The sequence below is a fragment of the Miniopterus natalensis genome, chromosome 1 (assembly GCF_054644295.1).
Source record: "Miniopterus natalensis isolate mMinNat1 chromosome 1, mMinNat1.hap1, whole genome shotgun sequence".
NCBI classification, from domain to species: Eukaryota; Metazoa; Chordata; class Mammalia; order Chiroptera; family Miniopteridae; genus Miniopterus; species Miniopterus natalensis.
In genome coordinates, this window is record NC_142081.1 from 8825548 (window position 1) to 8943850 (window position 118303).

Below are 118303 nucleotides of genomic sequence, written 5' to 3' on the forward strand. Positions count from 1 at the left end.
TTTTATCAGCACAAACCTCCTTTCTCAGTAAGGTCCCCAGGGCTAATTGAGTGACTTTAGGATAAAGAACTCACTGTCCTACGGATTTGGGGAGCTCTAGGGTTCTGAGTAACAAGTACAAGATGATCGCGTATGTTTATCGCTAATGGGCAACCCCAGTGCTGGCTGTGATGTTCGAGGAAATGCAAATGCCGAAAAGTAGACTTTTAATGGGAGTATCTTTAAAGGCCTCCAGATACAGGTGGTAAAAGCTGTTTTTTTTTCTCGAACTGTTAACTACCTTTTCTATCCCGCTTCTCTGTTTGTCCTTCCTGTACGAAAAACTATATTATGTACTTAACCAATATGGAAACCATACTGTTCCTAGCTCTAAAGGGGAAAGCAGCTGTTTCATTTCTCAAATAAATGACGATTTCATGTCACAGTGCCTTGACTTTTTCTCCTCCGTGGTTTGTGGGCTCCCAGGAGAAATGGGCTCCCCATCCCTTGCCTATTAGATTTCTAATAAGGGTGACCTTTCTATGTGCATCACAGCTAGGACCAGCATTTTTTTTCTAATTGTATCTAAAAGGTACAAACACGCTCTCTGGCACATGAGAGATGTAGCACAGAAACACTCAGGCAAAGTGTGGCCATCCCTTGCCTCCCCAGAAACCTCAATACAGCTCGGTGTTCATCATTAGAGTCCCCTTTCTACGTATTTACATACCTATGTACAAATTATACTTTATTTTTTACCTTTTCATTATAAAATATAACATCAAAAGCCCTATAAAACAAGTGTATTGCTTAGTGAATTGTATTGCTTAGTGAATTATAAGGTGAACACCCTTGTAACTGTTGCTCAGGTCAAGAAACAGAGCAAATGGAGCAGAGAGGTTCCACCCTGTTGGTAATCTTCCCCGGGCAGAGGTGGGAGCCCGATTCGGGCCTTAAGGGAATCTCATCACACTTCATTTGCAACAAAATGGGGTCCAAGCAGGGCAGGTGTATATGATGTTTCTCTGTAGAGGTTCTGATGTCAAAGGAAAGGCACAGTGGCCTTGGCTGACATACCTGGCTTGAGAGTGATCTAAAAATGACATGTCTATGCCAGGGTCCTAGGCATCACTGAAGTTTTTTTTGTGTTTTTTTTTTAAACATGTTTTTATTGATTAGAGAGAGAGAGAAACATCAATCAGCTGCCTCCTGCATGCCCCCGACTGGGGATCGATCCTGCAACGCGGGCATGCGCCCTGACTGGGAATTGAACCAGTGACCTCCTGGTGCATGGGGACAATGCTCAGTCAAGAGCCACACTGGCCAGGCTTACGTTTTCTTAAGAGAGCCCCGATGCATTTTTTCCCAGATCAAAGTCAACAGGTTTGCTCGATAAAATGAACATTCTTATGTCCAGATTCCTTCAGCAGATCTCATGACGATGTGGACAGAACAAAAGAGGCAAGGATGTGCGAGGCGTTTTACAGTTTACGGAGATGCGACCACCAGCATCTCACTGTGCTTATTAAGAACAGCACCTTGGAGACCCAGACCTCGAGGGCCTTGGAGAAGCCTGTATCCAAACTTCCCATTCTGAAAAATACACAGGATCGAAAATACCCTGTACGTTAGCTCCCTCTCTGTGTGCAGCATGCCAACCGTCAGAGCATCAAGTGACTCGGGATGCTTTAGAAGCTGCATTTCCCAGTAAAAATCCATTTGGGTTGATGGGAGGCAGGTGTTGCAACTTAAGAGCTGATAGTTTTAAAGAGCTGCCTTCAACGACCCACGCCACATGTCCATGCACTTACTAGATCTAAAGTCTTTCCACAGAAGCACACTTATCATTAATCATAGCGGCCGCATCATGTTCTCACAGCTGCTACTGTGGTTTCGAGCCGCGCTTGCTGTGAGAATCCCGGGAGCACGCAGAGCAGCCGGGTGCCCGGCCGCGCCCAGGAGCCCCCATTCCAGTTCGCTAGGGCGAGGCACTGGCACGAGCTCCCCAGACGGTCCCAGTGGACAGCCGGCACTGAGAGTCCCTGCTCCCACGGCTCCCGGCACGCAGGACAAACCCGAGATCCCTCGCGCGGCCCACAGGCCTTACTGATCAGCCTGGGTCTCCTCTCCCTCTTCCCTGCTCCCACTCCAGACACGGGAGCCTCTGCTATTCTCAAACACACCAACCAAATTCCCGTTCAGGGCGTCTGTCCTTGTCTGGGCCCTTTTCCGGATTGCTCTTCCCGTAGGCATCTGCCTGTCTTGCTCCGTAACTTACTCCATTCAGGTCTCTGCTCAAATGCCACCTCCTCAAAGGAGCCCTCCTTGGCCACCGCGTCTAAAATGCCAGGCTTCGCTCCATTTCCTTACTCGGTTTATTTTTGCTTCATACACTCACCAACACTAGACATTATATATTTTTCAGTTTATCTGGCCCATATCAGTGTCTGGAAAACAGCAGAAGCTTAATAAGGACTTTTGAATGAATAAAGAATGGGTGGGGATAGATGTAAAATAATACAAACTCTCGCATGTAGGAAGTGCTTGATAAATGTGAGTTTCTTTCCCAGCTCACATAAAGCCAGTTGCTTCCCCACGCTGCCTGGGACATACTAAAAAAACAGAGCCCCCTGCTAGAATTTTTATCTGAGCCCCAGAGAGCATAGGCGTCCACTAATTCCAGTCCCAAGAGACTTCTGGATATATAAATACTTAGTATCTACGAGGCCCTCTGATGTGCATTCATGAAAAAGTCCCAATTAGATATTTCTGACATTTACAACAGCCTGTAGGTGGCACCACATTTTCCAAAGCATGCTCTCTGCTATCCTGTGGCCAAGATGGGGGACTTCCAGACAGTATGCTTAGTCAAAAAGAAAGTTCGAGGCAGCTGGGCTCTCCTAGAGCCGTTTGACAAAACAGCTGTGGTCATTTGCTCAGGCCCCGGTGCTACCCACTTCTCGGCTTTCATTTTTTAGAAACACGGAACAACTAAGATGACTGCCTCGTCTGGTGGCTTCTGTGGGGGGACAGCTGAGAGAACTGCCTACGGGCCACCTCTCCAGAGCCCAACCCTGTCTGAACTGTGCCCTCCCATTCTGACAGCCCCTAATATTAACCGGTCACAGCCACACCCTAATGATTTCATCTGAGCACTGAATAAATGCTTGTAAACTCCATGAGGGCAGCACTTGTCTATTTTGTATCCCCATATATTAAACCACATCTAGCACAGAGCAGGTTACTAAATAGTTGTTGAGATAATAATTGCTAGCACTTATAGAGCACTTACTGCACGCATGCCCTGTAGGAAGCCCACACACTTTACGTACATCAGTTCATAAATTTGGGTCACCAATTCATCCTGGTTTGCTCGGGACTGTCCCTGGAGCTCCCTCGGCTCCTGGCAAATGGAAACAGTTGGCGCCTGGATTAGCTCAGGCTGCCATAACAGTATAAATAACACAACAGAAATTAATTTTCTCACAGTCCTGGGGCCTGGAAGTCCAAGGTCAAGACGCCATCAGGATTGGTTTCTGGCGAGGCCTCTCGTCCTGGCTCAGCGGCTGCCTTTTCGCGGCGGCAAGAGGGGGAGGTCTCCTGTCCTTCTTAGAAGGGCACCGTCCTATCCCGAGGGCTCGCTCACTCCCGGGACGCCCGCTGGAGTCCTTAATACGTATGGGACACACGTGGGTTGGAACTTTTAGCGGCTGGGCGGGCATCCCGGCATCCCTCGTTTTATTGCACTTCACAGATGTTGCGGGTTTTATAAATTGTAGGCAAGGCCCTCCGCCAGCAATGAGGTTATGGTTCACTGTATTGCAATACTGGCTTTATTGTGGTGGTCTGGGACCAACCGCAGTTCCTCCGAGGTGTACCTGTATTGAGAATTCTTTCCAGGCTTGTAGACCAAATCAAGGGCCTGATTAAGGCTCATCACTTGCTGCAGCTGAGCCTCACTGAAGGTTGTCTTACCGAAGACCAAAATTTGGGCTGGACAGCAGGGGGCCCCAGAGAATGTCATCTCTGCCTGAAGGTACAGTTTAGGGAAGGGCTCTTGGAAACTTTTGCTGCAAACTGCAAAGCTGGCGAAACCTGTCAAAGTTCTGTGACACATGTACAGAACTTTCCTACAGAGAATGTTTTAGGGGAACCCCCTATGAAATGGAAACTTAAGGGAAACATTTTCTTGACTCAGCACTTAGGACAGGACAGTCCCCAGGCACAAAGGCCCACTGCGGGGACCAACCCTCCGACTCCCACATACGTGGAAAGCTCTTGGGGCCCCACACTGGCCCCCAGAACATTTGGCCTTAAGAAGTGCAAGGCTCTTTGTTCCAGGGTCGCCAGAATAGTGACCTAGCGGATCTGACCCCAGTTCCTTTTGAGTCTTTAAACACATCAGTGGAGTCTACAAGTCCCATTAGAACAAGCCACCTTTTACATCTAATAAAAATCCTGATGGCTCTGAATCGCCAGGGGTTAGCAGGATACGGGGAAGTGAGACTGAAAGCCATCCTGGTGACACTGCAGAGGATGGAGGTAAACTTGGGTCCTTGCTGACACACCCGCTTCCTGAAAGAGTCTCTCTCCTGTTTATTGCCTTTGATCAGGTTGGAGACAGCCCCTGACACACAGGGCTCTTTCTAGAAAGCCTGCAAACCCTCCAACACCACACGATGGAGAAGTGGAAGGAGAAACGCCTTTTGTCTCTCTGGAGGCTCCTGAAGAAGAGGGGCGTGGGGAGTTAGTGTTTCATGAGAATGAAGTTTCAGTTTTGTAAGACGGAAGTTCTGGAGATGGGGGTGGTGACTGTTGCATGGCGATGGAAATGCTCTTAATGCCATTGAACTGTACAATTAAAAGTGGCTCAACGGTCAGTTTTGTTATGTATATTTTGCAATTAAAAATGAAACAATATGGCCTGCCCATCCTCTGCCTACCCATTCGGTGACCTCGCTGCCTCCCTTCCTCTCAGCACTGCCACTGGCCACTCCTCCTCGCATCCACCTCTGCCCCCCAAGCAGCTGCCCCTCCAGGTGACACACTGGCCCCTGTGTCAAGCTTCCCAGATAATCATCATGGCCTTGGAGGGGCCAGCACCGGACTCCCGCGGGCAATGGGGCGGGTGGAACATCACAGGAGGCCCCGGCTCCTTCTAAGGCGGTAAGTGTGTTTAATCTTTTCTGTTCAATCCTTTGAGAGCAGGGCTTACCGGCCTTTCTTCCCTATACACGGCCCCTCTTGCCCACCTAGGCCAGCCCTGGGCAGTCCATCCCGGGTTTCAAGCGCACTGTCGCCTCTCTGAGGCCCTCCAGCATCCACTTGGCCCTTGGTCCCTTTACATTGCTCCCCATCACGTTTTCATTGCACAGCGTGAAAGGAGACAGTATAGCCTGGTGGTTAAGAGACAGGTCTTTCTGCTCAGACATGTATGGGTTCAAATCCTGGCTCAGCCACCTGGTCTTGGGCAAGGTACTTAAGTGGGTCATTTTTCAGTTTTCTTATCTCTAAAACAGGGGTAATAGGCCTTCCTTACTGTTATGACAGGGATGAAATTGAGTTAATCCAGAAGACTTTAGGGATCGTGCAAAGAACACACACACACACACACACACAGAGCTCTGGACTCCTGACCCCTTGCTCGGGGCCACACACACACACACACACAGAGCTCTGGACTCCTGACCCCTTGCTCGGGGCCCACGGAGAAACGAGGCCTGTGCAGTTGCATCTGGGCCCTTGGTCAGCTCAGCCCTGCGAGCTGACCTTTTGAACTTTTGCCTCAGGAAAGTTCACCCAGAGCTGGGCCCCGAGACAGCTGAGGCTCATCTGACGGGATTTCTACAGACAGGTCACGTGGGATGCGGCATGGGGCAGAAAGAGAAGCCTAGAGTTGGGGGTCAGCCCTGACTTCAAGCCTCACTTTGGCTTCTAACCGGCTACGTGACCTTGGGCTAGTCAGCCACCCCGTTATGAGCTGAACTGTGTCCCTAAGTTCATGTGCTGCGGCCCTAACCACCAGTACCTTAGGATGTGACTGTCTGGAGACAGGGCCTTTAAAGAATTAATTAGGTTAAATGAGGTCATACGGTTGGGCTCCAATCCAATAGGACTGGTGTCCTTATAGGAAGAGAAGACACCAGGGGAAGGGCCATGTGAGGACAGAGAAGGCCGCCGTCCATGAGCTAAGGAGGAACTGACTCTGCCGACGTCTTGATTTCAGACCCCAGCCTCCAGAGCTGTGACTGAATCCGTTTCTGTGGTCGAAGCCCTCCACCTGCGGGTTTGTTACGGCGCCGGAGCAGGCTAACTCCTCCCGCCCCTTTCTTGGCCCTACGTGTCCTCCCCTATAAATACCTCCCTCAAGGGGCTGTTGTGCAGATTAAGTAAAATGATGCAGGATAATTGCTGACTGCGCCAGGCACACCCAGGGCTCAGCACGTGTAAAGGCCCTGTCTCAGGCCTCCACCCCCGAGGCTGTCCTATCACATCTCCCTTGGGGCAGAGGCATCCAGATAACAGGGCTTCCTCCTTTCTGGCCCCTCCTGATGATGGGTGGACCCCAGGACTGGCCTCAGGATGGTGGGCCCGGTGTACACCCTCATATACACATGTACACACACACACTTTTATAATTATTCAAAGTGTGTGTATACATTTTTTTTGGACACTCTATATTTTTAATTAATGCTGAGGACACAGACACGACCGGTCCAAACCTGGTGGAGAAAGCAGAAGTATCAACAGACAACTACACTCTGATGGGATATCTCTTGTGAGAGAGATGAGCCCCGGGGCCTATGGGAGCATGAGTGGGCAAGGTCTACCTGGCTGGTCCAAGAAATCAGAGAAGCCTTCCTGGAGGAGATGGGCTTTGAAGGATGAGTAGGAGTTTGACCAGGCAAAGACTTTAGGGAATGGTATTTCTGGGATAGGTAGCAGAAACAGGAAGGTGAGAGACTGGAAAACAATCCAGAGGTGGGAACGGTGGGAACCAAGGATAGTAAGGAGGCAGGTGACCAGGCTGAGGGGCACACAGAAGCCAGGGCCCTGGAGGCTGAGGGTACACTGCAAATTCTCAAAGGACAGGGCCTCAGTGGAAAGGAGGGGGTGTCCTGAACCCCACCTGGGAAGGGCGTTAGGCTGTTAATGAGCTGCCTGGCTGGCTGAGCAGAACTCCAGCCACTCAAGAAAAGGAGATGCCATTTTCAAAAGGGTTTTTATTAAACTCTCCCCACATGGTGCCTCCTGCCACAATTGCCACAGCCCTGGTGTCCACCAGGGGAAGGGCCCTGTCAGTGTTCCCGTGTGGCAGAGGCTGGGCTCGTCCATGGAGCCGTGGAGCTGGCCTCATGGTGTCACGGAGCATGTCTGGCTGCTTCTGGAGGCGCTCAAAAGCTGCGGCAGAGACTGGGGGTGCTGGTAGCTGAGGGCAGGCTCTGGTCCAGGGATCGGGGCCTCTCTCTTCAACACACGCCCTGAGATATACTCCTGAGATCCTGGGTGGCCAACACATCCCAGCGCCACCCTGGGGTGCAGGGGAGATACTCCAGATTGGGTGGACTGCGGTGGAAGGCAGAGGCTGTGTGTGAACAGGGACCAGTCTTGAGTTCTTGCTGCAGCTGGCTGGAGAGTCCCTTCCCTCTCTGAACCTCAGTTTCTCTTTCTGTCTTATAAGCAAACTGGCCTCTCAGTGCTATGCCTCTTCTCCAGGAAGCACTGTGGCCACTGCTTCTTGTCATTTTCACAACTGTCTTGCCACACTGGCCTTGGCCTGCTTAGTGGGTTGCAAGCATGTATGACATATGGGCATCCATGTTGGGTGTGTGTGTGGTCAGATGTGGGGCTCCTGCATGTAGGAGGGGGTGCAGCTGAGTGTGAGCGTGGGGGTGAGCAAGTGTGACCCCAGCCCACCCGCTTCTCCGCCCAGCCTGTCCTGGTAAACACTGCCATCGAGGGGGCTGCAGTGGCCCTGGCCTCACAGGAAGTTGGGCTCCCGCACCACGAGGCAGGGCGGGTCCCCACTGCCCCCGCCGTCCAGGGGCCGGTACACGAAGTGGAAGTCGCGCTTGGGCTCGCACCGCAGCAGGTAGCCCTTGATGTGGTGCGGGAGCGCCTCGTCCGCTAGCTGGAAGCAGCGCCCGTCGACCAGCACGAAGAGCCGGTGGTCCTGGGGCTGCTCCACCTCGAACTTCTCTGCACACTGTGCGCACAGCGCCGTGGCCAGCGTGTCCGCCCGCGACGCCAGTGTCCGTGACTGCTGCTCGGGCTCTAGGTATGACACGCAGATGAAGTCCTGCAGATTGAGACGGAGAGGGCTTGCATCACCAAGGGGCCAAGGGGGTGTCCTGTCTCAACAACACCCTAAGGCCGGGAGCTTGGACAGGGGTGAGCAGCTGAGTGGCCTTGGTCAAGACCTTTTCCCTCTCTGGGCCCCAGGCTCCTCTCTGTGGAGAGGAGGGATTGTAGGAGCAGTCGTGAGGCTGAAGTCAGGGTATCTGTGGCTGACCCTGCTGTGTGACCTAAGGCAAGGCCCTTCCCTCTCTGAGCCTCAGCTTTCTGACCTCACTGATGGTGAGTCAGTGGCTGTGAGCCTGCCCCCTGGTGGCCAATGCATGGGCTCACCATTATGTATTCATCAGGCACTTCCTCACCATATCTGAGGTCCTCCTGCACCAATGCGGGGGGGGGGGGGGGGGGGGGGGGCGCAGCATAAATAACACTGGAGGCAGATCGCAGCTTCTGAATCTCATGGTTCAGCTGGGACTACTAAGGCAGGCAGAACATTTCATCCCTTAGGGCTGGAAGAGCCTGGAGGTCGGGACAAGCTGGAGGGGGGAGGCTTGGGGTTGGAGGAAGAACTGGAGGGAAGGAAGAGGTTCGGTGGAAGGGGGATCCCCGGGGAGCTGGGCCTGAAAGGTGGAGGGTCTGGGTCAGGTGGAGAGGGGCGGGCTGGGTGAGGCGATGCCTCTGGGGCTGGGGTGGGAGCACTTGTGTGCACACACATGCCGAAGGCACTTATATGTTCCTCTTCCTGCCTGAGAGGGAGGACCAGATGGTGGAAGGAAGGGCCCTCCAGTCCCTGACGGGCTTTGAATCTGTTCCCACTCATTGTGTGACCCTGACCTCTCTGAGCCTCCATTTCCCCAACTGAAACCGGGATAACACCAGCCCTTTACACCAGGGCTGTGAGGCCTTTACATCAAATGAGCTCTGAGCCCGGAAGAGTCCTCTCCCCAAGCACCCTGAGGGGGCCGGTGGGAAGGGGTATGTGCAGGCTGCCCCTCGTGGAAGGACGGTCACAGCACAGCCTTCTCAGGAGGCAGGTGACGATGACAATTACGGCTACAGAGTGGCAAGTGCATACAAGGTGCCAGGCTCCCTGTGTCAGCTTCCCTGGGGTCACCCCTTTCTTCCAGGAGGGGAAGCCCAGCTCACTCCCTTGGGTTTTAGTGGCAGTCAGTGCTCTTCTCGTCCCCCATTAGGCCTCCAAAGGGCTCTTTATACCTACTGATGACTGTCAGGCTCTGGGCTTTCCCTCCCAGGGAAGGAAGGGATTTAGGGTGTGGGGTGCAGAGGAGGCAATAGGAGGGGGTAGAGGGCGATGCCCTCCCTAGACCCCAGAAACAGTGCTGAGGGGCTCCCTGTCCCTGACCCCAGGCCTCTCTCTGTCTGGCTTAGCACTGGGAACCCACAGGGTGGGAGCAAGGAGTAAGGAATGCATGGGTCAGGCCTGAACCAAGAGTGCCCATATCCAAGAGTTGGTGGAGGGACAAGTGTCTGGGAGGGGGTGGGGAGCAGCTCTTGCCAACTCACGCTGGCTCCTACCAGCTTGAGAAAGCCAACTGTGCACATCTCTTCCTAATTCCAAGTTCAGTGCTGTCAAGTTAATAGCTGGAAATCAGTCATGATGGGAGTATTTACACCATGGAAGTCAACAGAAGCTAAAATCAGAGCTTTTTTTTCAACCCAGAGAGCCAGTTACTAAACATTATCAAGACACCATTGATTAGAGGAAGGGGGTTATCAGCTTGATAGCATAGACCATATACTGGCAGAGTTCACAGTCCACCTATGCTGATAGGGAAACTGAGTCTCAGAGAGGAGCAGGGACTACTCAGGGTCACACAGCAAGCTAGCACACAGCTGAGTCCAGACCTCAAAACTTTTGCCTCCTAGGCCGTGGCTCTTTTTATTACAGATGGGCCATCTTGAAAGGCCATCTCCATGGGGTTCAGGTCCAGTGTGCTCTGGGTGCCAGGGAGGTGAGTCTGCAGAGCTATCTCTGGATTGCTGCTTAGTTCACTGTCCTAACTCCCTCCATTCTGCACACACCCCAGTCCCACGCTGTCCCAGACTCTGGACATGGGGCCCCTGAGATGTGTGAGCCACGGTCCCTCCCTCCTAGGACAGCTTCTTCATATATAGATGGTTACAATATGGGGAGAGTAGCAGCAGGAAGCACAGAGGAGGGCAGGCTGTAGGGAATGGGGGACAGGTGGGGGGTCATGGAAGAAACTGAAGGTGGGCAGGTGGCATCCAGTGAAGGAGAGGTGGGCTAGCACAGGCAGAGACTGAACGGGAGGGAGCTGAGCTCAGCATGATCTGATGCAGCCTGGGGGTGTGGGGGTAATGGGAGGGCAGGAGGAATCAGGAGTCTGGCCCCCAATGGCTTAAATACTGAGTTTGAGTGGAGAGAGGTGGGAGGGATGGGGAATGGACTGGAGGGGGCAGGCTAGGGGCAGGGGGACCTTCGAGGCTGCTGCATTTGCCCAAGGACCTAGGGGCAAGGCTGTGGATCAGCTCGTGGGCTCCCAAAAGTGGGAGCGGCACGACTCACGTCCACATCTCCAGCCCTAGCAGGTACTAGGACATAGCAGGTGCTAAGGAATGTTGGGTGAAAGTCTCATTCCTTCTTTCCAGGCCTTGTGCGCCCAATGCGATCACCGCTGCCCGGGGATACTGTCCTAGGCCCCCCTCCTCTGGGAGCCAGCACAGGGCCCGGCAGGCCACCCAGGCAGGCGGCGTCAGGCTCCCGAGCCCGCAGGCAGGGGGGGGCTGTCTGGGGCGGGGTGTGCCCCGTTCTCTGTCCCAGGGTCACCTGCACGGAGGAGCGCGAGGCCCGGGCCTTGTTGAGCGTGCGCCGGCGCTCCCAGCGGTGGATGGAGTCCTGCACCTCCACGCTCAGCTGCCGCGTCACCGTGATCTTGTCGTAGTTCTTGATGTGCTCCAGGGCCCCGTAGGTGGTGGTCAGATAGTAGGAACCTGCGGGGACAAGAGTGCAGGCTGACTGGGCGGCCAGGGCGCACCCACAAAGGGAAGGAGCGGGGAGGGGGCGTGGCCCGCGAGGCCCCGCCCGCCGCTCCAAGCTCCACCCACCGCGGCGGCAGTGGACGCACGTGCAGGATCCGCACCCGGAGCTCCAGCCCCCTGCCCGCCCCACAACCACCCCACAGCCTCGCGGGCCTCCTGGGGTCCAGCCCGAGCTGTCAGGCCCGGCTCATTGGCTCGCCTTGGAGATAAAACTCTTGCTAATTTCTGAAACGGTGTTTTACATTTTAAAGGATACGGGAGAAACTGATCATCACGGATGTCTTTAGGGTGGGAAAGGGATGGCTGGGAGACATGGGGGGGCAGGAGACTTCTCACTGTATACATATATATATAAGTATGTATAACAATACAGATCTTATTCTGAAAAATAAGTTTAAAAGGTGGAGAGAAAATTTTAATTATGGTTATAAGATTTTAAAGATTTAAAGTAAAAACTTGGAACCACTCATTTAGCCATTTCTTTTTACCTCCTTAAATTAATTCACATGTATTCATAATACATAATGTTTCCTAAAGTAGTTTAAGCTTTGACATACTTCAGACTGCAAAATTTAAGATAAAAGACATGAAGTTTAAAAGACAGTGGTTTGCACAGATGCTTACACGTTCGCTCTCCTTAGTTTGTTAGGGGCTTTGGTTGAAATATTTCAGAGGCACTAGCCTTGTTGTGCCCCTCACTTTAGAGAGGAGGGTGATTTTCGTGGGTTGCCTCCCACTCACCAGACCTCTCCCCTAGCCCTTTAGGTGCCAGGGTAATGATTTTTGACATGAGGCTGATTCTCCTACGGATCCACCAAATCCCATCATCTCTTTCTTCTTAACTAACTGAATTATACTTTTTGGGGCGGGATGAGTAACAATCAATTGAAAATGCTTACTGCCCATACTTCCTTGCAACTCTTGGTAGTGGGCAGGAGACCCAATTCTGGCTATTTAGATATAAGTGGAAGTCCTTGGATGGAGCTTCCAGGAAAACCTTTGAAAGGAGCAGACTCCGGTGGTAAACACACAATAAAATATACAAATGATGTGTTACAGAATCATACACCTGAAACCTATATAATTTTATTAACCAATGACACCTCAATAAACTCAATTAAAATAAATAACTAGTGGCTTCTATTCATTTATTAAAAAATGAAAGAAAGAAAAGGGGCAGGCTCAGTTGATATGTCCCTTTGGGTTTTGCCCATTCCCCCTCTCCTGCCTGGAACACAGAAGTAAGCCCCGAGGCACGGCAGCTGTTTTGTGACCAGAGGGGTCAGGCACAAAGAGAAAGGTTCCCATCCTAAAGAACTCGGGAAAGAGCTGGGTCCATGCTTTCTTGATGGCAGGGCCAAAAACGGCCATCACTGTCAGTCTTGTGCCCCATCACTTCCTGGCGCAAGAGACAAGCAGCCCTTCACTCAGATTTAAACCGTTGTTAGCTGCACCGGGAGGTGTTTGCAGCTTACAGTGTTCCTAACTTACATTGGATGAAGCTGCCTACATATACCTACAAATTCTACAACCAGCATGGGAAAAGGCCACACCCTGGCTGGGGTTGGTGGGGGTTATGATAAAGGGGTTTATGGCCACAGGATCACTCACCCTTTCATAGCAGTGTAGAAAAAACTTAAAAAAAAAAAAATAAGTGTGTCAAGGCCAGCATAGAACTTGGCCTGGTGTCCCTTATCAGAGAAGGGCCAGTGAACCACTCATGTGTCTCCTTTCTCAGTGAAGCGCAAAGCCTGCGTGTGCCGGGATGCCTTTCCCGGTGCCTCCAGCCCTTGCTGCCTGAGGGTCCCTGTCCTCTGGTTGCCAGGTCTCAATGGTCCTGTTTCCCACCCGTGATCATGTCTCCCTGGCTGGGATCTGAGTGCAGTGGGCTGATGGACAACACGCAGTTTGGGAGTCAGAGCAGGATCTGGGTTGGTGTCCTCTCTACGCCTGTTTCCTCACCTGCAAATCCCATATTATCGATATGAAAAGTAACCGAGGTGAATACACCTGAAAGCAGGGCTTAGTAATGAGTCACGCAGGGCGGTTAGGTGACCTGGGGGAGGTGCTCTGGAGGTTCTCACTCTCAGAAGCGGGAGGAGCCCCAAGGCCCACAGCCCACTCCTTTTGCTCATGTCCTGATTTTCCAAGGGGCCCTCCCAGCCACTTCCCTTTGACTGGAGGCCATGCAGTGCCACCGACGACCACTAGGGGGCAGGCGACTCCTCCCACAGTGAGGTTTGGAGCCAGCGGTTCTCTTGGGGACAGTGTGCTGCCCATTGATGGGAAAAACTCAATGCCCCTCAAGATATTAGCCCAGCCCGGCTGGGCGTGGCCAGTGGTTGAGCATCGACCTAGGATCCAGGAGATCGCGGTTCGATTCCCAGTCAGGGCACATGCCCAGGCTGTGGGCTCGATCCCCAGTCGGGGCCGTGCAGGAGGCAGCCGGTCAGTGACGACTCTCCCATCACTGATGTTTCAACGCTCTCTCTCCCCCTTCCTTCCTCTCTCTGAAATCAATAAAGATATGTGTTATATATATATATCTATATGCCCAGCATGGCCAGCTGTCAGCCAGCACGCAGAGTGGATGTGGGTGAATGAGTCCGTGCGGGTGCTTCTGGGAGAGGCTGGATTTTGAGCTGGCTCCAGCCAGGTGCCCCACAGCTTCCTGTCCCATAGTTGCGAAGAGTGGCGGGAGCTGTAGGGAGGGGCTAGAAGGGGGCTGGGGTCCCATCATGCTAACGCTTAGGCCCTCTCCCCACCCTGATCTCCCCTGATCTCTAGCCCCTGATAGGTAACGCTTGCTGCAAAGAAAGTGGGGCCCCGTCACTTGTCCTTCGCCAAACTACAGCACATGGAACCAGCTAGACCATGAAAGTCCCACAATGCATGGACTTTTTTGTCGAACACAGAACTGTGTTATATGAACTGTGAAACAGGAGAAGGCAGAGCCCAGCTCTACCGCTCTTGCCCCCAGCTGCCTCTGCAGAACACGAGAGTGCGCAGACAGTTTGAAAACCCCAAATCCAGCCCAATACCTGCGCTTTCCTGAGGCAGAGAGGTTAAGCGACTTGCCCAAGGTCTCCAGCCAATCAGAGGCAGAACCAGGACCGAAATCCAGCCTCCACGCCACTCTTTTTACTACATCATGTGTTACTTCTCCTCTTTGGTTTGAGCAACTGAAGTTCTCAAGTCTGGGGCTCCCCTTGGGCCCACCTGTGTCCCAAGCATCTCTGAGCTCCGCAGAGGACAGAGGGCAGGGACTGGCCAGCAGGGGCTCTGCCTCCCCCCAGTCAGGACCCCCTTTACCTGCACTCAGGGGCATTGGCGATGGAGCACCCTGTGTGCCACCACCCAGTGAGGACATGAGGGTGAAGCCACAAAAATACTGTATCTGTCCCTTTGTCCTTGGGCCCAGGTGCTTCCAGATGGAGGTCTGACAGCTCGAAGACCTGAAGGGCGGGAGCCCTGCCCAAGCTGGAGACCCACTAGTCATCTCATACCAGGGGAACAACAGCTGTGAGGCCAGGCCTGTCCTGGGTGCTGTGACCTCCCTCCCTGGCTATCAGACTAGGAACAGAGATGAAGGGAGGCACCCATGCCAACCCTCCACCTCCTGCTGTGTGCAGTATGGTGTGAAGTTTGTCCCCTGGCCCCCATTGGCGGGGCCTGATGCTGCTGTGTGTGTGGGGGGGGGGGGCAGCGCCGCTGGGGGGGCGATGTGTGGCAGCCTGGTGAGGCTCTGCCCGCCCAAATCTTTACTTCCAGCAAACAGCCCAAGGCTTCCTTCGAAATATCACAGGGCCAGAGGTGGGGCGGGGGTCTCTGGCTACTTAAATCTGAAAAAAAAAAGGTAGGCTGCAGGGTATTGAGGCAGCTTTGGGTCAGAAACTGTGAACTGTTTAAGACCTTTACGTATTTATTTGTATTTTCATTTATCTCAAAAACACTGTTGCCCCAAACAGAGCAGTGCTCCTGCCTGCAGGACCTCACCTTTCCCACTGGAACCCACAGGCTTCAGGAACAGGATGAAGGACCCCAGGAGGCCATGGCAGGATTGGGGTGGGGGTGCAGGTCCACAGGAGAAAGTCGCTGGGCCAAAGATGTCCCCATCCTGTCCCTGCTCAGCCCCTGTGCCTGGTTTGGAGCCCCATTTAGGAGTCCTAGTGGCCAGGGCATGGCTGACCACTGCGGAGAGTGAGCCAGACCTTAGACCATCTGCAAAGCCTCCTGGTCTCACTCTGTCCTTTGTCTTTAAGGCTCTATAACAGCCCTGTGGGGTTGGGGCCAATCCTTAACAGGATTTGTAAATGATTGCTTCCCGGGAACATAAGCAACGCATGCCCACTGTGGAAAATTGGGAAAACAGAAAACAACGAGAAGAGTCTCTGTGCTCAGTGACTCCCTTGGTCATCTGAGCCCTGTCCTGCCCCATCACTCTATCCTACCAGCCTACTTCCTGTCTTCTCAACATCCACTAGATGTGACCACATGTGAAATTATCTTGTTTGCTTATCTACTTAATCTGTTTAAGGTCTGACACCCCCCCACTCCCCACCCCCACTTTCCCACTGGAATGAGACTTCATGAGAAAAGGGACCAGCTATACCTGCCACAGAGGAGCTCAGTGAATATCTGTTGAAAGATTTAGTACATGGCCTTTGCCGAGGTACCTATTAAGTCTTAGTACTTTTCTTGTTGATTTATAAGAACCTTTACATATTAAGGCTCTTAATGCTGATTTGTGGGAACACTTTTCCCTGGTATCTTATTCTATTTATGGTAATTTTTGATATGTAAAAGTTTTTATCTTTAGAGGTTACATGTGTGACAGCCACCAGACCACAGCTAATATTCCTGTTGAGAGTGTTGGGTGAGCTGCTGCACTTTTCAGGGGCTAGTCCTAGGAAATGGGGTGCTCAGTGTTTGAGACAAGAAGCCTATTCTGCTTACAGTTCCCTAAAGAGAGCCTCCTTGCCTTGAACTCCATTCTATTTTCCCCCGACAGGCTGGTGGAGCCTGTAGGAGACAGGTCAATGTTGTTGGAGGCCTCTTTGCAACTCCTCAGCCTTGTGGTGCTTCTGTATGCAAGTTCAAGGCTGAGGAGGCCAAGGAGGAAAGCCCATGAAGGCCTGAGGTGGAGGCCCCAGAGCATGGGGTACAGGACAAGGCATTCATTCATTTTCATGAGACTATCAGCCTCACCTGTCTTGCCTTGCATCGCAACCCAAGTGCCTGGAATGGAGCCTAGCACAGAGTAGGGGCTCACTAAGCTTCTAGATGAATAGATGAATGGGTAAGTGGATGGGTGGTTGGGTGGGTAGGTATCTGGGTAGACAGATGGGTGAATAGATGGATGGATGGGTGGGTGGGTGGATGGATGGGTGGGTGGATGGGTGAGTGGGTGGACAGATGGGTGGATGGATGGATGGCTACTGGGTAGACAATAATCACTGCTAAATAAAGTCTGGCTTCTACTGAATTCCTACACCCTCTGGAAGACAGGTTGTTCTAACTGCAGGGAAATTTTAACTACAGAGGAGAAAAAAATAGATCTAGAGGTCCCAGGGCACAAGCTAAAGTTGTATGTGACAGTAAACTTCATGGCTTTACACGCTCTTCTGACCTTCCAGGAAATCACAGAACTGTCGCCCAGAGACTGATATATGCTAAAAATGCAAACAGATGCAAAGAGGGATGGTTTATTGTAAAACCACAAAGCCCAAAGGGGCCACTTGGAGCCTGAGAGTCTTGTCTCACCCTTAGAGGCTGTTGTCTTAGAGGACAATTCGGGGGACCCTCAATGCTGATACTAGGGCTGGCCACACCTCTGGGATTCTTGGTTGAGGGGTGGCTGAGCTAAGTGGGTGGGAGGAAGTGGTGGGAAGGAAGAAAGGGGAAGGAAAACTGAGGGTGGGTGGAGTTGGCCACACCCCTGCCATTTACTCATAGTCCCAACCTCTCCGCCCATGGACAGAGGACCTGACTCAGGGCTGGATGAACAGGGAGCTGAGAGTCCACAGGGCCTCCCCGGCCTGAGAACTGACCATCTTTCCCTGCTTAGACTCCCCGTGGACACTGCCCTCCGCTTCAGCTTTATCTTTTATGCTACTAGCAACTGTTGTTCCTTCTGTGAAGAATGCCCTTTCCCCTTCTCTATCTGCCTGGTTCCTATTCAATCTTCCATGCTTGGCTCAGGTGTCACCTCCTCCAGGAAGTCTTCCCTGACTGCACAGCCTGGGTAACATGCTCCCATACCCTCCGGGCTTCCCACCATTTCAGCATATGACAGGCAGCAGGGACATGGTCTCTTTATTGGCCCAGGTCCACCAGGACAGTGTCTGCGTCCAGCCCTGTGTTGTACCCCCAAAGCTCCGTGGAGTCTGGCATCCAGGAGGTGTTTATTGGGCCGCCCAGTACACCCCTGGAATGGCTGGGTTGGGGGTGTGCAGTGGGCCCCGGGGGCCCAGAGATGGGCCTGGGGCAATGACTCACCCTCCCCCAGCTGCAGGGCGGGGTCCATGAGCTCCATCATGTACTCCACGTTGAGGAGCATCTCCGTGAGGTTGCTGCGGGCCAGCACATACATGAGCACGGGCAGGAAGTCATCCGCTCCGTAGGGCTTCCCTGGAAGGAGGAAGGAGGCAGAGGTGGTGAGTGCGAGGCTCTCCTTGTGAGCAGTTCCCTGCCCAGGGGAAGGGGACCGTGGTTTTCTGTGTAGGGGGTGGTCACCCCTGGAAGAGGAACCTTCCTGCTTTTTTATGACTCTCAGGACAGGGGTGACCCTGGAATCAGACTTCTTGGGGTGGCTTGTGACACAGTCCAGGTTTAGGAAGAGGGAACTGAGAAAGGTGCCCTCTGCCCGGGTGGGCAAGACCCTTCCTCTTTCCCAGCTCTTCCCCTGAGTGCCGCTTGCTGCCTGCTTGACTCAAGTTTGTGTCACACTTATTCACAGACCCACCCAGAAGCAACTGACTGTCTAACGCTGATGTCTTCTGGGAAGGCACCGTGTCCCTTTTAACCACACATCTCCCTCTCCACATGCAAAACAGAAAGCCCTCCCTTAATTAAAGCTATCAGGTCAGAAAGTCCACCATTCGACCTTCATTCCTTTGGCTGAAGAGGTGCCCTTTCCTGAAGGTTTCTTTTGAAATGCACATGCCTCGGAAAGAAAGAACTCATCCCTGCTGCTTTCATGGGAGATGTTCACAGGGCTCGGCGCCTCTTGACAGGAATAGATACCTAGGGAAGGTGGGCCTTCCCAGTTTGGCTCTGAAGACTGACCACACGGCAACGCAAAATCAAAGGTTGGACGTGCAGGGCAGGGATTCCTGCGGGGACAGAACCCTCCCGGAGCTCCTCGCTGGTCTCTTAGCAAGCCAACAAGGTGCACTGAGGACTGAGAGTGCCTGGCTGAGCAGCTCTGCCACGAGGAGTGGCCACTGGGGTCGCCCTTCTCACCTCCTCCTACCAAAGGGAGGCCAGGGCTCAGACAAAGGTCTCTGGACTCAGCTGGAGTTGCCAGGCCGGGGCATGGCCCTAGAAGGATCACCCAGGGTTGCTGCCCTTTGTATCTTGGGTAAGATTAACACCGACATCTGTATTTTGTTTTCTCAGGTGGCCTCAGCTTTTCTGCCTGTAAATGGATAGGCTGAAGGGGTTGGTAACCCACAGCACGGGAAAGCAGAGTCAGACAGACCCGCACTACGGGTCCCAGCACGCTGCTTGCTAGCTGTGTGGCCTGGGGCTAATTGCTTTACCTCTCTTAGCCTGCGTCACGTGTGAACCGACACACATAACATGCGATTCTCTGGGGTTTGGGTGAGGATCCTCTGGGGTGCTTTACAGGCGGTGCTCCCACGATGCTCCCACGGAGACACCCACTAAGGAGCCTGCTCTTACCGCGGCTCAGCACTGTGAGGCTCGCGGAGGACCTGCTCCCAGGTTCCCGGCCTCGCCCTGCACAGAAGCAGTCCGCGTGGGAGGGAGCCTTCCCATAAGCCTTTGTGAGCCTGGGACATGACTACACAGTTCCCAGGGAGAGATTATTTTGTGCCTGAAGTGGCTTTTCATGGTGAGAATTGAATTCCTAGAACCCCAGCACCCAGGAGATTCTTTCCGTGTTTGATTTCTGAGTTAGGGAACGCAGGCAGCCAGGCGGCGGGAACGTGAACCGAAGCCCGTCTGCGCCTTCTGGGATTCACTCCTGCTCACGCGTGGGTTTGGGGCTGATTGAATTTTCACTCTGCCTCCGAGAACATCATCTTTTGGGCGTGTTCGATGAATAACTCACCAAGGAATACAATCAGGCAAGTTAATTTGCTTTCGAGCAGTGGTTCTCAACCAGGGTGACTTTGCCCTTGAGGGGCCACCTGACAATGTCTGGAGTCCCTTTTTGGTTGTCACAGCTACGGTGGTAGTGCTACTGGCGTCGAGGCCAGGGATGCTGCTACACACCCTACAGTGCACAGGACAGCCCCCGTAATACAGAATTATTCAGCCCTAACTGCCTGTGGTACCAAGGTGAGAAACCCCGCTTGAAGGACAGTGACTTTCAGCCGAAAGGATGGTCCCGCTCGGGCCCCAGGATTGAGGACTTAGAGATGGGGGGACAGAAGCCACAGACTGTAGCTCTGTGCGGATGGAAAGTCCTTCACCCTTTTCAGTTTCTTCTCGAGAACATCGGCTGACCCTCAGGATGGGCTTTGGCGCATCTCCTTGGTTCCCACTATGTTGTGTTCAGCTACCCCACTGCAGGGGACTCCTGTGCCTGTCCCTCCACCTGCCCATGGGCACCTCTTCTCTGTCCCTCCAGTATACAGAGCATGGCACAGTGGTGGGTGAATGAACAAATGAATGATGAATGAATGAATGAATGAATGGTGGATGGACGATTACTGAGCTCCCAGCAGGCCTCAGAGTCAGTGCCTTGGCACCAGCTCAGATGAACCTCTATAGAGACTCCAGGAGTCCTTCCCATCGGCGGCCAAGACAAAGTGTGCATCATCTTTCCCTGGAAACCAGCCCTTGCTGGGACCTCCCCGTTTCCATCAAGGACCCCACTTTCCCGCCAAGTCCTGAGATGCAAGGCCTGGGTGTCCTCATTTCCCTCTGGGCTCTTTGTCCCCTGTGGCCAGTCAGACCAGAGCCCAAGTGCATCTTCCTTGTGAATGCTTCCTGCACTCACCCTTTGCTTTCCTCAGCGCGCTCTCTGTCCTGTGACCTACTCTGTCTACTAACTCATCTCTTGAGAATACAGCTCTGATCATGCTACGTCTTTTCTCAAGAACCTTCAATGGCTCCCCCACTGCCTGGGGAATTAGGTCCAGATCTCTCTTACCCTGATGTTCAAGGCCTTCCACAATTGGGCCCGCAGACAACTGTCCAACATGACTGGTCCTCCTCTCCTCCAGCCCCACTATCTAGTCACCCGCACTCTGCCCCTTGGTTTTTGCCACACTCACCTACCTGGCAAGCCCTCCCCTTTCCTTCCAAAGGCCTGTGCCTTCCACCTCTCACAAGCACCAACATTTGTGTGACTCTTTAAAGACGCAACGCATATTTTATAAACATTACCGCCAGTGAATTCCTAAAACAACTCTGAGCTGAGTTAGATGCATTATGCCTACTTTACAGATGAGGAAAGTGAGTCTCAGAGAAGTTAAGCTTCTTGCCTAAGGTCGCACGGCTAGGGTGTGGTGAATTAAGACTTGTGTCTAGTTTTTTTTATAGTCACAATCCCATGTTCCTGCTACTTCAACACGCTTCCTTCAAGTTCCACCTCCTCCATGAAGCTCTCCTGGATTACCCCAGCTACTGTGCTGACTCTATACTCTACTCTGCAACTTCCAACCCAGAACAACATCCTGCCTCCATCGCCCCCCACATAACATTCCGCTGTGCTGAACTGTGGCCATTCTCCGAACTCCACCGGCACTTTCACTCCTCTATGCCTTCGCATGCACCGTTCCCTCTGCCTGGGGCACCCTTCCTGCCTTTCCTTTACTAACTTCTCATTCTCTCCCACATCCTCAAGCAGCTGGATGGTTCCTGCCCCAACTCCCATATGCTTTGCTATTTCAGAGCCTGCCCTTTACCTAAGACTGTGTGCTCCTAAGAGAAAGTAGAGAAGCTGTGTGAGCTTGGGCAAGTCGCTTAACCACTCTGGGCCTCCGCCCCATCCCCAGTCCCTTTCCAGTCCCTACCACAGCGCTTGGGACATAGGACACAGACAGTGGACCAAATTGAGGCTCGTGTGTTCCCACTGGATGCTACTCTGTCCTGCCTGGGGCTGGGGCCATGGTCAAGGATACTAGTATCTGCTGTGGGCCTTAGACCATGATATGTTGGGAAATGCTTAACAACTGCTTCTCTGGAGAAAAAAATTGTTTTGATTTATAGTTTGCCAATTTCCATGGAATAAATATTTCCACAATGGTCCATTTCAGCTTCTACCAACATAAACAGGGAATGGGGGAGAGACATTATACATTTAGCTTTCATGAGCTGGTACAAGCTGACTTAAGACATCAGTGGCCTCAGGTCCATCAAATCCAGCTTCACTGTGAGGAAATTGAGGCTCAGAAATGGGAGAAATATGCTCCAAGCCCCACAGCTGCTTGGTGGTAGAGCTGGGACTAGAATTTGGGCCTCTCTGCCCCATGTGGGTAAGAGACGCCCACACAGGCTCCCAAACCTGATAGCTGCTCGCAGACACAAGCTTCAAGCAACACTTACATGCACCAGCTCCCCGCTGATATCCCAGGGTTAGTCAGGGCTTCATTCCCTTCCCGGGAGGCCAGGAGCGGGGCCCTGCTCAGCCCCGTGCACAGCTTCAAAAAAATTCTCCTGTGATTGGAATATCTGTCTTTTATGAGTCAGAGGACACGTCCATCTAGCTCTGCCTCTGAAGGCTCCACTGGGCTGCAGCCTGCATTTCTGAGTGATTTTGGCTTCCCATCTGTAGGTGGGGGGAGCCGATCACAGTTTAAAGAGCTGCTTTGGGGCGTTATGGTGTTTCACTGGCTGCGAGTTTAGGAGGAGGAGAATCTGATGAAAATGAGCTGACGCATAGTCACCTGGGTCACCCAGGCTGAGGGACACTGGGTTAAAAGGCCCCCAACTCTGTCACCTAACTAGCTGAGCGATCTGGGGCCACTCACGCTGAGCCTCCGTTTTCTCATCTGAAAACTGGGGGTAATAATAAAACTCTCTGGGTCTATTATTTAGGGCCATTGTGAGCATCAAATGACTAGCTGGACTTTAAATAAGGTTTTCTCTTCTCAGAAGCATAATCTAAAAGAAGAGTTGGCAATTTTTTTCCTGTAAAGGGCCAGATTAGTAAATATTTTTAGTTCCAGAGACCACATGTTTTTATCCTAACTGTTCAACCCAGCCGTTGTAACAAAAGCAGCCCCAGACATTGTGGAACTGAGTGGCTGTGGCCATTGCAGGTGGGGGGCCAGAGCAGGCCTGTGGGCCTCTGATCGAGAGGAAGGGTCGGTTGTCTTAGACTGTCTCTCTCGATTTGTTGACTGGGCTCTTACTGATGCAACCATCCTGGGGCAGCACAAGGCTCACAGCTGTGATCTGCTCTTGCCCTGACTTTCCCCACGATTCCCACTTAAAGCCACCTCCTTTCTCCAGAAAGTCGTACCAGAGACCCCCTCCCCACCAACTAGGTTCAGTGCCTATAATGGGCTTCCCTGGCCTATCACTGCAGAGTGAAAAAACATACATTCATATTTGCATTAATGAGTAAGTGAGGCCCTTACCCCCCAACCCAAGTGGCAAACTCCACGCTCACTGGACCTCTACCTGTCTGTTTGCCCTGGTAGCATGTTTCAGCGTCCAATGAAATACTCTGTGTTTGTTTTCCTGTTTATTACCCGTCTCCCCAGGAGAATGGGAGCTTTGTGAGTGCAGGGACTTTCTGGTGCTTACTGTTTATATCCAGAGCCTCAACAGGGCCTGGCCTGTGGTAGGTGTTGAATAAACATATTTGCTAAGTGAATGAATAGCGTTTATCTCACTGCACAGTTGTCGCTTCTTTGATGCTGTTTTTCTGCTTGAATTGTGACCATCCTAAAAGCAGGGACTGGGTTTTTCTGTCAATATCCATATTGTCAATAAATGTTTGTTAAACTGTCGGACAACTGAATCTGTTTCAGAAAAACATAGGATGGCAGGAAGCAGAGAGCACCCAGAACAGGAGTGCTCTGAATTTACTTTGGTGGCGGAAGCCTTCTGTTAAGGGGCATTTTAATACAGAGGTTGGCTTCTCTGGTTGATTCACTGAGAGGGGACGCTACCCCTCTTTTCCACTGAGCCCCCAAAGCTGCCCTCTCTGGCTATTTGCATTTTGTGCAGTTGTGGCTTCGGTCTCAGTTCTGCTTTGAGCGACGCCACATCCCCGAGGAAATCAGTCCAGCTCCCTGGGTTCCTCTTTGGAGAACTCAGCCCACAAGCCAGCCATGCAGGCCGCGGGCTCAGGCCTGAAACCAAAAGTCCCAGTCAGGTGTGACCCTGAGCATGCTGCTTAAGCTCGCTGAGCCTCTGTTTCCTCAGTTATAAAATGGGGATGACAAGAGTGCCCACACTTTGTGGGTGGTTGTGAGGGTTCAACAGGGCAGATGGAAAGTGATTAGCATGGTGCCTGCTGGGTTATTGGCATGTGAGAAATGTCAGACACGGTTATCATGCAAGACAGGAAGGTAAAGTGTCTTTTAACCCTCTAAGACATGACATCTTAGAGGGCCTGAACCCCATTTCTGTTGGTGGGATGTAAAAGCAAGCCTGCGCTTCACTACCAGGCTTGGCTCACATGTGTGACCCCACCCCCGGATGTCAATGTCCAGGGGCACTTAGAAAGTCTCTCTCAGCCTGGATCCCTGAATGACTCTATGGAGCAGAGCCTACTTCCCTTCCCCCAATTCTCCTCCATTAGACTGAACTTAATGACTGGGAAACAAAATTCTATCAAGTTAGAGATTTCCAGGTTTAGCTGTTACAACTGCAAGTGTTTCTTTAACCATTTATCAATCTAGCTACCTGTCTATGTCCCTTCTCAAAAACACCAGAAAGAAATCCATCAAAATATTAATCATTCCACCCCCAATAAACATCAGTGACTTTTATCAGCAGAAATAAGTTTAGATTTTTTTAACACAGATTTTAAAAAACCAACAGCCTGACCTCCCTCTGTCCTTTCCATCCCCAGTCAATGTCACGGGCCTGTCGTTTCATGCTCTTGAGGTCTCAGTCGAGTTTCCTTCTCCCACCCAACCCCCAGCCTCTGCCCCACCCTGAGCAGCTGCAGACCCCGAGCTCCCTGCGGGGTCTCTGCCAAGGAGGTGGACGGCAATGGGCCTGAGGGACTTTGGGCCTCCAAGACCACCCCTTTGACCCCACATTCGACCTCCTGGCTGTTGGGTGCCTGACCCCCAGGGTCAGAAGCCAGGCTCTGTTTCCTGAAGTCTAGGGAGCTGAGACAGACTGCTGAGGGAACAGAAAAGGCAGCCTGTCAGCTTTTGCTGCCCTCTGGGAGGTTGCCTGCCCTTTATCTACATTAGAAGAAGGTTCTTTACAGTCTTTTGAAAGAATCCCACGTTTGCAAACACTGCATCCCTCCCACCTTCCTCTCCCTCCCCATCTTAGGGTGGAGATCTTGGGCTTGAATCTATTTCTCCCCAATAGCAGGCCAGCTACCCGGTCTTCGACATTGAAGAGGCGGGAATAACTTGTTTGTCGAAGTAACGAGAGACACAATTCTAGAAGCCCTAACTGGTCTCACTGAGCCTCGTGACTTCCACGAAAAACCTGGGCTGCTCCTGGTTGCAGGACGGAGGGTCGAGTTATCCAAAGCCGCTATGCCCGTGAGCCCCCCGCTCTGCCTGACTCGGCCCCAACACTTGCTGCTGCAGTGGAGGAAGCCCTTGATCAGGAACCAGGAGCCCTGGGATCTGTTCCTAGGCTGGCTGCTAGGTTCAGTGATAAGAGCACACGAGTTTCAGAGTGAGAAGATTCTAGGTTTGAGTCCTGGCCCGTCTGTATCATGGGCATAAATAGTAATGATGTTTCTGGAAAGATGGTCTGGCCAGTTACCCCAGTCCTTGTGTCTAAGTTTAGCCCTTTGCCCACTGTTCCAGCAGGTCTCCCCAGCAGCCAGGCCCTAGATTTGTCTTTGTCTGGGCTGGACCACTGGTTACTGCTGCCCGCATGGTGCTATGGGAGAGCCTCCTCCCTGGAGGTGAAGGGGCCTGGGCAGGGTAGGGGGGTGGGAGGGAGGGGCTGACTCCTGCTTAGTGGGTCAGTGGCAGGACCCAAGCTGGTTTCTGCCCTCCACGGGGTGGCCGACGTCCCCCAGGGCTCCTTTGCAGGGCTGCGGGTGTGCGGACCACTTTGAGCATTCAGCCACTGGCAGCGTCTGGTGGGAGGGAGGTGTGGATTGAATGTTTGGGGTAACGGGCCTAGTCCTAAGGTGGCTGAATGTCAGCCGGGATCTGGCTGAAAAAACATAGCCTCTATCTGTCACGAGGAACTGTCTGACAAACACAAAATGAGGAACTTTCATTAGAAAGAAAAAGTGGGTCTTTCTCTTCCCGAAAGCGGCCAGAGGTGACCTCTGAAAATGGTTTGCTGTTCACTTGACCCAGAAGGCCCTACAAAATCATGCAAATCACGAGGTTCCAATCTCCTGTTCACTTTAAGAACACCTGAGAGACTGCCCAGGCCACCAAGGGTATGTATATTCAAAAGGCCACCAAGTATCTGAGGATGCCACTTTCCAGAGCGACGTGTGCCATTCTGTCATTACAATGGTGGGGTTGGTAGGTGTGCCCAGGCCAAAGAGTGGGGCTGGACATGGGGTCGGTGGCTCCAAAAGAGTGCTGAATTTTTGCTGCATGTGCTTAAAAATGCAGCGAGCAATGCTGAACTTCAGGGTGTAGATGCAGATTCCCTGGTCATTGGGCACATGCAGGTGAGCGAAGCTCCCGCGATGGGGCACAGAACTTACAGAGCCCATGGGCGGGTGACCCCACACACGAGCTCTCCCTGCCCCACTGATAACCCGACTGAAAAAGAGCAGCTTGTTCCTAAACCAGGAGACAAGGCTGCACAGAAGAAAAAGATGTCCCAGAAGAAACTGAAGAAACAAAAACTCATGGCTGGGAGTAAATTCAGCATCAAATAAATATAAAAAGAAGTAAAAATAAATAAAATAAAAATGGTGGGGGATGGGGAGGGAAATCTGTATTCTTTAAAAATACCAATGTCATAAAAGACGAAGAAAGGCTCTGGAAATGTCCCAAAGGAAAGGAGGTAAAGGGCCCACAACACTAAATGTAATACATGACCCTGGATGCTGAGCTGGAGGAAGAAATGCTAACGATGACCTTGTCAGATCAAGCGACAACCTGGAATACAGATGGTGGCTTAGATAAAAATATTGTATCACTGCAAATTTGCAAAGCAGACTTTACTGTGGTTCTGTAGGAGAATTTCCCTATTCTTAGAAAAGTACTGCTTGCTGCACAGGGTGCCCTGCTGGAGGGGTGGCTGGGGCACAAAGTCCGGCCAGCGCTCTGCTGACGGGTGTGCGCCCTGGTGTCGCGGTGCCCACTCTTGTCTCTTGCAGGACAGCGGTGATAAGCTGACTATATAAGGTCTCAGTGAGTCCCCTCCCTGCATCTGCACCCTTTGAGACTCTTGGCTCTTCCCATCAAGAAGGGGAGTCTAGTTCCTCACCCCTTGATGCTGGTCTGGTCTTGTGAGTAAACACGTCGATGAACTGCTTCAGAGTGGCACCGTGCCAGGTCAAGCCCAGGCCCCGAGAGGCCTCACGGGCTTTGCTTGTTCTCTTGGACCACCAACCACTGCCATGGGCACAAGCCTGGGCTAACCCGCTGGTGCATGAGAAACGTGTGGCCCGGTGTCTGCCACTCCAGACCAGTCAAGAGCCAATCAACCACCCAACATCTGGGCAATGCCATCCTAGACCAGCCAGCCTCTGACCACAGACCCTCAAGCCAGCCCAGCCAGCTCGGGCCACCTGACCTGATCAGCATAACTGCCCAACTGACCTGTGAGCAAGAGCACATGCTGGCTGGCTTAGGGGGCTGTGATGGGGTGAACGGTGTCCCTCCAAAGTTCATATGTTGAGGTCTTAACCCTCAGTACCTTGGAAGGTGACCTTATTTGAAAACAGAGTTGTTGCAGACGTAATCAGTTAAGATGAGGTTGTACTGCAGTAGGTTGGGCCCCTAATCCAATCCGATGCCCTTATAAAAAGAGGACATTTGAACACAGACACGCACACATGGGAAACGCCATGTGAAGACGGGAATGATGCTGCCACAAGCCAAGAACTACCAGAGGCTGGGAGCGAGGCCTGGAACCCATCCCTCCCTAGAGCCTTCACGGGGAGCATGGCCCTGCTCACACCTTGACCTCGAACGTCCTACCTCCAGTGGGAGAAAACACTTCTGTTGTTGAAGTCATCCAATTTGTGGTACCTGGTTACAGCAGCCCTAGGAAGCTAATACAGCGCCTTTTCGAAATTCACACAAAGGCACAGTATGGGCTGGTTTCCCTGCCTGCCTCCAGCTGACCATGGCCCTCCTCCTGGTACCCAGGTGACTCTGTAAGGTGCTCAGGAACTGTGTCCCCACCATGCTCAGTTCTGCCCAGCAGGCCTCTGAATCTGTAAAGGCTTCTCTAGTGCCCTCCAAAGGCTCTGGAGGCCTTGGCAGGGGAAGAGACACGGACCCACACAATATCGCAGCTTGGAGGGTGCCCCCAGCCCAGGCCCCTCTGCCTGCCCGCCTACCTGGGTTGCCGAGGGCCATAGAGTCGTAGATGAGCTTGCAGGTCTTGAGCAGGATGGCTATCTTCTTCTCGGGCGAGTAGGCCTTGTGCATGCTGGTGAACTTCTGCAGGATCTTCTCCATGACGGGCACCTCGGGCACGCTGGTGGTCACCCCCAGGTCGGTGGTGGTGGTGGCCAGGATCACCAGCTGGTTCTCCTTGAGCTGCTGCAGTGAGCCGTCCTTGCTGTGGATCTCACGCAGGCACGAGTCGATGGCTTCTTTCAGGGGCTTCAGGACACACTTGTACAAGGCGGACTCCACTATCGCTTCTATAGGGCGGTGAGAGTAGTAGGGTGAGGACACTAGGGACAGGGATCCTGCCACCAGGCCTTGTTGCCCAACAGTGTGGCTATCCCTGTCTTCTGATCCTGGAAAAACATACTTACCGCCCCAGCAGTCACAACCTGTGGTTCTGACACATGAGACAGTACAGTACATTCCACAGAAAGCCACACAGGGAGCCCTTGGGCTGATACATTTTATCCTAATGCTTTTCACAGGGCCTGGCACAGATTAAACGCTCACAGGGAACCCTCTGGTACACAGCTTTGGAGGGCACTGTTCACATGGGAGTTGCGTGGTGTACAATGTGTGTAGTTGTACATGGAGGTCCTGGGTACCCAGTAAATGTTTGGTGGAATTACTCTTGATGTCTCTCTTAATCCCCAAATCTGCTTGACTCCAGTCTCAAGAATACAGTATATCTAGAACCTGACTTCTTACCATTTCCAAGGCTTGACCTTGACTTGAGCTACCATCATCTCTTGCCTGAGTTATGTTAGTAGCCTCTTGCTCTGGCCCCTTACAGTGTCAACACAGAAGCCAGTATAATCCTGTTACGGCATGTTTGACCGTGACATTACTGTGCCAAGAACCCTCCAATGGCTCCCATCTCATGGACAACAGAAACCGAAGTCTTCCCTGTGCCCTTCAAGACGCCTCGGTGATCTGTCCCTGTGACCTCTCTCACTCAGCACCTTGCTCACTCCCCTATGCTCATGCTGCACCAGCCACACTGGTCTGCTTGCTGCTCCACCACCTGCCACACCTGCTCCTGCCTCAGGGCCTTTGCACCTGCTATTCTTTTGCCTGGAGAAGTCACTTCACAGCTACCCACATGGCTTATTCCTTCACTGTCCTAATGTCATCTTCTCCAAGAGGTACCCTGATCATCTGGTAGAATGGGAGTCAACTGGGTTTGATCTCACAGCAGCTCTGCAACATACAAGCCATGATCTGCAGACGGACCAGCTCAGGCTCTGACGGCGTGGGTCACACAGCTAGCTGGGGGCTGAACAAAAATCTGGACCCGTATCTACTTGACACCAGGGCGATATTTTACTGCATTGAGTGACAGCAGAGAAGTATTCTTGGGAAGTCTTTTTGGCTCTACCCTGTCCCCAGGGGAAGGGCCTCAGCTATTGTTTCCTCATCTGTAAAATGAGAGGGCTTCAGCACAGCCCTCCAGGGTTCCTTCATCCTTGAGAACTGCCACGTCTCCTGCAGAGACCGACTCTGGCCCTCTGGGGCCACAAGTTAGTACTCCGTTTGCATCTAATTGCTCTTGTGACTTGTCTCCCTAATAAAACCGGGAGCATCCTGAGGGTGGGGTCCTGCCCAGCCCCTTATGTGGGCTGAGGTTCTCCCACCGTCTCCCTGGGCACATGAGCTGAGCTTGGAAGCACGAGGCAGACAGCAGACAGGTTAGTTCAGTTAGTCTGAGGGGTGGGAGGGTGGATTATCTGGGGTGATCCCTCCCTCCCTGACACCCACTCCCAGCCCCAGCCCCAGACTGACCCAGCTCCTCCTCGGAATGCAGGGTGGGGTCCACCAGCGCCTTGAGCTCGGTGCTCTGCAGCAGGTAGCTCTTGAGTTGGGTCATCATGGTGCGGATCTCCTGCAGCATCTCGGTGCTGGAGGCCTGGCGGGCCATCATCTCCAGGCTGTACACCTTGTAGTCCTGCACCAGGTTGCCGAAATATGAGGACTTGTCCTGGGCCAGCTCCACCACCTTCTTGTACAGCTTGCGGTCGTTGGAGAGGAAGGCCTGGAAGACGCTGGTGAAGCTCACGAGGCTCAGGCGGTGCCGTGCCTTGCCCAGGATCATGGAGGGCTTCTTCTTCACGCTGGGGCTGCTGAACTGCTCCAGCTCCTCCTCCGTGCTGCTGGTCGAGTAGGAGTCCTGGTCTGTGGCCGAGGTGGGCACTCCCACACTGTCCGAGAGGGAGGCCAGGGAGCCTTTGAACTCCGTAGTGCTCTGGGGCTGGGCGCCGGCCTGGGCCTGTGGGCTCTGCGTCTCGGCGTGGCAGGCAGGGCTCTGGCCTTCCCTGGGTGGGCCGGGGCTGGGTTTCTCATGGGCCACGGTCTCCGCAGAGAGCTCGGCGCTCTCCAAGGGGCTTGGGAGGGCCGAGGCCAGTTGCCGGGAGATCCGTTTCTTCCTAGGAGGCGGGACTGGGGGTTGCCGCATCTTCCTTGGCAACTCTGGCAGACTGCCTGGATCTCTGGCTTTGGCCACTACTTCCTGTCCTTGCTCTGCGGTCCTCTGAGGACTGTCCCCAGGACTGTCTGAGGTCCCCTGGGGAGGCAGGCTGAGTGGCGGTGGCCTGGAAAGAGCTGGCTGGTCCCACTGCGCCGATGTGCCCCTGTCTGCCTTCTCAGGACTCTGGTCCTCCAGGGAGAGTTTTTCGGAGACTCGGCGTCTGGGAGGAGCAGCAGGGACAGCCTTCTTCACAGGCCCTGGAGGGGCGGGGGCCTGCTGCAAGGGGCTAGGGGCTGCCCCTGGCTTCATCTCTTCCTCCCTGAGGGGACCCAGGCCTGCAGGGGTGCATGGGAGCCTCTCACAGGCTGTCATGGGTAGCTGGCTTGGATGGTCTGGGGGGTCTAGGGTATGGGGTGCCAGGTGGGGGTCAGATGCTGGGGATGCAGGAGGAAGGGCATCTGGAGGTGGGGGAGAAGCCACTGGGGGAGAACTGGGCAAAGGACGGACCAGAGCTGGAGCAGGGAGTGGAGGAGGCCGGGTGGGACTGAGGGGATGGAGAGGGGATCCTGGGGGAGGGGGTGCTGGGCGGCGAGGAGCCCACCTGGAGGTGGGTGAGGTAGAGTCAGAGGTGGGAGGCAATGGGCCAGAGGGGTAGCTTCTAAGGGATGGCAGGTTGGCAGGCAGGGCCCTGCCACAGTCCTCGATGAAGATGGGATTCACAAACCACAAGCGGTCATTTCCTGCGGAGAGTTCAATTTCACAGGAGCAGTTTTTGGAATGGGACGCAGACCTGAGGCTGGAGGCTGGGGGTGCCCCTGAGGCTGGGCCTCTTGGGGGTTCTGCTGGGCTGCCACCGGCTCGCCGGGGGTTCAGAGAGGATTCCCAGAAACCTGTGGAAACAAGAGAAGAGGCGGCGGTCAGTCCTGGAGCTGGGCGCCCCGCTTAGCCAGGGGTGGCGTTGTCAGCGGGATGGGGACAGGACCACAGGAGGGCTGGGTGGACCATCACAGCATTCACTTCACTGCTCCCTGGGTTGTTTTCCCCTCTTTGACTGTTTTAACCTCTCCTACCACTTCCTGCCTAGAGAGGGGAAGCCCCGCGGGGCCCTTCCCTGTACAAGTGCTGGGGTGGGGCCAAGCTGAGGTGGAGACAGGCTCAGCTTCAGTGCTGTCCCTTGGTGTGTGAGGGCCCACCCTGGAGGGCACCAATGACACAGGGCGCAGGCAGTGTAGGGATGGAGGGGACAGAAAGCCCAGAGTTCCTGCAGCTGGCCAGCTGGGGGCTCTGAGGCAGGTTACTTGATCTTTCTAGGCCCCTGTGTAGTCGTCTCTAGAATGGGGGTCGCAGCAGGGAAGATGCTTTGGCCACCACAGTCGTTCTATGTAGGAAGAACACACCTATGGATTGTGGCCAGTGAGCTTGGACCTGACCGTTTAAGTGGAGAACACTGGCCACTGCGGAACGACAGGCTCTGGTCAATCTTAATGTTAATGGAGGAAGCTGCCCGCTGCCCGCAGTGGCTCCTGCACTGCTGAGCCAGTTCCAGCACGTGCCTTTCTCCTGATCTAGCCCTCAGGCTCAGCCCGTGGCTACGGCCACCAAAGCACATCTGTCCCTATCTGGTTAGTGCCAGGTGTGTCCTGAGGGAGGGCCATGGAACGCCCAAGCCACAAGGGCACTGGGGTCAACTAGCTCAGGAGTTCTTGACTTCTGGGTACGAAGCCCTATGGGGAATCTGACGGAAGCTCAGGACCCTCCAAAAAGGGCACAGGGCACAATGTTTGAGGACAATTTCAGTTGGCCTACAGCTACTCTGAGCTCACGCAGGCAGCTCCTCCAGGAACAGGGGACCCAGGTCTTGCCCATTGTGTTAATTTGAGAGATTCACAGTGCAGACACCCTTGTTAGTGATGGGGCCAGGCCTCTAGACTCTCACCAGGAGCCCTTTACTTCTGGGAGTGATTCATCAGGAAGAAAACTACAAAAAATAAGGTCCAGGACAGTAACAGGAGCAAACCCGCACCAAGTTCTGGTCATGCGGGCTACTGGCTTTACCTGGACCATCTCGCTGACCCCTGACCCCAGGTCTTCGGTGTAAGTCCTGATATCAGCTCATATTACACATGGAGAGGAGACCCAGGGAATGTAAGGAACTGGTCCACGGTCACAGGTCACCGGGCTGGTGAGCGAAGGAGGTGGGATGTGCAGGTCAGACTAGTTCTAAGGTCTAGACCTGTCACTGCGGTACCCGCCTTCCTTCAAGGGAACTTGCGACACTTCCCATCTCACTTGTTTGGCCAGCGTGAGAGAGTGAGGGGTGGTGTGCGCCCCAGAACTGGGGGTGTGGTAAGAGCACAACAGGCTCTTGGCACTGAAAGCGGACATCATGAGATGGTTGAGGGCAGTGTGAGTGTGCCTGCCTAAGAGATGGGCACTCTCAGGGGTGCCGGCGTTTGCCCCCTTGCTCGCCAGGGCACTGCAAACCCAATCAAGGTGAGCAGGACAAGAGGACCAGAGGCTGCTGAGAACCTGACATGTGAGCCTGCACATCTCTGAGGCGTGGCAGTTATGGGGGGACCACGGGGCTCATGGTTCAGCTCTGTCCTGGCAGAGCCTCTGTGTCTGGCAGCCCAAGTGTGCGGCCAGCTGTCTCCACAGCAACAAGGGTGATAAACTTTCACATGACTGTGAGATTTGCAAAACTCTGTGCACATCGGAGCCACTATCTGAGGACAGAGTGCCGGGAGGGAGGGGGAGTCTCTGGGCTTTCCCACGACCCAGGCTGCCTGGGCCTTGCACTCAACTTTCGTGGGCAGCTACTAACCCCTCCATGACTTGCCCTCTCTCCCGGGTGCTTTGAACCGAGCACACAGCTCTTCTGGCCTCGGGGAGTGAGCAATGGAAGTCCTGCCTACACAGCCCCACAGGTGAACGGAGGCCCCGATGCTCCGAGTTCCCATAAGCCATTCCTTTGGGTAAAGGTGGACATCATGGGGTAGATGATAAACAGAGCTGCCTGCCCATGCCTGGGCACCCCCATTATTGCTCACCTAGATCATGGCATAGCCTGTCTTGCCCCCCCATCCATTCCCCTCCTTGTGGCACCATGTCAGGCATACGGTAGGCCCTTGGTTGCTGTTTGTTCAGAATCACTGCCAGCCCCCTCGCCGGGCACTCAAGGCCCGTGGGATCTGAATCTGTACCTTTTCTAGCGTCACCTGCTGAGTCTTCATTCTCTGCTCACTCCTTCCTGGCCACAGCCTGGGCTGCCACCTTGTCTTGGCTGATGGGTTCACTCGGCTGGGAAAGCTTTTCCCATGCTCTCCACCGCGAGCTCTTACAAATCCTTCAAGATGCCAGTCAGACGTTCCCCGTTTGGTGGAAGCTTCCTGACACACCCAGGCCTCCCCTGCGGTCCCTGTGCTCCGGGCTCTGGCACACCCTCTCGCGGAAGTGGCCCTCACGGACTGGAATTCTCTGGTTTTGTCTGACTCCCGCCTTCCCCTCCCAGGCTCTGAGCTTCCAGAAGGCAGACGTTAGGCTTCATCCTAGCACTTCCAGCACCGAAGACAGTGCTTGGCACTGAGCAGGGGCTCAGCCCTTAAGCTCGCACAGCGGATTAGCTTAGCCAGAGGGGAGAGGCGGGGTTCTGAGGATGGGACACAGGCACAGCTAGTTTTGATGGCGAGGTGGGGATGACCTGAACCATGGAAGGATGTCTCAGGTGAGAGAGTGAGATGAGCAAATGAGAGGAGGGAGGCACAAAGGAGGGCCAAGGAGCTCCCTAAGTGGGCAGACCCCCAGCCAGACAGCCTATCTCAGGATAGCCAGGTGGGTTCATCATGCACAGATTAAAAAACAAAACAACGCACATTTCCTACAGCTCAGGTTTGGGTTCTGGCAGGAGTGAAAAGACGCTGGGGTTCAGGGAAATGGGCCTAGGGCCTGGCTGACAAGGAAATGTTCCCTGCCCCTAAGACAGGCCTGGTGGCTGCACCCTGGCAGGGCAGAGGCCTCAAACCAATGCCACTCTGGGGGAAGCTGAGACCTGAGGGGCTACACTTTAGGATCTGGGGGACTGTTAGGGAATCACAGTGGCAGTGCAGGGTTTTATGCTAAAAAAAAAAAAAAAAAAAAGGAAGTAGGTCACCTTCTCTGCAGCCTGCAGAACATCAAGGCCAGAGGAAAAGCGGAACACTGTCTTGCAACCCTAGTGGTTGGTAAATCTGTGGGCATCTGTGTTTAACGGCACCACGCCAGGCCTTGGCTCAGCTGCCAGTGCTCCTCTCAGGGCCCCTGCGCGGCCCTCGGACTGAGGGACATTTTGCTGGCCCTTGGCCTCCCGTGCCTTATATGGAGATACCTCTTGCCAGGTGCCCACTCCTACAATCCGCAGGGGGCTGGGGCCAGGCCAGGTGCTGGGTTGTAGGCCCCGGGGGCAAAGGTGACAAAGGTTTCAGTGCTGGGGAACCTGGGCTAGCGGCAGGACAGAAAGGGTATGAGTAAATGCAACGACGCGTATTCCAGATACCATGAAATGGCTCATAAGTTCAATGAGTTCAGCGAATAAATATTTTTGTGGCATCCCAAAGATGGGCTGTTGGACAGCCCATTGAAAACTTGAGTTTTCAATGAATCTTTAATAACTACGAAAATTCTCACTATATAACATAAAAGAAAAAGCAAATTACATGCTAACTTGGAAGAGCTAGAGAACATATGCCTTTTCTAAACATATTTTAAACCTGTTAAACATCCTGCAGACAAGTCAGAGAGCGTCGGCAAACCTAACCCGTAGTTACCTCTGCTTTCTCTAGATTCCTTTGCGTTTAGGATCAACCGCATATAGTTTAGTGCTGAATTGCTCCCTACGTTACTTTTGTAGCCCCAAGATTACTCCTATATAGCCCGCCCTTTCAAATGTTGCCGTTTCCAAGGCCAAACTCAGGGTTTCTCATGTCAGCTCACGAGTGCGTGTTCTGGGCTGTCACATGGTGCTGAGCCTGCAAATCAATAGCTCCCTTTCAGCAACAGCATCCCTGTCTGAACAGCAAGCTTGTGCAACTGTTTGGACATTTATTACATTCTGCTCACTTGGTAAAAAGTGAGTAGAAGGCCAGGAAAAGAATACTGCTAACACCAGTGATAGGAAACACACATGCCTCAGAAACTTATTCCATGCAGATTGGTGTGGCCACTGTGGAAAACAGTACGGAGGGTCCTCACAAAATTAAAAGCGTAACTGCCTTATGACCCAGAGGGTCCACTTGTGAAAATATATCCGGAGAAACCCAAGACACTAATTCAGAAGAATATCTGCACCCGTGTTCACTGCTGCACTATTTACAATAGCCAAGATCTGGAAGCGATCCAAGTGCCCATCAATAGGCGAGTGGATCAAAAAGTTGTGGTACATATGTACAATGGAATATTACTCAGCCATGAAAAAGAATGAAATCTTACCATTTGTGACAGCATGGGTGAACCTAGAGGGTATTATGCTAAGTGAAATAAGACAGTCATGGGAAGACAAATATTACATGATTTCACTTATATGTGGAATCTAAAGAGCAAAACAAACAAATAAACAAAGTAGAAATAGACTCATAGATACCGAGAACAGGCTGATGGTTTGCCAGAGGGGAGGGGGTTGGAGGACTGGGTGAAAAAGGTGAAGGCATTAAAAAGTACAAATTGGTAGTCCCAAAATAGTCATAGGGATGTAAAGTACAGCATAGGGAATATAGTCAATAATATTATAATAACTGTGTGTGGTGCCAGGTGGGTACCGGAAATATTGGGGGGAATATGTTGTAAAGTATATGATTGTCTAATCACGATTCTGTACATCTGAAACTAATACAAAATAACACTGAACGTAAACTGTAATTGAAAAAATAAAAACAACTTATTCCAATTGCAAGTGAGGCGGGGCTGGATCAGAGCCTCGCAGTAGAGGGGTAGGGGAAGCAGGAACTGGGAGCTGAAGGGACGGAACGCTGGGTGCGGCTGCCCAGCCAGCCTGTGTGTGTGGGGAGCAACTGTGCTCGCAAAGCCCACTGACCTTCTGCTCTGTTGCTGGGAGGTTCCCCAGTCCTTTCACTAAGTCCTCTTGTATCTATGCGAGTTTGGCTGGGTTTCAGTTCTCCGCCCCAAAATGCCTTACCTAGAACAACGCCTGACACTGGGCGCAGTACCTGTGAATCCTAGTTCTTGGCAAATGCTGCTCTTTGCATATTTATCATCACAGGGGAAGGAGTGTGAGGCTCAGGCCTGAACATCTCAGAGCCGAGGCCTGGCCTCAGCTGGATGCACCCTCTCAGCTCCAGTCTCCATCCATGCAGGGGATGGATGGAACCAGGGAAAAACTATTCTGATGAGCCTTGCTTTGCATCCTTCAGCCCTTGGGGACACCGGGTCTGATCAGAACCCTCTGGTTCCTAAGCTGTGAGTCCCTAAGGGGTTCGTGTAAATCTCCTTCTCAAGGAAGTAAGCGCTGACAGCCGGGTCTGAACTGCCACCAGCTTCCCAGATGGCAACCTCCCTCTTCCATTTCGTCGCACCTGAGGTCAAGCTCTCCACCATAGAAGGGCTTGTCTATTCCAGAAAGGAATGTCCCCGGGGTGCCTGCCTGAACCCCATAGTGTGGCCAAACTGACCCTCCTCTCCGCGGTCATCCTCCCCAGGCCAAGCCCATCCATCTCACTTGCCTACCAACCTGGCCTCAAGTTGAACACTGACAGCTCATTGCAAAGTCACCGAGAAGTCACCAGGGGCAGCTGAGGGGCAGCGGAGAGGCTGTGCTGGGAGTCAGAAAGCCCTGGGCGCTCATCCCAATTTGCTCATTTCCTACCCGGGCACCCTGACATGTTCCTGAGCTGTGCTAACACTTGATTTTCTATCTTTAAAATGGGGACACCAGGATTACACAAGACAGTGCTAAGTGTGTTGCAAGGAGTGTCATTCATGCCACTTTAGACCTCAGGGGGGGATATCATTTGTACTGTGTGAATTACAAAATCGTTACCTCTTCCACATTCAAACTTCTAGGAGGGTAAGAGCTTTACAACTAAAATACCTGGGGGTGAAATTCAGTGTTTATTCCCCAAGTCAACTGGAAACTGGTCCTAAAGTTTATGAAGTGGGTAAATCAGACCTAGGAGAGCCCAGGTAAAGAGTTAAGAGGCAGCATGGCGGAGGGGAGGGTGCTGCAGCTAAACTGCCTGGCTCAGGTCTCAGCTCTGCCACCGACTGTGTGATGCTGGACAGGTTACTCAAGCTCCCGTGCCTCAGTTTCCTCTGCCATAAAGGGGGGCTACAATAATAGAACCTACTTTCTAGGGTTGTTTGAAGATTTGAGGAGTAGATGCAAGTGAAGAGGTTATAAACCCAGTCAGTGCTCGCTAGATGTTGACACCCCAGGGCCTGGAGGACTCCTCCTTCCTCATTTTGACCATGAACTTCTTTGTGGCTGCCCAGAGAACCTCTGCTGCCCAGAGGCCACTCTGGGTGGTGGACGGCACCTGGCCTGGGAAACAGCGAGCGTCTTCTCTGACCTCGGGTGCACCCCTAACTTCTTCTATGACCTGGCCTTGGCCTCTGGGTCATTGCTGCCTCCATTGGACCAGCACTGGTGACCAGGGCGCTACTCTGCTCCAGGCATTGTGCTCAGCTGTGTGCAGTGCCGGGTCCCCTGCGTGGTTTAGTCTTGATAAAGACCTAGTGAGTAACTGCTTTGTTCATAAACTTGACCAGGCCTCTGCCCAGCATATGGAGCCTGCAGAGCAGGCTGGCCCGGCTTCCCAAGGGCCAGCATGGTGAGGTGCTAGCTAGTCAGAGCACTCAGCAAAGTCTGACACATGGAAAGGGCCCAGGAGACGTGCGATCTCACTACCATGTGGAAGGGCTAAGATCAGGAACGCTCTTGTCTTTCCTCCTTTCTTTTCCTCTCCCTCATCAGAAGGGTAAGGAGCAGAGTAGGGTGTGCACCATTGAGAAGGCCCTTGGAGGTTGGTTCAGCCTCTCTCAGAGCCAAGCCCTGACAACAGGTGACCCTGACCAGCCCCAGCTCCCTCAGAGCTCCTGGGCGACTGTTAAAAGGCCCCATTTTGAAGGCTGGGAGAACCTCCCTGCTACAGGGGCATAGCAGCCTGGGGCAGGGGGGTGGGTGGTCCCATGGGAGCTGGGACTGAGGATCCAGCTTGGTCTCAGCCTGAGGGGCCACCCCTCTGCGCGGTGGTCAGCAGGGGCAGTCCTAGGGCCCTGTTTCCTCAAGCCCCACCACTTCCCCTGCCCCTGCCCCTCAGGGCGGACTTACCCAGGCCCAGGTTGGAGATGGTCTTGAGGTCTGTGAAGCTGCTGGCCTCGAGGATGGCCTGCGGCAGCCTCAGCGTGAAGGGCAGTAAATCTCTGTGGAGACACGAGGTGTTGGAGGTCATGTCGGGGGAGGGATCTGTGTGTCCATTTCCCAGCCCCCGCAGCCCATAAAGGAAGAATAGCTGCAACCCTGCTGGCTGCTGAGGTCTCGGTGCAGACTGGAGGCTGCCTTGGGGTAGAGGGGCATAGCCCGAGGCTGAGGCAGCATCCGGTCAGATCCAGGTCCCAGGCCAGCTCTATGGCCCAGAGACGTGGGAGACGCTCCACGGGAGTGGGGCGGGGCCACAGCGCTCCCCTGGAAGCCCAGGAAGCTTCCAATAAAGGCCCCATTCCGGGTAAAGCTCGTGACCCGCCCCTTCCTGCCCTCTGACCCTGGCAGCTCCACACTGAGATGTGCAGCAAGCACACAATCAGACATTTCCTAGTGAGTGCAGTCAGAGTCCCCGATGAGCGCACAGTCAGACATCCCTGACAATGCACAGTCAGACAGCTCAATCTGCTGCCTTTGGTCTGAATGGAGAAGTAAGCGTTCAGGGATCTCTCCAGAGATCTCCCAGCAGGGACTCAGATACCCTTCCCCTTTATTGTGCAGGTAGGGAAACTGAGGCCCAGAGAGGGAAAGGAATATGTCCAGACCACACGACAGGTTGATGGCAGAGTGTGCTGAGTCCCAGGCCTCCTCACTTCCAGCCCAGGGCTGTTTCAAGGGGCCAGGAAGGGGAGAGTGGCACTGAAGGAGCCCGAAGACGGACAGTCCCAATTCTATGCCTCGTCCTAGCATTCGAGGCCCATCACAGTCTGACCCTGACTTCCTGTTTCCAGTCATATCCACCGCTCTGTCTTCTCCCCAAACCTCAATTCCAACCCCACGGGCAGGCATTAATACCCTTGCATTAATTACTTAATTTGGGATCAGAATCCCGTAGGGGAGCTGCTAAAAATGCACATTCCAGATCCACGTGCAAGGGTGCCCAGTGTCAGGTCTGGGGGTGGGCCAGGAATCCACATTTTTTAATAGCTCTCAAGGGGATCCTGACGGACACAGCCTTGGGTGGGAATCACAGCCCCCAAAGCAAGGGCGATCAATAAAAATAAAAATTAAGTAGCTGTCCAGATATATATGTATGCATATATTCCCTTATAAAGTATTAAGCCCATTAAAAAGCATTCACAAAAAGAAAATTCCAAAATGAGATTTTTAGAACAAGTGTTCTAACATTCCCACACACACACTGGTGGGTCAGCTTGCACACCTCCCAGGATACAAATGCCCCTCCCTGGAAGCCTTTGTTCTAGGTGGTGCTTTTCAAACTTTTTGGATCATGACTGTTGGTAAGAAAGACATCTAGCATCACGATGCAGTGCACACACACACACACACACACACACACACACACACACACACACACCCCTAAAACAAGTTTAGCATGAATCTTAGTCCAGCTACATGAGACACATGCTGGTATTTTCTAGTCTAGTTGAATTTTTCATTAAAAAAGCCAGTCATGATCCACACAATTGATTTGATGACCCCCTCTGAGTGTCTTCTGCCATCACCAACCAATCCACTGGAAACCAACGGGGTGTTCCCCAAGGTCACTCACTACCTGCACCTGGAGATAGTACAGACCCCACAGGTTAAGGACTCTGTTCCACCACATTGCCCCCACCTTGGGTACCCATTGCAAATCCCAGGCCACCTGTACTTCTGACTGGCTATAGACCCTGTCCTCAGGTTGGACAATTTTCTACAACAGCTCTCAGAACTTGGGGAAACACTTGACTTACATTTATTGGTTTATTATAAAGGCCCAATGGAAGAGGTGCACAGGCAAGGTATGGGGATAGGGGCAGGGAGCGTCCATGCCTGTGCAGATGAGACACCCTCCCAGCACGTGGGTGCTCATCTGGGAGGCTGGTGGGCGGGTCTGAAAGTTCCAGCCCTCTAGTCACCTGGTGATCAGTGCCATCTTGAGGTTATCTAGGGCCCACCTGTGTCACCTCTTAGAATAAACTCAGGTGTGATTGAAAGGGGCTCATCATGAATAATGAAAGACACCCCATTACTCAAGGCTTTAGAGGCTCTGTGTCAGGAACCCGGACAAATACCACATATTTTTGTTATATACCACACTCCTAATGGGTTGTAACCCGTAGACTGAAAAACACCACAGACCATGGATATTACCTCATTAAGTCTTTGGCACGGGATACCTTTCTCCTCTCACTGAGGGGCTAGGCACCTCCCTAGGTTCTGGGAAATTTGGGGGTGGTTTGGGGACTACTTCTAAGATGTGAGACAGGGCCCAGGAGAACAATATCTGAACCCCCTCAATGCGCATGGCACCCTAGGCTCCATCTCCTCACAGATCCTGGTGACTTTTGTGGTTTTGAACGTCAATCACTGTAGATGAAAGAGCATAAATTTTTTTGTTTGTTTTGTGTGTTTTGTTTTTTGTTGTTTTTTTTAAGTGAGAAAGAGGGGGAAAGACAGAAAAAACCAGTCTTGAACTTCAGAATCCATAGACCCAGCTAAAACCCTAGCTCTGCATTCCTGGCATGGTGTCATGTCCATGTCCTGGCAGGACAGTGGGGACACAGTGCCCTCTTATGGGTTGTTTTGGGAAGTAAATGAGCTGGGGTGTAGGAACCACGCAGCACCGACCTGTACCTAGAGGCAGCGTGCCAAGGGTACCTCTCAGGGCCTCTGAGCAGTGGGTGAGGCTCCTTCCCTCTGCCCTGCTCGCCAGGACCATCCGAGGGCAAGACGGAGGTTCCTGGCTGAGGTGGCAGGGGAGGCAGCTCCAGGCGGTGATAACAGCTCTTTCTTCCAAGGCAAAGAGGCCCAGCCCGCCACCCCCTCCTGCCAGGAGGAAGGTGGCAGCTTAGTCACAACACTTGGTGCCTGGACACCTCCTAGAGAGGGCAGGCCCACGGGGCCCCTTCCTTCCTACCTCATTTCGGTTCACTGCACCCCCTTCACGAGGCTACCGACTCCTGACCCCAGCATGAGCTGAGGACCAGACCTCATGGACCCTGTAAGGGGCTCAGCAGAGACCTGCAGTGTAGCAGGTGCTCCAGACACGATCACATGTGTTCACCCTCCTGTTGCCCAGGATGGAGCCCCAGCATCTCCCTCCCAGGCAGCTCCTGCTTCCCCCCCTCCTCCAGTGCCTGCCCCACTGCTCTGGTTCCCTATTCTCTGCCTGGGGCAGAGGCCTTCCTCCACACGGCTGGTCCCCACCCTCCCCTTGCCTCAGCCCCACCCCCCGCAGCCCTGTCACTCTGCCGTCTGTGAGCAGCAGGTGGCTCAGGGCACCCACGGAAGGAAGTGCCTATAGCTCTGCGCAGGGCGTTCAAGGCCCTCCAAGCATGTTATCTCCCACCCTAAGTGTCCGGTTCTCCCCGTGAAACCCTCCCTGAGCTGCCCATAGCTTTCCCACTGCCAGCCGCTGCCCACGCCATTTCGTCTGCCTGGAATTCTCCTCCCGTCCTCCTTTGCCTGACCTCCAGTGTCACCTCTCCCACCAAGAGGGCCTGGGCTCCCCCGTATTTGGGAGGGCAAGCTTCAAGGGAGCAGCTCACACGTCATTCTCTGGCCTCGGGCCTGTGCCTGCGCTGGGCAGAAGCAGCGGCTTCAGGAGTAGACAGGCTCTAGTTCAGATCGGGCTCCACCTTGGGCCGTGTGGCCCGAGGCAGGTCACACCTCAGTTTTCTCATCCGCAGCAGCACCAGGAAGGCGCCTGGTTGTGTCTGCAGCACTCGCTTCGTGCCAGGGGCTCTCCTAGGCCCTTTACAAGGGTCCTTGTGTCCGATGCTGCGCACTCCGGGGGAGGGGTCACCCTCCCATAAGTGGCTCTGTGATGAGCGTAGCTCCTGGCAGGACAGCTGCAGGGTTAGAAGGACTAGCTCTTCGAAGGAGGGAGAAGTGGGCCTGGAGTCCAGGACCCCGAGACATCCTGTCCAGCTTCTAGCCAGTTTTTGTCAGGACACTGTAGCTTAAGCCATCAGCTTCTGACACCAACATGTATTTTTAAATTCCTGTTGACCTGCAACCAGCTCTGAATAAATAGAGCAGCTCTGAGGGTGGTTAGCAGACACCCACTCCACCCAACAGCTGCTCCGCAATCAAAGGCTCTCTCCCGTGGAGGGCACCAGCCCTTCCTGCTGCCCCGACAGGAAGTTCTTCCTATAACCCCCAACGGGGTGCGCCAGGCCCCCACAGGACTCCAAGCTGGCCTGGAGGCCAGGCCCGGCAAGCGAAGGTGATGGGCAGGTGAGGTGAGGAAGGGGTCCTTACTGGCAGGTCCAAGAAAGCAGCGGAACCATCGCCACCTCCCCGGTTACCAGGGCAAAGCCAGGGACTGTCCCCTCTCTGCATCCTGTGGGCTGCACCCTTCTCTCTGGGGGCTTCCCTGGGACTCCCCACCCCCACCAACGTTGTGTGGACATCTGTTGCAACCAGACGCCCTCCCGTGGGGCCAGGTCTACTCACCTACTGACACAGTAGAATGCGATCAGTCTGAAGATGTCCTCAAACACAAGAACCGAGCCTTCCAGGTACAATACTGAGGAGAGAGGACAAAGGCCTGGATGAGTGTCCCTGTCAGAGGGAAGGAGGGTCCCCAAGGGCAGGGCCGTGTCTGCTGAGTTCACTGCCACAGTGTCTGGCCTACTGCAGCCACATACACATCAGCTGCCAACTGGGCCACAGGGAAGTGAGAAGTGAACGTCTATGGCAGAGATTTTCAATCTTTTTAATCTCAGGGCACACACAAACTAATTATGAAAATCCTGTGGCACACCAAAAAAAAAAAAAAAAAGTTTATTTTTTTGTCAATCTGACAAATAAAAGGTATAATATTGATTCATTCACACTGGATGGCTATTGTTGTGTTTTTATCTGACAATCTAGGGGAAAAGAGGTCAGTGCCCAACTAAACAGTCAGGTAATCGCATGTTTTAAAGATTCTTGCAGCTCACTGGTTGAAAATCACTGTTCTAGGGTGTGAATCCACTGACATTTGGGGTGGTGATTTATAGCAGCTGCTGTTATCTTAACTAATATGCGTCATCCTGGGCAAAATAACACAGAATCCTCTGGAGTGTAAAAGCAGAATGAAACATTTAATTGACCAGGGTCATCTCAACTTGACAATTCTGAACACCGAGGGGACAGCAGGAAGGAAGTTGCCCTGTTCTGTCTTGGTCTCCGGGGGGTTCATCAGCTCAGGCTGCTGAACCGGGGCCACTGGCCTTCCACCCAAGGGGGCCTACTAGGACCTCACTTGATTTGTCTGTGTGGTAACCCAAGGGTGAGGTTGACCCTGGTGTTTTCCAGCTCTGACAGGAAGAGGGGTAAAGCATCTGCTCAAGATCCCTTCCCGGGTGAGCATGGCTCTTTGGAGGGGCAGGGTGCCAGGATGTGGCATCAGTGCCCGAAGCTGGGGGTGCAGTGACCAGGACACAATACCATGCCCTGCGTTGCACCCTCAGGGCAAGGGGCCCAGGGAACCTGAGCGAGTTGCTGACCAGTGGTCTCAGCACCATCCATCCCCCTGACTTCTGACTCTCACCTCAGGATTTCATTTGTCCAGCAGGGATGCTCCCTGTACTGGGACCCCCCCCCCCCCACAGTGCACTTTTTCAGGCATCAGAAGAGCTGAGAAACTTGGGCATCACACTTCAGTTCCTACCTCCCGAGGGTCTCCTAGCACCCCAAGACCCGGCCCCAGGGCTGGTTCTCACTCTGGGATCAACGATGTGACTCTGGGTCACATCAAAGGGAAGGAGCCCTTCCAACCCTGAACTCTCGTGCGTCCAGGCGACATCAGCCAGCCGGCCTGTTTTCAAAGCCTAGGACAGCATGCCACTGTATGGGTGGTCTGAGACGGGTGTAGGGGACACATGAATCAACAGGCATTGGTCTAATAGCTTTTGTAAAATATTCGTCTACCTTCCATAGACTAGACACTGTTCTAAACAGTTAACATGATTTTTTTTAAAAAGTTGACATTAATCACCTATTTATGGCAAAGAGATCATGGTTTCCCATTAGGAGAGATATAAAAAATGTAAAAGGGAGTTTAAAGAAAAATATTACGTCGATCATAGTATGGGAGGCACTCTAACCGAAGTCTCAGAAAACAGCCCGTGGAATCAGCACCCTCCGTGAATTAATAGTGGTGGGGGGCCCAGAGCGCCACCTAGTGCTGACATTTGGCACATCACCAACTGTCCCCTCAGCACTGGCCAAGGGAGCCTGGTGCCAAAAGACCTGCAGTTGCAAGAGGTAGAGACGATTCCACCTGTAACCTGGGAACATGAAGCCCTCCCGCAGGAGTCCCTCAGGGGGTTAGTGGTGACGCCCGCAGAAAGTCAGCTCCTATACAGGACGCGACCAACAGCTGGCAGCCTTCCTTTCCACCGAGACGCGGTCTGACCCTTGCACAACACAGACCAGACCTTTCAGATGAAGTGAGTCACTCCCTCCCCTGTGCCCTCCGGCACTTTAGATAAAGCCCATACTTCTTTCAGACTTAGTTTACCCGACGTCTGTGTGCTGGTCGGGTCCTCGAGCGCAGGGACAGGGCTCATTCATTTTTGTAAAGGAGGGCGGACAGGCAGCCTGTTCTAGACGTAGTGGCCAGTCACCTTTCTACTGTTAAAACTGTAGAATTTTAAAATCACAAGCAAGGGTGAAGGCTCCTGTTTCTTTCTTTAGACCTCTTCTGCCCCAGCCCCAGCCAGCTGCCCACATCTGCCCCGTGCCAGGGGCGGGAACCGCTTCCCTTCAAGCCAAGGCCATGGGGAGCTCCTGCGCCAGGGCTGGGCCCCAATGGGAGTCTCCCTCAGCAGCCAGCAGAGCCACTGACTGCATCGTACACTTTAAATGGATGAATTTATAATGTAGGATGCATGATATGAACACGTCTCAATAAAGCCATTATTTAAAAAAGTGCCCGCAGAGTGGACAGTTTCACTGCCTGCATTAAGTTTTCCTGGGATTTTTATAATAAGCACCTGTGAGTTCTGTAAGCAGAGAAACTGTAAAGATTCTCTACACTTTTCTCTAATTTTCTAAGGTTCTCTGTAAACGTTTCTCTAAACTGGTTTCCAGGGCCCTCTCAGCTCACAGCCCTGCAGGGCACAGCTGACAAGTCCCCACGCCACCCACCCATGTCGCCCCTTAACACTCCCCACCTCCAAGCCAGCTTCAGAGTGAGCCTTGGGAATGTCCAGCGCCCACTCTGCCCTTGGCAGCAGTTCTCGGCAGGGACCTGGCCAGCTGGCTCCTCCCAATAAAGATGCCAGTGCTGGGGGGTCACCTTTGACAAACACTAACAGTGACCCCTCCACTGTGTAGTCTCCAGGGTCCCTCAGCAGAAACCTTGGTGGGAACACACCAGCCCCTCTCTAACCATTTCTCTTTCAAAGGGTGAGGCGAGAGAACGGGTGCCAGCCAGCAGCATGTGTCACATCCCAAGATGACAATAGGTGACAGCAGAACTCTGCCTCCACATGGAGAAAAGGAAACCTTTCACCTGTGACTCACCCTCAAGGCTGAGTGGGGACAGGGCAGAGATGCCAGGTCCACAGGTGCCGGAATGGTTTCTAGCATTTACAACCCCAATGTCAAAATGCAATATCTGCAAAGAACTGAAAGCTAGCAGATTATTTTAAAAAGGAAATTCCATTTTATCATTCAATAGTCCAAATGAACTGCCAAGGACAGAGGCTGTGTATCTTTTGTTCTTCATGGTTACCCAGCACCAGGCATGGTGCTTAGCGTGTTGCTGGCTCTCAAATGTTTATTTAATTATTTGTTTACAAAACGTTTTATTTGAAAATACTGATAGATTCGCAGGAAGTTGGGGAGATGCACGGGGAGGTCCTGGGCACCCTTCATACAATTTTACATGGGCTCATGTGCATGTGTGTGTTTGTACCATACTAAGAATTGTATCCCATGTGTCGTTGCCTATAATCACCACCACAATCAAGATATCTCACTGTACCATTACCACAGGGCTCTCTGAGCTTCCTTCGTAGCCACAAGCCATCCTTTCCCCTCACCGCTAAGCCCTGGCAACCACTAATCTGTTCTCCATCTCTATGACTATGTTATTTCACAGATGTCTGATAAATGGAATCACACAGCATCTAGCCCTGAGACTGGCTTTTTTCACTCAGCATAATTTCCTCAATGGTCATCCAGGTTGCTGACTGAACTGATCGCCTGTCCCTTTTTAGTGCCGAGTAGTAGTCCATGGTTTGGATGTAGCACAGTTAGCCTGACTATTCACCCACTGAAGGACATCTGGGGAGTTTCCAGCTTAGAGTTATTATGCATAAAGCTACCATAAACATTTGCGTACAAGTTTCTGCATGAAAATATGCTTTCCTTTCTCTGCGACCTATGTCCAGGAATGCTATTTCTGGGTCATATGGTAAGCCCATCAAAGGAACTGCCAGCCTACTTTCCAGAGTGGCCACACCATTCTGCTGTCCCACCAGCAATGTAGGTGGGGGAAAGGATGGCTTGTGGCTACAAAGGAAGCCCAGAGTTTCCCCATGTTTGCCCATTTGATGTCACTGTTTTTTATTGTAGTCATTCCAGCAGATGTAGAGTGACCTCTCATTAAGGTTTTCATTTGCATTTCTCTAATTTGGATTTTGGAAAGATGTTGAACATCTTTTCATGTGGTTATTTGTTATCTGTAAATCTATCCGCTAATTTTCTAATTGGATTTTTTTTATGTTGAGATGTGTTTTTTTTTTAAAAAAAAAATCACTTTATTAAGATATTCACATACCATACAACTATCCAATTTAAAGTACATAACCAATGGTCTTACTATATTAACAGGGTGGGTTGTGCAACCATCACCAAAGTTGATTTAAAAAATTTTCATGCCTGGCCAGGCGTGGCTCAGTGGTTGAGCATCGACTTAGGATCTGGGAGATCGTGGTTCGATTCCCAGTCGGGGCACATGCCTGCATTGTGGGCTCGGTCCCCACTTGGGGGTGTGAAGGAGGCAGCTGATCAATGATTCTCTCTCATCACTGATAGTGCTATCTCCCTCTCTCTTCCTTTCTCTGAAATCAATAAAGATATATTAAAAAAAAAATTATCATCCCAAAAGAAACCCTGGACCCATTAGCAGTCACTTTCCATTCCTCCGTCCTTCTAGCTTATGTCAACCACTAATTTACCTTCTGTTCCTATGTATTTGCCTATTCTGGACACTTCACATAAATGGAATCACAATATGTGGTTCTCTGTGTCTGGCTTCTTTCACTCATAATATTTTCAATGTCTATATTGTAGCATGTCCTTTTGGGTCGTATCCACTTTTTGACTACTACAAGTAATGCTGATGAAATCTGTATACGCATTTTTGTGTGGACATATACTTTCATTTCCTTTGGGTATATGCCTAGAAGTGGAATTGCTGGGTCATCTGGTAACTACGTGTTTAAGAAACTACCAAACTGGAGGACTTCAACAGCATAAAAAAGAACCAGTCAGAAATGAAGGCTACACTAACTGAAATAAAGAATAATTTATAGGGAATCAACAATAGAGTAGGTGAAGCTGAGAATCAAATCAGCAATTTGGAATATAAGGAAGCAAAAAACACCCAACCAGAACAGCAAAACGAATCCAAAAAAAGGAGGATAGTGTAAAGAGCCTCCGGGGCAATTTCAAGTGTACCAACGTTCATATCATAGGGATGCCAGAGGGAGAAAAGAGAGAGCAAGAAATTGAAAACCTATTTGAAAAAATAATGACAGAAAACTCCCTAACTTGGTGAAGGAAACAGACATACAAGTCCAGAAAGCACAGAGCCCTAAACAAGAGGAACCCAAAGAGGCCCACACCAAGACACACCATAATTAAAATGCAAACGGTTAAAGACAAACTGAGAATCTTAAAAGCATCAAGAGAAAAGCAGTTAGTTACCTACAAGAGAGTTCCCATAAGACTGTCAGCTGATTTTTCTAAAGAAACTTTGCAGGCCAGAAGGGAGTGGCAAGAAATATTGAAAGTGATGAAAGGCAAGAACCTACAGCCAAGATTACTTTACCCAGCAAAGCTATGGTTTAGAACAGATGGACATGCAGAGCTTCCCAGACAAGAAGAAGTTAAAGGAGTTCATCACCACCAAACCAGTATTACATGAAATGTTAAAGGGTCTTCTTGAAGAATAAGAATATGAAGAAAAGACAAAATATATGAACAATAAATGGCAATAAATACATATCTATCAAAAATTGAATCCACTAACAAAATGAACAACCAGAACAGAAACAGACTCACAGATAGAGAACTTTTCGTTGGTTGCCAGGTGGGAGGGGGGTTGGGGATGGGCAAAAAAAGGTGAAGGGATTAAGATGGACAAATTGGTTGTTACAGAATAGTCATGGGAATGTAAAGTGCAACGTAGGGAATATAGTCAGTAATATTCTAATAACTAGGTGTGGTGCTGGATGGGTGTGGGATTTATTGGGGTGATCACATATTATGTAAAGTCTGGTCACTGGGTGTACACCTGAAACTAATATAATATGTATGTCAACTGTAATTAAAAATAAAAAATGATTAAAATTGCAAACAAAACAACCCCCAAACTACCAAACTGTTTTTCGAAGTGACTACTACTTCATTTTATGTTCCCCCTAGCAATGTATTGTTGTTCCCATTTCTCTACATTCTTGTCAACACTTGTCTTTTTCATTACAGCCGTCCTGGTGGGTGTGAGGTGATATCTCACTGTGGTTTCGATTTGCATTTACCTAATTATCAGTGATGTTAAATGTCTTTGCATGTGCTAACTGGCCATTTGTGCATGTTCTTTGGAAAGATGTTTATTCAGCTCCTTTCCCATTTTTAACTGGGTTACTTGTTTAACATTGAGTTTTGAGAGTTCTTATCCTAGATACAAGGCCTTTGTCAGTTGTGTGATTTGCAAATATTTTCTCCCAGTCTGTAATGTGTCTTTTCATTCTCTTTGTAAGGTCTTTCGAACATTTGTTTTAAGAATGAAAAACAGGGCCCTGGCCAGGTGGCTCAATTGGTTGGAGCATCACTCCGTACACCAAAAAGTCGCAGGTTCGAATTCCCAGTCAGGGCACATACCTAGGTTGCTGGTTTGATCCTGGTCAGAGCGTGTATGGGAGGCAACTGATGGATGTTTCTCACATTGATGTTTCTCTCTCACTCTCTCTCAAATCAATAAAAACATATCCTCAGGTAAGGATTAAAACAACAACAAGAATGAAAAAAATGAATGCTGTCCAAGTTTGTTTGCAAAATAGTAAGCACTTAACTGCTGTGGTAAAAATGATTCAATAGGATAATCTATGCCCGGTGGGAGATTGGCTCAGCAGTTGAGCATCGATCTAGGATCCAGGAGATTGGGGTTCGATTCCCGGTCAGGGCACATGCCCGGGTTGCGGGCTAGGGAGCTGATCAATGACTCTCTCATTATTGATGTTTCTATCTCTCTCTCTCCCCCTCCTTTCCTCTCTCTGAAATCAATAAAGATATATTAAAAAAAAAAGAGGATAATCTCTAACCTGTTATAATTAACAGTTGACTCTTACTTGTATTTGGCAGTATCTATAGTTATAATTAATGCCTAACGGGCCTTTAACCAGTTAGTACCGTCAGCCAGGCCCAAGTCCCTCTGCAATCTTATTTACACTATTCATTCCCTAACAGACACTTTTTTCATGGATGGTGCAAAGGTAAACTTCAGGCATGCCCAGTTTTAATTACCACAAATTCCCAGTGACTGAGGTGAATGACTGTGACAAATAAAAACCTTTCTACATCATGTTGACTCTGAGCAGAGAATGGCTATTGACACGTGCTGTCACCAGGGTCGGACTTTGCTAAAATGAAGGACAAACATTTGTTCACCTGAGCCTGACCCTCGGCTCCGGTGAGGAACAGGGCAGTGCACGAAAATGTGGACTGAGGCTGCACCTTGCCAAGGGTACCAAGGTTGTAGAGTGAACACTTACAGGAGAAACACAAGCCCAACTGTTCCTGTTAGCAGGTGGCCCTGTTGACCCCAGAGATCGCTGTTCAAACGCATTTTGGTTGACAACAGGAGTTGTTAATAAATTTCCAGTTATGACCCTCCTTTGAAGGGCTGGGTCAGAGTTACTCTTTAGCTAGGACATTTTCATTACGTAATCATTCACTGACAAATATTTATTGTTTTCGTGGTCTGTAGAAATAAAGGGGAAATGGGCATAGGAGTTGAGAGGAAGCCCCGCAGTGTGAAGGGTGACAGGGAACTTGCCAACGGTCTGGTCACAGGATTATCTGGAACTCCTTGAGGGCTAGAGGTTCAAACAACCTGCTCACTCTCTTCTGATGACTGAAAATCTGCTTGGCGGAGCGGGGAGAGGCATGGATGAGAACTGCCCCAGGAGGAGTGTCCCCAGAGGGTCGCTGGCAGGAGAGGCAGTCTCGCACCTCTCAGAGGGCTCACCTTTGGAGAGAAAAGGCCATCACGCCCGGCTGGCGGGCTGGGGGGCGAGGAGGTGGGAGTTTGGTGGGCACTGGAAGTGGTCCTATGCCAAAGCCTGATGTGACTCTGCTGAGCCGACCCTCCCTGAAGCCTAGCACCCAGAAGGGGTGGCAGACCCAGCCTAATAGATTCTGATCCCCCTTCGTAAAAGGAAGCTAGATGACCAAGCTGGGTCGCTGCCAGGGATGCTGGGAGTGCAGACCCTGAGGACGAAAGGCCAGCAGGGCCAGAGGCTAGGGAGCGGGAGGGAGGGACACCTGCAGACACTTTTCCACGTGCCCCTCCCACACCCTAGCTCCTGCCCCACTTGGAAGGTCACAGTTGCCTTTTCCTTGGTAGGACCCACTGCTGACCAGCAGCACCACAGTTTTCATGGGAACCACTGCCTGGACAGTTGGTGGCTGAGATGGAAAAGGGACTGTTTCTACTATCACCAGGCCTATCAAAAGGCCCAACTTTCTATGAAGACTACTTCCCCTGTTCCCAGGAGTAAAAGTGAGGAGAGCAGCAATTTCTATGGAGCCCAGGACCCCATGGTTCCTGGCCCACATTTGGCTCCCACCTGCTTGGCCTCGGGGCTGCAGTGCAGCTCCCTCGCCTCTGGGTGGGAGAATGCACTCTCCCTGCGTAAAGGAAGGGTGCTGCCAGACTCTGGCTTTGGCCATCTCTGGTTCCTGCCCATGGCAGATGCTGCCAGAAGCGAGAAATCCAACTGACTCCAGGCTGGGCAGCAGGTCTCCTGTGTTCTCTGGGCAGACTTGCTGCCCAACCACACAAGGACTGGAGCATGGACCGGGGCAAGCTCTTGTTTCTGCTCTGGGCAAAGCCCAAACCTGGACAGGACCGACCAGGAGCCGGCTGCTGGCTCCACCCACCATATGTCCTGAGATCAAAGGCCTCGACTTTCTGACACTTGCTTCCTGCACTCGCCAGGTGAGGGTGAGAGCAACGAAGGCCATCCCAGGCCCTCTAGCTCCTTGCGCAGAGGCTCTGAGTGGAGAGATAACACAGAGGTCTGGAAGGCCTGTGGGGGTGGGGAGTAAAGGGCAGGGTGCGAGTTAGTTTTCAGGAGCTGGGAGAGAACCCAGATTGGAACATGAGCTGGAACCAGTTCCCTTCCTCTCTCTCTGGACGTTACTGACAGTCCATGGTGGGCGCCTTGGCCTCTGGTTCACTGGCTGGCCCGGAGCCCCTTTGCTGTCTGCTTACCAGCCTGCCTGAGCCTCTTTCTGTAAAGGCCCCTCCAGTCCTGAAGTGCCACCCGCCCCCCACTTCCTGGCTCCTCCACCAACCAAGGGCCCTGGGGGTGGGACGAGCTGCAGGATCTCCTGGCAGAGTAGGGGCACAGCGAGCCTTTGCCCAACACACCTCTGGCTGGAGGCCAATGGGAAAGGAACAGGGGAGGACCTGGTGCCACAGTCCAGGGTCCAAGAAGGTGGTGGCTTCCTAATGCTCCCAGTGCCCTGCTGCAGGGTTTAGCCAAGGAGCAGAGAAGTGCCTCCGCATCTAGGAGGCTACAGCCCTGCACCAAAATGCACAACCTGACAAGTGGGGCACCAGCTGGCTTTCATTCCCACTCAACTCACCTACCGGGCGCTTCTGGGCAGTCCATGGGCTGCACAGTGTCTACAGCAGCCCTGGGTATGAGTCATGGCCATCTTTGCTGGTTGTGGTTGGCATAAGGTGCAATCACCTCTTGATTATATCTTAAAAACTGTAGGATGAAAAAGGCACAGCAACCCCTTTTTACTGAGTTCTATAACACAGCCCAAGTTTGCTCAGACTAGGGACCCCTCCCAGTGGACAGGAAACCACTGAGAGCCAGAACAAAAAGGCCCTTAGAGACAGCTCTGGTTCAGCCTCCCCCACTGCACAGATGAGAAAACTGAGGTCCAGAGAAGGTACATCATGGTGCTGTGAGAGAGGGTTAGCCTGGGTGCTTCCCAGAGTTTGACTCTGGTGCTCTCTGGAATCTAGATTCTGGTTGCTATTGTTCTGCCTGCCTCTCTGAACTTCCTAGCATGGGCTTTGAGCCTCTTGATTAGTGGTGGGTTATTGTTTTCAAGGCTTTAATGACAATATTAATAATAATAATAATATCATCTATTATTACTGATCAAGTGTCTACCGTGTACCACCTTCTGTATTTCGAATCATCAAAAGAAGCCCATTATCCTCATTTGTAGGCAAGGACAGAGAGGCTCAGAGAGGTTCAGTCACTGGCCCTAGGCCCACAGTCACGGCCTGGGAGCACCTTTTGTTCAGGGGAAGGGGTGTGGGATGGAGGAGGGAGTCCCAGGGCCTCCCACTGGGATGCTCTCATTGTGTCCCTGCTTCACTTGTCAGCTAGCAGATACGCCTCCCTATCTCCCCACGCATCTCCCGGTCACTGGGCAGGCCCCATGCTACCCTCGGGGGACCTTCCTGGGCAGAACTCCCAGCCCCTTCTCTGGCCCTGGCACTGGGCTCACCCCACTAGAGATTATGCCCCACCCCGATGTGTCCACAGGCCTGACTCTGGCCCCGAATGAAGCCCCCAGGGAGCAGGGGCCAGGTCTCCCTTCTTCCTACCATCCCAGTGCCAGACCTGCCCTGATCACGCCACACAATGAGTTCGCCGCTGCTGCAAGCACTGCGTCCGAGTCCCGTGCTGGCAGCCACATCTGCGGCAGCTGCCACCACACTGTCCAAGCTGTAATAGAAGATCCTCTCTCTTGGACGGTGCGCTTCCATATTTAGCAATGCGTAGATGAGGGCTGAAGTCTGGGAGAAAGACAGAACTGTCACAATGTAGACGGGACTTTGCCTGGGAACTATTTATAGGTGCAGATGCCAAAACAGAAGGGGAGACATTAGACAGATACGTGAATTGCCAAGTGTCAGGAAAGACTAAATAAAATGAAAGGAGACGCAAGGTGTTGGGGAGAAGACACTGGGGGGGGGGAGGGGGCGATGCCGAGCAGGGGCCCCTCCTCATGGGGGCACTGACTTACCCACAAGGGACAAACTGCTAATCTAGGAGAGCAACTGCCTGCCCTTCCGCTCACACTGCAGGGGGGAGCAGGTGTCTTTGCACCCGTCACAAAGAAAACACTGCTGTCTTGAAGAGCAGAAACAGGAAAGGGAGGAGCCCCGGGCACCACCTGATGGCGAGAAGAGCCCCAAGTGCCACAGGGGGACCCATCAAGATAACCCAGAAAACAACCCACCTTTAATGTCAGGATCTTACAAAGTCTGTCCCAATCTGGGTGGCCTGGGACTGTTCTGGCTGACCATTTGGGAACTTTTATCTGAGTTTGGGAAATTTTATCTGAGGTATAGAAGAAAGTGACCGCCACTTATGAGCTGTGAGACCCAGAGAGGTTAGGTGGCTTACTAAAGGTCACAGAGCTGGAAAGGAACGATGCCAGGATGGAACCCTAAGTGAGCCTGCCTCCGCAGGCTACGCTGGCACCCAGCACACAGGCTGCTGGTTCTCCAGACCCTGCTGTCCGGTGGAAATACGAGAGCTCCACGTGCAATTTTCAATTTTCTCATAGTCACATTAGAAACAGTAAACAGAAATAGGTGAAGTTAATCTTCATAATATATTCTATTTAACCCAATATACACAAAATGTTACCATTTCAACAAATCATGAATATAAAAGATTACTAATGAGACACTTTACGTTCATGTATTTCACACTAATAGCATATCTCAATTCAGACTCACCACATCTCAAGTGTTCAACAGCCACGTGTGGCTTGTGGCTGCCGCATTGGATGTCAGAGCCCTAAGAGGTGTTCTCAACCAGGAGCAAATTTGTCCCCAGGGTATATCTGGCAGTGTGGAGATATTTTAGGTTGTCACATTTGAAGGTGGGGGGGGGCAGAACCAGGGATGCTGTTAAATATTCTACAGGGCACAGGACAGCCTCCACAGCAAAGAATGACCCAGCCCCAACGTCAGGAGTCCCAAGGTTCGGAACCCTGCAGGGCTCAGGTGGGAGATGCTTCTGCTCCTTGTGGCACTGGCTAGGTCACCTAGTGGTATTCTGGTGGGGACTGTTCTGACCCACAGGGTCCAGAAGGCTTCACCCATGCTCGGTTCCTTGGCAGGAACAGTTGGAAGGCTAGACTCAGCCGGGCCCTCTTGCGACTCTCTCCCTCTCCATATAGTTTCCGGGCCTCTCCAGGTGGTCCCTCCATCATCGGACTTCTTACATGTCACTCAGGCCCCCCAGAGTCCAAGTGCAGCTTCCAGTTCCCTTAAAACATACACTCAGACTTGACGTAGGATCATCTTTCCTTATTTTTTCAGCCAAAGCAGTCCCAGGCCACCCAGATTCAAGGGGAGGGGCCGCAGCCTTTAGCACCTGATGGGAGGAGTATCGAAGAAAGTACAGCCATCTTTATTATTATTATTATTAATCCATTTTTTCCATTGCTTCTCAGAGAGTGGAAGGGGGAGAGAGAGAGAGAGAGAAATACCAACGTGAGGGAGACACATCAATTGGTTGCCTCCCACTTGAGCACCAACCTGGGCCAGCGATTGAGCCTGCAACTGAGGTACATGCCCTTGGTGGGAATCGAACCCGGGACCCTTCAGTCCGCAGGCCGACACTCTAACCACTGAGCAAAATCGGCTAGAGCTAAAGCACAGCCATCTTTCATTTGCCACATGTTCGTGTTTATATTCTAGGGCTGACGTGCAGATTAAATGAGTTAACTCTCAAAGCAAACTATGGAAAATGCTTCCCCGCCCCTCTCAGTGAGTGACAGGGCTTTGGTCCTCGGGACCCTGAAGCCAGTAAGAAGGGGCCTCTCAGGCTTCCACTAGGAGGCACCCCGTGATCTCAGATGCCATCCCGTGATTGCTCTGGGAGCCTACGCCACACCTGTCGCACCACTCCCTGATTCCAACTTATTTCCTGTTTCTGCAAAGATACAGTCCCTTTTTTTCCTAAAGATACACCCTTTCATGTAAAAGTTATAACAACAACACATGAATACATATATCACATCTACACACACACAGCATGCTTTAGTTTGCAAAATGCTCACCTACACGTCGCCCCCCGATGGTTCCATAAGGTGGGCATTACCGTCCCTACCTTCCAGGTGAGGAAAGAGCCGTGGGGGCTGGTACATGTTTAACAACTCGCTCTCCGGGGAAAGGAAGCCTCGACTGACAGCGTTTGTCACCTTCCATAATGTAAATACTCCCGCCGACGGGGGGAGAGAGGGGCACAGGGGGCTCCCGTGGGCTGGGACGAGCCGGCTCCGGCATGCCACCAAACAGCTCAGGGGCAAACCCACTTCCAGACGGTCGTTAAGAGAGAACCATGGACAGCCCTGAAGCTCAGGCGACCCCACTGACTCGGGGGACCCCTCCTTGCCACGGCCGTCCCCGTCGAAGCCGTCTAGTCCCTGTGGGCCACCTCCCTGTCCAGCTCTGGTTGTTTGCAGTGATCATCGAGCGCTGCGGTGTAGTCTCGGCTCAGGCCTCTGATTCTGAGGGCGGTTCGATGACCGTCTGCTCGGCCTCCCTCCCTGGTGTCCCCTGCCTCCCCCGACTTGCACAGCCACACGAACGAGGACCACTTGAGACCAACCAAGAAAGCACCTGCCCGGGTGAAGGCGCCTGGAAAGCGGAGTCCACAGCCTGGGTTCAACCCCGGCTCTATCCTTGGGCACAATTTCCTCAGCTGAACATGGGGGGTCCCAGCACCTGTTTCCTAGGGCTGCGGGGAAGGCAAGAGGAACGTATCCTGTGAAAGGCCACCCGTGCCTGGTACACAGGGAGTCCCCAATAGCTGGGGCAAAAGGCTGGATCAGATTTCCTGGGGAAGGCCTCGTTACTGAGGAACTGGGTCTCACCTAGGGGCTACCCAGGGCAGCCTGGGCTGGCCACAGTGACATGAAAGGAACATCCCAGCAGGGGAAGTGTCACTGGGCGAGTTCCCTAAAAGTTTCCACTGTGGAAACCAAGGACAAGACCTCAATGAGCACAACCAAACGTATGTAACAGGATCAGGACTGCTGATAAAAGCAGCACAGACTAACCATTGATTCTCAACAGATAAGGGGAGATGCAGACAAAGAGCTACAGAGACGCCGGTCCATTTCTACAGAACTTTCCAGAAGGTCTCACCTCTGACCGCTTCCTTAAGTAGTTTGGGCGGAAAGGAGAAGTTGATGAAACAGGCACAATAACATGACTTCCCAGGAGGCCAGCGGGGCTCCCTGGGCATCAAGCATCCTGTATTTTCCTTGGCTGTGGCAAGGTTTGTAATCCAGGTGCCTGGGCCAGGCAAATGCAGAATGGCACCTTCTCTCTGTGCGGGCTTTTAGCCTTCCAAGGCATTTAAAAAAAAATTTTATTAGTTTCAGGTACACCCCAGTGATTAGACACTATGTAACCTACTAAGTGATCGTCCTGATAAATCTCGTACCCATCTGACACCACACATAGCTATTAAAATATTATTGACGCCCGGCAGGGCGTGGCTCAGCGGTTGAGCGTCGACCTAGGATCCAGATGATCGGGGTTCGATTCCCAGTCAGGGCACATGCCCGGGTTGCGGGCTCCATCCCCAGTGGGGGGCGTGCAGGAGGCAGCTGATCAATGACTCTCATCATTGATGTTTCTCTCTCTCTCCCTCTCCCTTCCTCTCTCTGAAATCAATAAAGATATATTTAAAAGAAAAAAAATTAAATAAAAAAAATATTATTGACTATGTTCCCTATGCTGTACTTTACATGGCCATGACTATTCTGGAAATACCAATTTGTATTTCTTAATCCCTTCACCTTCTCCGCCCAATCCTCCGATCCCCCTCCCATCTGGCAACCATCAAAATGTTCTCTGTATCTATGAGTCTGTTTCTGTTCTGCTTGTTTATTTTGTTTTTAAGATTCAATTGTTGATAGATATGTATTTATTGCCATTTTATTGTTCATATTTTTTATCTTTTTTCCCCTTCTTCTTAAAGAAGACCCTTTAACATTTCGTGTAATCCTGGATTGGTGGTGATGATCTCCTTTAGCTTTTTCTTATCTGGGAAGCTCTTTCTATGTCCTCTGATTCTACATAGTAGCTTTGCTGGGTAGAGTCATCTTGGTTGTAGATCCTTGCTACTCATCACTTTGAATATTTCTTGCCACTCCCTTCTGGCCTGCAAGGTTTCTGTTGAGAAATCAGCTGACAGTCATATGGGTGCTCCCTTGTAGGTAACTAACTGCTTTTGTCCTGCTGCTTTTAAGATCCTGTTTGTCTTTAACTTTTTTGCATTGCCAAGGCATTTTGTATCCATCTCTTGCCAGGTGAGATCAGGGGTTCATTCTCCCAGGATGCCCAGTGACACTGAGTGACTTGTTTAAAGTCACATAGTAAGTTACCGAGGGAGCCAAATTAGAACCCAATTCATTGGCACTTACCCATGGCTCTGCAAAGCTCACACTGGCCCTAAAGCTGCTCACTCTTCCAAGTGGGGAAGCGGCCTGGAAACTCCCAGAGCAAAATAAATCTTGGAGGTGCTCCAGAGGTGCTCAGAGGTAAAAATCAGCTTCCCCTTTTGGGGAAAAAAACCCAAAGCTGAGTCCCCTAGAAACATCTCCTTACACTTCCTGAATGTGGAGTAATCTTCCCAGAGCAAGCCGAGCCTCCACACAGGGACCCATGAGAGCCATGGAGCACTTGTAAAAGCACTTTGTCTCATTTCTTCCATTCTTGCCCCAATCTACTCAATTGCCCAAGTGAGCCTTTTAAGAGTAGAAGCTGGCAAATTAAAACCACAATGAGGTATCACTTCACACCTGTCAGAATGGCCCCATCAACAAATCAACAAAAGACATGTGCTGGCGAGGGTGTGGAGAAAGGGGAACCCTAGTGCACTGCTGGTGGGAATGCAGACTGGTGTAGCCACTGTGGAAAACAGTATGGAGGTTCCTCAAAAAATGAGAAATGGAGCTGCCTTTGACCCAGTGATTCCACTCCTAGGAATGTATCCTAAGAATCCTGAAACACTAATCAGAAAGAATATATGTACCCCGATGTTCATAGCAGCACAGTTTACAATAGTTAAGATCTAGAAACAGCCCAAGTGCCCATCAGTAGATGAGTGGATAAAAAAGCTGTGGGGCATTCACACCAGGGAATACTACGCAGCTATAAAGAAGAGGAATCTCATACCCTTTGGGACAGTACGGATGGACCTGGAGAAAATTATGCTGAGTGAAATAAGCCAGGCAGAGAAAGACAAACATCACATGGTCTCACTTATATGTGGAACCTAAAGAACTTAATAAACTGATGAACAGAATAGATTCAATGACATAGAAGCATAGATGAGACTGACGAATGTCAGAGGGACAGAGGAGGGCGGGTGGGTGGAGGGGGAGAGAGTAACCAAAGAATTTATATGCATCTATGCACAACCCAAGGACACGGACAATGGTGGGGAGAGGGACTGGGGAGGGGGAAGGGACGGGGTGGAACAGGTCATTGGGGAGAAAAAGGGACATCTGTAATATTTTAAACAAAAAAAATTTTTTAAAAAAAATTGTAGAAGCTGGTCATATCACAACCCAGGGCTCAGTAGAAGCTCTAGCTGCATATACACATGAACGCATGCATGCCACAGAATTCAGCTCACTCTTGCATTTCTGCCAGGTTTTAGACACAGTCACATGTTTTCTTGTCTGTTTCTCATAACAATATCCTCGGAGGCATCATTAACCCATTTATGGTAGATAAGAGTGAGGGCCAGGAGTCAAACAACTTGCTTTAGTTAAACAAAGCTAGTTAAGCAGCAGAACTGAATGCAAACCCAGGTTTTCTAACCCTAGGACCCAGGCCAAGGGGGGCAATCAGGGAAGGGGAGGGGCAATTACCTTTATAGGAGCACCTACTGTGTGTAGTTCCACTATGATTATGAGTCCATTTCACAGCTGAGAAAACCAAGGCTTAGTGAGGTAGAGGACTGAGCAGCATCACCAAGGCCTCACAGCTGATGAATGCAAAGGGGTCAGATTTGGACTGGGACCCGCTGGGTTGTGAAGCCCACCTTCTCCATCCTTCCAGATCAGGCTGTCTCTCTGCTCAAGTGTGAGGTGTTATTAACCAGCTGATCAGTGGCACAGTTCTTGCTGAACAGTTGCTACGTGCCCTGCCCTCTACTAGCCTCTGGGGACCTCAGGTGTTGTATCAGACACACACACTACCCTCAGAAGCTCCCAGACAGCAGGGAACAAAGATGGGAAAATATGAAACGGACAATGAAGGATGAGACCTGGTGGGCCAAGGGGAGCAGGGAGACACCCAAGCACAGGCACAGAGGTGGGAGAAACATGGTAAATGCAAAGGTGGGCGCAAAAAGGGAGCAGGGCAGCTCCAGATGGCACATGGGGGTTACAGCTCTTCCAGGGGGCTCTCCACACTGCGATAACTTGAGGGAAATTGTCCAGAAGAGGCCAGAACAGGCACAGGACCCATCATGAGACTTCACTGTCCACCTAAGTGGCCTGTGGGGAAGTCAGAGGGCCTGGGTGGGTGAGGGGCACAGGGAGGATGAGCCTTAAACAGACCGAGTGTCTCCTCCTCTGCTCTTTCAGGACAGTCAGGACAAACTACATTTCGTAGATGTTGTAACACCAGCACTGTAACTTTCATTCCTATTGAAATCCACACCCTCCTGGCCCGGGGCACTACTTGACTACTTTGTGGTGGTGTTAGTCTTTCACATGTGAGTATAAATCTGTTTACTGGCTAGAGAATTTCCAGAGAGCAGATTTTCACGGAGGGGAGCAGAGGTCGGCAGAAAAAGCTGGAAAGGAGGGTGGGAGTCCCAGATGCAAATGCTGAGCAAAGATAATCCACTCTCAATGCTCTCCTGTGACTGGAAGCCCAGGAGGCACTGAAGCCTGGGCCCTGACCCCTGACACCTCTGTAGTCACCTCCAAAAGAGGGGAGGCTGCGTGAAGCCCCTGGTTCTCTGAAACAGCTGAGTTGGACTTTTCCCCCTTAGGCATATTTTCTGAAGCTGTTTTAAAGCCCCTGAAGGTGACAGTTACTGTAAATACAGGCTGAGGCCACCCACTTGGGCCTAAAGCTGGCATGATGCCCATTTCCCTCATCCTTCCCCTTCTCTTACCTCTGTGGATCTTTCTCCCATCTCGGTCAAAACCTCCTCCTGTGTCCCATTTCCTCGGGTCCAAACAGATTCCTGGCAGCCCCTGTGTTCACGGTTCCCAGACTGGCAATGCTGCGTCTCCGCCTTCTCTCAAGGCCTGACCTCTCAATAGGGTTGCTCCTCCCGTGGGCAAGGACTGCTCCAGGCCCCTCCTTCTTCTTGGCCCTGCCCCTCCGTGGCCCCATTCACTGCCCCGTCCCAGCTTCCCGGCAGCCATCAAGGCTTTACCTTTGGCAGGTCTCTCAAACCCTGCCCTCCTCTCCCTCTGCCCCGTTCCTGGGACTGTCAACTACCCCATGCATCACCCACACAGAGGAGCTCGCATCTAAACCACTGATCTCATCCAGGTATTTCCTCTCAAAAACTTTTCATGCCTTCCCACGACCTACCAACTGGATCCCTAACACCTGGGTGGCTGTCAGGGCCCTTTGCGACCTGGCTGGATCCCACCTCCCCAGCCTCACCTTCAACAATGCTTCCAATCACCTCGCCCCAGGGGCGTCAGCCCACCCTTCGTCACTCTTTCCTGTCTCTGAGCAAGATGCAGGCCGTGGTCTCAGCTGGACATGCCTTGTCACCATTTTCTCTCTCACCATGACTCCCCATCTCCTAAGGCCCAGAGAGGCCTGGGTTGATCTCCCACCGCTGAAAGTAATGAATTTTAATGCTCCAAAGGGCACACTTACATTCTAGTACTTAGGACAAACTGGCTTGCATTTTTGGTTAAGTGTGTGTGTGTCTGTTTCCCCCACCGATCCAATGGCAGGAGCCACGTCTTGCAGGGCCTGTCAGACGTGTGTTCCCTCAGAAGCCACTCAGCACACACCGGCAGAGCCCGGAGATATTGCGGGTTTGGTTCCAGACCACCGCAATAAAGCAAATAATGTGTGATAAAGCGAGTCCCATGAAATTTTTGGTTTCCCAGTACATACAAAAGTTATGTTTACACTATCCTGTAGCTTATTAGGTATGTAATAGGATTATGCCTGAAAAATGTACATAACCTTAATTTAAAAATACCTCACTGATAAAAAATGCTAACCATCACCTGAGCCTGGTGGAAAGACGGCGCCAATAGACTTGCCCAATGCAATGTTGCCACAAACCTTCAATTTGTAAAAAATGCAGCATCTGCAAAGTGCAATAAAGTGAAGCTCAATAAAACGAGGTATGCCTGTATTTAATTGGGTATAAAGACTTAAAAATGTTTAATAACACAGAGAAAGCTCACAATAAAATGTTTAAGTGAACAAAGGAAGGCTAAAAACTATATGGACCACTATGATTCAAAATCTATTAAAAAACAGAAAAATTCATCAAAGTTTTATAGTAATAAATTCTTGGAGTTCAATTATAAATGATGTGTTCCCCCCGCCCCTCAACCCCAAATTTGGAGGCCGAAAAGGGAAGAGCAGAAAACAGAAATAAATAAATTCTGGTAAGTTTTTAGCCCAAGCCTCCACGGGTAATAACCAACATGAGATAAGAAATCAACTTCTTAGAGTTCTCAGGAGCAAGGCGTTGCAGGAAATGATGGTTTTGAGGTGTAAGCTACATGCTACTCAATCCCCAGAGCTAATTATAACTTCTGGTTTAATTGAGCGTTTACAACACGCAGGCACTGTGACAGCTTTTCCCCATAAGTGTCTCCATTTCTTCCAGGAGAAAATGCTATGATGCTAGAGAGTTACTCCAACTCTGACATCAACTCCAATATATCCCCCCCACACACCAAAAGCAATCCTGACACCAGATGGGGGGGCCTACAATTCACCTCAATTCTGGCATTATTTATCAAGAGACTGTGTCAAACCCTGCAGGTGAAGGGCTCAGGCCTGCAAGACTGCCTCCTGCCCCACCCCTTCAGATGCCAACTGCAAGTTCAGGCTGTCAGCTGGGCTTGTAATCAAACAGGTATGGAGTGGATTCGCTTCTGTCGCTTAGGAAATTCCAAGGGTTTGGGGAGTTCTGTGCCAGGAACGGATCAAAAACCAAATAGGTTATTTCTTATCACAAATCACAATATCACGGGTACGATGCTGTTGAGTGCTTCCCACACGCCAGGCAGTACTGTCTTGTGTCCCCACATGTAGTCACTCATTAGTTCTCCAATAGCCGTGTTGCAGACGATGACAGTGAAGCACAGAGAAGTTAATTAAGTAACCTGTCTGATGTCACAAGATAACAGAGACAGAATAAAGACCAGGAACTGTCTGCCTTTCCAAAGCCCATGCTCTCAGAAGGGTGCCAAACTCACCACCAGGCAATACTGCCCCCGATAGAAACAGTAGGAGCCTGCCTTCTCCATTCCAACTCTGACTTTAATAATCATTCCTTGCCTTTTTTTGGACTTAACACACTTTGGTGCAAATACAGGTATAAATATCACTCTAGGATAATGGGTCAGGTGGTGAAAGGATCAAACCCAAGAGCCCCGATGTAATTCTCCCATGTGGACTTTGAAGTCAGTCTGGATGACACTCTGACCGGCCCGTGCACACAGGTCTCTACTTCCAGGAAGACTCAGCTAGAATTCCCTCCCTCCTTGGTTTAAAAGGTGCCCGCAGTCCAGTGGTCAGTGATCCCCATCAGCGCCAATCAGCACAATGTTCACCAAGTGCCCGTGAGGTGGGTTCTGTTCCCAAGTACATCTCTCAGCTTCAACTACCGGGCCTAAATCCACAGGCCAGAGAGGGGGAGATGTGTTCAGGGCAAGAAAAATCCTAACTGATCTGGGCAGGCCAGGCTTCCTGAAGCCAGGGCTCAGTCAGGTAGTAGAACACAGACAAGGGGTGAAGGGGGGCTGCCCGGGAAACTAGGGGAAAGTGGCTCAGCCAAGTGCCAGAAGTCACTTCCCATAGGGGCCAGACCACACCATCTGCCACTATTCCCTGGTTCCTCTTCTAGAGACAGGGGCCGACTGGTTTTCTTTTTTTTTTGGTTAATCCTCACTGAGGATATTTTTTCAATAGATTTTTTTTTTTTTTTTTTTTTTTTTTAGAGAGAGTGGGAGGGAGGGGGAGAGAGAGAGAAACATTGATGTGAGAGAGACACATGGATTGGTTGCCTCCCACATGGGGCTGGGATCAAACCTACAACCCAGGTATGTGCCCTTTACTGGGAATCAAACCTGCGGCCCTTTGGTGTGTGGAGTGACGCTCTAACCACTGAGAATACTGTCCGGGGCTGGTTTTCTTCTTTTTAGCAGCTAGCAGAAAAATGCCATCACATGAACGTGTCACGGTCACCATCTTCAACCATGCAGATTAATGAAAACGTAGCTAGTGTCCCCTGGCCAGGTGGTTAATTGCAGCCATAAAGGGGAAGGGCTGCAGTACAGAAGCTGGTCTAGCCTCCATCCATCCTGTCTCCTGCTCCTTCATCCACTATGTCCCCTGCCCCCAGTTCATGAGTGGACACAAATCATGATTAGAAAAGTTATGTTTCTTCTGCTGGTTCTCTGCCCCCACCCCCCACACCTGCCTCTGAGGGTCCCTGATGAAGTTAAGTGGTGAGTCAGACACCACAAAGCCTTGTGGTCACCTCAGTGCAGCACCGAGGGCTGGGGAGGTAATAGGTGGTAATACTTGTTCAAAAAATCGCAGCCCCTCCCTGCTGGTCACATGCTGGCGTGAGGACAATACTTCCCATCCCACTGGTGTCTGGCCTGGTCGCCTGACCTGTTTTGGCCAATGAGATGTGAGGGGAGATGACACCTGCCGCCTCTGAGTAAACCCTTTGAGAGCCAAAGTGGAATTCTGCCACCTGTCTCGTTCCCCTCCACCCCCAGACGGTGCTGCTGTGTCAGCCCCAATTACAGAATGAAGATGTTTTCACAAAGAGCCTCAGCTGAAGCCCTGGCCGGTGTGGCTCAGCTGGTTGGAGTGTCGTCCCATGCACCGAAAGGTTGCGGGTTCGATTCCTGGTCAGGGCACAAACCTGGGTTGTGCGTTCGATCCCAGGTGGAGGCACATACGGAAGGCGACCAATCTGTGTTCTCTCTCACATCAATGTTTCTCTCTCTCGCTCCCCCTTCCTCTCTCTCTCTCAAATCAATAAGCATGTTCTTGGGTGACGATTTAAAATACATAAATAAAGCGGAATAAAGAGCCTCAGCTGACATGTAACATGAGTGAAAAATACACTCATGCTGCTCTGTGTGCAGTACTTGGTGCGCACGCACACCCTGTGTGCAAGCCACTGCAGTGTAGGATTGTTTGTTACTGTGGCACAACTAGTCCGAGCGGACTGGTTCAGCGTTTTGCCAAGAAACTCTGAACAAGGAACCAGAGGCCAATCCAAGCACACTGACGCACAGCGGCGGTCCAGGGGAGTCTCTCTCCTTCAAAGCCAACAGAGTGGGCCACAGATGAGGCTTACCACCCACTTTTGGGAGATCCCCTTGTCGCCTTCCTTGGCCTCAGCTCTGCATGGGGAACCCCAGCAAAAGGCCCCAGTTCCAGACCCTGGGCCTTTCCCTTGCCTACTTCCTCCTAGGGCCACCCTCGTCTGCAGCCACCGCAGCCACAGGAGGACTCAGGAGGGTGGTGGCTCCCTCCTCCCAAGAGGGGCTACAAGCCAGTCCCCATGTGCTCGGCTGGGATTTAGCCAGAGCCTTGGAACCAAATGTGTAGGCTCATTCCCCTCCTTTTTGCTTAATCCTGCAGGAGGATTAACAACAAAACAAGAGTAACAACCAACACGATTCTAACATTCTCCGGTTCTCCGGGTACTGTGCTAAGCACTTTATTATCTTTTAAAAAGCTCTAATTGGCTTTACTGAGCGATTCATTCTAGCAAGTGGAAAGGTGCTCCCTGTCCTAAGCACTTAACATCAACTCCTTCCAGCACCCTCTGAGGGAGGCACCGTGACCGTCCCCCTGGTAGGGCCCTGGCGCCCCAGGTCACACACACAGGTAGTAAAAGGCAGCGCTGGGTTCCAACACGCGCTGTGCTCCGCCCCGGTGCTAGGGAGGAAAGCACCGAACAGGACGACAGGGAAGAAGCAGGCCCGCGGCCCAACGCGGCACAGGTGCCTGTTCCCTGCTGCCCTCTCGGGATCGTCCGGGGTCGCCCTGGGGGCAGACTCGGGGGTCAGAGGTGTGGGGAGCAGTGAAGTAATTAATATAAAGAGCAAAACTAAACACACACAAACTTATAAAAAACGGCTGTGCGGTTACAGTGAATGGACACGAGCCGTGATTAGAAGAGTTATGTTACATAAAGGATTTTGGGTCTGGGTGTTGATGGTCTTTTCAGCAAAGCTGGGTACTGAAATTTTTAAAAGTTTAAAAATGGATACAGAGATTCTATTACATGGTGCTAGGAGGAAGTCCCAAACCCAGGGAAGTCAGCTGCCTCAATCCCTAAATTCCCAGGTTTGTCTTTTGGCTTCCTAATCAGAAATGAGACATGCCACCGGACACGGCGTCCTGGTTCCATTGGTCGGGCTTTGTCTGCTTTCTGACCAAGTTCCAAGAGGCCGGGGCAGCTCAGGGGTGTAACTGGGTCGGAACGACCGAGAAGTGATTGCCCTGGAGACTGGGGCAGAGAGGTGGAAAACAAGCATAGGGGCAAAGGAGAAAAGCAGACCTTCGAGGCACTCGTAGGTCCAGCTTGATTCCCTCTTCCTCCAAGAAGCCTTCCTGATCAGCCTGACTTTGAACAATGCTCCCCCCCTTGCATATCTAGAGCATGTGCTGATGTGTAACAGGCTCAGCACATCATCGCTCCCCACTTTCAACTACCTTCCTATGTTGAAATTAAAATTTAATGCACATTTGGCTCTTTAGGTTTCTAAAGGATCATAGCGAACTAGTTTCTGGGCAGGCAAGTCCCCAAAGGCCAGTTACTCTCACTAAGAGGTAGGACAACACAAGCCCATAAACAGCTAGGCTGATGTGTGTCCCTCTCCCAGGACCTCAAGAGAGCACCCAGGGTCTTTGCAGCCCCAGAGGCACCTGCTGGGAATGTCTGAGGAAGGGTTCTTGGAGAGCAGCAGGCACCCCAAACAACTTCACCCCTTCTGCAGCCCATAGAGGGTGCTAAATCATTTGATCTGGGGAAACTATAACGCTGTTTCCTTCCTCTTTGAGAGCCCTACACTTTCTTTCCTGCTGGACACTGCAGGACAGGGGACATTAAGGTTTGCTATATAAATTAACAACCCTACGCACTCTACGACCTTAGACTCGTAGCAGTTCACCAAAACCCAGGCCCGCTGCTTCTGCCTGGACACATCACTGAACCACATTTCCCAGTCCCCCTTGCAGTTGGGTGCGGTCACTTGACCAGTTCCAGAGAATGGAATGGAAGCACAGGCGACACGCCCACTTCCAGGACTTGGTAAGATCCGCCCACAAGCCCCCTCTCGGGAAACTGGACGCTGTGTACCTGGGGTGGCTGAGCCCCCACTAGCCAGGGTCCCTGAGCCTTACCCATGGACCAGGACTCTCGCACGAGTGGGAAACCAGCCTCTTCTGTGCTTCAGCCATTATAAGTTTTGTTGTTATCCCTGCAGCCGGCTCACCTTCCCCCTTCTGGGTTCTCGGGAGCCTGACCCTCCTCCCGACCGACAGCCTCCCTGCATTCCTTACTTATTGCCTCCTCTCTCCACCCCAAGGTTAGCTCCGAGAGGCAGCGGCAGGGACTGGGTTTTGTTCCCTGCTGGGTCCCCAGTAGGACAGTGCCTGACAAGAGTAGACACTGAATAACGATCTGTTGAACACGAGTGAGTGAGTTATGTTTTACCCATTTTCGTGAGTCCGGGTCTCCATAGAAAGGACCCCTTCAGGCAAGAGCAGGATCAGCCTCTGCTTCGATTTCTCCTCCAACTCCTGAGCTAGAACATTGGCCTTTACCGAAGGCACTCACCCTTCAGGACCCAGCCTGCGCTCCCCCGTCTGACACCCTCCCGGAATCCTTCCCACCATGGTCTGCAGGAATAGGGTGAAGAAGTAAACGCAGTCCCTGTGGCCAAGCTGCGAAATTCCTAAAATCAAGTAGGCTGGGGCAGGAGGAAAGGATTCTATGCTTGTTCTAACGAGCCTGAGAACTTAAATGTTTTGAAATTTCCAGTCCTGCATCCAAGCCTGGATATGCATCTAGACACATGCCAGACCTCCAGATAACCTTCTGCTTATCTCCCGAAGGACTCATGTATCCAGACCACATGACATCCACCGACAGACATACATTATCCTGACCACTGGACATGACCCGACCTCCAGGCACCCCCATCCTGCAGTTCATCTGACATCTGGTAACGGGCCTGGGGCAATCCTAGGGCTGAGAGTGCAGGACTGGTAATGTTCAAGAATGTGCTTTATACGAAAAGAATTCTTAACTGTTCTTTCTTCTTTGGAACACTGCTGGGATTTTGCCTGGCCTTTTGACTAAATCTCTATCATTTATTTCCAGCCAAAGCCTCCAGACTCTTTGAGTTCATTTGACATCCTCAGCTCTGGGTCCCTTTGCAGCCACACCTGTCACACTGCACAGCAAATGTTGATGCCTTTCCCACGCACCATGTCCCCCACCCTCCAGTTAGGCTGGGAGACCCTTGAGGCCAGGACTCTGTCCTACTCATCTTCAATGTACCCAGTGCCAGGCGTACGTGTCGTTTAAGAAACAAGCATACCAAAATATTTAATAACTATTTTAAAATATTTATGTAATATTTAATTATGTAAACATAAATTATTTAAGTATATAATGTATAACTATATAAATATATTTATATACTTATAATACTTATAATACTTTCTTTGTTATCACTCTGTTGCTAACCAAGAGTAAAAAGCTTCCCACATGCCCTGGATCCACTTATAAGAGGGTCTAAGCCAGTACCTAGAATATTCTTCAGATTCTTCTAACAGGCTTTTCGGCCCTTACCGCGTGGCATGGCCCATGAGAGGAGGGGAAGCCCAAACACTCTCACTGTGTATCAGTACAAACCCACTCTGGAACGGGGGGTCCCAAAACATTTTTCCACTGAGGTGCAAGCCCGCTCCTGGCAGCCCTGTGCACACACAGGGGCTTTGTCTTCTGAAGCATTTGCCCATTTGACCCTCACAAAGGTCCTGTGATACAGGCAGGAGTGACTGCCATGCCCATTTGACAGATGAGAAAACAGAGGCTCAGAGAGGCTAAGTGACTTGTCCGAGATCATGCTCTGAGTGTGTGCTGGGCTGTCACTAGGACCCCAGGGCCCAGACGTTTCCTCTCCATTTCTTCCTTCTCTCCAGCCTGAGCGGACAGGAGGAAACTTCACAGCAGCCACAGGGAAGCCAAGTCAATAAGCAGTGACACGGGCGAGCGGAAACTGACACTGGCCTGGCCCAGTGGCTTCAGTGCACTGAAAGCTCCCCCGCTTCTATCTCTAAACCCCTCTGGCCTGACAGGAGTGTCTGTGGTCAGGGGGTGTAGCATCTGCTGCTGCTGCTGCTGTGTGGTCAGAGGCCAGAACGGAAGGAGGGTACTTACTCGATTTTTCTTCTTTAATGGTGTATTCTAGTACCTCGGACGAGCTCTCATTCAGGGAAGGGAAATGGACGCAGAGCACCAGGTGCTTCAAGCAGCTGTCCCGGCGAACCAGGAACGTCTGCAACAGAAAAAAGGGGGGGGGCTCCATGAATCAAAGATTTGGGTGCAGGTCAGAAAGACAACAGAGAGATGGAAGTCATCTGAAATGTTCCAGAAACAAGGCGGCAGGGTGGACAGTCAAGTATCCCTCAGGAGAATGGGAGACTCTGCCCCAGGAGCCACGTGTCATTTGGCCCATGTCCTCTGGCCCATGTCCCCTGGCTCCTGAGTCTCAATTTCTCATTTGCCCACAGAGGGGGTTCAACTAAATCGATGTTTCCCAAAGAATTCTGTGTTGCAGACAGAGTTAGGCAAGGGGTATTTAAAATGCAAGTTCCCGTGTCCCACCTTGGAGATGCTGGTTCGGTTGGGGGAGGAAGGAGAATCCGGAATCAGCTGATTCTACTAAGGGTGGTGGTCCAGGGTCCACACTAAGAAAAGTTCTAATGTTTGGGAGTCAGGTTGAATTTCAACTCACCCCCACATGCTCACACAGCATGTCCACCCCGGGGAGGCTGCTGGAAATAGTCACAGGTATTAGTCAATTCACACTATTTTCCCCACAGAGATAAAAATAGCTAATAATTAACATAGAGCTTTCTCTGTGACAGGAACTGTTATGAATACCTCTCATATATTCGCTTGCACCTTTCTATCAATAACCCTCTGACGTGAGTTGTGCTGTTATCCCCAATTTACAGATGAAGGAACCAAGGCCCTCTCTGATCCTGAGAGTGCAGCTGGTGTGACGACTGAGTAAATACCCGTCCGGACTTGGCTCACTGGGGGGCACCTGTCCCTCTTCTCCTGGGGGTTCACTCGAGTCCCATAAGACGCCACCTCTCGGCCTGGTGAATGCGTCTCTGCTCTAGTAATCAAGCATCACTCAAGTCTAAACCAGAGTTGGCATGTTTACAGAACCCCCACTTTTCAATGAAGGGGCTGCACTTCCCAAGGCCATCATGGGGATGGAGGGGGTCCCTGCTTCACTCACAAACTCCACCATTTAAAATGTCCTTTTTAGCCTCTGCTGCCCCCACCCAAGCTCAGGCCTCAGACTCCAAGAACACAGATTCCCTTGGGGAGGGGGGACAGGTGTCCCTCAGCCAAGAAAGGGTCATTCCTTGATCACCACGTCCCCCTCCCTTCCCCCCGCACCCCCACCCAGGGGTCTAAGCTTCCCCCACTGAGGTCCCAAGCACAGGGGCTAGAGTTGGGAAGATCAGGAGTCCAGCCAATGGCGCTGAGGGAAGGTTGGGTAGAGCCCACTGGGACGTCTCTGAAGATGTGGCCCCAGACACGAGGGGCTCAGGAGGGCCACTGAGATGGCCCTTCCTCCCTTTCCCCACCGAGGCACACTGTCCTGCCAGCCTCTGGGGATGCTCCAAATTCCCTGCCATTGTTATCGTTACTATTATTATGATTACACATCTTTGTTATTAATACAATGGTATTATAATATTAATGAAACATTATAATTATATCGTTACTGACAGTAACAGCTAACACATATTGCACCCCTAGTCTGCCTCAAGCCCTAACATCAGTTCCTTAGATTCAAGAGCTTATTTAATTCTCTTATCAATGCTATGGTGGTGATGGTGGAGGGGTGCTATTTTTATCCCCATTTTATTTTATTTATTTATTTTTATCTTCAGCTGAGGATATTTTTCCCCCATTGCTTTTCAGAGAGAATGGAAGGAAGAAAGAGAGAAGCGGGGGAGAGAAACATCGATGTGAGAGAGACACATGGATGGGTTGCCTCCCGCATGCACCCGGACTGGGGCCGGGGATCGAGCCTGCAACCGAGGTACATGCCCTTCGCTGGAATGGGACCCAGGACCCTTCAGTCCGTAGGCTGACGCCCTAATCCCTGAGCCAAACCAGCCAGGGGTAGTACCCGCATTTTACAGAGGAGGAAACTGAGAGAGGCACGTAACGCCCAAGACCACAAGGTAAGTAAGTGCCGGCACTGGGATGTGAGCTCAGCCCTTAAACTCTAGACCCCGAGCACCTTCCACCCAGCCCAGAGGGTGGCTTCCTGGGCCTAAGGTTTTGCTTTCCCATGACAATGCATGTCCCCTTGGGAGCAGCGACACAATGAATCCATTAGTCATTGACCGGAGGTTGGAAATGAGTTTACCAGCCCCTCTCCTGGAGCATGGAGAGAGCGTGAGAACTCGGAGCAGACAGAGGACGAGTGGGGGGGGGGGGCAGAAATGCCAGGAGCAAGAGGCAGGCGGCTGCTGCCTGCAAAGGTGCCCTCCCAGGGGCCCGGCAGGAGGATGGCTGGCACCCAGCTGCCTCTGCCCCCTGCTCTGAGACGACGCCTGGGCTCCCAGCACAGCCTGGCCCTGCTTCGAGCTGCGGCATCACTGAGCTGGGACGGTCTCCTGAACCTGAGCTCACCCCAGGAGCACGCTGTCTTTCAAAGAAAAGAGCTCGCTTGGCCTCTTCTTTGGGGGTCCAAAATGCAGGCCGCCCCTGCCCACTAGGCGGGTGGGAGCCAGCAGCGTGCGAGGGGATGTCAGAGAGAGTGTGTGTGTGTGAGAACCAGTGTGTGGGTGATTGAAGAAAATACATCTGGCCTTTGTTCCCCTTTCCTGGCAAAGCTTCAGAAACCCCTGGAATTCCTCGGTGCTAGGAATGTCCTGCTATTCATGAATAGCCCCTTGTGACCATACCTGAGTTTAAGCTGACCGGGCGGCTCCTGGTGGGCCCTTAGTTTCAAAGGGGGTTGGAACTTGCAGCCCCACGGCTGATCTCCCGAGAGGAGAGGAATTACGAGAGAGTTCAAGCAGGCAGGCTATGATTTAATCACTCGGCAATAAAACCTCTGGACCCTGAAGCTCAGTGGAGCCCCTGGTTGGTGACACATTGATGAGCAGAGGGGTGATGTGCCCAGATTTCACCAGGAGAGGGTGTGGGACCTTCCATACCTTTCCCCACCCCCTGACCTCACCCCTACCAATCTCTTTCATTCAGCTGCTCTTGGGTTGTATCTTTTATAGCAAAATGATCATCACATGTATAGTGTTTTCAGGGAGTTCTCTGAGTCATTCCAGTGAGTTATCAAACCTGAAGAGGGGTTATGTTTGCAGCAAGGGAGACAGAAGTGTGGGTAGCCTGGGGACCGGCTGGCATCTGGCACCTGCAGTAAGGACAGTCTGGTTGGGGGGCCTTGTCCTTTACTTGTGGGGTCTGTGCTTACTCTGCGTAGGCAGTGTCAGAACCAAACTGAAGCGTAGGACACCCAGCCGGTGTCAGGGAACTGCTGGCAGAAGCGTGAGAGAGCGCGTGTGTGAACGCGTGTGGGTGAGTGTGGAGCTGTGTGAACTCTGGGCTGCCCCTGGGGCCTCCCTCCTGAAGTTCTGGGGAACAGGGCGTGGCAAGGGAGGCCGAGCCAGAGCCGGTGGTGTCCTGGGAGGGCTGACGGCAAACCTGGACCCTTGACCCTGAGCCAGGGCAGGAGCTGAGGAAGGTGTCCTCCTGAACTGAAACTCCATGGGGGGGTTCTGTCTTTGCAGGGAAAGTGCTCTCTTTATCCCTGTGGTGCACGTGGTAGAGGGTGGGGGACACATGCCCAGGCCACTTGTGCAAAAGCACATGCATGTGGCAGAGCTGCCCCCTCCATCCTTGTCAGGAGAGGCACAGGAAGGAAGGCGGTGTTTTTCAAACTGTGGGTCATGACCCTTTAGTGTAAATGCCACCCATCATTTTTTCCAAGAGTGTAAAATAGAAGTATGTCTACAATAAGGATGCACTTTCTGTGGGGGGGGGGCACCTCCGAGGACCAGGGCCGTGGCACAGCCTGAATTTCTTACTCTACTGACAGTCACCTTCTTCCTTGACTATTTGGACAGTGCATTGATCTCTCCCTAGGGTGACTGCGATGACAAGTCATGGCTCCAGCCTCAACTGGGACCTCCCTCGGTGCTGCCCTGCCTTCTAATTGGCTCTTTCATCCTCTGCACAGAACTTTCTGGATTTCTTACTTTGCTGAGACTTTGACTCTGTTCTCTGCCCTCATGTTCCACAGAGAGAAAGAAAAGAGACAGGAACCCTCGGACAGGAGCTCCCCGCGGGGGTCGGCCACACCTGCACTTCTCCTCGGGCTCCCAAAGGGCCCTGAGCAGCCAGTTATGAGTTCTGTGGCCCTGGGAAATTCCATGGCTTCCCTGAGCCTCAGTGTTCTGGTCTGTAAATGGGAATAGGAACACCTAAGACCACCCAGCAGAAACAAGACATGAAGTCAAGCCCTCGGTGTTAGAAGTAATTGAGATACTCACAGGAACACCCCCGACGGGACAAATGGGTCTCCAGATGCTCACTAAGGATTCGTGCTCCATTTGCCCCCCCCCAGCTGGTTCCTCAGTCTCCCAGTCGCAGGCTCCACCTATAACAGGGGACCTGTCTATCGAACGCACATGTTTATTGCAAAAAGAATGAGAAGGGATTTCCTTGAGAGAGTGGAACAGTCCCTGGTAGGGAGCCACAAGTTAGGAGAGTGGCTCAGGCTGTGCGCCGGCCCAGGCCCCTTACCCGGGCATCACCCAATTCTCGCCACAGCCCTATGAAGTTGGTACTACTACTATTCCCTCTGATGGATGAAGACTTGGGGCACAGAGAGATCAGAGAAACCCAAGGCCATGTGGACAGGAAGCGTAGACACAGGATGCAGACTCACGTGTGACCATGAGCATCTCGCTTATCTCTGGCAACCATCTGTGTTATCTGCTCACTGGGGGTAGGGCGTGGATGGGGGTGGGTGAAGTGGGGGGTGGAAAGCCCCCCCAGGCTGTGTCTGACAAGTCCCCAGTTTGGAACACCAGCCCCCCACCCCTTTCAGCATGGCTACAAGCCTCACATAGCACCTCCTCTGCCATGGCCAAGTCCTGGGGTTCTTATCTGAAGAGCCAAGATAGGCACTGGGGAGAGGGGGGTTGGGGGGTATAAGAGGCTGTGAGTTACTGGGGGCAGCGTGGGGAGGGGGCACTGACAGGTGTCTGCTGTCTGCTTTGCAATCCCCTTTGGGGAGGTTTAGCTGCACAGCTAGTCACAGGGCCCTTCTAGGAAGCATCCACAGGCAGCACGTCAAACACGGCGTCCCCGTGCAGCAAGCTGCAGAAACAGGCAGAGTAGTGACTCCTGCAAAGCATCCTGGCTTATGGCAAGTCTCCTGCGATTAAGCCCAGCAGAGGGCAGCCAAGGTCATTGCCAGGGGGAGACCACCTGTGTGAGCTGTCTGATTGCCCCGGCTTCCACCCTCACCAGGTGTCCACTGGTTATCCTCCAAGGAGATGCTTCCCACACAGGGGGCAAAAGCACTGGGTGGGCCACCCAGAGCTTTCTCCAGCACCCTTGGGGGTTCCACGTGCAAATTCTCTGAGCCCCCCTTGCTTTTTTCCCTACCCCCTGCAGCTAGCTTTTTGGAGACTAGAATCCCAGCTCTGCTACTTACTAGCTGTGGGTCCAAGGGCGAATCACTTTTACTTCTCTGGGCCTGAATTTCCTCATCTGACCGTGAAAGCAATCATATCCATCTTTCAGGGGTGCTGTGAGAATTGATCATGTATGTAAAATGCCTGCCACAGAGTAAGCACTTAATAATAATAATAACATGATTACTAGTATTATTATTCTAGCCTGCTAGCATTTACTGAGCACTAATCCACATGCTAAGATTTTATATGTATTTTATATGCAAAATCTCATCTGATAAATGAATGATAATTATTTATGAGATTACTATTATGATGATAATGATGTATCTTTATCCAAAGAGACAGAAACAGGACTCAAAGGCAATTCACTATGTGGTAGATTAAAAATGGCCACAAATTCTTTGCAGCTCCTCCCGCCCAGAGGTAAAGTCTATTTCCCCACACCTGGGGGGCGCCCTTGAGACTTGCTTTGACCGAAAGACTGCGGCAGAAGCGACGCTGCGGAGCTCTGGCCTAGGCTTTCCGAGGCAGGCCAGTTTCCACGCTCACCCTAAGGTAGCACTCCTGTCCTCAACCAGTCACGGATGGCTCCCCGAGCCAGAAAGGCCACTTGATGGGGCAGCAGGCGCCCTGGATAAGAAAGCATCCTCATTAGCACCTGCAGACTTCAGCCTCACCCCTGAGCAGAGAGACGAGACCAAGGCAAGCAGTGGGGGGACATGAGCTGAGCGGTCCAGGCACCAGGGCCTGCGGGTGAGCAGCCCAGGATGAGCAGCTCCCGTTCACACAGTGGTACCCCCATCCGCCACTGCTCCCGAAAGCCGTCCCGAAGAACCAGGCCACCCACAACCTTGCTGTGCCCCCGTGTCCTCACTCAGCCTGCCTCCTCTAAGGGACGGGCGCCGTCTGGAGCCCTGCTGAGCCGCCATCTGAGTCGGCCACTCCCTGTCCCCTCTTCCCACCTTTGTCAGCTCTCCCCGTCCACGGGGTTAGGGACTCTCAGAAACCAGAAGAATCCTCCTTCCCCGACTGTACAAGCTGACAGGTGGCATGGCCACTCCAAGGGTCCAGTCCCCGCCCCAAAACAATGGGGTAGCGGTCAGAGCACTCATGGTGAGGAGGACATTTGGTGACCCTTCCCTGACCTTGATTTGCTATGTCCTTTGGCAAGTCACTTCTCTTCTCTGAGCTGGCTTTTCCAGTCTAGCGAGGGGGGGGGGGCTGAAGGTCCCAGGACTCCTTCCTACTAGAAGACACTGTCCCAGCATAGTGACCGTGGGTCTTTCCCAGATCCCAAGAGACTTGCTCGAAGGTTAGTTTCAGGGGTAAATTACTGCAATGCCGGAGGCTGGGACAGCCAGTCACCGAAGCCCCTCCCAGTCTACCTTCCGTCAGTGAGGGTTGGAAAGACCAACTGATTTCAGTACCGGCTGGCACAGAAGATGCTCAGGGAGAGAAGCCTGCAGCCACGGCGCGCCCCTCCTCCTCTCCAAACAAACCTATGAAAACCCAACACTAAATACACTGTAAATGGTTTTGTTTTTACTCTCCAATTTTGGCCTGGAGAATCCTGAGCTGTCTGCTTTTCCACTTTCGTTATTTTAGGATTATTTTCCAGTTGCTTGGGAACATTTTCCAATCATGCCTATTAGGGCAGGGACAGGAGTGGCAGGTTCTTCCCAGAGACCGTGAGTGCAGGGGCTGCCATGCCTGTGGTGGTCGGTGGTCCACTGGCTGGAGCCCGCTCTGAATGCACATGGCCCACCTTCCCATGACTTATGCTGAAGTTGTACCGTGGCACACAATGGGTTTCTCAATCCTGGCTGCACAACAGAATCACCTGGGGAGCTTTTAAAGCATGCTGATGCCCGAGCCCTACTCCGAGCCAAAGAAATCAGTGTGTCTGGGGCCGAGGCAGAGACAGGGTGGCTTTTTTTAAAGCTTTTGAAGGCAGGCACTTAGTAGCTGGCTGTATTCCTCAGGGCAGACTCCTTACCATCAGAGTTGAGTTTCCTTAGTTATGAGCTGGAGAGCCTGCCCGTTTTGCAGGGCTGTTGGAAAGATGAGAGATGGAGCTTGGCACAGAGCAGCCCTACAATGACTGCTAACTGTGAGCTCTTTCCTGGCCCCAGCACCCTGAAGGGGCAGGAGACGGGCTTCAGTGATGTTTCCACCAAACTAACATGGAAGGAATTGGTATTCCCTGAACTCACACCTGGGGAAGGTGCCTCGAACCTCCCACACGGCTGGTCCACACCACAGCTCAGGTTCCTGCGACTCTTGAGCTAACACCCCACCACAAAGAGTAATCTTATAAGAAGTCTCTTTCATTAAACACCACCTCTGGGCCTAGAAGCGATGGCACTCCAGGAGCAATGAACACACACAGCGTTGCGATCTCGGTTTCAAATGCTATTCTCCAAAAAAAGGAATGAAGCTTCCTCAGAGAAATGGCTGATTCTGGGACTGAGGCAAGAAAACACAAGATAAGCCTGGAGCATCTTGTAGCATCTTGTAGGAAGTAAGGAAGGGCTCCAAAAAACTAACGAACAAAACCCACACACAATGGGGTCTGTCAAAGGGACACAGGAGTCAACTCAAAGACCTCCAGTGGCCAAAGTTGAAACAATTGGAGCAACAAAATAATTAAAGTAGTATTGGATTATAACCCAAAGCATAAAATAAACATCTGTGAGTCCATATTGCTATGAATAAATAAATAAATGGGGGAGAAGAGGCAAATGTCTTATGCAGGAGAATTCCAAATCATTTACGTAGATGATCGAAGAGGTGGAGCATGGCTTCTTCCTGAGTGTGGCTGTACACGGTGACTTCCTTTTGAAGAGGACAGTAGGGAAGGGTCAGAGAAGTAACTGGACAGCAGAGGAACTGACAAATATGACCTTAGCCAGGTGACCAAGGTCAACATCAACAGTGATGCGTCATGTTGATAGCACGTCCCTTTGATGCGATGTGATGAGAACAGCTCCAGTCTAACCCCTTGACAACTCCCAACTGAGGAACATTCTACATAATTTCTGACTGGTGCTTCTCAAAACTGTCAAGGGCATCAAAAACAAAGCAAGTCTGAGAAGCTGTCATAGCCATGTGACATGGCGACAAGGAAACATGACGAGTAATGTGGTGCCCTGGATAGGATCCTGGTACAGAAAAGGGACATTAGGTAAAAGCTAAGGAAATGTGAACAAACTGTGGGCTTTAGTGGATTCTGATGTATCCGTCTTGGTTCGTTAGTTGTGACAAATGTGCCCTATTAATGTTAGATGTCAACAACAGGGGAGACTGGGTGAGGAATGTATAAGGGAACCCTCTGTACTATCTTCGCAACTTTTCTGTAAATCTATAACTCCTAAAATAAAACAAACACAAATACCATTTGGGTGTAGAATGAATAAAGGTGGCTTTTTGCTCGCCTTGTTTCTGGATACACAAAAAAAATCAAAACTGGGCCAATATGTTCCCACCTTATCAGAGAAGGAGGCTGCCAGGATGGGAGATGGGGAGTGGTGAGGGGGTGGACATGATCAAGGTCACAAAGATATTTGGGACAAAGGGCCTGGATCTCTAGTCTCCTGACCACTGGCCCCAGATTGATGAAGCACCATCTCACACTGGTGCCAGGAGGGGTGGGTCCAGGTGATCTTGGAAGGCCCTGTGAGCTCTCACAGCCTGAGGACCACACACAGTGTCTGTATCTTTCAAAACACTGAAGCCATTGCACTGGTGGGATTTTGGACGGTTCTGAGGGGGTGACATTACGCAGCAAAAGGTCTTCCCTGCATCCCTGAAGATCACACCATGCAGGCTTTGCTCCTACTAGCTGTGTGACCTCGGGGAAGTGAGTTAAATTCTTTGTGCCTTCATTTCCTTATCTGGAAATGGGGACACTAATAACACCTACCAGAGAGAAATCGCTGTGAGGGTTAATAAGATCATGCAAAGAGCAACTTTGGGTAAAAGTTGGCCAATCTTTTAATCAGAGCCCGAGCTTAGGGCTTGGTTTCTGCTTGAAAATATAGTAGCTCATGGGAGAGAGTGGGGTGGAAGGGCAGAGCAAGGAACAGAAGGTGCAATGGCTCTAATTCTGTGGCAAAGGAGGTTGGGACTTTGCTGGAGGCCCCATACGTTGCAGTAATTCCAATTTTCAGGTACAATTGCTGGCTCAATGGATTTTATCTAGTCCAAGGTGATGAGTCCACTGACCAAATCAGCCCCACAAATTCGTGAGCCTGGACTGTTCCCCAGATACAGCGAAGCACTACAGGCAACGCTGAAGGTGAGAACAGCAAAAGTGTCCAATGGCTGAAAGATATGATTCCATCTGCATCAAATAAAACATGTGTGTACGATACAGCACTGGAGCACCCTAATCGCCTGGGTTCAAATTCCAGATTGGGCACTCATTCCCCATGTCACCTGGGGGAGGTCACTCAACTTTGCATTTCAGTTACCTCATCTGTAAAAGGGGCAGAATAGTAATTCCTATCCCAGAGGGCTGCTATGAGGATAAACTGTGCCAATTCGCAGGAAGAACTGAGACGAATGCCTGGAACATAGTAAGTGCTTAGTGAACATGAGCTGTCATGGATGTGGGACTCTCCATGGAAAAGGGCTGCAGGGATACACTCATGCACTTCTAGCAAAAATGACTTCAGGAAGCAAACCGGAGGTTGCCAGGGGCCTGGGAGGGAGGAACTCAGAGCGACTGCTTAAGGGCTAAGGGGTTTTATCTTGGGTCATGCAATATTTTGGAACCAGGTAGAGGTGGTAGCTGCACAATATTGTGAATGTGTGAGATTGTGCACTTTAAAATAGCCAATTTTATGTTAAGTGAATTTCACATTGCTAAAAAAATAAAAATAAAAACAAAACCTTAAAGACTCACCCTGACTGGTTTGGCTCAGTGGTTTCAGCATCGGCCCACAGACCAAAGGGTCTCAGGCTTGATTTCCGGTCAAGGGCAAGAACTTGGTTGCAGGCTTGATCCCTGGCCCCGGTCAGGGTGCACGTGGGAGGCAACCAACCCATATGTCTCTCTCACATCGATGTTTCTCTCTCTCTCTTCCCATCTTCCCTCCCCTCTCTCTAAAAATTGATGGAAAAAAATATCTCTGGGGAGGATTAACCAAAAAAAAAAAGACTTGGGGGAAATGGGTTAGTTGAAAAAAACTGGTGGCAAAGACCTTTATAAGATGCTTCCTTTTACTTTATCAATTCTGTCCAGCTTGATTTTTTTTTTTTTAACAATGAACACACATGTGTATCACTTTTACAATTAAACAAATTAACTGTAAACTTTTTTTAAAAAGGGAAGCAGCATGTAAGAGAAACTGCGTGGGGGTGGGGTGGGGGTGGCATTTGGTGAGTTCTGACTCATCTCTCCTACTCACCAGTCCATCTCCCCGCATAAGGCTCTCATGACTGGGAGGAAAGTGCAATTAATGGCCCCATTTCAAAGTGGGAAAAGTGAGACTCAGAAATTTTAAGCCACGTGCCCAACTCACAGCCTGATTCCAAAGAAATCTTTTGGCCCATCACACAGCCCCTTATTTTCATACGTAAATAAGGGGGTGTAAAGGATTTCTCAGGTCCTCTGGTTCTGACACTGTCTGGTCCCCGGACACCCGGGCGAGTTCTTGAAGTGTCAGTCCTGCCCCGAGCACCCAAATGCCCAGAGGGCCCACACTAGGCACCCCCCCCCCCCAAATCGAGGACACCTGCTCTCCACCAGTGCCCCGCTCCTGATTTCTAGAAAAAACACCCCTTGTTGAAAAGCTACTAAACGTAAGCAAGGAAAGCTAATGGGCAGCTCCTGGTAGCTGAACCTGCCCCACTGGCCACGAGAGGGAGAGGCCCCGACTCACCCCGGCCGCCTCCTGGTGCAGGATCCTGGCCGCCTCCGCCTGGCCCAGGCCCAGCTGCAGCCACACCGGGCACGTCTTGATGAGCTTCTCCAGGACGCTGATGCCCCGGGCAGGAAGGCAGTTCTTCGGGGTGACTGGCAGGCAGGGCCCCATGCCATCTTCCTCCCCCTCTTTCTCTCTTCTGTCAATATCTGGAGTAGGACTGACAGAGAATAAAATGATCAGCCGCTTCTGTAGCCCGCAGACAGGGGTTTAGAACAACGGGGCTCCCTCCCACCCAGATACTTAATCGGCATCCAGGAGGAAAGCGGCCCTCCGGGGGGTTAAACAATGAAACACCTCTAATAAAATTGGGGTAAACATACACAGAAACTACCAACTGTAGCCCAACATTAGAGTAAATATATCAGGAGCACAATGTGACTGAAGCAGCTAATCCCAACCCCGGGCAGGTCCAGGGGCACACGGGGCAGGGGGCTGGGGGTGCATTTGAGCAGAACTCTGAACAGGATTTTTTAAAAAACACCTTTTTAATGAAAATGTAACTTACACACAGTGAAAGGCACAAGTCTCTAGTATGCAGTTCGACATATTCTTACATTGCCTATACCTGTGGACTACCACCCAGATTAAGAGAGAAAACGGCGCTAATACTGTAGCTACAGGTGGGAATTGGGCTCTCAAAAGTGGGTGGTCTGGGGAGGGGGGGCTGGGGACTAGGGGAGAAGGTGAAGGGATTGAGCACAGATTGGTAGTTACAAAATAATCACAGGGACATAAAGTACAGCATCAGGAATATAGTCAATAATATTGCAATAACTACGTATGCTGCCAGGTAGGTACAGGAAATATCAGGGGGATCACTTTGTAAAGTATATGATTGTCTAACCACGATGCTGTACACATGCAACTAATCCGAAATAATATTGAATGTAAACTATAATTTAAAAAATGGAAGTGGATGTTCGGAATTAAGACGTGCACACAGGATTTCGAACACCTGATATAAAAAAAGACTGTAAATAGTTCATGAATAATTGTTTACAATAATTACATTTCGAAATGATAATAGTTTAGATATACTGGGTTAAATAAAACATTATTAAAATTAATTTCACCTATTTCTTTTTACTTTTTTAAAAATATATCTCTATTGATTTCAGAGAGGAAGGGAGAGAAAGAGAGAAACATCAGTGATGACAGAGTCATCACTGATCAGCTGCCTCCTGCACACCCCCAAGTGGGGATCGAGCCCGCAACCGGGGCATGTGCCCTGATCGGGAATCGAACCGTGATCTCCTGGATCCTAGGTTGATGCTCAACTGCTGAGCCACACCTACCAGGCTCTTTTTACTTTTTAAATGTGGCTACTAGAAAATCTAAAACTACATACAGGGCTTGCATTCTATGTCTATCAGATGCGCTGACACAGACATTTCCAGAAGTCTCCCTGTGCCCCTCCCAGTCAACATCCCTGCCCCGCACCAGGAGGATGTGACAGGTCAGAGTCTGGGAAGGAGGAGAGTCACAGGCATAAGAAACGGCAAAACCCAAGCAGAGGTGCAGTTTAAGAGATCTCGGACCCTGCCCAGCACGCTCACTGTGCCCCCCTGCCCCAGACTCCAGAAAAGGAGGGTGACATCTCGGTGCCTCAAATCCTGTGTCAGGTGGGCTGCGTGGTCTGTTTGCATCCTACCCGAGGAAGGGGTGAAACCTTAATCAGACAAAACGGGGTAGTTATGAAACCAGGAAGATGTGGCTCTTTTGCCCTGTGTCCCTGCAATGTTGCCGAATGCCACCAGTGATCAGGGTTGGCATTTGCTGTAGGGAGAGGCCCGGGGGGGACAGATGAGCCAGGCTAGACCCACTTCCTGGGGGGCGAGGGGGTCAGAGGGCAGCAGGACTCGGGAGTCCTGATGAGGGTACAGCCTTTCCTAAAGAGGAGGGTGGGGTCCTGGCGGTGGTTCTGGGGTAGGGTTGCGGGGAGGCTGGGAAGTGCTGGCTTAAACCTGCCCAGCGGAGCTGTGTTAAGCAGGCAGGTTTTGCAGAGACCTGAGCAGGGAGATGTGTAGTGATGTCAAAGTCATTGTGCTAAAATTCCTCTTCTGATGCCCCCACCCCAAATCCTCCGAGAAGCAACCCCCTCTCGTGGGAGCTGTGTTGCACATGGGTATTCATGGATTTCCCTCTGGGTCCACAGAGGACCATGCCAGGTTACCAGGACAACAGGAGCGACCCAGGCAGCTGTGGGCACAGGGGCTGGCGGGGGTCAGCAGGGCAGCCCCAGGAGCGTCCACAGGCTGTGAAGTTGGGGCCCGGAGGGTCTCATTCGGAGCTCAAGGCTGGGGGCGGCCCAGCTGGTGTTGACGTAACCTCTTCGAAAGCCCTACAGTGTGGTTGCAGCATCTCTGGGACAGAAGTTAAAACAGCGGAGGCCACGGTTACCCAGAAAACACGCACTAACCTCCCTTGAAAACCAAAAATATCTTCTGTCACCAAAGTTCTTTATGATCATCCTCAAACCTCCTCGCTTGGCCCAGGGCCTCCCCAGGGGCCAATTAGGACTCTAACAGCGGCTGGAGTGGGAGCTCTGGGCCCCCATTTCCACTCTGCCACAAACCAGGCATAGACCTTGTCAAGGCTGGTCCCTCTTAGGGTCTCAATTTCCTCATCTGCGTAATGGGCAGGGGGTGGCCTGGAAGATTCCTCCATTTGCTGAGTGGCCCTAGGTGGGACACTGGGCTTTTGGGACAAGGGTCCCTGTTTTCTCCTGTAGAACCAAAGCTATGATCAAACAATCAGGCTCTGGGAGAAATGAAGGGGATTGTCTCACATTCATTCATTCTGTGAATATTTTCTGAGGGCCTGCAGGTGCCAGATGTTGTTCTAGGCACTGGGTTAGAGCAGAGAACAAAATGATTTTTGAAAACCCAACCTCATCTAGGGGAGGAGTCAGGCAGTGGACAAGGCAGTGAGTGACCAAGATGATGTTAGATGATGATGATGATGATGATGATGATGGGTGCTAGAGAGGGGAAGAGGTTCCAGACTCAGGGATCAGCACGGGCCTTAAGTTACATGGTCTAGAAAAAACTGCAAGGAAGCCCGGGAGGTGGCAGGACCTGGAAGGGTGACAGGGGGAGGGGGTGAAGTCAGCCTGGGGCAGGGCAGGGATCCTTGTAAGGATTCTGGGAAAGTTGGCTCTAAACTCATGTACATGGACTGGGCACCTTCCCTGGGCTGCCGCCTACCAACTGGCCCACACCAACCCACAGGCTTCTTTGGCAAGAAATGGGCCTATTAAAACCTGGTGGGGACTGGGTGGCTTCTGGGCCCAGAGAGTCTTAAAGGATCCACAGAGATGAACCTGCACCCCCATCCTCAGCTCCCTGGCAGGGGAGGCACACGCTGCTTTCAGGGTGACCAAGGAGAAACTCTGCCCCAGGCTCTAGCATCACTGGGATGGTGCCATCTCTCTCTTATGATCACGTCCTTCCCTGCTCTGAAGCCTTCAGTGGCTCCCACTGCCTAAAGAATCCAGTCCAATCTCCTAACACCGAAGGTATCCTTTTCTGAACACCAGCCCCCTGTAGACTCCCCTGCAAGGGGCTGTACTTCATCACCCCAGGAAAACCTGCACCGTCCACTCCGCCTGTGTGTGGTTCCTTCAGGTTCTCTATCACCCCCTCCCAACACTCTCTCCAATGGGTGAACAAAAGTTTGTTGTATTGGAACCAGAAAGCAAGAACCACACAAGAAAAGATGGGTAGATCAGATGCATCACGATTTAAACGTATGCTCATCAAAACACCTCATTCAGAAAATGACTACTCAAACCACAGGTGGGGAGAAAATATTTGCAAAGCGCACGGCTAACAGAGAACAAGCAAAGTAATTTTTAAAATGGGCAGAAGATTTGAAGATTCCTCAAAGAAGACATACGAACGGCCAAAAAGCAGGTGAAGGTGTGCTCACAGCATTAGTCCTCAGGGAAATGCAAATGAAAACCGCGGTGAGATCCTGAGGCCCAAGCGCCAGCAGGGCTAAAATGACAAAGCCTGCCAGCATCACTCCCTGGAGAACGGGTCATCGGGACGCATGTGCGTTATTGGTGAGAATGTAAACTGGTCCAACCACTTTGGGAAAAGGCAGCATTTTATAGACCTAAACATAACTATCCTATGGCCCAGCCATCCCATGCCTCGGTATACACCCAGGAAAAAATGAAAGTGTGTGTCCACGAAAAGACCTGTCTATGAATGCTCGTAGCATCTTTACGCATAATAGCCCCAACCTGGTCCAGGGTCCATCGATGGGAGAGTGGAAAAACAGACGCACGACAGGATAGAGGGGGAGCAATAAACAGGAACCGTGGGTACACACGCCACACGGACGACCCTCAAAACACGATGTGGAAAGAAGCCAGATGCAAAAAAATATATACGGTATGAATCCATTTATATGATGCTCAAATGGTTCACTTAGTGTGTGTATTTACATTTTATCATATGTCAAAGTTTGGTGTAAACTTTACACCAAAACAATAAAAAGAACCACAGATAAATACTGAACTCTAGTTAACGATACGCATGCTAACATATTCAGGAGGGTACCTGAAACTTTCTTTGAAATGCAAATAATAATAATAATAATAATAATAATAATAATAAGGTGGATTCATGGATGGATAGAGGGAAAGACAGATATGTAATAAAGCAAACAAAAAAAAACATTAAGGGCAAGTGGTGAGTATATGAGTGTTTACTGCAAAATTCTTTCAACTCTTGTGTATGTTTAAAATTTTTATAGTAAACTACTGGGGATAAAGTTCGCCCCATCCTCAAAAGGCCATTCGGAAGAAGCCTCCCTGCTGTTAACAGAAGCCCTAGGTTTGAATCCAGGCTGTGTGACTCTGGCCATTTACTTTACCTCTCTGGGCTTCAGTTTAAGCATTTGTAAAAAAATAATAATATTCCTTACCTAATCGAGTTACTGTGCAGATTCGATGAGATGTGTCTCAAGTATTTAGCACAGCACACACAATCAGTAAATGTCAACTACTGTTTTTCTAGTTCAAATTCTTTTCCTCCTCGCTACAATTCTCCCACTTGGTAGCCTTGATTGTAGGACCTTGCATTTTGACAGTGTCTGAGGCACTCGTCTGTGTGTTGCACCTCAGCTTATACCCAAGATAACATCTGGCCCCAGAGATAACCCACAAGTTTAAGTTCCTGGGAACCAACCACATGGCTTGACACGAAAAAAAATGTCTGTTTGTTTTGGCACAGAAACACACCAGGAGGATCCCTTTGACACCATGTGCCCAGCTCGTGCTGGTGAAAAGACAAATAGGAGCTGGGGTTGTCCCAGAGACCTTGCGATGACAAGTGGCATCAAGGCCACCCTTGGCTGCTCTGACTAAGCCACGAGAGGCCAAAGGCTCTTAAGATATTGCTTTCCAGGAATTGTCCAAGTCTCTCAGTGCTCTCCTCTCCCTGGGCGCTGGTGTGGAAGGAACAAAGGCTTGTGCAGGGCCTCTAAGCGATGACTTGGCAGCGACAAGGACAGGTTGGAGAGGATCTCTCAGCGTGGAAGGCTGCAGCAAGGTCCAGGAGTTGGAGAAGGAGCAGCTGAGGTGGGGCAAGGTTTGGGCCTTGCTTAGGTCACAGGAGCTGTGAAGCCCTGAGGGGACAGAGTGACATGGGCACCTGCTTTGCCCAGGCCAAAGAGGGGTAGCAGCTGCCCTCTAATCCCTGCACCCTGCTGACTTTGGGCGTTGGGTGACTTGTTCTCTGGGTGCTCACCTGTGACTGCAGGTTATACCCACAGCACTAATGGTGGCCACCAGGCTCCAGTGGGGTGGCAAAGCTGGGATACCCAGAGCTGGCAGTGTGCCTGGGTTTGCTTCAGTGCTGTGATGACTGTTCTACAACAGCCTGGCCATGTCAGCTCCAACGGCCGGGGACCATCGCTGAGCCCACACAACTCTGGATGTCATCTGTGGCAGAACCAGTGACCCCAACACCCAGGCCCTCCCTGCTCAGCAGCCACACTCTGCTTAGGGTCCTGCAAAGGCAGCCCCCAGGACCTGGGTGATTAATGGCACTGTTGTTGCAAAATAAGGAGCCTCGGCAACTCCGCTGGAGAGAGAAATCATTCCACGGCTCGTTTTCCTCTGCTCCTGGAAGCACTGAGCTCCCATCGGTAGTCCTGACAGCCTCGGACACAGGCTGCACCGCCCAGCTGCCCGGGGTCAGACGCTCAGGGGACCCCTGGCCCAGGGCTGCAGGGACCAGGCCTGGACTCAGCATCGGTTCACGTGGGAGACTCTTACCAGCTCCCTGAGGAAGGAGTAAGCTGGCCTGGCGTGTCCACGGCTCCCTGGCCTGCGCCCCGGCCTCTGTCCCCCTCACAGGCCTATGCAACGGGGGTGAGAAGGGGAGAGAGCTGCTCCCCCAGTGGAGAGGTGCCCAAGGCGGCTGCTCTAGGTGGAGGCAGAGCCCTGAGTGTGGCAGCCTTGGGGTGGGGCCCGCTGGAGGCGGGGTGTCTGAAAGGAAGGCAGGAAGTTTCCCGGCTCCTGAGGACATGGGCTTTGGGCCACCTCTGTCTGCCCCGGGGAAGCAGCTCAGGAAGTTCCAATGATACCTCACTACGAAGAGAACTGAGGCCCCTTGTGCAGACTTGGCCGGAACTCGGGGGGAGTGTGGGATGGAAGGGGGGGCCAGGAAAGGCCGCTCTGCCCCTCCCACCAGCCTGACCTCAGGCAGGCCGGCCTCCCAGCTGCAACAAGACCGAGGGGGTCTGCGGGATGCAGAGGCCTGGCCCCTTGCTCTCAGGGCTCCTAGGCTAGGAGGGGACAGGGGCGGCTCCAGCGGTCCATGCTAAGGAATCACTCTGTACAAGGTGTGCACCAGATAACGCCCCTTCCTCCAGTTTGAAGTGGCACCTCTTTCTCAAGCTGGGACAGCAGTGTCCCTGAGCCTGACCCTGGAGCCTGAGGCGATGCCATGCCTCGGCACTCCCAGGTGAGGGGGACAGCCACTCACTGCTGCCCCTATACCTCACCCTTTCCCTTCTCCTTCATGCCGATCGCTCCTCAACGATTCTCTCTGCACAGAGAGGAAGGGACCAAGAGACAGGGGCAGGAGGGCGTGCGTGTGGGATGTCACAGGAAGAGGCATTGCTCTCTCAGCGGAGGTCCTCTCACTACAAGCTTACAGTCTGAGACTCGGTGCTTATTTCACACAATCTGTCAGCCCCAAGATAGGGACTAGCTCTCACACAGCCTCGGAACCAACCCCGGCCACATCCCGGCCATTGTGACCGTCAGCAAAGTGTTTAACCTCTCCGGGCCTCAGTTGCTCATCTGTACAACGGGGCTAGTAATGCTGCCGCATGTAATGTGCATCAAGCAGCGTCTGGCACCCGACAGCACCTCAAACAGGTGGTTATTCTAGCTGGGGTAACCATGTATGTGGTCATGCCCTGTTTCTTCCAGGAACACCTGTGGCAATATGAGAACTGGCCTGAGATAGGTAAGAACCCATTAGTCAGCCCCCTAAAAGCCACTGGAGCACCAAGGAGGTAAAGCACTCCCCAAGAATGAAAACAGTTGTACCTACTCTAAAGATGATCTGTCAGAATCTAAGAGATGGGGTGCGAAGGAGCCGTCAGCCAGTTCTACAATGATTTATTTATTTTGAAAAGATCTGAGGCGATATGGCAAAAGATAGGATTTAACAAAGCTGAGTTATGAGTACTCAGGGCATTGTTGTGTTTTTCCCTAGATTTCGCTATGCTAGAACTACTTAATTAAAAAAGCAAAATGAAACACCCACATGCACACGCCTCACCCCCAGGTCCCAGAGCATTTCACAAGCTAAGGGGATTCAGTGTGAGGGTTCTCCAGGCACCCAAGCTTATTAGTTTCTTGGGGAGGATTCCAGCTATTTTTTCTTAGTGTTTTAAAGTCAGTCTGGAGCCTAAGGGCCAGTGTTTGGAAGGTGAGTCCTTCCAAAAAATCAGGCCCCAGGGGACTTTTTGAGAAATCCTCTGATAGCTGCCCAAAGGTATGCAGAACAAAAGCCAGGCAAAGTCACGGGGCCATTGTTCTGCCCTGTGGCAGCCACAGGACTTGGGTGAAGAGTAGCAGCTGATGGCAGAGGGAATGAACCCTAGAACTCCTGCCAGGTGAAGATGCTGGCATGGCGTAGCAGGCATTTGGGGCTAGAGCACTCCTGAGGCCCTGGTGTGATGAACAAAGGCAGCCACTCCATCCCTCTGAGCCTCAGTGTCTGGCTCTCTAACTAGGGAGACGATGCCCCTGCCTCAAAGATTGTGGGAGAATCAAACGGAACAGTGTAAGGAAAGAACCCAACGGCAGCTGACCCTTAACAACGCTAACTACTCGATGAGATGGAGGCTGGAGACAGTTCGTGGAGGAGGCCAAGGCTCTAGGCCCCAGGGAAGGGATTCCAGTTGGTGAGGGCGGAGCATCTGAGAACATTTGGAGGGTGAGCACACCCAAAGGCCAGTTGGAACATTTGGTTTGGATGAGTGGTGAGCTCAGAAAGCACTTGTCTAGGATCCAAAAAAATAAAGTTCTGATGTATAGTGATTGCCAATTTCTATGGTGTCAATGCTTCCAGATTGATGACGTGAAGCTATCAATGGTTTAACAACCAGCGTGTAAATTCCTGAATATATACAATAGGTCTCTGTGAGCCTACCAGCGGCAGCACACCGCTGGGCTTTTAAGGTTGCCCTCTACCTCGAATGTTCCCCTAACTGGAGTCCTTGCTTCCATCCCAACACATGGTTGTTGGATTCAAGGGGATCACATTGTAGAAATGAAGGGAGATAAGAGTTTATGAGATGAGTAGTGACATGGCAAACGATGTATTCACAGAACAGGTGTGACATAAAGCAAATGGCACTAAGCTCGGATTCAGGAGACCTTGGTCTGGTTCTGTAGTGCACTATGTAACCTTGACCAGCTCACTTCCCCTCTCTAGGTTCAGTGGCCTCTTCAGTAAAATGAGAAGGTTGGACAAGATCTGAAGTGGTATGTAGGTTGAATTTCCATGTGAAACCAGTTGATTGGCAGCAGCTGCCTAGATTATGCTGCAGGCTGGTCAGAGAAAGAATGTCAGGATCGACCAGGGATGTCTGCCACTGCTCTGTATTGGAGAGCAGAAACAGCTGGGCTGGGCTTTGACTAAGCGTGGCTCAGATCAAGGACTGAGGTTCCTTCCAGCACAATGAATTCCATGATTCTGACTCAAATGACCCTTGGCTAGATGCCACCTGAAGGCTTCTCTTCTAAGCCAGGCTGGCTCTGGCCCAGCGGATAGCCTGAGAGAAGGCAGGCGGCCAGGCCCGCTCCTCTGTGGCTTCCTCTCTGCCAGATGCTTTTTCCTGGATGTGTGGAAGCTGAGCCACAGATGCTGCTTGCTTCCACCTCTGGCCCAGCCTTTGGTGGACTCAGGACCAAAACCACAGCTCCAGGCTGACCATGCTGTCATGTGGGCTGGAAGAGAAGTAGCCGGGTTCAGAATCTCACACACATATGTGCACAAACACGTGGCAAATGCCTCAGCCCAGTTCCACAGGATTTTCCGAACACTGGCCTTGGAGCCCCAAGCCTCTGTGGGGACCCACCAGGACTCCAAGGCCAGTATTCGGAAAATCTCATTGTGACAAAGTTCCCTGGGTTTCTCCTCACCCAGAAACCAAAAGGCTTTCTATGATAAGGGGGGCACAGAGGCAGCTCAAGGCCTCTGACCCTCAGTGTGTCAGCTTCGGGGAACCTAGGACTCAGCTTGTAGGCCTCTGCCCGCAGCCTCCAGAGGGGAAGTCAGCTTCAGCAGGTCTTCCGGGCCCCGGAAGCGCTGAAAGCAGGCCAGGCTGTCCCTGTCTGCATGTCACAGCCCACATCAAGGGGTCTTGCAGGTCAAAGGCCTTCAAAGTTTCCACACCTGTGCGCGCTGCAGGCTCCGCTGCTTGGCATGTGTCAGCTCCCAGCCTTCCTTCCAGGCGGACTGCTAGATGCACCACTGTCCCCCAGGGGTTCCACCTTCCCAGACTGAGCCCTGCCGGGATGCACCAGCTTCAGTGCTGTGGGCCCTTCTGGGGGCTGCTCCCACTATGCCAGGTCTGCCCTCAGGCCCTATTTTTCAGCCACTCCAATTGCTGCCTCACAGCTTCCCTCTGCCTGGCCTCTGGCCCCGGCTGCTCTGTGCTCTTGAGAGTCCTGGATCCCTTTAGCCTCCTGGTGACCTGGGCTGAGTTCCTCCACCCTCCCTCTGTAACCTCCTGTGGCTCACAGGTCCCAGCCCCTTTCCCTATTCCAGTCAGTGCCTTGAACCCAACCTAACCTGACTCAACCTGCCTGTACTGCTGACCCTCCCGCCCAACATCAGCCTAGGCTGGGTCTCTATCCCCAGTGCTGTGTGCAATCAAGCCTTGAGTGATGGCGGGAGCTGTGTTGACTAGCAGTTTAAGCATGGGCTCGGGAACTGGACAGCTTGGGTTAGAATCCCGGCTTGGTTGCCTTGGCAAGTGACTAAACCTCTCTTTGCCTCAATTTCCTTACATTTAAAATGGGAAATATAAGTATTACTACCTTAGAGGACTGCAGTAAAGTGTTCAGGATAGTGCCTGGCATATAGCAAACATTCAATCATGTTATGATCCATCCATTCATCCAGTAAGTATTTATTGAGCATATACTATGGACCGGATCCTACTCTAGACTTATCATAATGATAATTATAATAATAATTATACACAGTGAAAGAGCAGCTCACATTCCCCACCTCCCCCCAAAAAATCCTTAAAAACTTCACTAAATATGGAGATGGTTACTGAAGACAGGGCTTGGGGACCAGCTTCCTGACTGGGGCTGAAGCCGAAGGCAGTCTGTGAGCCTATAGTCCAATGATCTTAACCACCCTGCCAGATCCCTCCAGGTGCCCGCTTGCGATGTAAGATTAAACATTACGAGGATACAATACGAGAATAAAGAAGTGGAGGGCAGATCCTGTCCAGGGAGTGGAAGACGTAACACTGCTGAGGCACGAACTCTCCGCACACTGATCTCAGGATCCGTGCCGTCCCAGCCTGAACGCACAGGTACTGTGTGAAAAGGCACGTAGGGCGGCAAAGGGCCAAGACGCACGAGGAAGGGTCAGGGTTTGCTCTGCTGGGTATCGAGCCTTATTCTAAAGCTACAGTGACTGAGAAGGCGTGGTATTGGGGCCAGGACAGAGGCGTGGGTCAGAGGACCAGGCTAGTCCAGAAACAGAGCCCCCCCCCCCCCGCCCGGTCACTTGATTTATGTGTGGCCACAGTAGAACACTGAGGAACGGACAGTCTTCGCAACAAAATGTGCTGAGACAATTGGGTATCCACATAGCTGGGGTGGGGGTGGGGGAGAAACTTGACTCCTTTACAGTGTACACAGAAACCAGTTCCAGGAAGGCTCTGTCCTGACCTACATGTGGAAAACAAGACAGAAAATCTTTTGGAAGAAAATAAAGAATATCTTCATAATCTGATGGAAGAGAGTCTTCTTAAACAGCAGGCCTACGTGTGCACACACATACACATATACCTACACATACACATACACACTGTCAAAGAAAACTGATAAATTGGACTGCATTAACATGAAGACTTCCAGCCCGGCCGGGTGTGGCTCAGCGGTTGAGCGCCGACCTAGGATCCAGTTGATCGGGGTTCGATTCCTGGTCAGGGCATAGGCCAGGGTTGCCGGCTAGGCAGCCGATCAATGACTCTCATCATTGATGATTCTCTCTCTCTCTCCCTCTCCTTTCCTCTCTCTGAAATCAATAAAAATATATTAAAAAAAAAAAAGACTTCCTGTTCATTAAGACACCACAAAGGGGGTGGAAGTCCAGCCCTGAGTGGGAGATGGTATCTGTAACACACATACGACCAGCAAAGGAACCAGCTTATACACAGAACATCTACACACCGATAAGGAAAAGAGAAAACAAAAAGAAAGTTGGGCCAGGGGCTTGAACTGGCACTCCATACAGAGGACATCCAAGAGCCAACAAGCATATGCAAAGGTCCTCGAAGGTAGGAGGAGGCAGGGACTCTGGAATGAGAACTACAGGAGCCCAGGAGCAGGGCTACCATGAAGAACAACACCGCTGAGGACTGGGGGGACACTGAGGAGCCAGATGCCCTGCTCTGGCCGTGGAAGCTGTTCATCCTAAGATTAGGTGACACTTCTCTCCTTCGCACTTTTCTGTACATTCCAAATTTTTACACTGCTTGTGTACTATTATGAAAACCAGAAAGCAATGGGAAACAATAAAAATCGAGTCTTCCCAAAGATCAACTTGCTCATCTGGGTCTCTCCCTCACATACAACAACGTGGAAAGTGCTGGAATTTGACAAGATCACGGTAGGCCCCGCCTGGCTGCACCTCAGCCACCCTGGACAAACCAAGGGGACAGACCTCTATTCCTAGGGAACAAACCCATGAACCTTCTCTGAACCTCAGTTTCCTCATCTGGAACAAAAATACCCAGAGGGTCCAGTAGCTGTGCAGATCAGATGACATTGTGTATAAGGACAGGTGGAAACCCAGGCATGTAAATACATATAAAACAAAGCAACCCAGCTGATTCCAAAACTATTTTTCAGCTGGTAGGGTTTCCCAGCTTAAGATCTAGCCATGCTGTCCGAAAGCACTGTGCGCAACGATGGAAATGTGTTACGTCTGCAATCTCCAGTGTGATCACCGTGAGTTGCCTAAGGCCATGGAACACTTGAAATATGGCTAGTGTGACTATGACTTCATTTTAATTAGTTTAATTTATAAAACAGCTGCATACGGCTAGTGGCTCACATAGTGGACAAGCAGGTCCAGACTTTTCTATTGCTTAAATCTCCTCAGTGTGTGAATTCATGTGCTACGTGTGGGATTTGTTCTTAATGAGGAAGAAAGAAAAAGATAAAGGAAACGATATGCACGCTGAGTGTTATCTGCATTAGCCATTCCCCTCTTCAGAAAATTCTCCAGGAAAGGGGACCCTGCTTGGTCATCTGCTCCGGTGCTTAAGGGTCCCTTCTCTCAGGAGCGGCCCCATGCAGCTGGCTGCAGGTCAAGGCCCTTCTCAGGACTGGTTTTGCACACGGATCCCACCCCAACTAACCCAGGCTTGTCCCTTCAGGGCTGCCAGAGTCCCTTCCCACTTTCCTTCCGCTGCCTTCTCCTCCCCAGGGATGGACCAGGCTCAGAAAACAGGAGGCTCAGATGGCTCTGGGGAGGCACGTCCTTAGGCCCTTCCGGCCTCCCTCCCTCCCTCCAGGAGCACCCACTACATGTGGCAGCCCACACGTCCCACTGTGACCCCGGCCTCCAGCCTTGCCTGCTGCTTACTCAGTGGTTCCCCATCATCTGGGGGAAAAGGGAAGGAGATCACAGCTCTCTCCTCCCCACCTGACACTGGGCTGAGACAGGGAGACATGCAGGGGGGCAGCAGCCCCACGGTAGACATGAGTCATCCCACAAGGGGACACAAGGGGCCTCTGTGCCCTCTCTCCATCCCCGCCTGCTAGATCTCTGATCCACCCTTGGTGTCTGGGGGCCTGACTGAATTCCACTCAGATCCTGGCCTTTCAGTGTCTGCAAAATGAGGCCGAGAACAGTCCAGAGCCCAGAGGGTTGCTGTGAGGACCGCATGGACTACAGTATCTGGAGCCAACTACAGCTTGACAAACTGTCGCTGCTGAAGGTATTCATCCTGGACAGCTGAGTGGTGCAGATAATGCTTGGCCCTGGAAACCTGGGCGCCAGGGTCTGTTCTAGCCTCTGCCACAGGCTTGTGTGTCCTTGGGCAAGTCTCCCTCCCTCTCTGAGCCTCAGTTCTGTCAGTAAGGAAATGAGTGAAAGGCTACTCACATCCCACTGCTTCAGAGGCCTGCTAGAAGGGTGATGCATGACCAGTGTGTGGGGGATGTGCTCAGACAAGATGAACCCCTATTTCTAAACTGAGGGGCGGTCTGGCAGAGAGCCAGCCCAGGGCCCAGGGGCCGAATGCAATGATTCCTGACAGCAGTCCTCTCATGGGCGCAGGCTATGGACACTGGGCCCTGCTGGCACCTTGCAGGAAACTACTGCAGCGTCACATTCCTTCCACCCCTGGTGACACTGAGTCACCCTGCAACCCACCTAACAGTTGTGTGACCACACTTCCTCTACGAGGGAGGAGCCGTCATGTGCACACCCAGTCCTGATGCTGCTGAAACAAAATGGGCGCCGGCCGGCCTGCAATCCCACCCTCAGGGCGGCGGCATCCCTGCTAGGTTTTTGTTCCCTGTACCCATGTATGTCCCCTGCTCCTGCCAGGTTTTACAGAGGGAAGCCACTATTGGAACGTTTCCAAGAGCAGGAGGCTAGAGGGAGTGAGGACACTGGCTCGTGAGCTGGGGGAGGTTCTCGGGGGCCCTGGGGTGGGGAGAGGGTAAAGAGCTGTAAGGAGCAGTGCTGAGGCATGACAGGCACAGCCACCCACCCAGTGACTCCAGGGGTGAAAGGTCAGCGCCAGATGCCCCTTTCTGTACCTCTCCCCTCATTCATCTGGTCCATCCGGCAAACTCAGGGAGGGGGCTGGGAGGTCACCCCCTCGGTGGCACTCGGAGGCTGGGGGATATTCCAGCAGCACCCTCCCCCAGGATGCAGGCACACCAGGATATAGGGGAGCAGCAGGGCCCTGCAACCTTGGGGTGCAACACAAGGCAGCATGGAGTTCTAGGGTTCAGGACAGAGGTGCCAGAGGGGCACAAACCTGGATTCAGGTCCTGGCTCTGCCACTGATTACAGGGAGGTTCCATCAAGTCGCTTACTGTGCCTCAGTCTCCTCGCCTGTACATTGGGTCCTGTAACCCCAGCCTCACAGGATGTGACAATTAACAGACAAAGCTCTTAGCAAAGAGGCCTGAAGTAAGCCCTCGAGACGTAAGTGCTGCCGTTATGAGTGTCCAATCTGCGAATGCCAAGAATCCCCACTTTTTGTCTGCCTGCATCGGTCCTACTATTAGACAAAGATTCTTCTGTTAGAATCACAGGATATGAGATATTAACACTGCCCACACTTCTTCCTGGGAACCGTCTCTCCCAAGCCTTGGATTTCACTGGAGGGGAGAGGGGACCAGACCGAGAGGGCAGAGGGACGGTGCATACCCCAAGGACAAGAGCATTTTAGAGAAAGCACACATAAGACGGACACTTCTTAACCGGGAGGAATGAGCCGCTGAGAGTGGACATGCAGCCAGCGCAGGGAGAGATGGGCCACCTACCTACATACACGGTGTAGATGCAGCCACTGTCATTATCGGGGGGAGTTCTGTTCTACAGTCACCGTGGCCGCTGAATTAGCGAATTCCGGAATGTCGTGCCTGCGACCCTTGGGTCACAACATTTTTGTTGTACTGATCAATATATAACCTTGTTTTATGCGTTTCTGTTTAAAGACACCTACTTAACATATATTGTTGATTCATTAATACTGAACTCACACCAACAGCACACGGAGCTCGCGCCTGAAGGCAGCTCATCTCCCGCGTGCTTCCTCCCCGAGGCCCGTCGCGCTTCTTGCACTTCCCAGCACAGGCTGCGCTCCAGCACCAAGCGCGGGGACATTTAAAGAGCGAAACCATCAACGGAAAAGCACAAAAATGTGAAAAACGTCGCACTAGCTAGACCACAACAAGGACACTTGTTTGAAGTATGAGAATTGGGACAAGAAGGCAGAACATGGCCTTACGCGGCCTCAGGCGCAAAGGTGCGGGTCAAAGGTTCAAATTTTTCATCACTCAGCCGTATCTGTACATGATTCCCAGGGCACCACAGTTTCGGGGTAACAAATTTTGGCAAGTAGGCGAATTTACGAATACCGAGTCTGTGTCCATTGAGGATGGACTGTAAATGTCCCTTCATTAGGCTCGCGCCCATCGAGGCCGACGTGGACAGGAACCCTGGTCTCAGAGCGGGCCTCTCCATAGACACGGGGGCTGCTGTGGCACCTGAACTTGGACCCACCACGCTTCTCCCCGTGGTCCAGGCCAGGCACTAGCTCTCCAGTGACTGCTCGCCACCTGCTGAGGCTGCCCGGCTGCCACCTTGGTCACGTCCTGTCAGAGGCAGAAGATGTATTTGGTTGGGAAAACAGAGGACGGTATTTGTGGCAGCTTTGGGGGAGCCTCAGCCAGCCCTGAAACCTGGGGGCATCCCAAGAGCAGCTCACCTGAGATGGTCACACAGTCTTAAGTTTTCATGAAGAGCCTACTATGTGGGGGCTGCTGTGCCACACGCTGCTTCTCACTGAGCCCAGCACACAGTGTGAACAGAGGAAGAAATGATCAGGGCAGGGAGCCAGCTCAAGGTTTCCCAGCAAGTCAGGGAAGGCCAGGGTGGGGTGGGGCACACATGAGGATGCCATCCACAGCCCCATAGTGTGGCTTGTTGCCAAAGGGGTGAGTGGAGTGGACATGAAGGTAGGGAGTGGGGGGCTCTTCAGAAGACCAGGGACCACATTCCTTAAACACCTAGTGTGTGTTAGACTCTGTTCAAGCTCCTTACATGGATTAAGTCATGTAATACATCAATAGCTCTATGACTTAGGAGCTGTTAGCATCCCCGTTTTACAGATGAGGAAACTGAGGCACAGGGTGGAATGTGAACCCTGATAGTTTGATCCAGTGCTCACACCCCTAACCCTTACGCTGCTCTGTCCACCTCTCAGCATCCACATGTCCAGAAAGCGATGCTGCGCCACAGCGGCCACCCTGCCCTGGGAGATGGAGGATGGGTGAGCAGGAGGCAATGCAGGTGGCCTCCTGGGCACCACGGTGCACACTCAAATCAGCACCAGGTTCTGTCCACCCTACCACCTAAATATACCCCCGTGGGCCTGCTTCTCCCACCCTGCTGCCGAGACCCTAGTCCAGGCCACCATCACTGTCGCCCGGACTGCTGCAGGAGCCTCTTTCCGGTGTCCCCATGTGCTCCCTCCACCCTGTGCCCTTCCTCACACAGCAAGCGGAATGCAAGCCAGACCATGTGCTTCCCCACGCAAAACCTGTACCTTCTGTGCAAATGTTCACAGAGGCTTTATTTGTAATTGCCCCAAAACTGGAAACAACCCAGAGGCGCTGCAGCGGCTGAACGGACAAACTGAGGCATCCACACGATGGCATTCTCAGCCACAAAGGAACGCCACGGTGAGACGCGCGACACGAACGGTCCCGTGTGCTCAGCGAAGTGAGAGGAGCCAGGCTCGCAGGCAGCATTCATGTGGCTGTCCCCAAAAGGTAGAGCTTAGGGATGCAGGAGAAATGAGTGACTGCCAGGGTTTGGGGGGCAGCGGGGGTTACTACGAGAGGGCACAGGGGAATTTTGGAGGGGATGGAACTCTTCTCTATTTTGATTGTGGTGGTGGTTACGTGACTGTCTACATTTGCTGAAATGTGCAGAAATGCACACTCAAAAGGGTGAATTTTACTCCATGTAAATTTTAGCTTGTTTACAATTGTATTGTGTCTCCCAAAAAGATATGTTGAAGTCTTAATCCTCAGGACCTCAAGAAGGTGACCTTATTTGGAATGGGGTCACTGCAGATGTAACTGGTTAAGATGAGGTCATGCTGAAGCAGGGTGGGATCTAATCCAACAGGACTGGTGTCCTTAGAAGAAAAAGAGAAACAAAGAGACAGACACAGGGAGAAGCTGGCCACGTGACAATGGAGGCAGAGCCTGGAGTGACAGCTGCCAGGCAAGGGACCCCAAGGACTGCATGGGGCCACCAGAAGCTGGGAGGGGGCAAGGAAAGATTCTACCCCGAATCTCAGAGGGCACATCCCCGCCTAGACATACCCCCTAGATATATCCCCAGGGGTATATCTAGGCGGCCCTGCAGCCGCCTTGACTTGGGACTTCTGGCCTCCAGGGCTGTGAGAATAAATCTCTGTTGTTTAAGCCTCCCAGTTTGTTACTTTGTTACAGCAGCAATTAGGAAACTAATACATAACTCAACTTTTAAAATGGGGGGGAAAACCTGTCTCATCCTTCACAGCCTTCACAGCTCTTAGGGTACAGCCTAAGAGCCTCTGCTGTCTGGTTCCCTCTCCTGCACATCCCACTCTCCATCCACGCACAGTGAGAACGTGGGGCGCACGAGCCTGCAGCATCCCCAGCACGGCCACGCTGGCTCCCCCCCACGCCCCACAGTCACCTGGGAAACTCCCAGACATTGCTCAGCTCGGCTCTCGGCAGACTCTGCCCTCGTCTACGCTAGGCACCCCTCAACTGGGAACCCCAGCACTGGAGGTGATCATCCCAAATCCTGTAGGCACAGCACTGCATGTCACTCCTGTGTCCCCACAAGACTGAGGGTCCTTGGAACAAAGAAGGGTCATTGGGCCATTGCTGGACCAGTGGGGCTCCAGGACACTTTGCTGGGTAGGAGTCTAAAGGCTGGGGAGGGGTGGGTGTGGGGCTCTGGCAACTACCCCACACTGTGCCCAGCTCAGTCTGGCCCTGCAAAGCTGAGGTCAGGGGCTGGGCCCAGTGTGTCTCTGGTTTCTCTGTCTATAGCCTCTGCTCTTAGAGTCTCCCACCCAGAGTTGACCTTGCCAGCTTGCCCAGTCACCCCTCACTCTACTGCTCAGGCTTTCACAGCCCATAGCCCCAGCCACAAGCTACAGTCTTCCCAGTGGGCTTCTTCCCTTCCCCCAGAGGCCCTCTATCCCGGTCAATCCCTCCTCACCTCTCTCCTTGGCATTAACCTGCCATATATTCACTTGACACCTTCCAAGCTCTGTGTTAGACAATCCTCCCCAGCCCTTAAGCTCACGTTCAGCACAACCGTCCTCAGAGTGGATCACTCTGCCCACCACAGTGCTGATCTGGCAAAGGGAGCCCCCTCCCCCTGAAAGAGTCCCTCTCTCTGCCCTCAGGGGCTTACAGCCTAGTGGAGTCACAGAAAGAGAATATGCTGTGACAGGCGTGAGGAGTGAAGCCTTGAGGGTGCTGATGGGTCTTCTGCTGCCTGGGGTCCCCGATAGCCTAGGCACTACCTCTGTGTAAATTAGGAAAAGGTGCTGCTTGCTCCCCGTGGATGCATGTCACATGCCTCCTCCCCACCCCATCCCCCCACCTGACATCACACTTGGCTGGGCAAGAGAGTGACATTTCAGCCCCCACTTGTTTCTCTCTCAGCCAGGTGCCTTCGTGCAGGGAACAACCTGCACAACTGATGCAAAGGCCCTGGAGACTTGACAGTCTGGAAGGCTTCTAGTAGGAGGTGGAAGTGGGACATATGTGCTTAGTCCCCAAGAGAGGAAAGAACTCAGTACTTTCCAGAGGCTGGAGGGAGAAGCGCTCAGTAGAGGCTGATGTGCCTGTCCACCCTACCTCTGGTGCCCCACACAAAGGAGCAGGCCTGGCTGTTTGCACAGAGCCTTGGAAGGGGCCTGGGTCCAGCCTTGAGACTTCGGGGGAACCACTTCCTCTCTCGGAGCCTCAGACACACCTGTGAGCAGAGCCTGGAGTAGGGGGTCTTCAGAACATCACCGAGGTCTGATGCCTGGCAATACCAGAGCCAGGGATGGGGGCTGCTTTGGCTGGTGGAAAGAAGACCCCTGTCTTTTAAACCACTTCAAGGGGCAGCCTCTCAAGACAGGCCACCGTGCTCAATCCCTAGTCACACATGGGGCCTCTTAGACACAGCCCCGAGGGCCTCCCCATGCCCAGAGCCAGTCCTGGGCTATGGGAGGGCAGCTCAGAGCAGGCTCTTACAGGTTCCTAATGAGCCTGTGCTATCCCTGGGAAGGGGAAGTCAAGCTCTGGTCATTTCAGGACAAACCTTTCCCAAGACCGGGTGGAGAGGGGAAGTGATCAGTTAAGACCTCCCAGTGGCTAGTGGTCAGCTCAAATCCAGCCTGGCACCCAGCATGTGCTCGATAAAGAGGCAATGAATGAATGAATGAATGAATGGTGGCAGCTGGCGAGGACAAGGGCACTGTTGAGACTGGGTCCCGGCCTTTCTTGTGCTGGGGTGGTAGGAGACCCAGTCTCAGAAGGAGCACTAACCCAGGGAGAGTTAACCCAGGAGAGTTCTCCATCTAAAGCATAGATGAGGAAACTGAGGCTGAGGGAAGAGACATGGTGGCCATGCTCAGCAACATTTAGCCCTGTCAAAGCACACAGTTTAGGAGTCAGAACTCAAACCAAAGTAACCAGTCTGAAGCTTCCAGTGACATCTAACACTCACAAACACCCAATATGAAAAAATGTTTATAGCCTAGTCCTTGAAATAAGAGCCGTAGTCAATGCGAAATTGCCTCTCTTCTCTCCTCTTCTTCTACCCCCACTAGTAAGCAGACGTGCGGGTAACCCTGAGAAGCAGTGCTAGTATTTCTCGCCTTTAATCTGGTGCTGTGTGACAAGAGATAAAACTTCTTGTGTTACTTAGGACCAAGTTTGTAAGTGACAGAAAATCCAAAATAACAGTGATAAGTAAGATGGGTATGTATTTCTCTCTCATATAAAAGCCTGAATAAGTGGTCCAGGGCTGGGATGATGCTCCAACATGTCTTGAACACTTACTATATTGTTGCTCCACCCTGCATAGCTTCCATTCTCAAGTTCACCTCAGAGTCAAAGGTGGCTGCTTCAACTCCAGCCATCACATCTGCATTCCACCCAACAGGAAAGAGGAAAGAAGAGAAAAGTATGACCCTTCTCTTTGAGGAATCTCCAAGAAAACTTTATTCCCCACTTAAATATCACTGTCCTGAACTTAATCACATGACTACACCTAGCTGCAAGGAAATTGGGAAGTGTTCAGCTAAAACTTAGACCCAACTGAAATTCAGGTCCAATCAATAGGCTCTGCTTCTCCCTTGAACTCAAACACTCTTGGATGGTGATAGATCTCAAGGAAATAGTCCCAAACCCTAGATCCACATAAGTTTTCAGGAGTTTCTTTTAAAACTGAGGGGACTTGGAAAGAAGTTGACATTTATCTATGCCAAGTGCAACCATTAAAATGATCATAATATGATGAGACCACCACAGCACAGCATGTAGAAATATATGTAAGAAACAACACTCAGTTTAAAAAGAGGAACACAAATTCACACACACACACACACAGATAAAAACTGTGTACACGAAGATCGAAATTAAGTAAACATGTGCTTGGACTAGGTGTAGCCTCAAAGAGATTAACGTGTTGGATGCTTTAAATTCCACTGTTTTGTATGTGAACTTTACCAGGCATATATTATTTTTTTGGAAAGTCGGCAACACGCGCACACACAGCCCCCCCAATATACATACATGTAAGAGTTTCCAGCTGGTCTCAGCCCAAATAACTAAGAACATCCTCCATGTAACCATGGCAACAACCCTGTGAGGCAGGGATCATGGCTCCACTTGGCAAAGGAGGAGGCGGGAAGTGTCCTGGCAGGTACAGGTGCAGTGACTTGCCCAAGGGTTGCCAGCTCCAAGTGGGAGAGCAGATCCGTGGTCTTCACCACCATGGGAGAAATCCAAACTCTTCCACCTGCAGCCAAGTGGGCCCCAGTGCCGTTTCTGGACCCATCACACACAGAAGAACCTTCCTCCCTGTCCCCAGAGTGGGCTCTTCAGGGCTCCCCACACAGTACTTGTGCTTCCCCACTTTCCCGCTTTATGCTCTTCTCCTCTCTGGGATGCCTTTCTCTGCATATGCCGATTTCAGCTGTGAAAATCCTACTCATCCTTCAAGGCCCAATCCAGATGTCACCTCTGCCAGGGAGCCTTTCCTGCTTACCACAGCTAAGAGTAATGGAGCCTTAGTACATTTTTAAATAGTGCCTTGTACTTCAATTATGTGCATGTTTCTCTTCTTTTCCCTAGTAAACTGGAAACTCCTACATGTTCAACAAATGTTCGATGGATGGATGGATGGATGGATGGATGGATGGATGGATGGATGGATGGATAGGTGGGTGGGTGAGTGGATGGATGGATAGACAGGAAAAAGGGATGGAGGGAGCGAGAGAGGGAGGGAGGGAGGGAGGGTGTACGGATAGATGGGTGGGTACATGTATGTATAGATGGGTGAGGAGGAATGAGAAAGACATTAGTTTTTGGGAAAAGAATCTCTGGATATATTTTAGATGGATGCTCTGTCAAAACATCAAGAGCAGAAAAAGCAAGCCTGATCAATGTTGCCACGGGTGGCGAGCTCAGTCCCCGCTTTGAATCGCAATACCCCCAGAGGAATTTGCACTCAGTTTCTGACACTGACTGAGATGAAGGAAGCTGGGGACACGGAGGTTGGGGAAAGGGGTCTCCAGCAAATTCCTCCTTGACAGCTTGCTCCCTCCGCCAGAGAAGGTCAGATTGTAAATTTCAGAGGCAGAGTCCTTTATTTCTTTGGTCCCTGGAGGTGGCTGACCCAGGGAAGGATTTAGCCCGAGAAAGCTTGTGCAGGAGAGTGTCTCTGCTACCACCGTGGTCTGCTCTCCTTCTGGGCTCCCCCCCCCCACACACACACCGCACTGGCTCCACCTTTCTGTCTTCAGTAAACAGGCTCTTCCTTCGGCCCTGACACCTCACACTGAATGTTAGTCAAGGAGCCGGGCTGCTGTTCGGCATTTCGAGTCCCATCTCTTACCTAAGGAATAACAAATCCCTGGCTCTGAGAAAGATCCCAGAGTCAGTGATGCAATGAGGCCACCTTCGGGGGCGGGGGAGGGAGTGTCCTGCAGGAAGCCCTGGAGGGCAGCCCCGCACACACCGGCTCCAAGGCGCCCACCCCGGCCTCCCTCTCCGGAGCTCCTGGGTGTGGGTGGAGCAGGTTCTGGGGGCCTCGCGCTGCCAGGCCTGAGGATGGAGAACACAGGGGCCTTGTCCTCAGGCTGGCGCAGTTGCCCCATAGGATGTGGCCTGAGTGTGCCTCTGTCGCTGTGCACACAGCAGTAACAGGCTTGACCACAACCGCCCCCTGGGCTGTTTCTTCTAAAAGGGAACTGACATTTCATAGCGGCTGGTTTGTTGTCCAAACACGTATCGATTGGGGTAGGGGCACCCCCGGGAATTACTGGTGAGATGGGGGTGAGGGGCTCTGTGCCACCCTGGAAGTTCCTGGCCACCTGAGTTGTCTCAACCACTGGGGAGCCTCCGCCAAGTGCCACCCCTGTGGAGAGGAGACGCTGGAGGCTGCACAGGGACCTTAACGGGTAGGCGGGGAGAGCCGGGGGCAGGGGCCATGATGGCAGCTTCCAGATTCTTCTATCAAAGGTCTGAGGCTGATAGCCACACAGGTATGGAGTCAGTACGGTTCTCCTGCTGCCCTGCGGACACTCAGGCGGAGGGAAGGGCTCCTCTGTGCCCACCCACCTTTTCTTCCCCCCTCCAGGCAGGAGGGGAGGGACTGGCTTCGCTGTAGAGTGTGTGTGTGTGTGTGTGTGTGTGTGTGTGTGTATGTTGTAGAGTGTGTGTGTGTGTATGTGTGTGTGTGTGTGTGTGTGTTGTAGAGTGTGTGTGTGTGTGTGTGTGTGTGTGTGTGTGTGTGTGTGTGTGATCGGCTGCCCCCACCTGTCCAGGGATGGGCTGGCTATTTTGGGGGCAGCACCAGGTATGCTGTGGGGAGGCCCCCCCGGGCCTTGCAAGGAGCCCCTTTCTGCAGACTAAGCCTCACTCACAAGCCCGTCCCTCAGGACTTGTCCCCTCAGAGCCCTGACAGGGACAGCCGTCCAGCCTGGACCCCACCACACGAGGCTGCCCGAGACCTCCTCCTCCGAGTCTCCACAGCTCCCACACCCGGGCACACTCTGAGGGCCGCTCCATAACCTTCCTGACTCACCACCCAGTAGGCCACTTCCACCAGGAAGGCAGGGGCCTGTCCTCAAAGTGGGCCCCCCAAACCAATACACTTTTCAAAACTAGGTTTTCAAAAATAAACCCTCAGCAGTGACAAAAACCATTTCCTTTCAGGCACAGGTCAGGGTGATGACCCAGAAGTCTCTTTTCTTTGTCTCTTGTGAAAGTGTACCTGCATGTTCTAGACTGTTCCATGGGCTGAAGCAAGAAGGCTGCCTCTCCGAACGGAGCTTCAGTCCCCTGAACTCCAGTACTGCTCTAGGACACCAGCTTCCACTACCTGTTGGCTGGTAATTTGGGGAATCACTGAATGTCACACCAAACAGGGACCTCAGACATCACTGAGTCCATTTTAACAGGGAAACTGAGGCCCAGAGAGTAAGGGACTTGCTTCCTAGAGTATAATTCCAAATCACCAGAGGGGACCCTACAAATACCCTTCAGTCCCCTTACCCCACATGTCCTGCAGTGTGTGAGTCCCTAAGCATTTTCCAATCAGCACAGAATGATACAATCAGGCCGACTCTAACTGCCAAGCTGGAGACAGGGACAGGGTGGCGCAGGGAAGGGGGCCCAAAATGTATAAATCCCACCAAAGCAACCAAAGCAGTATTTCCCAGACTTTCCTTCAGCAACCTTTTATTTTAAAAACTAACAACCACCATCAACTTACCCAATCATTTCACAAAAGAGGCCAAAAAGACCTAATCTCAGAATAAGAACAGTTCTGCCCAAGAAAAGATAGTTTGGCAACCTTGGCTGATATGCACACCACACATATATACACACACACACCCTACCACCACCACCACCCTCATTTTCCTAAGTTCTCAGTGGATCACAGGCCTGCACTGGGACCTGCTGACCCAGCCAGGGCTCCCCCAGAACCTGTATACCCAGCTAACTCCATTATTTCATCCGAGGTGCAGTATCTGTCCGAGAGTCAGCTTTACCTTCTCCCGGCCTCTCTCCCAGAGGCCCGAGAGCAGCTCAGCGGCGTGAGGGGAGTGCAGGGAACATAGCTGGGAGTGGGGGCTACACAGGGTCTCCACTCAGTTCCCTGGGAGGCCAGTCACCCTCCTTGTCCAGACTGGCGGAGGGGGCCCCTCACCTCCCAATCCTGGGCCCCAACCTCCCGGGCCCCACCCTGAGGTCTTGCTGACTTGCAAACAGTTCCAAGAGTTCAGGTGCTTCGGGACACAAAAGAGAAGGCTAGGAGGTGATTTTAAAAATGCCATTCAGAATATCCTCCTCCTCAAGCATTTACTGAGTGCCAACTGTATACAGGACAGAAAAATATGGAACTAAAAGATCTGATCCCTTTTATTTGGAAGTTTATAATCTAAGTAGGAAGACATGATATTAAAAGGGTTTGGCTTTGCCCGGCCGGCGTGGCTCAGCGGTTGAGCATCAACAAAGGATCCAGGAGATCACAGTGCGGTTCCCAGTCAGGGCACATGCCTGGGTTGCGGGATTGATCCCTGGCAGGGGGCATGCAGGCGGCAGCCAATCAATAACTCTCTCATCATTGGTGTTTCTATCTCTCTCCCTCTCTCCCTCTCTCCCCCCCTTCCTCTCTCTGAAATCAATAAAGATATATTTAAAATAAATAAATAAAAGGGTTTGGCTTCTCTAAAATTGCTAGGCAAATAAGTAGCTCATGTAAAAAGCTTTTTGAGTATTCAAAAGTAGAAATCTCTGTGACTGGTGGACGGAAGGCTTCATGGAGGAGGTGGCAGCATCTCGGGCAAAGGAGGGGAGGCTGTGGGCAGCTCTGCATGTTGGAAGACAGAAAGGTGAAGCTGTGCTTTGGCTTCATATAGGACAAGGAGTCCTCGGGGGTCTTTTTAAAATACAAGATTGTGGCACCTAAGAGTGATTAGGGGACTGTGGGGGACATGCTTCTTTCCGCACCTGGCCTGGAATAGCTGTCATCTATCTCTGTCAGCAAAACCACACCACCAGAAAGGGTCATGGCAGGGGGGAGGGGGGAGAAGGTGGGGAATGGAGGGGAGATCAACCGTATAGAAAAGTCATTAAAATTGTGATTTTCACTGTTAGCTCCAGCATGAGGGGGAAAGCCAGGCAGCCCCTTGTAGACCTCAGGCTCAAGAGCCCAGAGTTCTAGGCTCAGCTCCACCTTGGGCTCCCCAGACCTTGGGTAAGGCACTTCCTCTTTTGGGGTCTCCATTTCCCTGTTACATTAGGGGATTGGATTAAGTCTGTGATGGCCACATTTTTTCCAAGAGTGGAATCCTTTTTCAAATGAAATCTTAAGCAGGCCCTCAATTTATCAAAGATATGAGAGTGTGGGTTCTAAGAGCTCACACCCTCAGCGACTCCTGCACAGAGTTCGGCACCAGGCCCTTGGGCTGTCCCCGCTTCATGGAGTCATCCCTGGCGCCTCTGCCACTCCCACCTCACCTCCCATGCATCAGCATGTCCTGTGCTCTAGCTTCCACATCTCACTCCCACTCCATCCCCGCCACCAGCCCTCTGTCATGGCCACCACAGGGCCCCCCTGCAGGTGTCCCTGCTCTGCTTCTGTTTCTCCCTCCAGTCTGTCCTCAGTACAGCCCAAAGCCAAATCAGGTCACCCCTCTGTGCAAACCCCACCTGTGGGCCCTGGCTCACTCAGAGCAGTCCCCGAAGCCTTTCCCCCACTTAACCAGCCTTCATCTGAACTCGCCGCCCACACTCCACTCCAGCCTCCCTGAGTGCGCAGTTCCCAACAGGCCCAGCACATCCCCCAGGTCTTGCCTCACTCTCCCTACTTCCTTCAGGCCTGGGATAAATGCCGCCTCCTCAGAGTGGTCTTCCCTGACCGCCTGCTTCAGAACAGCCCTTGCGGGTTCCCCGCATCCCCTATCTTGACTTTCTGACTCCCCCTGGGAATGTCTGCTGCAAGCAGGCAGGGTCTTGGTTAAATGCCGGGTCCCTGTCCCTGCCTAATGCAGACACTGTCTGTAGAGTGAACCTTGAATGAATCAGCAGAACCCTGAACTGGGAGAGAAAACGGGTCTGCACCCAGGGCACTGGGCAGGCTGTGTGCATTTCCTTTGTCCCCAGGCAACATTTTCAACAAGAAGTAGACAGAACTTGCTTGCCAAGATCCTCACACTCCTATTCCAGGGGGCCAACACCCTAGTGACACCATCCTAGTCCCTGGGGGGTGAGGGTGGGAGGCATTCCCTTAGCTGCCTGAACATCCATTTCCCACCAGCAAGAAGGAGGGGGCTTTGGGAAGCCAGCTGGAAAGCTGAGCTTGGCTGGGGACCTTGGATGGCAGGGTGTGGGGGTGGCGTGGGGGTGAGAGGTCATGGATGACTGCTCCTCATCTTCTTTGGGCACTGTGACATGGACGGATGTACAGCCCAGGGAACAGGGGATGCAGGGATGACCCTGAGAACTGCCTTCCGGCACTTGAAAGTCAAGAAGGGTTGGGCTCCGGAGGGAAGAACAGGGTCTCATATGGTAGAAGTTCGAAGGCGGCAGACTGCAACTCAAGTTCAGGAATCCCTTTCTTAGGTAATCTGCCTGTCAAGCAGTGGCAAGCTCTCTGTCACTGGAGGTAGGCAAGGACCTTTCAGAAATGTTATCAAAGGGATTCCTGTACCTGGCACAAGGTTAAATGAGATATGATCTAGGAACCCTTCCAACCCAAAAAGGTTCTCTTAAATAAAGGAACATTTTCAGCAACAAACCAATATTCATCTAACACTTAGGATGTGCCAGGCACTGTTCTAAGAAGGCCTGAGCTCGTGTGTCAACCCTCAGCTCATCCAATCCTCATAACAATCCTATGAGTGGGTGTTTCTGTCATCCCCAATTTACAGATGAGGCAAAGGCCAGGTCTCTTGTCCAGGGTTAAACAGCTGGCAAAAAGGGGTTGCTCTTGACAAATAATAATAGTAGTAATAATAACTATTAAGAGTCTACCCGAAGGCCAAGATGCAAAACTCTTTCTATGCATTATCTAATTTAATCCTCAAAACAACTGTAAGGGGTAGTTATTATTATTCGTCCTCATTTTACAGATCAGTAAACTGAGGCACAGAGAGGTTAAGTAACTGGCCCAGTAATGAACAAAGATTGGCAAGAGGAAGTGGGTCAGGCTAAGTCATCCCTGAGAGGAAAATGGGAAGTTGGAAAGGTCAGGACTCTGGCCTCCCACCTCCCTTTCCTCCTAGGGAAACTCCTCCTTGCCAGCTCCAGCCAGAAACATTGGGTGTATGGGATACTGGCCCCTGGAGGGGCCCTTCCCCAGTGGAATTCCCAGTTCCTCCCACTGGATGGCATTTGTCTTCCAAGGGAAAGCGTGCAGGCAGAATTTTACCCTTGGGACAGCAATGGGGGGGGGGGGGGAAGGTGAGGCAGGGAGGCATTCAGATCTAGATGAATTTAAGGACCCATCCAGGCCACCCCACCTACCAGAGTGGGAGCCAGTCACCTCCAACTGCCCCCCCCCCACCTCCATTCGGGACTGCATAAGGTCCACCCAATCCTCCTGTTTTAGGAGCGGACAACTGAGGCCCTCCCTGGGAGCTGCGATCACTCACAGAGCTAGGGGCCAGGCGGGGCGGCGGCTGGGTGTCCATCACAGAAGTAGGCACAGGACTTTTAAACCAAAAAGCTGGAAATGGCGCTCCTAGAGGCGCCCGTCCCCCGTGGTGCCCAGAAAGGTTCTCAGAGCCTTTCCTAGGAATCTGCCTGCGCACTGGAGCCGCCTCACCCCCCGAAGCTCTCCCAGGACGCCAGCTGGGCTGAGCGAGGCGAGGGGACCTCCGCGGAGCGCGCCCAGGGCACTGTCCCCAAAGCCTGAGGTTTCGAGGTGGTGAAACTAGTCACTAGAGACCCGGTGCCCACACCGGTTCGGCCTCACGCGCCCCAAGCTGCGCCTTTCCCTCGGGGATGCCGCAGGATACGCTCAGCCCGCGCGCGCCCTGGTCCCTCCCCAAGCGCCAGGCTCGGCGAAGGCCGGTCCGAAGGTCACCGTCCCCGGACAAGCCAGAGGAGCGGGGGAGGGGGGATCCCGGCGGGTCCTCCGTCCAGGCGGGCTGGTCCTTGTTGGGCCGCGGGCGCCTGGAGTTAGGGGGACCCTGCGCCCCCCTCCTCCCACCCCTACGTCCTGCCAGGCGCTAGAGCCTCTGGACGCCGGCGGAGGCAGAAGCGGCGGGCGCGGGAAGCCGGCGGGGCCGGGGCCGCGGGTGTGCACACGACGCTCGGGCGGGACAGGAGCCCGGGGACCCGCCACGTCCCCACGGCCCCGGCTCCGACAGGTAGCGACGCCCTTCGTGCACCCGCGCGCGCCACCGGCGAGCGGCGTCTGGGCTGGACAGTGGAGCCGAGTCTCCGCGCCCCGCAGAGTCGCCAGGGCCCCCCCTTCCGCGCTGGACGGAGGGTCCGGCCTCGGCCGTCGCCGGTGGTTCGCGCTCAGCCCGACACCCCGAGGTCCCGCGGCCGAGGCTCCTCCGCGAGCTCCGAGCGCTCCCGGGGCCAGGGAGGTGGGGTGGGGCGGCCCGGCGGGAACCCGGGACGCCCAGGGAGGAGGGGGCTCGGCCGGACTTACCCCGCGGGGTCCTCGCGCGCGGGCGCCCCGGCCCGTGGGATCATGCCGCCGGCAGCTCGCGGACGGGGGCGCGAGGCTCAGGCGCGGCGCGGCGCCGGCCGCGGTGGCCCGGGCGCCCGCATGCCCGAGCGCTGGCCCTCGGGAAGGGCGGGCGGGCGCCGCCGCAGCCGCGCTCCGGGCGCCCGCTCCTCGTACTTCCTGTATCCGAGCGAGCGGGGCTTTCAGGAAGAGGCTGGCCTTGGTGGTCAAGGGGTGGTTTTTTTTGGTTTTGTTTTGTTTTGGTCCAAAGCCTTTCGGCGGCGGCTCGCGACCCGGAGCCCTCCTGGGGCCCACGGAAACCCGGCGGCCGCGCCCCCGGGGCCGGGCCTGGCGGCGGGCGTGCCCCGCGGAGGCGCCAGGCGCGGGCGCCCAACCGCGCGGCTGCCTCGGCGCGCTGGGGCCCCGCTGCGGCCCGGGCGGCTCCGGGGAACCGCGAGGGAAACTCGGAGAAACGTCTCCAACTCCGCGCACGGGCGCGTGGCCGGGAAGGCGCCGCGGGCTCCCGCCCGCCCCGGCCGGGGGCGCACTGCTGGGGAGGCCGGGAGCTCCGCGCAGGGCGCTCGCGGCACCAGGAGCCCCCCTCGCCCCCGCCGGCCCCAGCTCAGAAGCAGCGCGCCTCCTCCACGCCCCTGACAGGTGGCCACGCTGCCTCCTCTTGGATGCCTCCCCTGACGGCGAGCTCGCTATCTTACAAGGCGGTCTGTTCACACGCCAAGCCAGGGACCTAATTCATCTGTCCTGGGCACCACACCTAGATGGGAGCCGAGGGACAAAGCCCGTCAGCTTGGAAATATACAACATCCACAGCCACCCGGGTGGGACGGTGAGGCCTCCTGAGTGGGGGCTGCCCTCAGAGCATTTCACAGCGGGCAGTCTGGACACTAGGAAGTCACCTCAGTCTAACTAATGCAAGGTTTCCCTCAGCCTTGTCCCTATTGGGGCCAGACAATGCTTTGTTCTTGGAGCTGGCCTGTGCACTGTAGGATATTTAGCAGCACTCATGGCCTCTGCCCGCTAGATACCAGTAGCACCACTGTCGCCTTGTAATAACCAAGAATTTCTCCAGACATTTGAGAGTCCCTGGGGGTCCAAACCGTCCTAGTTGAGACCCACTGCTCAACAACTGAGACTTAAAGAGAGGAGGTGACTTGCCTGAGGCCACACAGTAAGTTGAGGTGCAGACAGGACTGAGGCCTGTGGCTCTGGTAGAAGCCTCCCGAGGCCTCTGTGCCTCTGCCCTGCTGCTCTCCCTTCACATGTTCCTCCCTGTGTTTCCTGACATTCCCACCAAATCAATCTGGCAGGAATTAGAGAGAAACACATAAAAAGTGCAGCTTCCTAGTAGGAATGTAAAATGGTGCAGCCGCTTTGGGGAATAGTCTGGCAGTTCCTCAAAAGGTGAAACACATGACCCAGCAATTCCACTTGTAGGTATCTACCCAAAAGAAATGAAAATACATGTTCACACAAAAACTTTACGTGAGTGTCCGTAGCAGTATTATTCATACTAGCCGAAAGTGGAAACAAACCAAATGTCCATCAATTAATGAACTGATAAACAAAACATGGCATATCTGTAGCAGGCAGTTAGGCAGGCATGAGCAGAGTAGGCCTGACCAGCTAGCTGCAGACGGTCACCAGGGCAGATAGCCCCAGGTGCCTAGCAACGGGCAAAACTATAAGCCCTTGAACGACCATTCCCTTAAGAATTAACCTCTGGAGATGACATCTAGGCCTCAGTTGTGTTTCAGCTCCATGCAGTGACGCCATGGCTGACATCAGGACCAGCTGCAATGACTAATGACCCCCTGCCCTGGCGAAGACCAATTAGTAGAGCCCATGATGCTGAAAGGACATACCTGGAAAGCTGATGAATATTCTATTGAGATTCTCCCATGAGACTTTAGGACAAGGACCCTCCGAGGCTCTCTCTATGGAACATGCCTTTGCCTTTCCCCACCCCCTTCCCCTAGGTGTGTTTTTCTTGCCTCTCTCTTTCTCCTAAACTCTAAGAGCCTTTCTTTTGCCTCTGTAACTTGTTTCCTGAGCCGATTTCTTCTACGGCTCACTTCTACCTCTGTGACTTTCTAAATAAAGATTCTCTTACAGTTTGAGTCTTGGCTCTGAATTCTTTCTTAGCCAGAACTGAAGTACTGAGGTTGCTGAACCATATCTGGTCTGACTCCACCCATCTAACACCTGGTGCCTTTTTTCCACCGTTAACATATCCATACAGTGGAATATTATTAGGCCATGAAAAGGGATGACATACTGATACATGCCACAACATGGACAAACTGGAAAACATTATGCTAAGGGGAAGCAGCCAGGCACAGAGGACCACATATTGTAGGATTCTATTTACATGAAATGTTCAGAATAGGCAAATCCATGGAGATGGTCCATCCATGGTTGCCAGCGCTGGGGGAAGAGGGGAGAATGGGGAATGGCTGCTAATGGTTACAGAGTTTCTTTCTGGGGAGAAGACAATGTTCTAACGTTGATTGTGGTGATGGTTGCATAACTTTGTGGTTACACTAAAAACATTGAATTGTACGCTTTAAGTGGGTGAATTGTATGTTATGTGAATTATATCTTAAAACTATTATTTAAAAAAATACAGCCTCCAGGAGGCCACCCTGACTGTTCCAGCCACTCTGTTTCCTCCTGTGCTCAGATTCCCATAGAGCCCCCATTAGCTCATTACCATGGCCCATTGACCTTTCCTCTCCTTCAGAGGCTAAACTGTCTCCTCACTGGGTGGGAATCATCTTCTCCACATCTCCCTGGACAGGATGTAGCTCCCTGATTGAAAACACAGGCTTTGATGACAAACTTTTGTTCAACTCTAACCCTGGGACCTTTTAGCTGGGTAGCCTCGGGACAAGTCACTTCCTAGTGCCTCAGCTTGCTCATCTGTAAAAGTTATGAGTACCAGTGGGGTGGCAAAAAGGCACCCACTGCAGGATGCCATTATTAGTCCTTTGCTGTTGCTAAAACAAGCCCATAGACCACTCCCAGGCCTCCCTGGGCGCCAGGGACAATATCTATTCAACTGTAGCACATGGAACAGTCCCTCCAGGCCTTCTAGGCTGATGTAGGCTGTCAGTAACCCCACTTTTCCATATCTTCCCCAAATAGAGTTTTTCTTTAACTCCCTGGGCAACTGCTGAGAAACTCAGGACAAGCCCCTCAAGGCCCGGGTTCCATGGGACCAGCCTTGAGGCTCTCACCTTGTCCCCACAGAGGGCTCCACAAGGCCCGCTTGCTCACCTGCTCTGTGAAGATGGAATTCCTCAGGCGAGGGCACCAGGTGAAGCCCCACCCGACCCTGTTGCTAATGTAGGGGTTTAGAATGAGTCACCCCAAGATGTGCCTCTGTGATATGCAGATTATTTCAAAGTAAAGGCAACTGAGATCCTGAGAGCTCAAGAGAAACTTCTGTCCCATAAAACTACATAGAAGAATTTACATTAGAGGCCTTGCCTATAATAAGAGATTAGCAGAGATAACTTTTTGACCTTAGAACAAGGCAGGCATCTCATTACTGAACATCTGCTCTCTTATCAACCTGCAATGGCCTTCCCCTCGGAAGCCTCAAGGTCACCCTTAGCTCAGGATGTCATATATACCTCATTTTACTTCCCTGTCTTTCGACCTCTCATGCATGCAGGGTCTCTAACTCTCTCATGTATGTGGGGTTCCCATACATACGTATGTAATTAAATTTGGGTATTTTCTCTTGTTACTCTATCTCACATAGATGTAATTATCAGAGCTGCCTAAAGAACCTAGGAGAGTAGAGGAAAGTTTCTTCCTCCCCCACACTAGTAACTGATCAAAGAGCAGGTTGCCAAGGTTCCAGAAACCTGAGCAGCCCCTTTTGGGAGTGGCCTCTGCAGAGCTTGCCTTCAGCCCCATTCCTGGGTCACCTTTTCACCCCCAAGACCTCATACCCCCCACTTCTCTCCCAGGACATGAGTTTCAAGATTCCTGCTGGGAAGTGACCGTTTGCTGCTGTTTGGGCCTGCGAGCTCCTTCCCTCTCTCTTCGCCTTTCTTTGTTTCCCTTTAAGGAGCCATTTCTCCCCAGGTGGGCTCAGGTGGAGATGATAACCCACTGCTCCCATTGTAGAGGGAACACTTGATTCTAGTTTGGCCAATCAGAGCTGTTACACTTACCGGGCACAGTGACTGGTTCATGGGCAGGCATATGCTCTGCAGTGGATGAGGGCAGGGGCTTCAGTCAGGCTGCCAGGGTTCAAATCCCAGCTCTGCCACTTTGTGGCTGTGTAACCTTAGGCAAGCTGCTTCACCTCTCTGTGCCTCAGTTTCCTCATCTGTGAGATGGGATCGTCATAGTGCCTACCTCATAGGGTTGTTGTGAGTGCTGCATGAGCTAATGTAGGTGAGGGGTCCAGAATGGAACCTGGCATATAGTAAGTGCTCAGTAAGTATTGGCTATTATTTATACTATGCCTAAGGGCCCTAATGTTCCAGTCAGATATCACAGGAAACAAACAGCACTTCTGGTTAGGATAATTTGAGGAGGGTTTAAGAAATGTGTAGGCAGCCTGGCCAGTGAGGCCTCAGTGGTTGAGTGTCCAACCATGAACCAAGAGATCATGGTTTGATTCCCAGTCAGGGCACATGCCTGAGTTTTGGGCTTGATTCCCAGTAGGGGGCATTCAGGAAGCAGCCAAATGATGACTCTTTCTCATCACTGATGTTTCTATCTCTCCCTCTCTGTTCCTCTCTCTGAAATCAGTAAAAGCACATTAAAAAACACACAAAAAAACACACTACACTTGTAGGCAGGGAAGTACAAGGGATGGTGCCCTTAACCTCAGGTCCGTTACTGTCCTCAGCCCAAAGATGAGGAGAGGGGAGGTTACCAGACCCAGAAACAGAGTCCTGTCAAGACCACCAGGGGACAGGGCAGGGCAGGGGCCCTGCACTAAGGGACCCAGCCAGTTCACGGGGACCCTGAGGGAGGCAGCCAGGAAAAGAAATACTCTGGCTCTCCTCCCTCCCTCCAATCTCTTGCATCGGGCTCCCCAATCGCAAAGCCAGCTGGAACCAGAAAGCTGGGGAGCCCACTGGTCAGTGTCTGTGGGTGTAGAGTCCCTATGGGTCAGCCTCCTGGAGCGGGGCTGGGGGAGCAGCAGAGGACAGAGCTGTGGAATCAGACAAAATGGGCTCAAATCCAACTCGGCCTCTGGCTGGGAAGCTTGGGCAAATCAACCAAGTGAAGCCATCTTGGCTCCTCCGGAGCAGCCTATTTTCTAGCTAAATACCATGCAGTGACCTCTGTCAATGTCACAGGGAACAGGAGAACCACTGGACAGGCCCTGCCTGAATTCCTGGCTGGTAGAATTGTGAACCAGAATAAAGCCGTTGCTGTCTGGGGTATTTTGTTTTGCAAAAGTAGGTAGAGAAAACAGCTCTTTCTGTGACATTTCCATCTTCTCTGACCCCCAACAAACCCCCACACCTTTTAAAGATTTCTCTTTGTTACTTTGAGAAATCTTTAAAAATAGGGGAGAGGGGAAGCTTTCTTATTGCAAAATCAATCAGTATCCTTAGGGATCAACTGGGAACAAAGTGTCTGCAGTGGCTGGCAATCTCAGAGAGAGGGAGTGCTCATGAACTGAGGAGACACCCCAAAAAGCTTTTAAAACACCCTCAATCTGGATTATCAGCCAGCTTTTTGTCTGGTGTCCCACTTGCCCTCAAACAGCCCCACCCATCCCTGCAGCAGAAACTGGAGGCTTCTAAGATCTTCCTCAGGGAACCTCTTTCCTGCCCAGACAACCAGATGCATTTGTTCATCTGACTCAAAGATCAGTCCCTGAAGCCTGTCTGCTCCCAGCTGAAGTGCTCTCTTAACCTGCACTTGTTACACATTTGCAGACACTATAAGGTTCTCACGCTTCAATTACCCTCAGCATGAGTGCAGGCTCCTTGGGAGCAGGGAATACACCCTCCTTTTAATTTTTATCTCTCCCTCCCCCTGCCAATATCCAGTGGAGGACTTTGCAAATAGCAGGCATTTAATAAGCACTTAGCTAAATAAAAACAGCCGAAGAGAAAGGCTTTTCCATTTCTGAGTTCTGTTCCATTGCGAGGATTGTCCCAGCTTTGTGCTGTCAGAAGATGAGCTAAAATTAGGGTCATGAATGTCCTGAATTCACAGCCTACCAAGTTATGACACCAGTGAGGCCCTGGAGGTCATGGTGGGATGAGACATGCCATAGGAAGGTGCTCTTGGGTTTAAGTGACAGAAAACTCTGACTCTGAGTGGATTGAGTGTGAAGGAACTAGACTGTCTTGTATAACTCAAAACCCAGAGCTTCAGTTAGCTATTGCTGTATAACAAATTGCCCCAAAATATAGTGTCTTAAAACAACACATTTATTATCTCACAGTCTCTGGGAGCTGGAAGTCCTGGCACAATTTTGATGGTTGCCTCTGCTTTGAGGTCTGTCAGAGGCTGCAGTCAGATTGTTGGCCAGGGCTGGGGTTGTGTCTGAAAACTTCTCTAGGGAAGGACCCGCTTCCAAACTCACATGGTAGTTGGTAGGACTCAGTTCCGTGAGGGGCCTCAGTTCCTTGCTGGCTGTTGGCTGGATGTCATCGTCAATGCCTGGCCATGTGGAAATGTCCAAAATGGCACTGCTTCATCAAAGTGTGCAACCTGAGAAGGCAAAGGAGAGTCTGCTAGCAAGATGGAAGTCACCACCTTATGTAACCTAAACATAGAAGTGACATCCCATCCCCCTTGGCCTATTCTGTCAGAAGCAAGTCACAGATCATGCCTACATTCAAGGGGAAGGGATTAAATGAAGGTGTGAAAACTAGGAGGCAGGGATCATTGGGAGCCACCTTAGAAGCTGCGGGCCCAGGTGCAGAATAATCGGGGACTCAGCTGCCATCAATCCCTCGGGTTGTTCCCACTCTCTGCTCTGACCTCCCCAGGTTGACTTCATCCTCAGGAGAGTTCTCCTGTGGCTCCAAGACAGCTTCCAGTGGCAACTGGAATCTTGTTCTCTGGGTCCACTCTGCAAGAAAGGGGAGAAGCCTCTCTACTAAGGATGGAACAGAAGTCCATGTAGTGTGACTGGCCTGCT

General features: G+C 52.0%; 1 protein-coding gene across 1 annotated transcript; it reads right to left on the reverse strand.

Annotated features, from left to right (window-relative positions):
• Nucleotides 1-7187: 7187 nt before the first annotated feature.
• On the reverse strand, nucleotides 7188-81829 carry RIN3 (Ras and Rab interactor 3). Its single transcript, XM_016205721.2, has 9 exons — nucleotides 81656-81829; nucleotides 70228-70345; nucleotides 43517-43589; nucleotides 38963-39054; nucleotides 29964-31535; nucleotides 28127-28435; nucleotides 17794-17925; nucleotides 11084-11247; nucleotides 7188-8278 (listed from the first exon to the last, which is right to left on the reverse strand). The coding sequence occupies exons 1-9, from the start codon at nucleotides 81806-81808 to the stop codon at nucleotides 7961-7963; spliced, it is 2931 nt and encodes a 976-aa protein (XP_016061207.2). The 5' UTR covers nucleotides 81809-81829; the 3' UTR covers nucleotides 7188-7960.
• Nucleotides 81830-118303: the final 36474 nt, after the last annotated feature.

Coding starts and splice junctions, on each gene's coding strand:
- RIN3 (XM_016205721.2), bottom strand. CDS start 81,808: ATGGGGCCCTGCCTGCCAGTCACCCCGAAGAACTGCCTTCCTGCCCGG. Junction 31,536..38,962: donor CATCTCCAACCTGGGCCTGG/GTAAGTCCGCCC, acceptor TTGTTTCCACAG/GTTTCTGGGAATCCTCTCTG. Junction 11,248..17,793: donor CGCCCTGCAGCTGGGGGAGG/GTGAGTCATTGC, acceptor TTGTCCCCGCAG/GTTCCTACTATCTGACCACC.